Raw genomic sequence first — 144,179 nt, 5'->3', positions numbered from 1 at the left:
TTTTCTGCTCTTTTACCTTCTGGGAGGAAACAAAGTCAATCAGGTTCTGCTCATTTTATGGCTGAGCAAAACAGTCTTGGCAGCATGTGTTCTACGTTTCTATTAATACAGTACAGGCGAGTCCTGGCATTGATTAAAGATCTGCTTTCCAGACACCTCTGTGCACAGTGATTCTATGCGGTTATTTTTGTATGAAGTTAGGAAACAGTCACATATTCCTTACACCTTACAAAGATGGACCTAAGTCCTTTCATGCGGTGATGGGGGTGGAGGTGGAGAGCTCCGTTCTTTAAATGTTGTGGTTTTAATTAGTAATGGTAAGTGAAGAATAGAGATGTCTGTTTTCCTGGCAAAAGCTTCTAACATCTTCTGAGGATCTTGCTTTGAGGGGATAGTTCACACATCAGGTTTTGATTTCCCATGCAGTTATTTTCCGTTTTGAGACAAGCCAACTATTATCCTTTAAGGTCAGTATTTGGTTTCCATGCTTAATTGGACAATTGAGCTCCATGGCTATTTATCTATTAACTACAAAGTTGTCTGTTAAATGCAGATGTCTTTGCTGCAGTTGGAGGTACATGCCTCCAAGTGTCTGAAGCCTAAACTCTGGAAGTTAGCCTTTTCTTCGTATTCTAGGAAGTCCTGCAGCGACTCCAGCCAAGGCTCACCTTAGCATATCTGTGAAAGAAAATAATATGTGAATCTTGTGTATAGAAAGAAATTCAGAACACATTGTTAAGCACTGACATAGAGCTGTAAAAAGGAAAGGTCTCACTGTGTGTGTGTGTGTGTGTGTGTGTGTGTGTGTGTGTGTGTGTGTGTGTGTGTGTGTGTGTGTGTGTGTGTGTGTGTGTGTGTGTGTGTGTGTGTGTGTGTGTGTGTGTGTGTACGTGTTTATATGGCTTGAACTCAGAGCCTGGCACTATCCCTTAGCTTTCTCTGGTTAAGGCTGTAGCTCTACCACTTGAGCCACAGCTCCACTCTCAGCTTTTTGCTTCTTGATTGAGGATAGGAGTCTTACAGACTTTTCTGTCTGGACTGACTTCAAGCCTGAAGCCTCAGATCTCAGCCTTCAGTGTAGCTAGGATTACAAGCCTGAACCATCAGTGTCTAACTATTGTTATTTAAAGAAATGTGTCCCACGTTCTGAGACTGAATCCAGATTCAGCAATGGAGACCTTACCTAAATGTCCTAATATCTCTCATAACTCTCTGCTTTTCACTTCTCTTTTCATATCTGAATCTAAATTTGAGAGGAGTCGATTCAACTTGCTCAGGAAACAAACTCCCTTTTGCTCACTATCAATTATTATAATTTAAAAAATGTGTTGGAGGGGCTGAGAATGTGGTTTAGTGGTAGAGTGCTTGCCTTGTATGCATAAAGCTCTGGGTTCAATTCTTCAGTACCACATAAACAGAAAAAGGCCAAAGTAGTGTTGTGTCCTTGAGCAAAAGCAGCTCAGGAACAGTGCCCAGGGCCTGACTTCAAGCCCCAGGACGGGGGGGGGGGGGGGGGGGGGGGGGGGGGCAGGGGGAGTTAGAAATGATAACAAAACCGAACAATGATAGTGTTTACTCTGGAATTTAGATGTGAAGAAAGGAATAAGACCTCTACAGAGGTGTGAAGAGATCTTCAGACTCATTCTCCAATGAAACAACCATAATCACTAAAAGTGGTAAAAAACAAACAAAACGAAATCAAATTCCTGCTACTTCAGTTCTTCAGAAGGTCTTTCAGAGCATACAGAAAATGGAGAGGTATTATTCAACAAGAGCCGACTATGCCAGATCAGCAAAAGTCTGTGGCACCCAAATTATGAACTTGCTGGAAGCTGATGTGTACAGAAGACGATGTCTGATCCCCTAGCCTCAGTCACAGGACACGGCAAGAAGCCAGGTAAGCAGCACCCTAATCCTTACCAGCTTCCAAGCATGGTGCTCACTGTTTCCTTGGTGAGGACAGACCCCTCCCTGCACCCAGCCGCTAATCATGGGCCAGACCTTTCCTTCCACCAGCTTTGTACCCATAAAACAGATGAGTTACTGCAAGAGAGGCAGGACACTGCACTCATCCAGCACCCCCAGTGTGCCAAAAATTTTGCCCCAGGGAGGGAATGTAGCCAATAAGAACAGAGAGTCCTGTTCTTCTCCCCTGAAGAAACAGTGAAGGTGAAGTTCAAACCCAACTATTCTCAATGAAGCAATGAGATTGAGTAGTAAGACATGAAGGGAGCGCTGGCAGTGAGACTTGAGTTTTAGACCTCAGGCTCGAATGTCTGGCGTTCCACATGCCAGTTCGAGAGACAGAGAAAGGAGGTGAAGGACGGAGAAAAGATGTTTACGACATGGCAGCACTTCTCTTCATCTTCAGACATGCGCTATAGGTTTCAATAGACAAAGAACCTAGGGGCAAGGGTGGAAAGGCATGCATCATTACTAAATAGGTATGCCATAGTGGTCACAGTGGGTGGTCTGATAGTCCAATGGCGCAGTTTAGTCAGATGGGGTCTAGTTCATTTAGAGGGAGCAATTTTTGGAGTTTTTTCCCCCCAGGAGATGATTACTCCTTTAGGTACATCCCCATCATTATGCACAATTTGCAGTCCCATTTGGGGGACATGGAGGTGCCCAAGGTGTTCTGCTCTTCCTTAGGGGTAGCTGTTGTTCCTTGTCATAAAAATGTAATCAAATAGTCCTGTCTTTTCTGAGACCCACAGTGGTTGCAAAGTGACTACAGAACGAATGGCTTAGAGAAAAGACAAATACAAAATGGACGCCATGATGCCAAGCTTTTTCTCCTGTTTTCAGTTAATTCAGTGACCCAAATAAAGAGCCATGGCTTTCCAGGAAAATTAGTATGTAAGCACACATTAAAGTAGCCCTATATGGGCAGTAAATTTAACTACACAACTTACTTACTAGATGGAATCACCATAAAGATAGAATGCTTGCCTAGCAAATGTAAGACCTGGAGTTCAAACCAAACATACCTTGCTTGAATTTAATTACATGGAATTGTGGAGCAATTTATGTCCTAGAGAATTGTTGAAAAGACAGACAGGGACAGTCAGACAATCAGTGATGCCTAGCAGCTAGTTGTGATGTAAGGGATATGACAACTAAAACTGATCAAGGAGAGATACAAGGAGGCTTGTAAAACCACCAGCACCACCCCCACAAGACTGTGCAGACGCCAAAGGCTTCACACTTTGGGAGTGAGTAATAGGAAAAATTAGATTTCATTAAAATAGTGCAGCCACATCAGTAAACAAGTAAACAACAGAAACAAAAAGCCTCAGAAAGGGGGACAGAAATTAGTATCCAGAGTTACTCTTATGTATGACTTCAAATGTCTTATGTAAAAAAATCAAAGCAAGACAAAACAGAAACAAGGCATGTAGTCAACAAAAAAGTGTGACTCAAATCTAGGAAATAAAGCAAAAACTGCCTGTGAGAGAGTCTAGATGTCAAAATTTATCAGACTGCAAAGTGCCCGTTATAAGTATGTGTAAAAAATTAATTAAGGAAGGAAAGAAAGCTATTATAACAATGCCTTAGGAGAGAATATAAAGAAAGTGATAAAATTATTCAAAAAAATAAGCAAATGGAAATTCTGTAGTTGGAAAGTATAGCAAATGAAAATTCACTGGAGGGGACAAATAGTAGATTTGAAAAAAGTCAGCAGATTGTTAGTTAGTTTTGCCATATGAAGAACGGAAAGACATTATGGATATAAAGAAAACCTTAGCCAAATGTGGAACGCTGTCACGCATGCCCACCTATGCATAATGGGAGTGCCCAAAGAGAATGGAGCAGGAAAAATGTGCCAGAACTAATTAGTTGGAAGTATCCTGAAGTTAATGCAATTAACCTACACATCCTAGAAGTTCGGTGAATTGTTAAGCAGAATATATACAAACAGATGCACATCATATTAAAAATGTTGAACTAAGCCAGGAACCAGTGGCTCACACCTGTAATTCTTAGCTACTCAGGAGGCTGAGATCTGAGAATCGTGGTTCAAAGCCAGCCTGGGCAGGAAAGTCTATGAGAATGTTATCTCCAATAAATTACCAAAACAAGCAAGAAATGGAATTGTGGCTCAAGTACTAAAACACTAATTTTGAGAGAGAGAGAAAGGAAAAAAAAAAGCCCAGGAACAGCACCCAGGCCCTGAGTTCAAGCCTAGCACCAAAAAAAAAAAGATTGAAAAAAGTAACAAATTACAATAGTTCTTCTTTGTCCTTTTTTTTGATCAGGGTTTGAACTCCCTTGGCTTGCTAGTTCATCGGGCTCTATCACAGGAGCCACACCTCTGGCCCAGCTATTTGCTTTAGTTTGGTGATGGAGTCTTTTTTAAAATTTTTTTTAAATTTTTATTGTGAACATACTGTACAGAGGGGTTACAATTACATGGGCAAGATAATGAGTACATTTCTTATCAAGCATTGCAGCCTCCTCCTTTGTTTACCCTTCACATCCCTTCCCAGCCTCCCCCCCCCCCCCCGCCTCCCCACTGGTGATGGAGTCTTATGGACTATGGACTTTTCTGCCTGTTCTGACTTGAAACTAAAATTCTTCAAATTTTGCCTTCTGATTACCTAGAATTATAGGTGTAAGTACCTAGCTTCTCAGCTTCTTTAATACAATTAAATATGTGGTAATTATAGCAGTTTTGAGTCTATAATATAAGGAGATGCAATGTGTATAATAATAGCATGGAAAAACAGTAAAGGAAAAAACATATACAAAAATAATATTTTAGCTATCAGTGAAATTTAGTGTAAATCTAACCTGTATTTTTGGCAAGTTAAAAGTTAGGTGAATAAACCCTAAAGCTATTCCTAAGAAAATAACTCATAAAAATATAGTGAAATTATTCAAGGAAATACAATATTTATGCCAGAAAATACATACTTTGTATAAAAGAAAAAAGTAAAGAATAAACAAAAAGTGAGAAATGTAGAAACTACAAAGTGAAATGGGAGGTATGTATTCAATTAAACTAATAAGAAATTAAATGTAAATAGATTAAACAGTCCAATCCAAAGTCAGACTAGATATGAAAAGTGAGATTTAGTTGTATATAGGAGATACACTTTAGGGCTAAAGATACAAATAAATTGAGCGTTGGATGATGAAAATAGGTAATGACGAAAATGAAGGTTAAAACTCCAGTTTCTCTTGGCTTGTTTATTTGTTTGTTTTGTGTCCTGAGTCTTGAACTCAAGACCTGAGTGCTGCCTCTGATCTTTTCTTGCTCAAAGTTTGAGCCATAGCTCCACTTCCAAATTTTTTTTTTTTGATAGTTAATTGGAGATAAGTATTTCATGGACTCTTCTGCCTCTTCAAACCAGGATCCTCAGATCTCAGCCTCCTGAGTAGCTAGGATTACAGACATGAGCCACTGGTGCCCAGCAACACTCATGATTTTTAAAATTACTAACCTGTCAATATTAGACAAAAGGGACGTTAAAGCATAGCAAATACTACAGACAAAGAAGGATTGTTTAAATGACAAAAATGACCTTTTACTCTCTAGCAAGAACTGTCAATAGAAAACAAAGGTGAAATATTTATAAACATATGAACACCTAACCAAAGCTGAAAATCATGAAGAAGGAATTGAAGGCAGGGCTGGGGGTGTGGTTTAATGGCAGATTGCTTGCTAGCATTCATCAATTCTATTACTGCAAAAGAAAAACAACTTGGGGGGACAATTCAACAGTAAAATAGTTGAAGACATAAATATCTCACTTTTGACAATATATAGATCCTGTACACAATATCAGTAAGTAAGCAGGTGTGAGGGGGAGGAACTTGAGCAGCACTATAAACCATCTAGAGTTAGCAGACATCTTTAGGCCATCCTACCTGACAAAAGTAGAATACATACGCTTTTCAAGTCACAAGGAATAGTTGGCAGGAGAGACTATGTGTTAGACATAAGATAGCCTCAGTAGTTAATAAAGATTAAAATAATACAACATATATCCTCTGAATATAGCAGACTGAAATTGGAATTCAATAACCATAAATCTGTAAAATTCACATATAGACAGTAATTTAATAACACACACCTAACCAATAAGCCAATGACAAAAACACAAGGGAAACTGGCAGTATCATGAAATAAATAAAACCAAGAGCCTGCACATACTAAAACTACATACCAAAGCTGAGAAACAACTGAATACTATGGAAAAGAAATTTCACATCTGTAAACAACTACATAAAAGAATGATCAAAAATCACTAACCTTACCTTCCAGCTCAAAATACTAGAGAAAGAAAAACAAACTGAATCCAAATAAAACTTGAACAAGGAAATAAATATCAGAGCAGAAATTAATGAAATGAAAAATCAACAAAATCCAAAGTTGGTTCTTCAAGAAACTCAACAAAATTCTCAGCCTTTTGCTATGTTGACCAAGAAAAATAAAAGCAGAAATAAATCAGTAAGATCAGAAATGAAAAAAAAAAAAGAGCCATTACTACCAACAGAAATAAAAGAACTGGGATGCTATGAACTACTCTGAACAACAAATTAAATAGACTAGAAAAAATAGACAAACTCCTAGAAGGACTTGGACTACCAAATGGACCAAAAAGAAACAGAAATTTGAATAGACTATAATAAAAGATTGAGCTAGCAATAAAAATGAGACACATAAACACACAACCACACACCTCGTACCACACAAAATACCAGATGACTTCACAGGTAAAATCTAGCAAACATTTAAAGAGGAATTAATACCGTTATTTAAAAATTCTTCTCAAAAATAGAAGAGGAGTCTGGGCACTGATGGCTCACACCTGTAATCCTAGCTTCTCAGGAGGCTGAGCTCTGAGGATCATAGTTCAAAACCAGCCTGGGCAGGAAGGTCCATGAGACTCTTATCTCCAATTAATCACCAGAAAGCAAGAAGTGGAGCTGTGGCTCAAAGTGGTAGAGTGATAGCCTTGAGCAAAAAGAGCTCAGGGACAACACCTAGGTCATGAGTTCAAGACCAGAACAGACACAAAAATGAATGAATAAGTAATACTCAATAAATCAAGGATAACAGTCCAGAAATAAGTGCTTATACCTACAGCCAACTGATTCTCAACAAAGGTGGCAAGACAATTCAATGGGAAATGAAGAGTTTTATGAGCAAATGATGGGGAAACCATTGACTAATGACATACAAGTAAAGAACTGGATCTCTACCTCCACCCACATATAAAAAGTTGGATCAAAACTTAATGTAAGAGCTACAACTATAAAACCCCTAAAAGGAAACAGAATTTTAAATATCTATGACTTTGATTTGGCAATTATAAGAAAAGGAGAGAAAAAATGCACAAATTGGATATGATGAAAATTTAAAATTTACTTCCAAGGACACCAAAAAGAAAATGCCCATAAAAAAGGATTGTATCTGGAATATATATATTAAAAACTCCTAGAACACCATAGTAATATATATATATACATAGATAGATATTCCCAATTGTAAAAGTATCTAAATAGATATTTTCCCAAAAATGTCATGAATGGCCAATAATTATGTGCAAAGATGCTCAATATCAATAACTTTTAGGAGATACAAATCAAAACTGTAGAAAGATCACAGCACTTCACATTAACTGGGATGGCTAAAACAAAAATAACAAGTATGGACAAAGATACAGAAATATTGGAGCCCTCCCACACTGTAGAAATGTAAAAATGGTGCAGCTTTTTTTGGACAGTAGTTTTTCCATTCATCAAAATATTGAACACCTCCTTCCCTCCCCCTTCCTACTTAACTCCAACCCTGCCAGGGGTCAGCCCTTTTCTGTGGACCTTCCATGGCAGTGGGCCAGCAGTTGCTCTCTTCCTAATAAACTCTTTTCTGCCTGAGGAAAAGAAAAGGTTGAACATAGGGTTATCATATGACCCAACAATAATAATCCTAGGTATTATATAGAAGAGAAATGAAAAATCTCTACAGTCAAACACAGTATTTGGTTTTAATCATATACATATATTCAGCTATATATGAATATCCATATATACCCTACAGTATTGAGCTTATTCTTTTTATTTTTTAATTTTTAATTTTTAAATATTTTTTGTCGATCACGGGGCTTGAACTCTGGGCCTGGGTGCTGTCCCTGAGCTCTTCAGCTCAAGGCTAGCATGCTACCACTTAAACCCAGTGCCACTTCCAGTTTTCTGGTGGTTAATTAGAGATAAGAGTCTCACGGCCCCTCCTGCCTGGGCTGGCTTTGAACTGTGATCCTCAGATCTCAGCCTCCTGAGTAGCTAGGATTACAGGTGCGAGCTACTGCTGCCTGGCTTGAAGATTATTCTTTAATATGTGTAGTGTGTGTTACTAAGCAGTGTGTACTAAGCAGGAGTACTGACACATGCCTGTCAGCTGGCAGAGCCAATCTTGAGAAACTTGAGAAGGCTTTATGCATCACGAACTAGGGAAAGAAGCTTAGCTACATGGAGTGTGAGACAGTTTTAGTGGAGAAGCAGTAAGATTGGGACTTGCACACATTTTCAGAGAACGTTGAGTGATTGCCTGAGGACCATGGAAGTCAAGCATTTGATGAGGCAATGGACAATACAGCACTGGCAAATGTTCACCTACTTTCCAATGATTTTAATTGTATCTTTTCCTCTTGCTAAGTGGAAAATTTCGTAGTTGATGTATTGTCTGCTCCCGTCCCAGAAGACAAACTTATTTTTTGACCCTGAAATGCAGCCAGTTGGAATCGTCAGCTCGTTGCTCAGGCTCTGGGGTTGCACCAGAACTTGCTTTTTACCTCAAGGAGAGACACTACTGGAAATTTACTGGTCTCGGACCATTGTTATGCAAATTGGATCTGATTTTTTGAATTGTTTTCCAATGCAAGATGATGAAATTTCCTTACTATAAATTAAGTTTCATCTGCCAAACATATCCTTATGATTTGATCTTTCTTGAGATTTGTTTAAAATTAATAGCATTAGTCTGCTATTTTAGACAATTCTCTTTCTCCTTCCTTTCTTCCTTTCTTCCTTTCTTCCTTTCTTCCTTCCTTCCTTCCTTCCTTCCTTCCTTTCTTCCTTCCTTTCTTCCTTCCTTCCTTCCTTTCTTCCTTCCTTCCTTCCTTCCTTCCTTCCTTCCTTCCTTCCTTTCTTTCTTTCTTTCTTTCTTTCTTTCTTTCTTTCTTTCTTTCTTTCTTTCTTTCTTTCTTTCTTTCTTTCTTTCTTTCTTTCTTGTGCATATGTGTGTAGTACTGGGGTTTGAACATAGGGTTTGAACTCACTTGTTAGGCTGGCAGTTAAGCACTTGAGCCATCCTTGCAGTCCTGCTTTTTGTTGGAGATGGAGTCCAGTAAACTTTTCCACCTATGCTTGCCCCACACTGCAATCCTCCAAATTGCAGCCTCCTGAGTTGCCAGGGTTATTGGTGTGAGACTGAGTGCCTAGACACAATCCTGTTTCTCACAATTTCATTCTAAATCAGCTGAACAGTGGCAATGCTACAATTTGTTGCTTTGGTTTTGTAGTTTCTGCTACCAAGGGAGATTTGATGGATAGTTTTGAAAGCAAGTGGAACAGTTTTTTAGTCAAGGTGGTAAGAAAAAAGTTATGTGTATATATTTACAGTACTAGTTTAAATGTCATCTTTTTACACTAAGCAGTGAGGATAATATTAGAGGTATGAAGTTAACTTGGACAATTTTGGTTTTCATCAAAGGGGACAGGCAACTCTAGAATCTGAATGGTGTTACATTAGAAGAATGCCCTTTGCTTGGTGACAGGAGAATAAGTGAAGGTAGGCAAGAAGAAAGCTTTGTAAGTGAAGGCATTTCTTTTCTTTTCTGCATGTGCGTGCGTGTGTGCGTGTGTGTGTGTGTGTGTGTGTGTGTGTGTGTGTGTGTGTGTGTGTGTGTGTGTGATTGGAAATAAGAGTCTCATGGTCTTTCCTTCCTGGGCAGGCTTTGAACCATGATCCTCAGATTTCAACTTCCTAAGTAGCTAGGATGACAGATGTGAGCCACTGGTGCCCTGGTCACACAGTGAGGGCTTTTCCAAGGAGGTAGCCTAGATATCAGAGATGCATGAGTAATGCAGAAACACACACACTCTCTCCTTTTCATGTCAGAAATGTATCTTTAATAGCAAATCTATGAAACTGTGTGTTAAAGCCAGTACATCAGTGATATGCATTTTGATTAGGAATTTCAAATACAAGAGACAGATGTTCAAACCCAAGGAAACTGACTAGATTTCAGAAGGGAGATGCCAGTCTTCAATCCCAGTTTAAGCAAAGGACTCAAAAGATGCCATTTCTCCACACTGTCAGTCTGCTTGTCTTTGTGCTAACCTTGTTCCTTCTTGATGCAGACAGAACTTATTTACTGTAGTTGAGATGAAATGGATGTTAGTAGTCCTACATACAACTAATTCCCAGAGTAACATCCCCAGGCCAAAAAAAAAGGTCTTTTCTTGCATTTTTTTAATGTAAAAACCTCAGAGGAACACCGGGGAAATGACAACAATGGAAACCTGATTTAGTCTGGAGTGGTCTCATCCTATTTTAAGGGTGATTCAATGTATTGAAATTAGAGCCATTTTACAGATGAGCCTCCTAGAGATGCTGTGACTATGGCTGGTTTATCACCTTCGACCACCATTGACTAGATGCCTGATCTTGGAAACAGTGGCTTCTGTGCTCTTCCATTTCCTCTTCTGCCCATCCAGGGAACACTTGGACCTGGGGCCTGGTATGTTAGGTCCTCTATAAATACTAAGTGTTTGCACTGCTATTGGTTAGAGCCATGCATTCTCAGTTCACTACAAAGCTGGAAGATACCCCACCATCCTGACATTTTACATTAAGGAAATGGACCATGGGCCTTCGGGACACTGCATACATGCAAGATGATTAGAAAAAGAGGAGCCATGATCAAGGGCTGATTTGAATTTGGGGGTGGTTTGTGGCAGGGCATTGGGCCTCCCTTCAGCCTGATGTTGTTTCTCAGGAGCATCTGTTTTGCCTTAAGCACAAGGTCCCCTTAGGGAATGTTTTGAAGGGGAGCTGATCTTTTTCTCAGGTTTCCTCTAACTTGGCAGTGTAGTTCCACAGAAGCCAATGGCATTCAGAGTTCTGCACAGGCAGATTTTTCCTCCTGGGAGCATCAATTTAGTGAGAATGAGCATGGACTGCCGAATGTCTGTCAGAAGGGAACAATTTTCCATCAGTTCAAGTCCAGAACAGATTTGAACTAATGCCCTGGAATTAAAAAATCCATCCTGTCTTGTCTTGGAATAAAGGATGCAGTTTACAAACTTGGTGTTAAGCATGTTTTCTGGGTATGTTTTATGTTGTAGCATATCATTCTCTAGAGTGTTAACTACTTTATAAGTCTATGTTGGCTGCTTTGATCCAATATGGTTTTGATTGAATTAGATTCACAATTTGGGGAAAATGTTTGCCCTGACAAAATCCCTTTAGTGTAGACTTTTGTAGTGCTTTTATAGGGAGCTCTCTCCACCAATTCAGAGCTTACAATCAACCACGCATAATGAATTTGTCATGTACCTAATGGAGGGAGGCAGTGTGGCATAATGAGAAAATATGGGCAGTGAAGAGCAGATTCCAACTCTATTTTCCAGGTGTGTGACTTCAACAGTCATTTTAGTCTCTCTTAATCTTCAGAGAGTCATGATCTCAATCTCCTAGGGCAAGTCTATGATGAGACTTACACTTCCTCATGGGTGCTGAGGAGTTAGATTTTTAGTGTCTGAGATATAGCAGGTGTTCTGAACACCATCTCGCCATTCCCTGCTCCCTAATGCCTGTTGAACGAAAATAATGAGTCGCATGTGTACAGGCCAAATCAGCAATGCATGTATTAGACATCTCCAGTTCAGAAGGAGCAAGCTTCCTTTATTTTCCTATAACATTGCAAGTGCTGGGAGGCAAATCCAGTAGAGAACTGAGTACATCAACTCTTTAGTGTCCCAGGACTTTGCAGCAACTGAGATTCTATATTGAAAGACAGCAACAGCAACAAAAACAACAAAAACAAAAATAATCCTACAAAGAATTAATTGGATAGATTTTAAAAAGCGTTAGTGTGAATAGCTGCATGAAAATTGTTCAACGTCACTTGCCATAAAGGAAATGCAAATAAAAACTCCACGACAACCAGGAATATGGGAACATTCAGAATGCTGAGGCAGGACAGGACTACACAGTGAGATGCTATCTCAAAAAAACAAAACTAGGGCTGGGAAGTTGGCTCAGTGGTAGAGCGCTTGCTTTGCATGCCTGAGGCCCTGGGTTCGATTCCTCAGTACCACATAAGAAAAAAGCCGGAAGTGGCGCTGTGGCTCAAGTGGTAGAGCGCTAGCCTTGAGCTGAAGAGCTGAGGGACAGCGCCCAGGCCCAGAGTTCAGGCCCTACAACCGGACCCAAAAAAAAAAAAAAAAACCAAAACTAGCCTGGCACTGGTAGCTCATGTCCGTAATCCTAGCTGCTCAGGAGACTGAGATCTGAGGATCACGGTTTAGTGAGATTCTTATCCCCAATTAACCATCAAAAGGCCGGAAGTGGAGCTGTGACTGAAGTGATAGAGTACAAGTAAAAAGAGCTCAGGGACAGTGCCCAGTCCCTTAGTTCAAGCCCAGGACTGGCAAAGAAGCAGCAAACCAACCAAAAACTACCTTGAGATTTCATCTTATTTCAATCAGAATGGCAATTATCAAGAACAAAAAAAAAGTGCTGGTGAGAATTTAGACTTGTAGTGGGAATACAAATTTGTTCATGCACTATGGAAATCAGTATGGAGACTCCTCAACAAAACTAAAAATGGATGGTCTAGCTCTACCATTCCTGGGGGTATACGCAAAGGAAAGCAAATAATAAGACATCTGCATCTGTATGTTATTCAAGCACTATTCACAATGGCTAAGGCATGAAACCACCCTAACGGTCCCTTAATGGATGAAAGGATAAAGAAAATGCAGCATGAATACACAATGGCATATTACTCAGCCACTAAGGAGAAGGAAATTGAGTGATTTTTCAGAATAAAGGGTGGAACTGGAGATTGTAAGGTCCGCTCCTGGATGGTGAGCAGACTCCACCCTCCTCGCAGCCAAGTCTCCACCCAGTACCTGCATTACCTAGGCAACTGGCACACCTGGAAGGGGTTACATCTACATCCACTGAGGTGACATCTAGATTAGATGTGGCCACACCTTTCCCTGCCCCTACCCTAGAAAAGGCCTAGCCCAAGGCCAGATAGCTCTCTTTCCCAGGCACATGGACTGCCAACATGGCCTGGTGCCAGCCGGAATGATGAATAAACCTTACCTGAATAGCACATGCGTGGTGCTGTTCTTATTCAGCAACCTCTTTAAAAACCTAACCGAGATTATGTTAAATAAACCCAACTCAGAAAGACAATATATATGTTTTTCCTTATATACAGAACTTAGACTTTTTCTTTAAAAAAAAGACATTAAAGCAAAAGGAGACTGTTTAAGGAGAGAGGGAACCTCCCCCCCCCAAAAAAAAAAAGAGTGAAGGGAGAAGAGAAGGAGATGCAGGAGTGAATATGAGTGAAGTATATAGCTTGTAAGTCTGAAAATGTCATAATGAAGTCTATTATTTTCTCCAATTCACACACAGAAAAGAAAAAATGCTGTGAAGGAAATAAAAAGTAATGATGCCAAACTAATGAGGCTCAATTCTCAACTGTAGTGGGAGTCAGATGCAGAACGATGTTGGAGTGAGCTGAAGTCTCAAGAACTGGAGTCTGAGTCAGGAAGATAATGAGCTCCAGGCTGGACTGGGCGACATAGTGAGGCTCTGTTTTAAAAACAAAACCAAACCAAGATTCTGGACAGACAGGCACAAATGCCGTAGCGCCAGGTTCCTGGGCCTCTGGTTCTCTGCTAACTACTGAGCTGCCCCAAGTGTCTTCCTTTCTCATCTGCTGAAATTCTCATTATTAGTGTCCATCTTTCCTTCATGTAAAGATTTTGGTTTTGGTAAAAAAAAAAATCCCTTTTTTTCTCCTTCATTAGAATAAAGAGATGTTTCTGAGAGCATAGCTCTACATTTATTCCTACCTTCACTATGTCAGTTTTCACTTCCTAGTTGAGGCTAAGGACCAAGACAGGACTAACAAGCTCTGAGAGACGAGGTACGGTTAGCTTGACACATTCTTCTGGGAAGTCTGTCCAGTGCTCTTGCCTGGGCTGGAGACAGTAGCTTAGTGATACAATCCCGGCCCCACAAAATACAAAAACAACCATGGTTTGAATGCCTCTGTCACAACTCTCTCTGGTTACTCTTAGGAAACTCAAGTTTCTACGTGTCATCCTAGCTCTACCTAACTAGTCTTTTAGCAGTATGAGATCTGGGAAATTGCGTGTTTAAAAGTTCTTCTGGTGATTGGATCGCAGTAATTTTGGGAGTTCCTGGTAGAAGAACCCTGGGCATGAACTGTATGCAGTTGCAAGAAGCTAGACATCTATTTGCTTACATGCTTGCCACTGCAGACAAAAACCATTGATGATTCTTTACCGTTTTGGTAGGGACCTCCTGGCCCTGCTTGTCTTCACTAAGTAATGAGGATCTGCACCCGCTGATGGAGAGGGAGAGGCAGGAGCAAAGAGAGATAGCTTTCCTGTTTTCTCCACACCCTCCCTTTAGTCTACCCTCACAAAAGCATGTGTTACTCCCTGATAGAACCACACATATCCAGCTGCCCATGTGAAGGCATCTTCCTTTGTTTTTCTGGTGATCTGAAGAAGAGGAAAAGGAATTTTACAAGCTCTACAAGGTCATTGGTAGAGGACAAAATGACGAGAGCATTAATGTAGTCCACTAGAACTCAGAAGCTCTGCTAACCCCCTTTCCAACTTTGTAGACCTGGCTTACCTATTCTGTGAGTTCTGTGACAACCTATTTTGTTTTGCTTTGGCAGAGCAGAAGGAAAATACAGTGGGGGTAATTTTCCATCTTCTCAACCATAAATTTTAAATTATTCACTAGGACAGAAACAGAGCAGTAAGTTGAATGTTCTCTTATGAGAGACACATGCAGAGGAAGGAAATTCTCAAGGCTCTGATGACATCACTGACAGAAGTCTCTAGAAACAGTCTGCAGTGCTGATCCAACTTCACGGAGTAGGCATGTGAAGGAAATTAATTGATTCCTGGTTTTGTTTGAGACTGGAAAAGGGATTAGAATACTGAATAGCCACCTTCATCTTGATACTTACCCTAAATGGAAGTAAATGCTTGAAGCATTTTTGAGATATGTAATTTAACTAAATGTGGAGGCATTATATTTCATGTTACCACATTTTAGATACATGAATATATGTGTTTATACATTTATATATATGAAATGTAGTATATATGAAATGAGGTGTGCACAAATGTAGTTTTATAAAAATACAAGGTTGCTTGTATTTTTTACCTCTACTTTACATGTTAGCCAAATCAAGATCATATTAAAAGATATACGTTTAATTTCATAATTAGCCATAAATGTATTGACTTTTAACTTTGTATCAAGTATTATACAAATACTATGTAAGTCTAATCTTGAAAGTGATCAAAGGGAGTAGGTATTTAAATTTCTGTTTCAATTAAATATTCTCAAGTTACCTGAGAGGCTGAGATTGGGAGGATCGAGGTCCTAGGCTAGCCTGGGGGGGTGGGCTAAAGGTCCAGAAGACATTTTCTCTATTGAATAAAGCTAGACACTGTGGTGTATGACTATAATCCCAGTGCTGCTGGGATGTCTAACATAGGTGAACTGGAGGCTCAAGTGTGTACTAAGGTGAGAAGTGAGAACCTATTGAAAAATAATCAGTGAAAAAATAAAGCTGGAAACATAGCTCAGTAGTACCACACTACCCTAGCAAGCTTGAGGTCTGAAGTGCAAAACTCCAGTAACACAAAAAAGGAAAAAAGGAACTATACGGAAAGATTGTAAAGGCAAGAGAAAGATTCTAGTTAGTCTGCCCTCATTATTGCTTTACAGTCCCATTTGTAAATCTCTGAAATGCAAAGAAAGGAATAATGCCTCAAGGGAAATTGTGTAATTGAGACTGTGCTAAATTGGAAGGAGCAGACGAAACAGTTCAAGTAACTTTTCCATAAACCTTAAAGACAGAACAGACAAGTATAGCCCCAAAGGTGATTTTCCCTCATGATGTGTTTCTAAATTCTAAGGTTTCCTTAAGCCTTAGATGTGGTCTCTTCAATTTCTTCCATGTACAGCAACTTAAAAGGCTGTACTTGAGACCATCACTCCCTGACTCATGGATAGAAGTGTATCTCATTCTGTAATATTGGAAAGCGTTGATTCCATCATGAGCCCAAGAACTATTATGGAAATGCCTTCCTGAGCTTGAAGCAAAAGGAAAGATGACATTTCTTTTTTGACAAACTGTCTATACTACAAAATGAAGAAAAGTAATGGAAAAGGTGAGTCTGGATGGGTGGGTGAGAATATTGAAAGAAAGGGGTGACAATGAACAAGACACACTGTATTCATAAACTGCTTCGTTGAATGTCAACTCCTTTGTACAAACACCTAAAGATAATAGAAAACAAAAATAAAAACCACCAAAGGATGCTCACAACATCCAGAGTGTTAGCACTCTGAGACCTAGAGACTGATTGTGTAAATTGAGAAGAGGATATGTAAGGTCTATAAGTTTGCTAGAGCTTTCAAGCAAAGTATCATAGATTAGGTTCTTAAACCTCAGAAATTTATTTTCACTGTGTTGTCTGAGGTCAAGATATCATCAGAGTTAGTTTCTTTTCTTTTTAGGTCCCAGACCAGGACTTGAACTCAGAATCTGATGCTTCTTTCACTCATTGGCTGGAGCTCTATCAGCTTTTTCTTTGGCTTCTTGATGGCTGTCTTCTCCTTCAGTCTTCATATGCAATTTCTCTGTGTGTTTTTGGTGTCCTAATCTCTGTTTCTTATGAGGACCTAGTCATCTTATATTAGGGCTTACCCATGTGATTTTATTGTACCTCACTTACTTCCTTAAAAAGCCCCAAATCCCAGTGTAGTCATATGAGGTACAGGGGTTGGAAACTCTGTATATAACTTAAGGGGAAACAAATTCACCCTATCATACAGAGTTCAAACATCTGTAATCAGAGAGGTTCAGAAGTATTAAGTTTATTTAAGTTTTTTCTTCTATTTTTAACAGGTAAATAAATTGACATTCTTCTAACAAATTGAAGAATCAACCAAACAGAAGAACTGAAGTGTTCAGTTTTCCATTCACTCTGGATTCTGTTGATAAAGATGGTGATTTTTTTTCCATTTTTTTGGCATTGAATTATGTGACCCGAGCCTGTTTTGTTTATGAAATCCATAGTTACAGCCTAGAGTTGACGTAGAATGTCTTGCTCAGAAAATATGTACACATTGTACAAGTTCTAAAAGAGGAAAAAAATACCTAGAATACTCTGCTGGCCTTAGGCTGAGAGATTTATTATAAGGGAGGATTACAAAAATATTTTTCTTAAAAAGGGGAGGGAGAATGTTGAGCAAATTTCTTGTAATGGATATAGATGAATAGTTTGGATATGAATAAAAGGAGACATTGCCATTTGGGATCAAGGGGACAGACAGCACATGAAGGGTGTTGGTTATTTTTGTTGTTATATGGGAGTTTGATCATAAGAAGCTACATTCTGCGAGGTTGCATCAGGAGTCTATTAGAGGTGACTCATGTCCCCCCAAAACTTGTAGCCTGGAATGCACTGAATACTGTTAGGAAACTGGGCCATGAGGGTGGCAGAGTAAAGAGAGAGCCGAAAACAATCTCAGCAAACCAGATCGACTCTAATGGAGAGCTGAAGAGGAATGCCGTGGTGACTGAGTAGAGTCTGGAGACACGAGGCATGGCACCAAACAGTGGCTGAGCTCTTCAGGGCCTAAATAGGGTCATGGTCAGGGGCTGGGTCTCAGGGAGCTCAAGAGTTCAAAGAGTCTCTTGAGTTCAGTACATGTCTGGCAGGCCCAGTAACCTATTGCCCAAGTCCCCACTTCTGCCTCTAGGAATTCAGGCACACCCATCACGTACATCCACCAAGAAGTCAAGATGGCGCCCAACAGAACCCAGTGTGCTTACATCGGAAAAAAGAGCAGAGAGGAAGCCCTTGAGCCCTTTCCCGTCTTTTCCATGAGGGCACTCAAGAGGCTTCCAACGACCTCCCCTCCAAATCCCATCTTATTGGCTTTCAACATGTCATTATTGAGGACCTCACTTTCAACCCACAGCAGAACCCCAAGGTTGGGGATCTGTTTCAGCAATAGATTCACAGAGCATTTGCTGTCTGTAAGACCTTGATCCCATGGAGTCCAAGCCTCTTGTTATAACTAATTGAATCTTTAATGGGACCTCAAGGTCCAATTGACTCTTCCTGGACTTCAAGGTCCAGGAAGTGAGACTATACACTTGGTGAGCTAAAGGCAGAGCCAGAAACTTACTTCCCAGATACTGGACACCTCCCCTAGGGTTTCCCGCAGTATGTCCTGATTTGAGACTGAGCCTAGGACTAGAGGAAGAACCCCTGGCTCTTGTGGGTTTTTTTTTTGTTTTGTTCTCTTTTTCTTTGTTGTTAGTCATGAGGCTTGAACTCAGGGCCTGGGCGCTGTCCCTGAACTTTACCACTCAAGGCTAGTGCTCTACCACTTTGAGCTATAGCCCTACTTCTGGTTTTAGTTTATTTAGTTTAGTTTATTTGAAATAAGAGTGCCCTGGTTGGCTTCAAACCAGATCTCAGATTCTCTCGATTCTCAGATTTCAGCCTCCTGAGTAGCTAGGCATGAGCCACCAATGCCCCACTTCTTGTGTTGTCTGAACCAGAAGAGAATGGAATTTGGGGCTTCCTTTGAATAATTGCCTTCTATTCACACAAAGGAAGGGAGATGGGAAAGGTTTAGAAATTCCACCAAGAAATTAGTCACATGCAATGGGTGAATTAAACATAGTATTGGTCAACAATGAATACTTTGCTGGTAAGCAAACATACAGAACCTCCCCCTTGTCCATGTCAGAAGACCAGATAAAATCTAAAGCATACTTAAATAAACTATGCACAGAAACTTTTCACTTGCACACCAGTTGTCTATATCCCTTTAGGATGTTTCCTCTCTCCTAGTCAGAACCTCCTTGAATGTAGGCTACATCTGAGTCATTTTTATCATTAGTTCTTGGCACTTTTAATGCCAATCTTGGAACTTAGTAAAAACCTCATTCAACACCAATACAATGCAATACATAAGCTATGTAAGACTCCTGTATTGCTCAGACTTAGTTCCAACCAGGGGAATGAAAAAATAAACACAATAGCTTAATAGGTAGAAATAATGTCTCTCCCATTGATGTCTATAGGTGACAGACAGTGCTTTTAGGACTGCCAAATATGGCTTCTGCCATGATTATGATTTAGCTATCAGATGCTAAGATCAGCTTCACCACTAGAAAACCATGCCTCCTGAATATTTTTTTTTAATTTATTGTAAATGTGTACAGAGGAGTTATAGATACATATGTCAGGTACTGAGTACATTTCTTTTTGAACAGTGTCACATCTTCCCTCATTTTCTCCCAGTTTTATCCCTCCGACCTCCTCCGCCACAAATGGTTTAGTTCATTTTCAGCGTAGTATCTACTGAGAATCCCTGTTGAATTAGTTCACCCTTTGTCCCACTGTTTCTGTCCACCATTTCTATGTTTTTCCTTACCCTCCCTCATACAAGACATACAAGACAAAAGATACAGAAATAAGGAACAGTGACAAATGGGAGGAAACAAAAACAAACAACAAAACAGAAAAGGTAAGATTAAAAAACCCTCTTGTTTCCATTTCTTCAAGTTCATTTCTATAAACATCATTTTATATGATCATATGCACATAGCTATTAAGCCATTGTGATCCTCTCCTAAGAATATCTTTCTTTGGTCTCATTGTGTGAATATTTAGAGTCTTGTTTAATTTATCATGTCATGTCCTAGTGTAATTTCTTGACTTTTACCATCCATTGTGGGGTGGGGGTGGGGGATGGGAGTGGAACGGTCCACTGTGGGGCCTGAACTCTGGGCTTGGGCACTGTCCTTCAGCTCTTCAGTTCAAGGCTAGTGCTCTACCACTTGAATCACAGTGCCACTTCTGGCTTTTTCTGCTTATGTGGTGCTGAGGAATTGAACCCAGTGCCTCGTGCATGCAAGGCAAGCACTCCACTATTGTGTTTACTTGTAGATTTATAGGCACAATCTAATTACTGCAAGTAAGGGAAGTCATGCAACCTATGTTTCTTTGGGTCTGGCTTACTTAATATAATTTTTTCCAAGTCTTTCCATTTTTATTTTGTTTTTTACAAATGGGGCATTATCTCCTGAGTATTCTTAGAGGAATCCTGTCAAGAAATTGAGATTTGGGTGCTGAACTGAAGCTTCATCTAAACAGAATGAACTGCATTTAACTTTGATTTCATCTAAATTTTGCTAAGGTATTTTCCTTTGTCTTGTATGTCGACATTCATTTTTTTTTTTTTTGCTAGTTTCCACTATTCCTACCAAAGAATTATAGTAGATGTCAACCACATATTCTATCACCAGTGTTCCTGGCCCACTCAGTGAGAGAGTCATTCTCAATAGAATTACTATTGTGAGTACATTTCACTCATCTACAATATTCAGAAAAGAACGTGCATTTTACCTGAAAAAATCTGTTATTTTTTTCATTTTATGCAGAAGCATTTGCTGTTTTGAGAGTGTGATACATGGAGTTTTCTAGAAATGTTTATCGCTATAGCATGATCTTTGCTGATGGCTGGTAGATCTTTATTTACTTGATTCCCCACTTGATAACATTAGTGACTCTGATTTCAGTGTTTGTTTGTTTTACTAGTCTTTTCCTCATGTAACAATGGGTGAAGAGTCTAGGAATCTGACACAAAAGTGGAATAAACACTAATTTTGTGCATTCTTAAGTAAGTTTGTTTTTCAAAACTTTGCTACAAATTTATTTTTTCTAATTTTTTTAAAAAAATATTTCTTTCATTCAAATCACTGCTCTATGTTTGGTGATTCCTTGGACAAAATTGTGGCTCATAAGAAATATTACATCATAACATTCCTAGCTAGAATTAGTATGTCTTTTTTTGTGTCTTTGGGCTATATTTTAACACTTGGTATTAGTTAAGTTATTCTGCTTTAGTTAAAAATGTGGCTCAGGTAGACCTATTTATATTAAGAAATTATACAAAACTGTAAAAACAATATGTTTGTTAAATTGTCCTTTAAAAAGAATGCACAAGAAAATCATAAAGAGCTTTACATAATTTTCCTTCTTTTACCATGAATTTTGTGACCTCTATTAATGTAATTGCCATTTATCATTGCCAAGAATGAAGCCAAGGAGACTGGCTGTGTGTAGATGGAAAGCTGATAAATTGACATGGCAACATTGTCCTAGGTGTGATGATATTTTTTTGGGGGGGGGTCCGGTCGTGGGGCCTGAACTCTGGGCCTGGGCGCTGTCCCTCAGCTCTTCAGCTCAAGGCTAGCGCTCTACCACTTGAGCCACAGCGCCACTTCTGGGTTTTTTTCTTTTTGCTTATGTGGTGCTGAGGAATCGAACCCAGGGCCTCGAGCATGCAAGGCAAGCGCTCTACTACTGAGCCACCTTCCCAGCCCCGTAGGTGTGATGTATGACAGTGTTTATTATATGAATCTGGCAGGAAGTTTCTAATAGAATAACTTAGGAAAATAGGATCTGAAGACATTTGAAGGCAACGTCATTTGTTAATTTAATATCGTCTTGTATATGATATCCTAGTAGAAATAAGAAAATACTTTGAAACCAGACTTGTGTTTAAAACCAGTTGCTCTCCTTAGCGTCTACCTGACCATACAAGGGATGGCTAACATGTATTGGCTTCTTTTTCCTCTTCCAGGGGATTTTGGGCATTGTAGATAAATGACACACTAGACACTTGTGCATTTCTGTGCTATGTACATATTTTTATTAGGTTATTACTTAAAGTTAGTTATCTTCCCTTCCATTCACATTTTCCCCCAATAGTTCACATCAATTGCCAAATTCAGTGACCAACTTCCAGTGCTTATTTTGTAACTCTTTGTGTCACTGAGCCCTGGTAATTATAAATCCTTTCCTGGTTTGGGTCTTAGTCTTGGTTTCTCCCCCTCCCTCCCTCCTCCCCACTCTCTCTTTCTTCTCTGCCTCAATATTTTACACCATGTCATAGTCTTCCTTTAGGTTTCTAATTTGGTGGATCAGTTTTCCCAACAGTCTCTTACAGACACTGGTGTTCTCCAGATGCTGTCATCACCCTGCTTTTACTCTATAGTCTTTCTTGGCAAATCAAATTGTGCCATTTTTTTTATCATCTAATTGTGATGTTTTTATTTCTTGTCTCAGTTAGTACACACCCATCTATCAAATAAGCTCTTTATGCCATTTAGCATAATCTTTTTCAATCATTTACAAAGTCCTGTCAATCTGTCTGTAGACTTTTCCTCCCTCCCATTGTTTCCACTAGTTTAATTCACCTCTGACCTAGTTAGATGGTCACGTCTCCTTATTGATTTCCCTGCCTCCTTTCATTTCCTTCTCCAGTCCCATCAAAATCATAATTAATACTTTGTTTTCTACTCAACTATCTTAGAGGGAGGAAATTCTGGTAGGAAGCAAGAAAGGAAAGCCGTTTCTATTTCAACTCTTATCTTCCAAAATCAAGTGAACAAAGGAAATTTTATTTTTGAAGCATTTAGAAAACACCAAGCATACCCACCTTCTGAGAATATTTGTGAAGCACAAGAAAATTTGGATCTAATTGAGTGAAGACACTCAATTAGTAACTCAGTAAATCCACATTTTCACAGAGATCTCCAAAAAGGCAGAGCATCAAGGAGTCAGTTTTGCCCAACAGAGATGGACAGAGGATTACACATATCCTTGTTCTGCACCATGGAGCATCATGGGAGTGGAAACAAAACAGAATCTATAAATGTGTCCTCTTCACAGGAACTCTCTGGGTGATCACATATCCTCTAGGAGGGTCAAGGGCAGGCAGAATCATATCAGAGTCCACTGGTTAACACAGCAGGTGTGTACACAAAGCAGTTGTGACTTAGGAGACTTTACTGTGTCCTAGGTAGATCTCTTCACTCGCATCACAGTTTTCTGTACGAAGAAAAAAGACATGCGTGGAGCAGGTATGCACATTCATATGTTATGTATAAGAAAGACATACAGATAGTCAGATAGGCCATGTATTGAAAATAAGAAAACACAAGAAATATTTTTTTTGGGGGGGGTCGGTTGTGGGGCTTGAACTTTGGGCCTGGGTGCTGTCCTTGAGCCCTTAGCTCAAGGCAAGCTCTCTACCACTTGAGCCACAGCGCCACTTCTGGTTTTCTGGTGGTTAATTGGAGATTAAGAGTCTCAAGGACTTTCCTGCATGGGCTGGCTTTGAATTGAGATCCTCAGATCTCAGCCTCCTGAGTAGCTAGGATTATAGGCATGAGCCACCAGCACCTGGCTCAGAAGAGATATTAAACAAAAGAAAATGTGACAATTAAAATGAAGCCTCATATATAAAAATAGAGAAAGACCATGAATTAAAAATGAGAAAACAGAAGAAAGAGGAAATATAAGAGAATTAAAACCAAACCTATCTATCATGTCAGTAAATTTAAAGGGGAATAAAATCTTTTAAAAAAGCATAATGAATCATAAAATAAAACATGTATTAGCTATTGCATATCCTAAGGCAAAATAAATTCTTGGTGTGTTAAAAACATAAACAGAAAATAGTTGATGTCATAAAATTGCGAAAGAAAACTGGATTGGATCTTAAAATGATACTGGATTGGAACTTTCCTAAGCACTGGATAGAACCCATAATCTCTAAACACAATTTTCCCATTTTCTTAATATATAAAGACCTCTTATAAATCAGTGAGGGACAGGATACAGATTAATAGAAAAGTTGGCAAGGAAAATAAAGCTTTCTCAGAGAAAGAATTATAACTGGTTGGTAAACATCTGAGCATTTGTTCATCTTCACTCAGTTAAAGAAGTGCTTAAGTCAAAGAGGAAATAAATAATGATCACTTATCAGATTGGCTAAGATTTAAAATCTTGATAAACAAATGATATAAAGAGTTGGAGTAAAAATAGGAACTTGCTTTAATAGGCTAGTTGCAAAAACCTCTCAGATTTAAAAAGCAAATACCCTTTGATCTAATAATTTTATGTTTAGTGTTTTTCTACAGTTATATCAGATACCTTCAAAGCCACAATAATAAATAATACTGGGCACTCTAAAAACCTACAAACTGGTGGGACTAGCTAAATACAAAGTGGTACAACAACCTAGTGTATGAAATGCCATTTAAAATAATGAGGTAAACATATGGTATATATAGGCACAGATCTGAGGGAAGCTAGGAGGAGGGCACAGAATCAGAGGGAAACACGGGAAAATATACAACAAAAGGGCCCATCAGCTGCACTGGACATTGATGAAAACGAACTAAGCAACTCAAGGGCAGCAACGGGAGGGAGGGAATGAGAGGGAAAGAGGGAACAGCTGATACTAAGCAAAAGGAAAGAAATGTACATACCACCTGATATGGAAGAAATAGTTGTCAAAGCTCATAGAATTCACAAACTTTATAGACCATGATAATGACAATTCGCCTCATGAAGGTTAGAATGTGTTTGTGACTTAGACTAAGTATCACTATCTCACAATACTGCAAAATTTGTGAAATTTATGTAATTCACAATAAAAAATATTAAAAAATAAAATAGTGAGGTAAAATGATTTGTACAGAAAAGGAAAGATTTAATTATACACAGTAAAATAAGAAAGAAGTGCAGTGATGGCAATAAATCTTTGTTAACAGAAAGACAATAAATATATTTATGCGTATAAAAGTTATAGAAGTAGAGAGAATAAACATTTGTTAGTTCTGAGTAATAGATATACAGTCTGGGATAAAGAGATGGATTGGATTTTTTTTTTGTTCTACCCTTTTTATGGATCAAGTATTTTTTCCTTATGTGTATGAATTTCACATGGAGATAGAAAATACTAAAAAATAAGTAAAATACAAAATAGAAAATTTCTAATCTCTTTAATGCGTCTTCATTATCAAGAGCACTAAGTAGAAAATCTCTAGACAGACTAGACTAAACTTTCCCATCCCACTTCCTAATGTGTCATTTTGAGTCTTCTTGGGTATATCATGGCCTGGTGTCTTTATTCATCTTCTTCTTAAATATGAAATGTCTTCTGCTCTCTCCCAGAAAACGTTAACGACTATTCCATCCTCCATTTTCATTGTGCTTTAGCTCAGAGTTGCCGTTTTTTCACTCATTCTCAATCCAACAAAGTCTACCCCCAGAACGTCTCCAGGTGCTGTGTACTTTGAGCTTCTTCCACTGGGATTCCCATAGGATGTCCTGTTTGGGCTCCACCCAGAAGGTCAGCAATCAGAAAGAAGGAGGTGAGGAAGGTCTTTTGTTGACATCATAGAAATGAATGCAATCCACAGAGATGATTTCATGTATAACAGCCCTTAGAAGTAGTCCTTACCATCCTTGTTTTGTAAATGAAGAAGCTAGAGGTGCCAAGGAGTTAAGTGTATTCCTCAACGCCAGTGCTGGGGTTTGGTTTCAAATTTACATCTTGGTGACTCCAAAGTTGGCGCCTATTGCATAGTGGAATTTGTGTTCTGGAGAGGAAGGGTCAGAACGAAGCAACAGTACTCTTCTATGAGAGGCTATACCCCCGAACTCCCTCTTGTCTTCTGATTAAAGGTGGATATGGATTGGGCTAAGGGTGGGCCACAGAAGACATCAAGCATGAGGAAAGAGGGATGAAGGAGGGAGTTAGTGTACACCTCTATTTCTTAATTCTCTATGTCTGTCCTGGCTTTGTTGGGTGCTTTTCTGACCTAAGCCCTGTCCTTCCAAGGGCCAGCTGGGGTGATTCTGTTTTCTGGAATATCACAGGCCAGATGATGATTAATACTTGGCAAGTGTGGAAGTAGGAAATGCGAAACACGTGCCGGTTTGGGGTTCGTTCACATGTTTCTAATCAACCAACCAGATTTCACTTGAATCTTTTATGGCTTCTCTGAAATTTGTAGTGAAATTGGAAGCCAAATGTAGCCCTGGACCAATTTGTGGTTGCTGTAATAACAATTCTGTTTCTTGATTCCTTCAACCACTTGGTGAAAATTATTATTGCAGTAAAATTTCTTAGTCATACTTTCCAGGGAGTTGAAATTTCTTACTTTGACCTATGGGTAAATATTATATTTTGTTGTATTAGAGCAGTATGGTTGGGTCTTTTCATGGGATTGCAGAAAAGACATACCACTAATGGTGGAAATAAGAGATATTGAAAATTCAGTGCATCACTAGGATGCACTGTACCTTTAATTGTGTTTAGGAAACATTTTGAATAGCTAGTACATTCAAAGCATGCTGGAGTTGAGTGTACAGATATGCTTACCACTTATATTTCTAAATGCATCTAAAAAAAACCCCTCATTTCTCTGCAATCCTGAGCTCAGATACTAGACAGCAACATGAGAGTCTAGCTGCTGAAGCGCTGAGATAATCCCCAGTTCTCCCTCCAGCAACCTCTGTCCATACTTAATCAAGTCTATTTACTTTTTTACCTCTCAAATGTTTCTTGATTCTGCTATTTTCACCACTATAGTTCCAAGCCTTCAGAATGTCTTGCTTGGATCATTCCAGTGGCCTTACCCTACCAGAGAGATTCTTTGAAATGCAACTGATTACCTACAGTACAAAGATCCAACATATCAGTAAGATGCTCAAGGCCTTCTACTGTGTGGCCTTGGGTGCCATTTTGGCTGAGGATATGCATATGTATGCATGAAGGCACCTCAGACAAATCCAGCTTCCTTTCATTTGCAGACATCAAAACTAAGGGGAACAAAAGTTTGCCATACTTAGTATACAGTATACTGAATCTGAAAGCTGTGCTTTTGGATGAACTACAATTAACTACCGATTCCTAGAATGCTGCCTCTTTAAATACATTCTGTGAAGACAAATAGAAACCCACTTAAGACAAACACAGGGCAGCAGGTAATAAGAACCATGAGTTCAATTTTATACAACATATTCATTTTTTTAACTGTATTTTTTTGTCTTTTCTCTTTTGGTACTGGGCATTGAATCCAGGGCGCTAGTTGTACTTTCTAGGCAAGTACTTTGCTACTGCGCTACATCCCAGCCTTGTACAACATATTTATCTGCTCATCAATCTATTCATTTGCTTCTTTGATCAACATGTATCTATTGAATATCTAGATAGAGAGTTCACAAAACTACAATACAATCCTATTCTCAAGAGGAGACAGATCATATGCAATTATAAGATTCTAAGCTAGTCAGATGCTGGTGGCTCACACTTGTAATCCTAGCAACTCAGGAGGTTGACATCTGAAGATCATGGTTTGAAGGCCAGCCCAGGCAGGAAAGTGCTAGTGAGACATTATCTCCAATTAACAACTCAAAAACTGGAAATGGAGCTGTGGCTCAAAGTGGTAGCGTGCAAAAGAGCTCAGGGATAGTGCCCAGGCCTGAGTGTTCAAGCCTCATAAATACAAAAAAAAAAAAAAGTGCTCTAAGATAAAAACTATGCTATGCATATATCTAACTGGAGTTTAATGCTCCCATGTGTGTTTATGTATTGTTATCATTAGGGAGTTTTACAAAGGAGTTACAATTCTATAAGTCAGGTGGTGATTATGATTACAATGCTTCTTGGACAATGTCACTCCTTCCTTTGCTTTTCCCCATTATTTCAATCCTGTCCCTGCCTGTAAATTGCAGTTTATTTTTTGTTGGTGGTGGTGGTGGTCGTGGGGCTTGAACTCTGGGCCTGTGTGCTATATCCCTAAGCTCTTCAGCTCAAGACTAGTACTCTACCACTTAAGCCACAGTGCCACTTCCTCATTTTTTGAAGTAGTATATATTGAATACCATGACTGCATTTGTTCATCCTTCCTTCCTCCATTCTTGAGCCTCCTTTTGCCCCCTTAAAAAAAATGACAACAGCAACATCACCACCATCACCACTACCAACAACAAAAAGTTTCCATTTTCTGAAATTTGTTTTGATAAATAGTACTTTAGATGGTTAAGGGAGTGACACCCTTAGGTTCCTCTCCTAAGTGTATCGGAGAGAAGGAGATTTTTAAGTGGAAGCAGAAATAACAATGTGATGTAGTCAGGTAAGTAGAGGACAGAAAAGAAGTTTAAGCAGAGAACATGAAAAGACAGACAGCTGGAAGACAGTAATGCTAGTATGGTGGGATTGTAGTGCTACAAGATAGCCAGAAATAGGGGTAGAACAATTTAAATGAAACGTTTGCAGGAGGTGACAGGGCACCTGTAGCCCTAATTAAGTCTGAGGCAAAAGCAGACTATTGGCTGGCTTTTGGCTTGGCAGGGAGCCTTCCCTTATGTATGCACCTGGACAGGTGCAGCCACAATGAGCAGGTTACTGGCAGCTATGGTGAGGAGTTGACGCCTAATCTTCAAGAGAATGGGAAACACTACAGGGCACCAAGGGAAAGAATGAGGTTGGTTAGATTGGAATTTTAAGAGGCATCTCTATGACCTTGAAGACTTCACATTGGAGTTAAGGACCACAGTTAGGACACCAACTCAGTGGTCCAGATGATGGTGGCCTAACTTTACTGAAATGAGTGTCATTAGGAATGATTAAGGGAGACAGCAGCAGCCTTTAAGGAGCAAGACAAAAAGTACAGTTGCAGGCCTTCTCACAAAAAGCCTGCTTTTGCTGACAGACATTCACAGTGCTTTTGATCGACCATAATTTTGACTCAGTGAGGAAATAGGTTCTCTATTTTTCACAAAAAAATGTATTGAGGTCCATGAAAAAAAAATCAAACATGCAAGGTGCTGGTAGCTCAAGCCTGTAATCCTACTTAGGAGGCTGAGATCTGAGAATCATTGTTCAAAGCCAGCCCAGGGAAGAAAAGTTCATGACACTCTTATTGGAAGTAAACTACTCAGAAAAAGAAGTGGCACATTGGTTCAAGTGGTAGCTCATTAGCCTTGAGCAAAAGAAGTTCAGGAATAGCACCTAGGCCCAGAGTTCAAGCCCCACGACCAAAAAAAAAAAACAAACCCCCCAAAACCCACATTTGATGTGTACAATTTATTGTGTTTGGACAAACATACACACCTGTGATGCCAGCACTGCAATCAAGATAGAGAAGAGCTGGGAGTCGGTGGCTCATGCCTGTAATCCTAGCTATTCAGGAGGCTGAGATCGCGGTTCAAGGCCAGCACAGGCAGGAAAGTCTGTGAGACTCTTATCTCCAATAAACCACCAGAAAATCGGAAGTGGCACTGTGGCTCAAGTGGTAGAGCACTTGCCTTGAACTGAAGAGCTGAGGGACAGCGCCCAGGCCCAGAGTTCAAGCCCCACAACCGACCAAAAAAATTAAAAAAAGGGTACCCTAGCCATCATTTCCAAAAGGGAAACTGACTCTTATCAATAGAAATTCCATAAACGTACAAGATCCAAACCCTGAGCTGGCTTGGCTTTGTATTCTCTGCTTCCTTTCAGTTGTGTAATAACCTTACCTTACCCAAAGAGAACATTTATGTTTGTGATAACTTGTTCCATATTTTTGCCCCCAATGGAAATATTTTCAGGAGGCGATTGAAGAATCTCATTCATCACCTCAGCAATTCACGGTTGTGTAATCCTACTGGGTTAAATTTTTACAGGCCCTTGGTCAGCACCGTGTGGGCGAGACAACGTGAGCCAGCCGCGCTGGGTGCGGGAAGCACAGGGAGAAAGAGCAAGAGTGGAATTAGCCACACGGAATTGGGAAGAGTACATGTGCTGTGAATAGCTCCAGCCACTAACTCAAGGAAGCTTTGAGGGTTGGTCTTTGAACTGGAGAAACCACCAGTGAATAAAATACCCATGCCGATTCTCTCCAGTGTTCTAGCCACATTTACATCAGTCTGTTGTTTTAGCCAAAGGAAAACTCCCTGCCACAAAAGAACAAGATCTGTCCTCAGAATTTTCCCAGCCCAGGTGACTTGATTAGATGCTTTCTTGTGTGGGTCTTGTTTTCTCCTCTCAAAATTCTTTTTTGGGCTAACATTTCATCTTGTGTGAAGTGTTTGTATTTTAAAATGTCAGCACAGACTAGGCTCTCAAGAAATATCTATCACAGAGAAGAATGAGCCAGTTAGTCCTAGATGTTGGGCCGGGATAGGAGATGCAGAGATAAATGGAAAAGTAGTCATTTATTTTATGGTTGTTCACAGCGCAGTAGTAGAGATGGTTGTATATTTGATCCAGGTGGTAGCTTGCTTCCATACTTAATACCACCAGCTGGGGAATCACAGAGGAGGGGAGGTAACAGAGACCATGGAGCTGAATCTGACCAGAGGTTTGCCAGAGGTGGAGGAAAGATCACTCAAAGGAAGGCGAAGGCAGCCAGAAGAGGGTCCCTAACTCCAAACAGACACCTACTGTTCAGATGTAAGAATCGCTCCTCAAGAGCTGATAGGATAACTGACTAAATACTGGCAGTCAGTAGATCCTCAGCCACTTGGCACTGTGTCAGATGTAGACAGATGTTGGTATGCAAACACTAGATTGCTTACTGAGGGTTAGCCACCCAAGTGCTGATTTCAGATGAATTAACAGGCACCCCAAGGGGGCTTAGCTGAGGATAACATTCAAGTTGGCCAATTAGAATAGCAGCAGCGTGTAAGTAAGGAAACAGTGGGAGAGAACAGACAAGAACTAAGGTTCACGAGGTAAGCATCGTCTGCCTGCTGATGAGATTGGTAAACATTTTCTGGAAGGAAGCAGGCTTTTTCTGTCCACTTTGCCTGTTAGCAGTGGAGCTAAACCACTTTCCCCTCACGTCCTATTCACAGTTTTGCTTTTGCTTCAACTAAATCGGCTGAAGATTTATGAAAAGATTGAGAAGCAACTGAAGCGCAGTGAATAAAAAGTGAGAGTGTTCTCGGTGGCTGGCAGTGAAGTTTTCCTAAAGTAATGGTTGGAATTATTTTTTTAAGCACTGGAACCCTGTTTGATATTACATTTTACTTGGATTCACACTATATAAAAAAGCTGTGGGCAAATGGCAAGAAACAAATATGTCTCAAGCATTTCCGGTGTCTGAGGTGTTGTGCATGCACGTGCGTGCATCTCTCTTCACCTTATCTTCACACATTTTCACAAGATGGCGTCTATAAGGTAGGGATTATATTTATCTCCTTCTTGGAACTGAGGAAGTGAGACCTGAAGATTACAGGTGAAAAGTGGAAATTTGTCCTTACTTAGGGTGGAGTCTGATAGCACAGGAGGCTCTGCCCAAATGGTCTAGCTTGGGACAGGTCTGGTGAGGCAGAGCTATGAAAAGAGTCCATGTTCTTTTTCCTGTTCTTCTGTGGACACTGGTGGTGCTCTGCTCCTCTCTCTTCCCTCTTCCTTATTCTTTCTCACACCTTGGAGTTCAGGAGCGTGTACCATTTACCAGGCCATTGGGTAAAATGCCTACGAAATACTGCATTTGTCCTCCAAGCTCTCTAACCAGGGTCCACATCCTGTCACATGTACTTCATAAGAAACGATGCTGATGAGTTGTCACAAGTGACAGTAGATACCCATCATTAAAGACCAGGTATACAGAGTAAGAACATCTGTAGTGACACAATTCTCTGTTAGTCATTACCTAGGACTGAGAGGCTGGTGGGGACACAGAGATGGTGTTAATGGGTATAGAGTCTCTTTGAGTAATGAAATGTCCTATAGTTGATTGTGGTGGTGGCTACATATTTCTTCAGATATTCTAAAAATCATTGAGTTGAACAAATTTAAATGAATAAACTAGGTTTTATGTGACTACCTTCATGAAGGTATTAATGTAAACAAAAAACCCTCAAAAGTGAAAGTGGAGCATTCCTTTAAACATTCAATTTATTGTTCCATTCATTTATTAATCAACTCCACAAAGACTGGTGAACCATTTCTAGGCAATCTACTATGCATGGATGTGGTGGGAAGATTTTTAAGACAAGAACAATGAACATGAAATGGTAGTTAAGACAACCCAGAGCCCTTCTCAAAATGTGTGGTATGAATAAAGAGAAAGTGTCTGAGTCTGGCACAGAAGGTTGCATTGAGCACAAGCTCAGATTTTACCAGGAAGTCCAACAGGAAAGCTTCTTGAGGAGCCAAACTGGGTATGGATGCTTTTTGGTGGAGACAGGAGCAAGTACAAAGCTGGAGACATTAGAAGACAGGGCTTATCCAGGGTTTTGTGTACCTGGATAATGCATTATGCGTAAGGAACAAGGAAAAGAAAGTTGAAAGATAAACGGGGGCAAGTGAATGATTCGTTTATTCCCCCTTCATTCCTGCATTGTCAGGACATCATCACTGGGTCAGGTAGGAGGTTATCTCCTTCATTCTCTCACTTGAATCTTACCCCAGGAATAACTATTCTCAAGACTCTTTGAGCATGAGGAATTTGGCAGTGAACAATCCACAAAGGATACCCCTGGGCTGGAGATGTCATAGTGAAGAAGAGGCAAACTCAGGCAACTTAGCTCTCAGGAAACTTTAGATGACTGGAAACAACAGAAAATAATCAGAAAGCAGACCATGAGCCTCTCCTTACAGTAGAGGATAAAATGTTATGAGGGAAACAGTGAAAGTTAACAGCCAATCATGAAGCTCCTCATATTAACTTTTTCAGATACCTCTTGAAGAAGATGACCATAAGACATGACCTAAAGTTTGAGTAAGAACTGGCTTTGGATTACAACAATTACCAAAAGTAAACATAGAAAACTGGCCTTGGGAGATCCATGGGAAGAATGTTTCTGCAAGTGTGTGTGTGTGTGTGTGTGTGTGTGTGTGTGTGTGTGTATGTGTGTATGGAAAGCTGGGTGCTGGTGGCTCATGCCTGTAATCCTAGCTACTCAGGAGGCTGAGATCTAAGGATCACACTTCAAAGCCAGGCCTGGCTGAAAAGTCCTGGTGAGACTCTTGTCCCCAATTAACCCAGAAAACTGGAAGTGGCACTGTGGCTTAAAGTGGTAGTACACTAGCCTTGAGCAAGAGAATTCAAGGACTGCACCTAGGTCCTGAGTTCAAGCCCCATGCCCGACCCTTCCACCCCCCAAAAAAGTCTATGGAATAGATGAACTTATACATAGAGAGAAAAAAATGGAAAGGAAAGGAAGCAGGTCGTGAATGTTCCAGAGAACTCTGGGAAGAGAGGGAATCCATGGCCCACAGGAAAGGCACCTTTGAGGTTGGAGGGGAGGAGACGGCACTGATCACTGTTCTTTCTTGGGCTATTTGCTGAAAAGAAGCCGGGTGGGACTTGCAAGGAGAATAGTGGTGTTACACCCAGCCAAGGCCACAGACCACACCACTGTGGTGGAGTCACTAGACATGGCTGTGGAATGGTGTCAGGTGGGCTTTTGCACATAGATATGCTGAGATGGGGCAAGGGAATGAACACACTGAGCTGGAAAGGGGAGAAAGATGGAAATTCGTGTTAAAGTCAAGACTGGTGAAAGTAAAGTCTAGAAGGAGCTCAAAAGTATGAAGAGGAAGGGACAAAGGTCAACCCTCCAGAGAATTCAAAGCCTGAGGCATGATGGGAAGAGCAGCAGAAAAGGGAGTTCCTCCTTACTCCATAGTAGGTAGGCATTGTACACATCACAGTGCTTTAAAATAGTAGTCACCTCTTTGTTATGATTCCATCCTTGAGGAAAGGCTAATCTTATTGAATGCTCATAGCTTATGCCACAACTCTCATTTTGCTGATATAAATAGGCTTATCAAGATTAAATATGTTTGGGTTTGTTGTCTTTGTTTTGGTACTGTTACCGAGGCTTGAACTCAGGACCTCACACTCTTGCTTTGCTTTTTTGCTCAAGCATGGCACCCTGCCACTTGAGCCACACCTCCAGTTATACATGTTTGCTAGTTAATTGGACATAAGAGACTCATGGACTTTTTCTACTGGGCTGGCTTTGAACTTCTATCTTCAGATCTCAGCTTCCTTAATACCCGGCATGAGTCATTGATGTCCAATTTTTGCTTGTATTTTTGCAGATTAAAAGGAGCCAGAGTTCATTTTCTGGTTGGATGACTGGAAAAAGATGTTATTTCATTTCATTTTATTTTAGTGCCAGTAATGGAGCTTGAACTCAGGGCCTCACATGATATTTTTCAGTTCAAGGCTGGCAAGCTACCAGTAGAGTCACAGCTCCCCATCTGGTTTTTAGCTGCTTAATTGGAGATCAGAGTCTCCACACTTTTCTGCCCTGGCTGACTTTGAACAAAGATCCAAAGCCCTCAGCCTCCTGAGTAGCTAGGATTAGAGGTGTGAGTCTCTAGTACCAGGTCAACTTCCACTTCTTTCTGTGTTTAAAAAAAAAAAAAAGAAGAAGAAGCAGTACTAGAAAAGTTCCCCAGGATTATTTGCACAGCATGACTGTGAAAAGCCTTTCTGCAAACTGTAGCATGTTCTAGATTTGTGTGTGTGTGTGTGTGTGTGTGTGTGTGTGTGTGTGTGCGCGCGCGCGCGCGCACTCTGTCCCAATCTAACCTGGAAATGCTGCTGCAGGAACGGCACTGGCAACACGACAGGAAACGTGTGTGCCTCAAAATCCTTTCAGGGAAACATGGGTTCCGTCTCCCACAGAACGAAGGGGAAATGGCAAACCAACCCTCACACAGCCTCTCCTTGAAAGATGAAAAATTAACCAGGCGCTGTTGGGGGGGTGGGGGTGGAGAGTGGATCTGTGCTCGGCTGTGCCGCGGGTTCTGTCTTCAGACTTAGGACACTTTTCCTTCCCCAGGGCCATTTTAGCCAAAGGTCATGTGTGTGTCTTGTCAAAGGCCAGCTTCCAATGGAATCACTGTCCCCTGGGCTAGCGGCCCCCTGACTACATCTGCATTGGAGAAATCCCAAAAGCAAACTGCCCAGCGCAAACAAGAGCAGTCGGGAGCCGCCGTCCGCGGGCACAGCTCCCAGGTCCCCGCCGGCCCGCAGCCGAGGCCCCGTCGCAGCAGGCACCCAGGAGCCCCACACCATGACCCGGCCCGCCGCCGCCGCTCGGGTACGGTAGGCGCCCGTCTCTGTCTATCCTCCATGCTCCGGCTCCGGGTCCATGCTGCTGGGGTTTTTTTTTTTGGGGGGGGGAGCAAGGAAATTTCTGCCAAAGGAGGGGGTCGTGGGGGGGTGTTGCCTCCAGATTTGTTGGAGAGAAAACGGTCCCACTTGGACCGGCCGTTCGGGTGCAGTCAGCTGGAGCGATTTCCAGGCGCGCAAACGTGGAGCTGAACCAAGGTCGACTTGGGCTTTGCCGGAGAATGTTTTGGGTTTGCAAATAAGTATCTCGTTTCTAGAAGAGGGAGTGGGGGGGGGGCAGAGAGGGAGGGGTGGGGTGGGGTGGGGGTTGTGCCAGGTCTTGGCTGGCCACCGATCCCCGGCGGTGACAAGTGGGCCGTCCCTCCCCGCGCCCTCGGCCCCCGGGGACGGTGAGCTCTGCCCTCTGGGGGGAGAGAGCGAGGCTCCTTGTTTATGGCCGCACGGAGAAGTCCGAAGCCATCGGTTTCTGTCCTGTTCTCTGGGCTCCTCTATTTGTCCCAAGGAAATTCAAAGCTCTTTCTCCGCCAGGGCGCCCCTCTCTCGACGGCCCACCGGGTCTGCCAAGAGTCTGGAGCAGCCCGACTCCCCAGCTTTTCGATGGGAGGAAGCCTTTCCAATGGATCTGGTTAATTTGGTGTGCTGTTGGGGGTGGGAGGGAGGCCCGAGACCCGAACAGGGCGAGCCTGGCTTCCCAGTTGCTTATGGATGCATTTTCTTTGGGCTTGGAAGTCTCCAACGGCGACCGAGCAGGTGTGGGGGGGAAGGTATCGGTGGGGACTGCTTCCCGTGGGTCAAAGCGTTTCGGGGGGACTGCGGCCCACTCGTTTCATTTTAACAGGTTAAACACAGAGCCATTTCTCACTGATAAAGTCAATGAAAACAAAACACAGAGCCATTTCTCACTGATAAAGTCTATGAAAACAAAAACCTTTTCCAATGCCTAGTAGGACCTGGTAGGGAAGGCTTTCTGATACTCGTTTATGTAGCTCCGGAAGTTTACTACACTTTTTTCACTAGGTATTTATTCAACTTCTATTTTTCCCCCCTGCCTCTCCCTATAATGACCACCTGGATTTTCCCTTCTCTTTCCCCTCAGCCTTCTTAGAAGAGTGAGTGACATCTCCTGTGGGACCACCTACTAAAACCACACAGAACAGGTGGTAGTCTCCTGGGTATTTTTGGACTCCATTTTTAAATTCTGTGATACCGCACCTCCCCGCTTCTCTGCTTACTGCCCCCAAGACAGGAATTCATTTCATACACCTTAATGCGCCCTGGTGCTATCTCCTCGACTCTCTTCCCTGGTCACCTTGAAGTCTCCCCAGATAATCTCTTCCACTCCCATGGCTTTGACCACTAAATATGTATGAGATGATGTCTCCTAATTCTATGCCTTGGGCTGATCTGCATCCCCAAACAACAGCCTTTTATATAGAACATCTTCATTTGCATGTGCCATACAGCACCCTCTGACCCCCTACATGACTTCTTGACTTTCACTCACTGCGGAGTGAGTCACCCAGCCCTGTCTATATTACCTGGAGTGTGTGTGTGTGTGTGCGCACACACACACACACACACACACACGCATGCATGTATACCCATGTGTCTGGATCTCTGGATCTTTGCTGCCATTGTTTTAGTGGAGGCTGTTCTGGTCATAACTTCCACTCCGTCTCATCTGGGGCCAGTCCTGCCCAGCCTTTGTCTCCAGATTGTTCTATTAATCTTTCTAACTTGCAGTGTGATCATGCAGATTCTTTTGGAGATGTCTTCAGATCTCTTTCTCTCTTTCTCTCTGTCTGTCTCTCACTTTTTGGTGTTTAATTGGAGATAAGCATCTCAAGGGACTTTCCTGTCTGGGCTAGCTTCAAACCATTATTTTCAGATCTCAGCCTCCTGAGTAGCTAGGATTACAGGAGTGAGCCATTAGCATGTGGCCTTCTATGTTAGTGTAAGTGATGGTATGACTTAAGTAATAGAATAGCATCTCTGAGCAAAAAAGCTGAGCAGGAGCATAAGGCCCTGAGTTCAAGCGCTAGTACTAGTGCACACAGACACACAGACACAGACACAGACACAGACACAGTGTGTGTGATGGTGACGCATATAGATTTTCCACAGCTTGCTTTTCACCTTGCTCTTCAGTCTTATATCTTACAATCACACCCTGTGCACATTTTATGCACTACTTTTTGCACATTTTCTGCAGTGTATACAAATTGAGGCATATTGAACTATTTACTAAGTATGGTTTGCTCCTAGTATTTTTCCTAGGTCAGGGTATAATTTCTGTTTTTTCTTTTCAAAGACTCAGCTGAAAGCCACTTTCTCTTGGAAAGTGTCCGACCATCTGCTCCCCATCCTCCAGAATGGGCTAAGCAGCCCACTCTCCTGGAACTTTCTTTACTCCTACTGTCTAGGTACTTACAATTTTTCATGGCAACTGTCTGTTGATCTGGACTGTAGACTCCTTCAGAGCAAGATCAACACTTTTTATCTTAGAATCTTTTATATTAATATTAATATTACATAGAATGTAGAATATAATCCATATAGAGAATGTTATTAGAGTCTATAACAATGGGATGTTTTGTGAATTCTTGTGAATTTTAGGCAGTTTTAATGAATGACTCTTATGTTCTGGTATAGAATCAAATGCTAGAGGTACAACAGCATATGTAGAATTTTTTTTTCTTGCCAGTCCTGGGGCTTGAACTTAGGACCTGGCCATTGTCCCTGAGGTTCTTTTGCTCAAGGCTAGCACTCTACTACTTGAGCCACAGCACCACTTCTCGCTTTTTCCATTTATGTGGTACTGAGGAATGAACCCAGGGCTTCGTGCATGCTAGGCAAGCACTCGGTCCACTGAGCCACCTTCCAGCCCTAGAATTTCTGAGACACAATATGATAAAGAATAAATATCAGGGTTGGGAAGATGGCTTAGTGGTCGAGTGCTTGCCTTGCATGCATGAGGCCCTGGGTTTGATTCCTTAGCACCACACAAGCAGAAAAAGCTGGAAGTGATGCTGTGGCTCAAGTGGTAGAGTGCTAGCCTTGAGCTGAAGAGCTGAGGGACAGTGCCCAGGCCCAGAGTTCAGGCCCTACGACCAACAAAAATAAATAAATAAATATCATGATGATCAGGAAAAGGCACAATCTTCTCCTTATTTAAAAGAGGAAACCCTTAGACTCTGAGTATTTTACTCTGAGTATTTAAAATAATGTTTTTAATCTCTGATTCTGTTAGTTTCTCCTCCGATCCAACTCTCAATGCCCAGTGGGGGGTTGGGGCTTGTCTCTTATTGCTCCAGCATCTGCCCTAACCTTGCCCTATACCAACACGAGCTTTATGAAAGGATTTTTTTTCTTTTCAATTTTGCTTCTGCTGACCTTGCAGAGGCAAAGGAATCCTCTGCAGGCTGAAGGGTGGGTGAGATGCAGGCAACGACAGCCGGAGAGGTAGCTTCCAATAGTCTTTGCTTAACATGACCCCAAACAGACCAGTGACAGAACTCTCTAAGGGCTTCTCAGAGAGGCTTGAAATGAGGAAATATGGTTCTGATTGCTGGACGGGAATGATGCATGTTCCGAAATGGGCTGATGATTACATTCTCCAGGGAATGATTTAAACCTCAAGTCGTTCTTAAACTGTTTGAGACCATAGTCTTCTTGAATACAGACTCTTCTCAGGGAAGAAGATTGCAATCCGTAACACGTAGCACATAATATAAACTTTTAAAGGAGTGCTTATCCAAGTCTACCCTTTATCCTCTTGAGTTATTAATAAACCATTTAAAAATCCCCAATCACATGGCTAATTATTCCAATAGATATTAGGAAGAAGGGAAGAAAGGGTGAGTAAGAGAATATACCTTTTCTGTCTTGAGAGGATCCCAGTGTAATGTATGTTAATGATCATGAACTTGAAATCCCAGAGCTTGGGTTCATGTTTCTACTCCAGCAATTACTACTTGTATGGCTTTCTCTAGGAGTGATTATTTTCTATAAAAAATTAGAGTGGATGTTGGAAGTTTAACATAAGGTTTTGGGAGGCACTTGGAACATGGTTATGCTTACTGAACATGAATTCAAAACCTTGATTTTAGGAGGGACCCAAACTCTTGGCATCCTTTTGGACCAGGAGGTATATACATAGCTTGGACTAAAGACAGACTGTATTTACCACTACTTTGCCAGGCAGAGTAGCTCACCAGACTCCATCTCAACAGAAAAAGCTACGTGTGATGGTGTGCACTTGTTATCCCAGTTAAGGTGGGAGGCATGAATAGGAGAATGGTGGTCCAGAATGGCCTGAGCAGAACACAAGACAGTCTGTCTTAACAGTAACCAAAGCAAAGGTGGCTAGAGGCTTGGGTCAAATCGTAGAGTGACTGCATGAAGCATGAAATTCAAACCCAGTACAAAAAGAAAAAGAAATCCAGAGTATAGCATGTAGCAGGTAAGAGTCATTTTATCCTGTATTGTCCAGACCATCTTCAAAATAATTGTATTTAGGTCTGAGTATTACACATTTGCTTAACTATTATGGTTTTGAGTATCTGCCATGTGTCCACCACTTTCTAGCTGTTCATGACAATAGTACTGAAAAAGGTAGATCTGAGCTCATGGAGTTTTTAATGCAAAGAGGTGCCAGGTGAAAAACCAGGTGACTTAATTCAACATTGTACTTGCTTTGATATGGAAAGCTTAGGTTGCTGCAGAACTACATTAATCCAGACTCTAAGGGAGCAGGATCAACTTCCTATAGGAAAGTGTTGAGATGTGAAGTAGGGATGAGCAAGAGGATGGTGGTGGATGGAAGAGGGTTTTCAAATGGAGGTGACAGTGCCTTCAACCTGAAGGGCTGAACAAGAAACTTAAAGAAGGGATTTAGGGGGCAGGGCATGAGAGAGAGAAGACTGGAGTGGTAGCAGGGGCTACCACAGGGTGCTGTGGTGCTATAATCATTCTCTAGGAGAATGAGGAACCAATGAGGGTTATAAGCAGGGCATTGTAATTGCTTCTATGCTTTGGAAAGATTGTTGGGCTACCCGTATGGACAATGGTTGGAAGGGTGGTTGATGTGGAAGAAGAGAAAGAGAATGTACTTAGGCAGTGGGAGGTGAGTAGGAAGGAGGAAAGAATGGATCAATTCAAAAGCTGTTGTGAGATTCAAAATGCATAGTGATAAGCTTCAGGAAGGATGGATGCAGGACTTGAAGCTAGAGAAGAGAATATGTAGGTTATGCTATCCATCTTGCTATCTGTCCATCTTTTGTTCTAATACAGAAGGGAAATTATCATGGTGCTTGTTTAGAGAGAGCAGAGACTTGGCCAAATGGGTAGAAGATATAGGAAGATTAATTATACCTCAACATGATGCAATATTTTCTCATTTCTTTTTTTTGGGGGGGGTCCGGTCGTGGGCCTGAACTCTGGGCCTGGGCACTGTCCCTCAGCTCTTCAGCTCAAGGCTAGCACTCTACCACTTGAGCCACAGCACCACTTCCGGCTTTTTTCTTATGTGGTGCTGAGGAATCGAACCCAGGCCTCATGCATGCAAGGCAAGCGCTCTACCACTGAGCCACCTTTCCAGCCCAATGATGCAATATTTTCTAACAGCTATTCTAAGGTGATGAGTTCTTTGTCCTTGAGAGATTTAAACACTAACTCTGTAGCTATCTGTGGAAAAGATGCAAAGGGTAAGAGCAGAGCTTTGACATGTGCTAGGGCATTGTAATTTCTGTTCAGTCCCACAATTCCCAGATTCTGTGTATCAAGTTCAAATACCTGAGCTTGACACTCAAAGGCCACGATGATCCAGCTTCCATTGGGTGCCTGTGTGTAATAGTTTACCAGGGCAGTCGTATGCCATGACTGCTGTCTCCTAGTAGCGATGAAGAGCATCCTCTTTCATATTCAAAACGGTCTTAGTGTAAACATGAAGTTTAATGATCATTCATCTCCTTAGTTTAATTTTCCTGCCTGATCTGCTGCTAGCTTTTTAGAACCTCCATGCATTTCCCCTATTCAGCCATTACTCTCAGAGCAGACCCAGCATTTCACTTCAAGTTTGCTTACAACCCCATTCCTTACATCAAGAATAGTCTCCCTCTGCATATCCTATGTACCTCATTGAAAATACTCAATTTCAGAAAGCTCTAACTTGAACACTGCTTCCTTCATCAACTCTGGGGTATGAACTCAGGGCTTATTGATTGCTGGACAGGTACTCTACTACTGAGTCTTTTTGCACTGGTTAATTTTTTTTGAGATAGAGTCTCAACCTCCAGTCCTGGTGTATGCCTGGATCAGGACTGTGATCCCCTTATTTTAGGTTTTCCATCGCAATGGGCACATGAGAGGCACATACCAATTTTCTCCCATAGAGTGCCACAGACTTTTCTGCCTGTTCTGGCATAGAACCATGATCCACCCAATCTCAAGCTCCCACATAGTTTATGATGAGAGGTATATACTATCACACCAGTTATAGGCTTAGAAAGGATTTCATAATTTTTTTTCCCTCAGACTGGCATTGAACCATGATTTTCATGTTTTTAGTCTCCCGAGTTACTAGGATTACAAGTGTAACTTTTCTTGTTCTTAAATCTTATGTGTGGTTTTTTAAAAAAAGAATTAAGTGTTTAGTTTTACAATATGATGGAATTCAGAATCCACAATTATTTCCATACTTATTTGAGCTCCTTTCTTAAGTTATCATTGCCTAAGTCCAGTACTGAGAACAGTGGAAAATGTTATAGTAACCCAGTGGAATGAATGGTGAGTTGTCTAAGGCAACAACTTTCTAGAGGAAAAAAATGTATTTGCTTAAAATAATCCTCATTTTATCACACAAGTGATAATGCATTTTATAGGAAAGATTGTATAAAGGAGAAGAAGCAAAAATTGCCTGCAATCTCACTACCTAGAGACAAGCACATTAATGCACGAGTGACTATCTCTTCTATACTCTTTTGTGCGCAGTCGCTTTTAAAACTAGAATCATACCTGTTTTCCTGTCACCTTGCTTTCACTTAGTAACATGCAAAGAGTATCACTTTTCACAAACATGATCTTTAATGTGTGTGATCTTATCTTATTCTATAGCTGATTTCTTTGGCAGATTCCTGTTGCTGGACACGTGCCGATTTCTTCTTATCTGACATTACAAAAGATAAACAGCCTTCTGAGAGGAACGTGCATGCATGCCATTCTAAAATGGCAAGATAGTTAATGACTAAAGAAAGGACTTTGTGTGGCTAAGAGAGCATAATTTTTTTTAAGTCTAATTTTCCTTAAGATTTTTCATTTTGTACTCCAAAAATTATTATCTTATTTATTTTATTATGTATTCTTTGATACAAAATTTTGTGTACAGACATTTATTATTATTTCATTGGTCCTTGGGCTTAATTAAACTCACGGCCTGGGTGCTGTCCCTGAGTTTTTGTGCCCAAAGCTAGCACTCTCTACTTGAGCCACAGCTACTTCTGGCTTTTTGGTAGTTAATTAGAGAGAAGAGTCTCACGGATTTTTTTCTACCTGAGTTAGCTTCAAACAGCGATCTTCAGCTCTTCTCCAGAGTAGCTATGGTTACAGACATAAGCCACTGGCACTCGGTCATTTTTATTATTATTTTGAGGTAGTTGTACGAAGACGTCTCAATTCAGCATGTCAGTTTATGAGTCTAATGCATTCGACCAGGGTCTTCTTCCACCATTCTCTTTCACCCCCATTGACCTCAACCTTACCCACCTCCTCGGGTTAACGGTACCATTTCATATATGGGCATTCAATATGATGCCTACAATTTCTCTATATATTTATTCCTAAATTAAATGAAGGTATCGGACTCGAAATATATGAGAAAAGTTTGGAAAGAAAATGATTAATAAAAACAAACTTTAATTTAGGTAGGGGTGGGGGGTGGAGGTGGGGGTATAGTTGAGGAGGTGGAAGGGAAGGGATGGTAGGGGGAAAACAAAGGAGGAGGCCACAATGCTGGATAAGAAATGTACTCATTACCTTGCTCATGTAACTGTAACCCCTTGTATAGTATAGTATTTTCACAATAAAAACCTTATTAAAAAAAAAAGAAAATAATTAGGAGCTGGCAAATACTCTATTGAACATCCAGAATTGAGTTTGAACTCTAAAATTGGTGTGTCTGTATAGATATGAGTCAAATTATTGTTCATAAATTGAAATGAAGTGTGGTAACACACTTGTTACAAAACAAAGATAATTCTCTCCAAAAAGGGACACTGTTTGTAGAAAGTTCGAAGGCACTGATTAATTCTCAGTCTGCAGTAAATGACTGGTGTCCATTACAAATAGGTGTCCATTACAGAATGTAATGTTTTCAGCAGGCCTATTCAATGGGAAACCTTATGAATCTGTTAGGTCACTTTTTTAAAAAAAAAATCTGTTGTGAGGCTTGAATTCAGGGCCTGGACACTATCCAAGAACTCTTTTGCTCAACATTAGTGTTCTGCTACTTTGAACCATAGAGTCACTTCTGGTTTTCAGATGGTTAATTGGAGGCCTGCCCAGGCTGGCTTTGAACTATGATCCTCAGATCTCAGCCTCCTGAGTAGCTAGGATTATGGATGTGAGCCACTGGCTCCCAGTTTCGTTAGGTCACTTTTTAATGCAATGAATGAACACATAATAAATGAAAGATGTTATTATGAGTTCAGTTGAACGCACCTCCTCCAAATTCATATGTTGAAGTAATAACTTCTGAGATCTCATATGACCAAATTTGGAGATCTGATCTTCACAGAGGTAATCAAATTAAAGAGGCCACTAAGATGGATCCTAGCCCAATATGACTGGTATCCTTATAAAAAGAGGAAGTTTGATAGCTCAAGCCTATAATCCTAGCTACTCAGGAGGTTGAGATCTGAGGGTCAGGGGTTGAAGCCAGCCACACACACACACACACACACACACACACACACACACACACACACACACACACACACACACACACACACACACACACACACACACACACACACACACACACACACACACACACACACACACACACACACACACACACACACAGCTGGAAGTGGAGCAGTGACTCAAGTGGTAGAGTGCTAGCTTTGAGCACAAAAGCTCAGGGACAGCGCCCAGGTCCAGAATTCAAATCCCAGGATCCTTCTCTTCCTCCCCAACACACAAGAGGAAATTTGGACACTGAGACATAATGGAGGCAAGATGATGTGAAAGACACAGGGAAAAGATGGCTCTCTACAAATCGTGGACTTCTGAGGCCTTAGAAGACACTAATCTCACTCACTGACACCCTGACCTTGGACTTCTAGCCTTTAGAATGGGAGCCAAAAAATTGTTGCTAAAGTACGGTCTATGGTCCTTTGTTATGACAGCCGGAGATGACTAATGCACATTTCTTAAGACCGTGGTGCCTCGAGCATGTTTTCATCTGGTCACACTCAACACAACATTGTTTTGTTCTCCACCCAATACAGCTTCTGCAATTGCACACAGTGCTGTGTGGGCTACAAGTTACAAAGCTTCTTCCTATCCAGGACCTCTTTTAACCTCAACCAAAGTTGAGGTGGGAATTATTAACATCTCTGCTTCACAGATAGGAAATGGTGGTTTTAAAGAGATCAGTTGAAGATGCATTACATTTGTAAGCTGACATGTGGAATTGAAATCCCTTTGTCCAACTGCTTAAAGATAATTAAAAAACAAACAAATAAAACCAAAGAGTAACAGAGTTGTTCAAATGTGCAGAGTTTAGAAGTAAACATTGAATTCCAATGTGCGTAGAGTTGAAATTCAGATATGGATCTTCTGACACTAAATATTATGGTATTAAAAAAAAAGGAGGACGGTCACTGGAGAGAGGAAAGGGACTAAGGAGGCGTTCATAATAAAAAAGAAATCCTTGGCTCAGCTTATTAATGTTCATGCTAATCACATGAACTCAAATTCCCCTACAAAATACATTTCGAAGAATTTTACAGAAAACAAAGTGGAGGGGGGGCAGGAAGTGGAAGTGGAAGTTTAGCAAAAGTTTATGTAGCAAAGCAAGGAGAAGAGGGAAGAAAGGAGAACCCCTGGCATGCAGGAGGTAGGAACAAGGCTCAAAAGCTTGTCACAGTTGTATTTGTACCTTTCGGGTTGGGGAGAGGCAGATTCCTGCTAGAACCCTTATCTAGATGGCACATTGTTTAGCAGATGTAAATCATTTTGTTTTGTTCACTAGCATAGAGTATAGGGTGAGTCTTATTATTACTCAAAACATGGAGACAATGGCAACATTTCTTCACTCATTCAAGGAGATTATAATTTACTTAGCATCTAATGGAAAGGTGATAAGAAGAATTTCTTTTTCTTGCTGTTCTTGGTGGTTTTGAACCTTACTTCCTGGCTCTATCTATCTATCTATCTATCTATCTATCTATCTATCTATCATCTATCCATCTCTCTATTACATTTTATTTTCTCAGTTATCTTATCTACCATCCTGCCTCCAAAGAATATGTCAATACAATCTTTCTTCTTGAAAATTTGAAAGGACAGGGATTATGACAGGTTGAGCCTAATTTTCTTTTCTTTTTTTTTTCTTTTTTTTTTTTTAAATAACTTCCCTGAGCATGGTTTTATTAGCTTTACCATTAGGTTTGTATTAGTTGGACTATACCTGAAGCCTGATGGGCCCTCATTTCGTCACCCACATTTCGATTATCCACTATTTACTAAGATCTAGGCCTCTCTGTTTATGTGCACAGAATCTTCTTCTCTGCTCAGAAGCTTTGCTGACTGACCTTCTCAGAACCAATTTTGATTGCTGAGAAATGCAATTGAAAAACTTTGGACATGTGGAAAATAACTGAGTTTTTTTCCCCCATCATTAATGCTGTTCAGATATTAGTTCAGCACAGTAAGATGAGGGGTGGCTAACATTTTCCTGGACGCTGCTTGAGTTTAATGAACAGAAGCAAATGCAAGATTATTGCGCTTTTTCCTCGGGTGACCTAAGCTTGTTCTTGGCACCCATGAGTGCAGAATGCTTGGTTGATCGGAGTGTTTCTGTGGCTTCTACCCAGGGGAGTTATTAGTTTTGAACCTTGGGGATAATTCCATAAGAATGTAATTCTTTTCTTGCAAAAAGAACAAAATGTGGCTTGTGTTGGGTGAAGCTAGTTATTGAACCTTTGGTTCCCAAATTGTAGAGCCATAGTAAGCAATAGATAACGTTATCAGATTTAGCCAAAGTAAGCAAAACAACAATAAAACCCCTGTGCTTCAATGAAATCTTAATTCAAACAATGAATACTATTATATCATAAATACTTTCTTAGTATTAAAAAAATACTAAAAAAAAAAAAAAAGCTGGGCACTGGTGGCTCATGTCTGTAATCCTAGCTACTCTGAGTATTGTGATTAGAAGCCACACTAGGCAAGAAAGGCCATGAGACTCTTATCTCTAATTAACCACCAGAAAACCAGAAGTGGCATTGTGGCTCAAAGTGGTAGAGCTCTATCCTTGAGTAAAAAGGCCTAGGACAGCATCTAGCCCCTGAATTCAAGCCCCAGGACTGGAAAGAGAGAGCGAGACAGAGAGAGAGAGAGAGAGAGAGAGAGAGAGAGAGAGAGAGAGAGAGAGAGAGAGAGAGAGAGAGAAAGAGAGAGAGAGAGATCTAGCAATCATATAATATAAAGTAATATTGGGAATGCAGTATTGATACTTTTTGATATGTCATTACTTTAGTCTTTGAATATTATGCGCTTACCCAATTATTTTTAAAGTTATCTTTAAGTAGTTGTACAAAGGAGGTGCCACGTAACGAAGCAGTTTATGGCTATAGTACATCCTCTTCCTTTTCACTCTGCCTTTGACTCATCCCTTCTCTTATTTTTTTTCTGAATTTTGTGATATATACATAAAATTCTTGACTGCATTCTCCCCCTCCTTCCTTTATTGTGTACCCCTCTCCTTTGGACCCCCTCCCCTTCTTGGGTATGCCTGTTTCCTGATGCTGATTTTGTTGGGCTTTGGCCTAGTATTGGTCATCTCATGCTAGAACCAGACTTTTACTGGTTTTGCTGATTTCCAGGGGTCGTGCTTAGCACTTACATTAATTAGTTCATGGAATCTTGTATGCTGAGTCTAGGTCAGCCTGTTGTTTTTGTTTAGGATTTTAACTATTTTATACCCGAAGGTTAAAAGAAAGGAAAAAAGCTTGTTCATAACACATTCTTTTTTTCTTTTTTTTTATTCGTTGTACAGAGGGGCTACTTACATGAGTGAGGCAATGAGTATATTACGTGTGGAGCATTGTTACCTCTTCCTTCCTTGTTGTTGTCCCACTATCCCTTCCCTCCCCCACCTCCCACTCTTCTCCCCACCCCATCATAACACATTCTTAGCAAAGAGCTCTTTTATGAATAGGAAGAAATGTTAGGCTGGGTAGATTGCACACTTTAACTGTACCTCAATGACCTGGAAGTTTTGTTTCAGTACCCCATGTGAGACCCTAGACCATTACTTCCTGATTTAGTAGTTATACTATGGACCTAAGAGCTGACATTTCTCACTATTCCTAGGGGATGCTAATGCTGTTAGTGTGGGGTTTGTGCTTCCATTTTGTTTGTTTTTTGTTTTGGGGACAGTTTCACTAGGTAGTCCAGGCTGGTCTTAAACACACAATCTTAAGTCCTGAAATTATAACACCATATCCAGCTCAGGGAATCACAGTTTGAGAACCACAGGTCTAGACGCAAGATAAAGTTGTCTGTCTGGGCTGGGAAGGTGGCTCAGTGGTAGAGCGCTCGACTTGCATGCTCAAAGCCCTGGGTTCGATTCCTCGGCACCACATAAGCAAAAAGAAAAAAGCGGGAAGTGGCGCTGTGGCTCAAGTGGTAGAGCGCTAGCCTTGAGCTGAAGAGCTCAGGGACAGCGCCCAGGCCTTGAGTTCAGGCCCCATGACCGGACCCCCCCCCAAAAAAAAAAAGAATTGTGAATGTGAACACTTAGTCTATAATAAATTCTTAAAAAAAAAAAAAAGATAAAGTTGTCTGTCCATCTGTCTATCTACATACCTATCTACTCATTTATGTAATTTAGCTTGTTGCTTTTTTCAGTGATAAACTAAGAAATTATATATTATTTATGTTGTATGAATTAATAATGGCACATATCATCATGAGGAAGGCAAACTATTCACATCAATATCCCCTCATATCTTTACCATTTGTGATGGGAACATTTAAAATCTAGCATTTCAGTCATTTTTGAGTGTACAAGCACATTATTTTTAGAATTATTATTAAGTAGTTGTACAAAGGGCTTACAATTCCCCAAGTCAGGTGTTGAGTAAAATACATTATGGTCAATGTCACTCCTTTTTGTGTTTTCCATTAATATTAACTAGTCATTGTCCTGTACCACAGACTACCAGCACTTCTCCTGTCTAATTGAGACTTGGTCCTTTTTGACTAATATATGCCCATTGTCTCCCACCTTAGCCCCTAGTCAGCACTGTTCTACTCTCTTCTAGAAGTTCATTTTCTTTATGTTCTACATGTACATGAGATCATGTAGTAATTGACTTTCTGTATTTGTTGAATTAACATATTATATATAACATTATATTAGCATATAATATATATTATATTACTTTATTATATTTGACAGCATAATAATAGTCTCCACATTTACAGTTTCCAAACTCAGGCAGCTAGTAAGTGACAACATAAATTTAAACCTAGATTTGTCAGACTTTGAAGAACTGTGTCTATTTTATTAAATCTTAAAAAATTATACTTGCTCTCAAATATTTGTATTTAGCTGTTGACAACTTGAAAAAGAAGTAGAAAGGAAAAGACATTCCTTCATTTGAACCATCTGATCATTTACTGTGAGTTAGCCATGCTGTGCATATAAATGCAAAATGCAAAGTTCCTTTGTGCAGCTGTGAGCACCAGTGCTGAGCAATGTTGAGGAAAGCCTTGTTAGACTAGGGATGGGGCAAGGCCAGAGTCCTGATGCTCTTCAGCTTCACCACAATGCTCCATTCACTCCACAGGATCTCACTCGTCATTACAATGCAGAGCATGCACCTACTACTTGTCGATTTCTTTTATTCCTAGACAAACACAAACCTAGTAAAGCCCAGGGTGCAAATTTGATTGGGAATGTGGGTATTTCAGGATGATGCTAGCAGGTTGCTCTTACAGTCTGAGCTTCTTCAATCATCTGGCCCTCTGCTACTCAAGAGTAGTATTGCCTGGGGTGCTAATAACACTCTTCAAGCCACTGAGGGGAAGAAGAAAAGAGCCAGATATCAGAATTAGAATCTATTTTTTTTTGTCTACTTAAATTTCTGGTGGTCTGTGGACTGAGACTGCTCCACGCATACGCCCTATACCTGATACTGCAGGACATCTGGGAGAAGATGGAGATGCATTTGCTATCCTTGAAGAACTTTCTATTGAGTGAGATTTTCCAGTAGAGCTCAGGATGAGTTAGAAAGACCATGGGCTCTGAAGCAATCAGGCTGCTTTTAACTCTCTATTCTATCACTAACAATGTGGCCTTGGTCAAATGAGATCATCATTCAGAGCCTTCCTTTCTTCCCTTGTACAATGAAGTCATCCAAGTATGTCATGAAAACAATCAATTTACTACGTACATGGTAACTAGTATAAGCATTGTTATTGTCAGAATACTGCAGATTCTTGTTTTATCACTACTTGAGTGGCCTTGGGAAAATTACTCAAACTGTTTATTTGTAAAATGTGATCACTCTTATAGTATTATTGGTGAAATTCTTGTCCCTCTTAGCATCTTATTTGATTCTTTATTTGTAGGTCTTGTTACAAATGGATATATTTAATGCCTTTTCTCATCCATTAAAAAAATGTACATTTCATGGGTGAGTATTTGGGTTCTTTGTGAGTTGCTGGTGTCTTTTGAACCTAGAGAAAAAAAGCACCCAGAACACAGTAAATTCTCAATAGAATTCTTTTTACATAAGTGGATGAATGAGGAAATGAATGAGTCAATAAATGAAGAGTCCCCCATTAGCCAATGAGCAATAGTGGACTTGGCACTGTTGGTTGATACTGTGCATGGCGTCATAATCATGGTCAGATGTGTTGGGTACCATGAGAACAACTGACATGGGGAGATGACTCCCAGCTTCAACAGAGGAGATCCTGGTTCTTAGCATCCTTGTTCTAATTGACTGTATTGTTCAGGGAAATAACTGGATCATTGTTAATAGTAAGGTCACATGGGATTAACTGTAAAAATAAGGACATGGGCATTAAAAAAAAATCAGTTCTCAAGAAGAAAGGGAAACAGCTGCAGCAAGGAAGGAAAAACTGGGAAAAGGAGAGAAATGGCATCTTTTGCAAAATATCCTGTCACACGAGGCCACATAGGCTGGAAGTGTGTGACTAAGACTTACTCAGCCTCAGATGTAGGAGGCAGCAAAAAGTAGCTTCATCAGTCAGATGACACAAAGAAAGGGTCCTGTCACAGTGGTTCCGGCTTGCTAGGGTAGCAAAGGAGGAACTGTCTTATAGAATCCATTCTGATTCTCAATTCTCAGAAGCTGCAGAGAAAAAAATCCTTGCCATCTGCCTACCTAATAAAGACACAGGAGATTCCTCCCTCCCTCCCCCCTCCCTCCCCCCTCCCTCCCTCCCCCTCCCTCCTTCCCTCTCTCCCTCCCTCTCTTCCTTCCTTCCTTCCTTCCTTCCTTCCTTCCTTCCTTCCTTCCTATTTTTCCTTTGTTCTTTCCTTTTTTTTTTCTTGGTGTTGGGGTTTAAAGTCAAAGCCTCACATTTGCTAAGCAAACATTAACCCACTTGAGAGCCAAACCATCACCATATCCTCAGCCAGGATCTCATGCTTTTTGCCACTCTGCTATGGACCACAATTCTCCTACCTGTGTTTCCTTTGTACTGGGATTACAGGTGTAAAACATGCCTAACTTGTTGAGATGAGGATTTCACTGCCTTTTTACCTGGGTTTGCCTCAAACCTCAATCCTCCTAGTCTCGATCTCCAATTTAGTTGGGTTTATAGGTGTGAGCCTCTGTATCCAGAAAGGAAGAATTTCTCTTAATGGTAATAAAACTACCATATCATGGTGTACTCTAATTAGAAATAATTAGAAGGTAGACTATGGTTTGGTAGATTTGACTTTGAATGGCAGATCTGTCTCTGCTGGATTTGTAAACTTGGGCTATTACTCAAATCTTCATGAACCTCTAAAAAAAGGATGAACCAATATGTCCTTTGCAAGATCATTGAGATGATTCAGTGAGACCAGGTCTGTTAGGTGCTCAGTGGATGTAGTCATTGCTATTAACAATGAATACCACATAATTATTTTATTTAATCTCTATAACAAGTCTATAAAGAAGGGGTAGGATTGTTCCCCCAGCCTTTTTTTTTCCTATGAGGGAATTGGAAGTCTAGAGAGATTTCCTAATTCACGCAAGGCCACATGACTGGCAAACATCCAGGTCATGATTCTGATCAAGTCTGACAGTTCAGGATTTCAGTAATGAACAAGTTGTATAACATCTCTCACAAGAGCAGCAGATGCGCAGCAGAACAAACCAAGGCCTGGGACTTCTGCATTCTCTTGCATAACACACTGTTGGCCATTTGAGGTTACTGATTCCCAAGATGCAGGGCTCTGTGGTGCAAGGGAGAATGAGCGAGCTGGGAGGGTAGGAGAGGCAGGGTATGGTCTGCTCATCAGATGCCTGTAAGGCAAATCAATCCAGAAGAATATTGCTTCACCTCTTGCCTACAATTGTAAGCAAGATATTATCTATTGAATACCTGTCTATCCTCTATCTAGATATATTTCCAGGAATTGAGGGACTAAGAGAAAAGTATGCACAGTAAGGGATTTTTAATTATCCTTTCATTTATCTAGACAAAAGTAAACCTAAACTCTGGTTATAGGATTTGACTGGAATAGCTCTTTGCTGGTTATTACAGAGACAGGTCAGCTTCCTAAGGGAAGAGAGTAAAATTGTAGTTACCTAGACTGTGAAAGGATTTTAGATGTAGTAAAGCCAATCTTTCTCTGATTTGGGACTGGACAAGAATTTTGGACTGATATTACCTAGGCCCCACTTCAGTGTTGACTGTGAAGTTGTTTTTTGTTTTTTGTTTTTGTTTTTGTTTTTTTGGTAAGGGAATTTATTCCAGGGTCTATCACCATGGATGGAGGAAAAATCTCTAACAAATGTAACATGATGATTTCTAGTTTCACCTATTTTCCTGAAAATGGCATATTTCTTTATGCCTGAGTAATATTCTGTGGCGCACACACACACACACATACACACACACACACACACACACACACACACACACACACACACACACACACACACACACACACCATATTTTCTTTATCCAGTTGTGAGTTTCTGGGTACCTCAGCTGATTCCATAGTTCATCGCATTTTGGGTAAAGATGCAATAAATACAGGTATGCAGGTATAGCTGATATAGTATATTGATTTAGACTCCTTTGATATATGCCCAAGAGTGGTATGATGGGGTCATAGGGTAGAGTGTATGATGGGGTCATAGGGCAAGTCTACTTTTAGTTGTGTGTGTGTGTGTGTGTGTGTGTGTGTGTGTATGTGTGTGTGTACGTGCTGGTATCAGGGCTTAACCTTGGGGTCTGGTGCTCTCTCTGGCTTTCCTGCTCACAGTTGGCATTCTACCACTTGAGCCATGCCTCCAGTCTGGATTTTTGCTAATTATTCTGGAGGTGGACTCTCACACCATTTTTTGCCTGGGTTGGCTTTGAACCACAGTCTTCCAGGTCTTGCTTCCTGTGTAGCCAGGATTATTGAGATGAGTCACAGTGCCTGTCTCTACTTTTACTTTTTAAAGGAATCTCTATATTGATTTCATAGTGGTTGTATTAGTTTACATTTCTACCCATGGTATGTGAGAGTTCCTTTTCCCCCACCTTGACTTTTGGCAGTTTTTGTTTTTGTTTTTGTTTTTGTTTTGTTATTTTTTGGACAGTCATGGGGCCTGAACTCTGGGCCTGGGCGCTGTCCCTCAGCTCTTCAGCTCAAGGCTAGCACTCTACCACTTGAGCCACAGCACCACTTCCAGCCTTTTCTGCTTATGTGGTGCTGAGGAATCGAACCCAGGGCCTCATGCATGCAAGGCAAGCGCTCTACCAGTGAGCCACCTTCCCAGCTCCCCCCCCCCCGACCTTGACATTTGAGTTACATTTCTTCTCCCACTAAAATGTGGGATCCACAGGACACAAGCCTCAAACATAACAGGTGCTCCATACAGGTTTGTTAAATGAATCCGTGGATTCATGCATTGGGGGAGGAAAAACTCCTCATACTTCCAGTCATTTCTCTCAAGCCTTCTGGTTTTTAGTGACCTCCTAAACTGAGCTCCCCAGTGGTGAACATAGTCCAAGTGGTCTGGGCAGTGCCAGGCCCAGTGCAAACTTCTTTCCTGCAGTAAGACAGAAATCATTAACTAAAGGACAAAATGAAGACATTTAGACCTATGGCCAGACATGGGCTCTGACGGAGCCTGCCTATAACAAAGCCTCCCAGGTTTCTTTTACAAGATGTGATAGAGACTGGTGATGTTTCTTAGTGGAGGGACACTGGTCTAGTAAGTATGGATCCCTGGGTTCAAACCCTCTAACTGCCAAACGGAAGTCTTAAGGTTGATTTCTCTGAGTGTGAATGTGTACTTGGACTTTGCATTCAATTTCAAGAACATTATTCTACATGGATTGAACTCCCTCTATAGAGTTTCTATAAACTCTTACTTTCATGCTGTTAAGATATAGGTGAATTTTAATTCAGTCTATGGAACATAGTAAGTAGCAGCTCCCTGTGACTAGAAAATGGATTTCAAGACATGCTGTAAGTTGAGCATGGTGATACACACAACTAATCTCAGGAGAAGGGGGTAGGAAGGTTTTATCTGGAGACCAGCCCAGGAGGCAAAGTTAGTACAAGACCATATGTGGCAAAAGAACTTAGGAATGGGGTACAAAAATGCTTATACCAAAGCATGAACCCTGGAATTCAATTCCCAGTATTAAAAAAAAGGAAAGAAAGAAAGAAAAGAGCATACTTGAATTTGTGATTCAGGAAATCAGCCACCATCTCTTCCCTTAGCTTCTGTAATGTGAGGGTATAGTGAGAAGACAGATTTCTATGGGCAGTGGGGCATGCCCATCATTCTCTCCTTTTTTAAATTAACCAGTATATCAAATGCCTACGGGCTACATGAGCAGGTCTGGTCTCCAGTCAGAGGCATGCTAGCTTTGGGACAGTTTATGCCCAGTCTTTCAGCTTTATTGATTATAAAGTGGCGATGTGAAATGTGTCTTGATTTCTGTCTCATAGGCATGGCCTTTGTTGTTGCTTGTCTTTAAAGAAGTTTTGTCCAAATTCAATTGTTCTGATTGCTCTTCAATTTGCACACCAATTCTCCTCACTGTATAGTTCATTGCCATTAAGATCCAAGATTGTAGGAGAACATTGGCTTCTCTTCTAAGCTGTGGTATTTGAAAGTGAAATGACACATAAGCCCTGATGGATGTTGTTAGCCCAATGAGCTCCCTTCCCATAGCTTAGCATGCTCCTTCCCCTTCCCATAGCTTAGCATGCTCCTTTCCCTTCCCATAGCTTGGCATGCTCCCTTCCTAGGCAACACTAGGCCCATTTAGTAAAGACAGTAAATAATCAGCCTCCAACCCCCTCTTTGTCTTGAGATGGCACTCCTCTGGGGCAGCTACTACCATAGCAAGCAAGATCCCCTTAGAGTGACCTTCAGGTCTAGATCTGCAGGGCCCATTATCTACTACTTGGGCAGCAGCCATAAATCCTAATCCACCATGATGAAGCCCCTTGTCCACACATCCACACCAGAGTTTCCACTTCCTAGCCCCTTCAAGTCCCTGCCTAATCTCCTAGGTTATATAGGTCACCCCAGACAATAGCCAGCAGGCACTTCATCTCACTCCTCTCTCATGAGAAGGGGTCTTGCTGGTCCCTTTGCTGGCAATAAGCCTTTTCTTTGTTCTTTGTGCCTGGATGTCTGTGTGGTTTTCTGGCAAAGTCTAATATACTCTAACAGCTGTGGTGTGGTAGAGAGCCTGAACGGCTCTGATGGAGTCCCAAGGAATCACCTTATTCTAAGGATAGAGTTCAGTTGTTCACAGGGCATAGTTGTAAGAGGTGACTTTAGGACTGAAAATACTCCAATCCCCCTTGGTGTTGTCAGGTTCAAAGAATAACTGATGATTTTGAAAGGCACAGACCTGAGGTCTCAGGTTCACTTCGACCCTCCCTCCTCTCTTTCTCTTCCTTCTCCTTTTTCCCCTCCCTCCTTTGCTGCTGGGGATTGAATCAAAGGCGTCAGGTGTGCTAGGCAAGGGCTCTCCAGCTGGAGCTATAGCCCGGCCCTTTTGTTTATGAAGCTGAGTCTTTCTACCTTTTTGCAGGATCTGGCCTTGAACTTCTGATCCTCTTGCCGCTGCCTCCCCAGTAGCCAGGATTGCAGATGTGTATCACCATTCCCAGCTTAATGTTTTCTTTCCTGTGGCTCAATCCTGTAATTCAGCTACTTGGGCGATAGAGATGAAAGGATCAAAGATCGAGGCCAGACCAGACATAAAAATTTGAGAGACCCCATCTCAGTGGCTGGGTATGGTAACAGTATTACCCCAGCTACAGAGAAAGACAATTGACAGGACACAGTGTCAAATTCCTGTCACCCCCAGTGACACAAGGAAATCACAAATAGTTGGAGATCACAGCCCAGGCCAGTCTAGGCACGAAGCAAGATTCTATCTAGAAAATAACCCAGGCAGAAAGGGGATGGTGATGTGGTACAGTTGCCTGCCTAGATTGGTCGTGGGACCAATCTCCAGTTAACAAATGTGCTCCCCGTCTTAGGGAAAAGCATTCATTCATTCACCATTGCTGCAGGATTTATTTATTTAGTTAGTTTGGTAGAAGCTTTTGATCAGGAAACTCCCCGCTACAACAATCTGCTGACCACAGCCGGCCTGCTTCTCCAGGAACCCCAGGCCGCAGTTTTGCTTCCTCCCTGAGAGAATCCTGCTGTGCTGGGTGGTGAGCGAGCTCCTGTGCCTGCTGACACCATTCAGTTAGCCGGCATCAGCTGCCGGGTGGATCTGCGTTCAAACACGTTCCTTGAGTTGAAGCTCAACTTCTCAGGGCTTTCCAGTCCAAATATTTACTATGGTTGAATCCTCTTCAAAGCTGTCTCTAGACTCACCCCACCTTTGCCAAATAAGGGGCTGATTGTTTTCTTTTGAGATTAGAGAGTGGGAAAAAGGTTATTGTGTAACATTGTAAGTATAGTACAATACAGTACAGTATAGTATAGCATGTTACCTTAGTATAATCTCTTAGCATAATTCTAGGAAAGGAAATTTCCTAGAAGGTACATTCTAAAAAAAGCACTTAGCTGGGCACTGGTGGCTCATGCCTGTAATGCTAGCTACTCAGGAGGCTGAGATCTGAGGATCGTGGTTCAAAGCCAGCTGGGAAGGAAAGTCTTTGAGACTCTTATCTACAATTAACCACCATAAAACTGGAAGTTGTGCTGTGGCTCAAGTGCTAGCCTTGAGCTGAAGAGCTCAGGGACAGAGTCCAGGCCCAGAGTTCAAGCCCCACAACTGACCAATAATTTTTTTTTTAAAGCACTTATTTATGGGAGGACAGCTTGCAAGGTGCTGAGTGTATATCTTACTGTCCTATACCTGACCATGGCTAACACTGGTGTATGTTGTAAGCACTTGGCTACTTACTTAGCATATGTTATATAATTAGGTCTTTATATTAATCCTATGTAGTAAGAACTACTCTTCTTTTTAAAGAAATTCATGTCTCAGGGAAATAAAGTCTCATGGCCCAAAGCAGCAGGTACAAGTCTGTTATACTCCTGAACCCAAACTCTTAGTGGTTTATTTCCCCCACTGTCTGAGAATTTATACTTTTATTGCCAAGGCAATAAAATAATAGACAAAAATACAAGGATGGATACCTGTATTTGTAGAATCACAAGGCACATATGCGAATGGCTACTATTTATTCTTTGTTTCAAGAATTCCACTATACTACTTACTCTTCACATTCACCCTGTGTGTTAAAAACTTTCCTTTTTTTTTTTTTTAGTTTTTTTTTTTTTTTTCGGGTCCGGTTGGTGAGGCCTGAACTCTGGGCCTGGGCGCTGTCCCTCAGCTCTTCAGCTCAAGGCGAGCGCTCTACCACTTGAGCTACAGCGCCACTTCCGGCTTTTTTCTTATGTGGTGTTGAGGAATCGAACCCAGGGCCTCGAGCATGCAAGGCAAGCATTCTACCACTGAGCCACCTTCCCAGCCCCCCTTTTTTTTTTTTTTTTTAAAGAGCGACATCATTGAGGGAAGGAAAGTCTCATGCTCAAAAGTAGTAGGTGCGTCTCTGTCAGATACAGAATTCAAACTCTTAGCCTGTATCATGTTTATTTATTTGTTCTACTCTCTGGGAATTTATGCTTTTATTGATAAGGCAAGAAATACTCAAAACAAAAGCAAATAGGAAACTCTAGAGGGATCAGAGGTAAATATCTTGGGTAGAATCTCTTGACTCAGGAAATGAAGATGCTACAGAGAAGTGTCCTAGAAAAGGTGACAAAGAACTTGAGAATGGAGTGAGAATGAGAGCCGGGTGAGGGTAGGTCAGTTTGGCCCTGCGGCCTGCTGACACGTGACTTGAATCTTCACAAATACATTGGAATTTGCCAGGGAGAGTAAATGAAGGGAGCATTTGAGGCCAAAGCAATGATATATATTAAGGAATAGAGGTGTGAAAGAATACAACTTAATCAAGAAATGGCAAATCTTTCTGTAATTAAGGAAACAGCTATTTATTAAGCATTATTCTGTGATTAGTGGTGATTAACATGGATTAGTTTGTGTAATACTCTCAAGAATCCTGAGATGCATAAGACAAGAAAATGGAGTCTTAGAATAGGGAATAATAGGGAATTTGCTCAGGCTGGGGTCATGTAAGGTCTCATAGTTAAGCAGTGGGGGTGTTTAGGATTTGAGTCCTAAGTGCTTAGTTTTAGATATAGGATCCTAGATGCCTTGCTAAGGACTTGGGATTTTTTTTTTATCCTCCAGGTTAGTGGTTCTCAAGTCTGTACCAGAATGATGGTCTTGCTATAACTGGAATTGTGGACTCCACTCCTAGGCTTTCTCATTTGGTTAGTTTTAGGAAAGCTCTAGAAGATTCAGGGTGATTCTGTCTGTGCTGGTCCAGCGACTGTACCTTGACAGTTGTATGAGAGGAACCACTGAAAGATTTTAAGTTTCAGAGGAAAATCATCAGTTTAGCATTTTATTTAGGCCTCCCTGCGTAGTTAGTGGGAATGAGCTACAGGATATATAAACGAGGAATCAAAGAAATGGTGTGAGTTTGGGGTAGGGTAGGGTGCACACAGGAAAAAGAGTTGTGAGAGGACCTTCTAAAGATAAGATGGGAAATGTTAAAAATCATCACAAAGGATGCTAATATAGGTTCTGAGAGTACTCAGCAAGTTCGGATAAATGATGGAAATAATTGTATTGAATAACTGAGCTAGTTAGACATAGTATCTGATGAGAAATAAGAAGTTAAGGTATTGTAATAGAAAAAAATTATGAAAACTGCCATCAAGAGGCTGGCAAAAAATGATCAAGAATCCATCTCAAGGTACAAGCTAGATATGATGAACATGCCTGTCATCCCAGCTACATGAGTGGTATAGGGAGGAGGATCCTGTTCTGAAGCCACTCTGAAACCCTATCTGAAAAATAACCTAAGTCACAAAGGATTGTTGGGGGAGCATGGCTCAGGTGATTGAGTGCCTACCTAACAAGCACTAGGTTCTGAGTTCAAATGCCAGTACTGCCAAAACAAAAAAGTCACTCAACTGGTTTTTGAGGTAGCTGTGTTTGGGATGTGCTGAGTTTAGGCTCTGCAGTGGTACAGAGCGCTACATTCTGATGAATGTAGACCAGGCTGGTTTAGATCTCTTGGCTCAATCACTTGGTCACCATTTAAGAGAAGTCACAATGAAGGGGAGAGGGTAAGAGTCTTTAGCTCTGTGGCTGAAGTTTTGTAAAACAATTTTACCTTTAGTTATCTCTCTACCCATTGGTGCTTGTCTATAGCATAATTCCATTACAAAGTAGATGCAAACATGGATGTCTTTAGGAAGTTTGCACTCTTGATGCATTGGCTCTTCCCACCTGCTAGGATAGCGCCAAGATCCCTCTCCCCAGATGTTAGGGCCTTTCTCCACTTGCTTGGCTATTTAATATGTATGTTTCAGAGTAGCTGAAGTAACATTGTTAAATTGAGTTTTGAGTCTTAACATAGCTCATTATAAGGTCGACTTAGGGACAAAACGGAGTTATTTCCTGGGGACAGTCCTTTTAGCACTACAGTTATGAGTAACTAAATATATTATTCCTGGTCAAGACCTATTGTAGTATTACTCTTCATTAAGATCGATTTCCTTACACAAATGTTTAAAACTAGTAGCCATATCCTTTAACTATTCAAAATTAAACATTAGCAAATACATACATTTAATCAGAAGAAATAATTTTACTGAGTGTATTTGACCATTGTAATGCTCTGTTGTTATTGTTAGATTATCTCAGTTGAATTATTTTTGCCGTGTGGGATTTTGAACTCAGTCTTATGCTTATTGGTCAGATGCTCTACCACTTGAATCACATCTCCAGTGTTAAGTGTTGGTTAACCCCAGAGTCACACTTACCATCCACCTACCCCTCAACTCCTATTCTCAGTTCATTTACAAGCCTTTTCCCGACACTTGTACTTTTTCTTCCTTTCTACCACCACCAGAGCCGCACTGGTGCAAGCAGCCCTTATTTGTATTATTGTCATGGTTTCCAAATTGATCTACTATATCCATTCTTGATTTCTTCCCAATTCGTATCCACAATATAATGAGATTAGCGCTTCAAAATCTGATTTAATTTCCACTTTCTTAAGCTTTCTAAGGAATGTCCATTGGGTTGAGGATAAAGACAATACTACTAAGGTAACTCATGGAAAACCACATGAGTAATTTCTCCTAACCTTTCCAGTTCTATTTCATGATCTGTTGGGCCTACACAAAAACTTTTGCACATTCTGTCTCTTCTATCCTGAATTCTTTTCTTTTCTCTGAATCTAGATGTTCCCACCCACTCCTCAAATTACAGTGCAATTGACAGACATGAAGTGACTTTCCTTATTAGGTCAGTCCTGAGATCCACCTTCTCATAGCAACATATTCCTCTCCATGTCTGCATTGCTTACAGTTGCAGCTTTACATTTATTTGTGTGTCTGTTTGATTAATGTGGAGGACAGAGATGCTGTCTGGCTCACTTCCCTATGGAAATCTACTGACAATACTGGCACTTGATGTACAACAAATAGATATTTAGAGAGGGCAAAAATGGTTCCACAGTGGGATTCATTACTTTGATTTGTTAGGGAGTAAATATGATGTACAGACATTTATAATACAGGTTAAAGTCACCAAAAGATATGACTGTTGGTTTCAGCTTCTGGTTATATAATAAGTAATAGAACAAGTCCTTTTTTGCATGGAACAGACACTTGCTAATTCTCTACTACAGATAATCCCTAGGACCATGTATTACCCATAAAACCTTGCTTGCCTGGTTTACACTCTTAAGTGCTATCTACTTTTTATGAAACAGCATTCTGCATTGAGGGAGTGATTGAGTCTGCTTCTTGCCAAAGTTGTTTGCTCACTTTAGATTGGCCAATCCCTTTTGCTGACTGTTGTCCACTTTTAAAAACTCTGAATGTTCTCATTTTCCTCAACCACAGCAGAATTTAAAAAACAGGACTTAAATAGTTAAAAAATAGAATAGGAAGACCACTGCTCATTGATAATTCTGAAAATCATGTGTTGAGTAATGATCTGACATCATACAGCATCTTAGAATTTTTCTTGAAGTCATGTTAAGCTGAGTTATGCCAATTCTGCAGAGTGGGAAACTAGATGTCGATGAAGTTTTAGTCAGTTTATGACAATGTAAAAATTACTGCAGGGAGCAAGAATGACAACCATCAATCACCTATCTTTCAGATCTCACTGCAAGCTTTAAGCCCTCTTATCTCAATCAGGACTTGAGAACAAGGATTCATAGAGTGATTTCATGAAAAGATAGACTGTACATTTGTATAAATGCAACTACTGTATTGCAATTAAGCAATATGCACACTGCTGCTTTGTAGCACCAGGAAAGCAAATAAATTTCTGTTCTGCTTCTTAGGATAGAGATGAGTCAAGCAGCTCTAGTTTGCCATGAGGAATTCTAAACTAAAATCCAATTAACAGGGACTGCCATTAAATAATATATTAATGTTGCAGTAGTAATTAGGTCAAGCAAATCCAACACATAGTAATTCATTCTAATGTTCTGTTTCTTTAAATGTGGTTCTTATATGACTTATATCAGGATAACGTATTGTTTTATTCTCTTCCCCCTGTTTCTTTTCAATCTCTCCACACTTGAGACCTGATGGATCAGAATCTTGGGGAGTAGGGCATAAACATCAGCATTTCAATTCTCCACACCCTTAGTTCTTATGCTTGATAAAGTTGGAGAAACAGATTCTAGGGACTGAGACAGTTGAAAGATTTTTGCCTCTAGTTCTAGATTTTCTTCTGCCAGGGGGCAGTGTTCTCTGAAATATAGCCGGGTTAATAACCAGGCTGGATGGTAATTTTTTAGGTTTCCTCATACCCTTTCTTGTTCACTGAGCCTGCCATGTGTGATCTGCCATAATCTTAAAGACCATAGCAGATGGACTTCCTTAATTTGGGCTTCCCAGAAAAGATTTTGACTCTGTTCTAGTCATTTTAGTTGAATTTCTCAATGTCTTTTATGTGTTACTATGCTTTGGGGTATTCTTGGCTTGAATTAATAAGGGCTAATCATATATTGCAGTTGATTCGATGCCTGAAGTAGGGACTTTGGCTGTGAATGAATTTATGAGGATGATCTTGTAGTAAAATTCAATGTAACTATGGCTAGAATATGATGATAGTGATGAAGCAAAAGATGATGATGATGAGTATAGCGATAAATTCCTGTTATCTACAATACCTGGTGGAAAATGAAGATCTCTGGTAGTGGTGTTAACAGAAAGTGACGGATGCGGATCTTTTTGCATCATAGATAACAAATATGGACCCAATAAATCCCCATCTCTGGGCTACTACACATAAAAGAGCCTTTTACTTCTACATAGCTAAAACAAAAAAAGTGAAATAAGGTAAAGGGTAATGTTCAACTCCTGAGGTCTGTTTTTCATTGTCTTCAAGCTGGGTTTTAGCCATCAAATATCAGACAAAATGTAAAGTTGTTGAATTTGTCTGGAAACCAGTAAAAGGTCACAAGAAGAGCTGTGGCTTAAGTAGAGTGTTAGCCTTGAGCCAAAAAGCTAAGGGATAGAAGCTAGCCCAGGCCCTGAGTTCAAGCCTCAGTACTTGCACAGAATAAACAATAACAGAAAAACCAAAAACAAATAAACAAAAAAAATCCCAGGATGGCCTTGATATTTTCTTTTGGGGGTTTATCATTCTCCCCCTAAAATAGCAGGCTTGCGTCTTAAAATTTTAACAGAAATAATTGAAAAGTCGGACTAAAGTACGACTTGCATAAACTGACAAGGAAGCCTGTCCATGCTTTCAAGAGTTCAAAGCTAAAAGGATTGGAGAAGGACTACTTAAAATCTGGCAGTATATTTTTCTTCTTTTCAATTAGTGTTACTAAATTCTAAAATTTGTTAATGAAACCCAGGCCTCCTATGCAATGAGTGCCCCGTAAACAAGATCTTGCTTTTGTGCTATCTTGTTTTATAAGAGCTGAGCCTCAGCAAATAGCTGCTGGAGAAATTTGTTTATGTATGCACATATGCACTCTGCTGGAAAGATAGTCACCCGGGCCTCAGCGTGTAGGGCAAAGCCTCAAACAAACTGTCCCTCATTTGAATCCTAAAGGGACACACTATTTAAACAACTTTCCGATTTGCAGCCCTAGATTTTTCCCCCTCCCCTCTAAAAGTGGCGGGTTTTGCTGCCAAATTGCTTAATGAAAGAACTTTTAACTTTCACAATAGTTTTAAAGGACACAGAAGTTAGGGAGCTAGAAGATCATTTCCCTGGAAAACAGCTAGGGAAATCATTGTTTAATTCTAAACTTTGGCTGCTGCCATTGAGATTTGCATCTGGAACTCAAAAGCTAATCGGTTTTCCCTTAAGATTTCTTGATTCCTTATTCCCAGTCCTTTACTCCTTCCTCTAACCCCCAACAAGCTGAGGTTTTGTTTTGTTTTCTTCAGGAACTGGTAGAGACTAGTTATTTTGTCTTTCTTCACAGGGTGAGGATTGATGCTGCTTTGCTGGCTTTTTTTTTTTTTTTTCTTTTTGATAAAAGTTACTTCTCTGAAATTTAACAGCAATCCGAGGGGGAAAATAATACTATCTCTTGTGTGAGTTGCAATTTGGGCAGATTTCATCGTGAGAAACTGTATCTGAGAATGTGGTCATAGAACAGGACCGTTCAAACTGCCAGAAAAATAAACAAATGGGAAAGACAGGGAGAGTTATTAGGGTTATGTACATCATAAAACTTTCCTTGTTTTTTTTTTAAATGAAGTAGTTGTGAGGTTGACGATATTGAATAATCAGTGAAAAAGCTGAAAAATTGGTAGAAAGCCTTAGTTCAGCTCTGTCCCCCTCCTTTTATCAGAAAAAATACATTTGGTTTCTTTCTCTTTTTTTCCTTCTTCTTTCTTTCTTTTTCCTTTTCTTTTTTCTTTTTTTTTTTTTTTTTTTGACAAACCATGCTTTTCGTGAGGGAAGTTTTGATCACGCCTTCCTATTGGCTAGGGCAACACGAGCTCTGCTCATGTTGCTAGAGGCTACCACATGAAAGTATCTGTGTTAGGGAGGGCTGACAGGGGGTGGGGACAGAGAAGACGATGCCTTAAGCCTCTTAGGCTCCGAGTTGTAATTTGTGAACCAACTGTGATGAAATCGAGCTGTGGACAAATCAGACGAGGCTGTCAACTTCCCAGGTGGGATTGCCTGGAGTTAATAGACAGCGCTCTGAGCCCCCAAAGCAGAAGAGCCCTCTGTGAAGGCAGAGAGCTCTCTGCTGAAGGCTTTCCAAGAATTCTCGGACATGGCAAGAAGCAGCTCAGAACCATCCTACCAGGTAGGAGACGCATGGCAGGGCAGGCAAAATGCTCCCCCTTCACAATCTGTTTCCTGTGAATTTGAAGTGTTTGTTTCTCAGCCGAAGGCAGCACCTTTAAGATGCATTTTGCAAGCTTGCAGGCTTGGGGATGTGGAAATCATTTGCATTGCCTGCCTGAAATGTGAGGCGAGCCTGCCTAGCTCTGTTTGACAGTTCAATCTCTTTATTCCCACAGGTAATATCCCTGTTCACTTTTGCTATTGGGATCAACATCTGCCTGGGATTCACAGCAAGTCGAATTAAGAGAGCGGAAACATGGGACGAAGGCCCTCCTACAGGTAAGTGTAGTAATGATTTGAGTTTCAATCCACTTGTTAGATTGAAAACATTATACACAGGGTAACCAGAAAGCTCCTTAGGTGACTCATCTTTAAGATGATTTTGCAGGATCACTTTAGTTCTAGATTTCTCTGGGATGACACAAACTCTGTCTGTAATTCAGTTGAAAAAAGTGGTTTTAGGTGGAGAACCTTTATTAATTGATCCACAATAACTAAGCCTTAACATCATTGTATTGTGAAATGTATAACAACTGAGATACAATTCTTCTGAATGATAGGAGGGGTGGCATCAATCAAGATACCACTGTACTCATAAATTAGCCTGTTGAATTGAACCCATTTTGTACAACTGCTTAAAGATAATCATAATCAGTAATAACAATAACTTCTGTTCATAGACAAAGCTAAGGCAGATGTGGTGAGAACAGGTGTTGGCTCACTGTTTTGGAGATAATTGAATCTGATTTGTTGTTATGTAATATAGAATATAGTATCTGCTTCCAGAAACTTCTTCCCTAAGAAAAAGAATGGGAACAACAAAAAAAAGGTGCAGTAAACTCTTTTTAAAGCTTCAGAAATTTAGAACTTTGAGATTTATCTAACATAGGAAGGCCTGAAAAAGCTTGATTCATTTGCAAGCCATCAAGGATTGATTCATACTTGGGTTTTCTTCTAGCAAAGGGGAAGGTAAGTTTTAATAGCCTTCTCTGACTTAGCTAACATAACCAAAGTGAAAACGTTTCCTTTTACAATGTGCTACGCCATGAGCAGAGTGGGAATTCTTATAAAGGAGCTCCTTGTATACAGTGAGGGGGCTTGCATGACCAGGTCTTAAGCAATGAGTTGGTTAATTTCCTGGAAATTGGAGCCACCGATGGTTTGAGAATTAAAAAAAAAAATACAGTTGAGGGTACTCTAGGGGGCAATATTTTCTTGATTTTTCCTGACATCTTAGCATGTTTGTCTGTCTTCCTGTGAATTTTGTATATCTATATTTTTTCATTGGACAACTATATGAAATTACCACCTGTCCTTGTCCAGCCAACATGGATTTTTATTATTAGACGAGTTAGGACACAAGCACTGATAGAATATTAATCTTCTTTACATCACATGAGCTATTTGACTCATGCCAGAGATGGAGACACTAATACTTAGAAGTGGGTGAGAGAGTTGGAGGGAGGGTGGTGAGATTTGGGTGAGAAGTGAAGAAATAGTTCTTAAAAATTGCAACCCTGTACAGCTGCAAATGTGGTAGAGTGTTTGCCTAGTATGCATGAGGTCCTGGGTTCAATTCCTCTGCACCATATAAACAACAACAAAAAAGTCATTACAAAAATTGGAGCCCTAAGGATTCAAATGCACAAAATGAGTTGTGTTCTGTGGTGGTTAATCACTGGGCTAAAAAAGAATGCTGTTTTATTGATAGCAAGAGCCTCCTGTTAAATAACTCTTGTTAATGCTGATTTTGGCTAATGAGATGGAGCTGGCTCAAGGGACAGGTCCTTGGGCATGTGGGCCAGCTCGGGACTTGATGGCCAACTGCTGGATTTTTCCAGTGCATCTAGGGGGAGCTTTTTTTTTTTTTCTTCCAATTTTAAAATGTTACTTTGGTTAACATTGATATCAAAGAAATTAAATAATACTTTTTTGTATTGGGACTTGAACTCAGGGCCTTAGTACTTGCTAGGCAGGTGCTTTACCTCTTGAGCCACTTCACCAGCATTGAGGTTTTTTTGAAAGATAAAGTCTTACTTTTTCCCTCCACCAGCCTGGCCTGAGATAATCCCTAATTGTGCTTCACAAGTCACTGGGATGACAGGCTGTGTCACTGTGCTCAAGCCATTGGTGGAGATGGAGATTCTCAAACTATCTTGTTTTTCTTCTTTCCCTCTGGCTGGCTTTGACCAGGATCCTCTGATCACTGCTTTTCAAGTGAACCACTGCTGAAATGTTGTTTTCTTAATGAAGGCATAAAATCAAGCATCCATCTCCCCCATAGTTTGTGCTTTTGTGTTGTTTCTGTGTGTGTGTGTGTGTGTGTGTGTGTGTGTGTGTGTGTGTGTGTGTGTGTGTGTGTGTGTGTGTGTGTGTGTGTGTGTGTGTGTGTGTGTGTGTGTGTGTGTGTGTGTGTAGCCTGGCATTCTGGATCCTTGTAGCCTGTGGTATGATTTTGTGCAAGTCACTTGTCTTCTTGTCTTCCTCTTAACTGACAATAAGGAACAGCCTAGTTTCTAGTTTCCCTTCTGGAATTTAAAAAAAAAAAAGTTTCTTTTTAATTCTGTCCATTTTGTTTCATTGTGTGTTCTCTATGAACAAACTTGGAAAGTATATATTAGGTTTATTTCTCCTTTAAAACATTTTGTATATGATACATAATTTCCAGTGATAAGAAATATTAAGAACATTGTCAGTGTTACTCTGGAAAGGTAATACATTCTGCATTCAAATCTGTAAATTAAATAGACAAATACATTACAAAACATTTGCTACTGCAATTGTTTAATAAAATCATTGATTATCTTTGTTCTTTATAATAGTGATAGACTTTCTTAGTTAAATTTCTACCTGTAGCAAGCTTAGTCTCAAGATGCAATTGAAATCTGAGTTTTAGGGTTTCGTATGGCTGCATATTTTATTTATTTATTTATTTGCTTTATGTAGCTCAACTGCTCTTTTGACACTATGATTAATTTCTCCAGAAGGAAAAAAAAAGACCAAAGATATTCTTTGGAAACTGGATGAAAGCATAGGGCAGAGAGTTTTTTAAATATATTTAAAAATGCTATATATACTTCGAAAGAATGTTTCCTGTGTAATACATGTAATTGATCATTCTAAATGTGAGCAAAGCTTTCATGCATGTATGAGAATAAGACCCTAGGAGGGAAAATACTCATTCCTATTTTCCACAATATCTTTAGGCTCCAAAGCCCAGAGAGGTCACATTCATATATGGGCAGCTGCAGCCTGGTCAGAACATAGAACTTCTTGTTTGGTGACTGGAGCTCCTTGGAGCTCCTCCACAAGAGCAGAGGATGATCTGCATGCATGTGTACCCTCCCTGCTGTACTATGGACTGAGGTGTTCGTTTCAAGGCTGTGACATTGCAAGCAATCTCATGATTAATTAACTAGCTTGGTAGCTGGATTGATTGTCAGAATGGAATAGGCCTTCTACTTTTGCAGCATAGGCTTGTAAAAGATCTATAGATTTATTAGGAGGTATGAAATGAACAGAGTAAATTATAATCTTTTTGGGACTTACATAAGGGACAGTAGGACAAATGAGGCCACAGAAATTAATTTCCTGTTCTTTTTCTTGTTGTTGTTGATAGTGGTTGAACTGAGAGCCTCACACTTGTCAGACAGACATTCTACTATGTGAGGTACTCCATTAGTCCTGTAAGTGTTAATTAGTTTTGAGACAGTGCCTTGATTTCTGACTGGGCCAGCCAGGACTATGATCCTCCTATTAGTTTTGCTGCATTTCTGGGGTTACAGGCGAAATTGGCTGCACTTAGCTATGGAGTCTTAAGAGATTTTTGTTGTTGTTGTTGTTACTCCTCAGAATAGTCTTGAACTGCAAAGCAGTTCCTACATAACTAGGATTACAGAAGTTAACTTTCAAGGAAAGTTGACAGCTTTGTTCTGAGTGTCTGATGTGTTGCTTGTTTCACCTGAAATAATGTAGGTGCACACAGGTGTTGGACAGTCACACACATTTGTGTGTACACTTTTGCAGCATCACTGGGGACTCTACTTTATACAAGCTTTTGACTTGCAAATTCTTCCAGCCTACAAGTATAAATGGAATAGCTTCTCTGAGATATACACTACTTAATACTTGAATGACAAAGGGAAATTTGTGAGCTTGTGATTCCCTGGTTATTAGATACTTGATTGCCCAATCCAATTTACCACTATTTTTAGTGGCTTCACAAGACAGTTTGGAAATACACTTGTAGGTAAATGTGACATAAAGTGTGCTGCTAACAATTTTATGAGAAAATAGAAAATGGTATGAGGAGTTGGTAGGCTCACGTTCATTTGATAATTGTAAGAATCTCACTTTAGCTTTGAAAGCAGAATAGAAGAAACTCTCAAGCTGATAGATAGAGCCATTATGTTTTCAGGAAAATGATCTTAGGAGCCATATTGTAGTATGCGATATTTTAGTGTTAAATCTAATTTAAGAGTTTGAGGAATTTAAGTCCATCTGATGTAGAGACTCAGGAAGGCATAGGTGTGTGTATGTGTGTGTGTGTGTGTGTGTGTGTGTGTGTGTGTGTGTGTGTGTGTGTGTGTGTGTGTGTGTCGCTGGTGGGGTTTGAACTCAGGGTCTGGGTGCTGTCCCTGAGCTTTTTCACTCCAGGCAAGCGCTTTCCCATTTTGAGCCACAATGCCACTTCTGGTTTTCTGATGGTTAATTGGAGATAAGCATCTCATGAGCTTTCCTGTCCAGGCTGGCTTTGAACTACAACCACAGATCTTAGCCTACTGAGTAGCTAGGATTTTAGGCGTGAGCCACTGGTACCTAGCTTAGAAGCATACATATATATATATATATATATATATATATATATATATTTTTTTTTTTTTTTTTTTTTTTTTTTTTTTTGCCAGTCCTGGGGTTTGAACTCAGGGCCTGGGCACTGTCCCTGAGCTGCTTTTGCTTAAGGCGAGCACTCTACCACTTGAGCCACAGTGCCACTTCCAGCTTTTTCTATTTATGTGGTGCTGAGGAATCGAGCCCAGGACCTCATGCATGCAAGGCAAGCGCTCTACCACTGAGCCACCTTCCTAGCCTAGAAAAATAAAATTGTAAAACCACTTGGAAGGCCATCTTTGGGAATGGATTTTCTCCTGACAGAAACTGACCCCAACTCCATCTTCACTGGCAGAGCTCATCATTCACTCAAGTGTATCCTGAAGTTCACAAGGAGGAGAAGGAACCTTGGCATAATTGCTCTTAATAAAGGATCCGAAACTCAATTAGGAGATGATCTACAATACAATGATATGCAACACCTACTAGTTTAGTCTGTTACATGATACTGGTGTGAATTCCTTGTTATTTCATTCTAAAGCATTTGTAAATAAATGCCCCAGATAGTGTTTGCATTATCAGCTAGAAGGTTAATCAGCATGTTGTAAAATGAGGACATAATGCAGTATATGATTACCCCGAGTGGTTTACTTATATGGGAACAAATGAAGTGTAGTTAGGAGAAAACCAGTGGGACTCTCACTTAAAAAGACTTGTAGACGTAAAACATTTAATTAAGAAATATTGACACTGCAATTTACATCATAGGTAATGTACACAATACATTGTATAACTGCCAGGTTTACTTATTATTTTTTAAAGGGAAGTGTAAGTTACACTGTGGTTGAGACTTGAAGAGCCCACATTCTATCACAGTGATGTGTGGTTAGCCCCAATTGCTAAATACTTGGATCGAGTCATAGCCAGTTTTATTGCAAAAAGACCCTGCACACATTTATTTACCAATAATAGTACTTAATAGCTACCCAACAAATCATAAAGTAAAAAAAAAAACCAAGTGCCATGAGAAGAAAGAAATGTCACTCAACCTTCTGCCTGTTAGTAACCTGTCACTCAAAACCAGAGGTTCCCTCACTGAGGCCTGTGAACAGCCCCACTTCCCCACTCATCCTGAGTGGGAGGTACAATGTCTTAAGTATGAATGCAGCGTGCTATAAACAATGGTGCACCAACAAAATAGTCACAAATTAAGCCAAAGTATTTACAGATTTTTACTACAAAATGCCATAAAAAGCTGCTCTATTTAAGCTTTCTCACCCTGTAATCCGGAGAGACAGCTGGATGTCTGTGGATGACTCCTTTGGTATGGATGATCAGTGTTTCTCCCCCGTCCCATCCCCCACCCCCATGCACTCCAGTGGTCTCCTAATGAGCACCAAGGACTCTGAAACCTCAGGTTGCTGCTGAGATCCTAGATGATCTCTTTCACTAACTTCTGAAAGGCAGATTCGAGATAAGATGGTCCTTCCATTCCTGTTAATAACCAATCTCTTGAAAGTATCTAGAGTCCTGGGGCCTGTAGCTTCCCTATGGAATGAGTGCTTTTCCTGGCCTTTCCCACAGGGTTGGGTTGGGTCTTTCTCATCAGTGAAAGTAGGAGCAGTTGACTTGGTTGAGGCCTAAATGTTTTCAATTTTGAATACTGTCTCTCTTATTGATCATCATGCTAATTTGAAATTTTCCTTTGTATGTGTGTGTGTGTGTGTGTGTGTGTGTGTGTGTGTGTGTGTGTGTGTGTGTGTGTGTGTGTGTGTGTGTGTGTGTGTGTGTTGGCCCTGGGGCTTGAAGTCAGGGCCTTGCACTCTCCTTTGAGGGTTTTTTTGTTTGTTTGTTTATGGGACTTGAACTGAGGACCTAGGCACTGTCTCTGACACTTTTTGCTCTTCCACTTTGAGCCACTTCCAGTTTTCAGGTGGTTAATTGAAGATAAGAGTCTCACAGTCTTTCCTGCTTGGACTGACTTCAAACCATAATCTTCAGATCTCAGCCTGCTGAGTAGCTAGGATTAGAGTTATGAGCCACCAGTGTTCCCCTTTCCTTTGGCTTTTTTTGCTCAAGGCTGGCACTCTACTATTTGATCCACAGCTCCACTTCCAGCTTTTTGCTGATTAATTGGAGATAAGAGTCTTATGGTACTCTCTGACTGGGCTGGCTTTGAACCTCAATCCACAGGTCTCTGCCTCCTGAGAAGCTAGGATTCCAGGCATGAGTCCCTAGAACTTAGCTGAAAACTTCTATATTGCAGGGAAAACTGATCAAAAGCCTTGGATGCAGTTCAGTTTGGCCACAACTCTTGTCACCCATAGGGGGCAGGTGATAGAGTCAGGTTTCTCAGGCAGTCTCCTGGGAGCACCCTGTGAGTGGTTTCTTGGCGTCACCATTTGACCCACACTTCAAGTTGTTGCCTTTCATCCCTAGCAGTATTATCGGACTCCCCCTGGACCAACACTTCCGGATCGTGCAAGGGTAGATGCTTTGAACTTCAGGAAGTTGGTCCTCCTGAATGTCGGTGTGACAACCTGTGTAAGAGCTACAGTAGTTGCTGCCATGACTTCGACGAGCTGTGTTTGAAGACAGGTAAGTCCCTCTCCATTCCTGGCTCCCTACCGTGGTGCATGCCGGAGCCTCCCTCTGCTTTGGTCTATCGAAAGTGTGGATTTTCTTGTTTGTTTCTTGAATGGCCGTAGATTGTATGATGAACACAGTCTGTGAGAGTGACTTACAGTCTACTGTTGGCCCAGCCATAGAGAGCTCTTTCCAGCTGCAGGCATTAGATGCTGATTTTGGAGGCATTTGTGGCCACGCTGTGGTTTACCTTCATTAGTTCCATCTCTTCCTGAAATTTCCACATTCGCTGCTTGGTCACATGACTGTACTCATAGTGTTGGGTTAAAAAAAAAAAAAACCAAACACCAATCCTTGTGTTCTATGCAAATGGAGCATTTTTATGAAGTTCTGTTTGGCATCCTAGTAGCTCCAAAATCTTCTTCTAAACTTCTCTTGGTTTGCTTTGCATTTTTTCTATACTGAAATAGTCCTTAGAGCATATGAACTATTGAACAAATGCCCGAGTCATGGGGTGGGGGACTTTTGCCATCTCTTCACCCCCATTTTGAAAGTCAAACATTTTGGATGTGTGGGCCAGCTTGCAACCGAACCACCACACCCCTGGGTGAACCATCCAGAGGGACGGGCGCCAACCCATTCTCAGCACCACTAGAAACAGATGTCATGGCTTCCTTGAGAATTCATTGCTTATTTGTTTATTTTTTCACTTTTGTGCATGGATGATTTCTTCAAAAGCCTGACTTGTATTGTTGTTGGTATTTGTTTGATGCTTTCTAAGAAAATGATATCATTAGAAATGGAAGTATGATTTTCTTTAAGCCCCAGAACTTCATTTATATAAAATTAACTTCAACCCATTACTAATTCTGATTTGCTCTCCTACCTCCTGAAAAATAAAAAAAAGCTGCATTAGGGGATATCTATTTGTCTGTCTATCTATTTATACTAATATATATATCCATTCTAATATATATCCTTATATACATGTGTATAATTTAATAAATGTATATGTATATATACATATGTATATCCTAATAAGCCTATACATAATGCATTTTCCAGACATTTCATCACTTTTTTGGGGGGGGTTGTTTTCTTCTTCCAGGTTCTTAGCTGTGAATCTGCAAACTTATGTACTGAGACCCTTGTAAAATTAAGTATATGGACACAACAGATGTTCCAGCAAAGTTCTTGTGGCTCTGAAACATTATTTCCAAATACCAGTCTGTGTTTGCATAGCACAGTGGATTTTACTAACATCTTACATCTTGTCCATACTTGAGTATCTTGCCCCTGACAAGTTATGTCAGCCTTCCAAGTCCTGCAAAGATTAGTGCATCATGGGACTCTGGCTAAGCTTTCTCCCCGAAAGAAGCTCGAGCCTTTCTTCTTAGGTTAAGTAGACTGCAATAACATTTTATAAAGTAACCCTGTGTACAAAGCAGTGGAAGAATGAGATATCAAATAACAAAAAATGGAAGGAGGAAAGAAAATCTCAGGGACTCTGCTATGCCGACACAAGCACTCTAGAAACAAAGTTTCAATATAAATTCTTCCTGCTGTGTGTGTGTGTATGTGTTGTGTGTTGTGTATGTATGTAGATTTAGTATACTATGAATGTATGCACTGTGTATGTGTTTGTGTGTAGCAATATTTTTATCTATAAACTTTGATATGTATATCTTCCTTTTAAATGGCTATATTAGTATTTCCTTGAACAGTTGAAACCTAATTCATTGAGTAATTCATCAATATTTATGTTATCTCCAATTTTGTTACTATGATGAATGCATTATAGTTTGTTGGGTTCCTTGCATGTGGTAATATTTCCCAGTTGGAATGGAAGCCCTATGAATATAGGGGTCATGTCTCTTCTTGGTCAATATATCTTGAGCATAGACATAGACATAGAACATAGACATCATGGGATAAAGATCGTTGAATTTGTGACTTAACCATGGACATTTTCAATGTTTTGGATTTCAAGAGTTAGTTTGTTTTTCATGCCTATTTCCAATGAGAGTTAATAAATATCAATGAATGCCTGCCATGTGTCGGCCACAGTGTTACAGTCTTAGAGTCTACGACTGGAATTACAGTGGTGAAAAGAGCTTTGTAGTCTATGGGAGGAAAGTCAAACAAGCAGACAAATAAAAAATATAACACAGTGATGAACATGAAAAGGTTACTTTTCATCTCTCAGAGGAATTGAACTATGAGCTATCAGTTATGGGTGCTCAGACAGGGATTTCTCTATTCCCCATCTACTGACATCTGTGCCAGTAGAGACTTCTATTGGAGAGACAGCCACGTTAGGGTCATAAGTGAGAACTGTGAGTGTTTTAATGCTCCTTTATTTTCCTCCCTCCCTCTTTCCCTCCTTCCTTTTCTTCCTTTCCTTCCTTCCTTCCTTCCTTCCTTCCTTCCTTCCTTTCTTCCTTTTTTCCTTCCTTCCTTCCTTCCTTCCTTCCTTTCTTTCTTTCTTTCTTTCTTTCTTTCTTTCTTTCTTTCTTTCTTTCTTTCTTTCTTTCTTTCTTTCTTTCTCTCTTTCTTTCTTTCTCTCTTTCTCTCTTTCTTTCCCTCATTCTCTCTTCCTTTCCAACCCTTCCTTCTTTATTCCATGCTTCCTTTTTTCTTTTTCTGTCTGTCTGCCTGGCTGTCTTTCCCTCTCTCTCTCTCTCTTTCAAACCTGGGGGCTCCTACATGCTAGGCAAGTGTTGGACACTTAGCCACAGCCCCCCTTGCCCTTTATATTGCTTTATATTTTTTTAGGACTTTAACCTCAGGGTCTATCTCTGGCCATTAGAGACAATTTAGTCATGTGTTTAACTCAAGCTGATCTAAGTTTGTAAAGATCCTTCTAAAAATATAAAAAGCAGAAAGTGGAGAAGATTCTCGCAATGGTAGATGTGCCCATCACAAAATTCTGATACCCTATGTTTTAATGGATCCTTTAGGATAATTCAGGAATGATAGGCATACTTTGATGGCTTTTCTGGGTTCTCTTTTCCCCCAAAGAGGTCAATTGTACTTTGACTGTGCCCTCTGATTTGAAAAATTAGAAATTCAACTTATCTGTAAGTGCTCCAAACATCTTCTCGGCCTCTGGCTGACTGAAATTGCACAAGCTGAGTCAGTGGTGTGGTGTTGGAGCCTTTTCGTTGGAAGCTCTTGGAAGCAATCGTGGTCTCTTTCGTTCGGTTTGTGCACATCAGCAAAAGTGTTTTATTGTGATGATTTCAGCTCGTGGCTGGGAATGTACTAAGGACAGATGTGGAGAAGTACGAAACGAGGAAAACGCTTGTCACTGCTCTGAGGACTGCTTGGCCCGGGGAGACTGCTGCACCAATTACCAAGTGGTTTGCAAAGGTACAAGACTTGGATTGGCTTCAGATTTGACTTTTTTAATTGGGGTTAACCTTAAAGGGTTTCAACTCAACATGTCAGTTTCTAAGTGCAGCACATCTTGATCTCTGTCACCTTTCATCATTCTTCTCTATCTCTCCCAACCCCACCCAGCCCTTCGAGTTAAGCTGGTTCCATTTTCACATATGTGCACTGGATATTACGACTCCATTTGCCTACCCTTTCCCTCTCTATTTGTCTGACCTCTTCCCTTTGACACCCCCTCTCCTCCACTCCTGACCACACATGTTTCAGCTTCCTGGTATTCATGTTGAGAAATGGTAAGGTAGTTGTTGAAAGGAGTTCCACTGGAATCCTCCCCTGTGTATACCATACATTAGCCAGTTGGTGTATGTGTACATATATGCATGTTGGCTTCAGATCTTAAAGAATAAAAACACTTGACAAGCTCCCAGAGATCCTGGGTACCACGGATGCCATGTCTAGGATGGAGATTTGGGAGGAGGGAAGGAGTTGCACTGATTCTCTTGTGCTTCTTTCTTACCTTTGCTTACTTCACATTTCAGTGCCCTGAACTGATAAGAAGATAAACCGCCTTCCTCAAGTAGATTAACCCATAATCATTAAAAGATTGCTTAAATTTTTGGTCTTGGATTTAGATCAGGTTTACTAGGAGCAGAGCCCAAGAGAGGAAGTTGATTCGTGGAGGTTATTGAAGGACTGTGGGAAGCAGGATGGGAGAGCAGGGATGGGGATGAGAGCAAGGACGTGGTCCCAGGTTAAAGACTTACCTTGGACCTGATGGCTTTGGAAAGTGAATCCCAGGGTTGCTCAGGACATGCCATTTTTGTTTGTCTTAGAGCCACCTAAAGTAAATTCTTTTTGATCATATTCATTTTCTGCAGAGAAACTGTCTTCTAGTCTGTTCTATGAGGCTATAGCAAAATACTTGAAGCTGGGAGCTTTACAGAGAAAAGATGCTTATTTAGTTCGCAGTTTAGGAGGCTGAACAGGCAAGCCCAGGCAGCCCATGTGTTGGTCTTTAGTGCTGTCTTTCTAGCTTCCTCCCAACAAGCAGGCTGTGCCACAATGATGGGTTAGAAGGGAGCTGTGGGGTCCCTTAGAATAACCATTCATGTGGAAATTAATCTGACCCAAGGAAACCACGTTTCTAGCACATGACCTTTGGGGAAGCATACCATAGCAGAAATCTATTTTTTAAAAATCAGAGCACTTTCCTATTGTGTGTGTGTGTGTGTGTGTGTGTGTGTGTGTGTGTGTGTGTGTGTGTGTGTGTGTGTGTGTGTGTGTGTGTACTAGAACTTGAACTCAGTGCCTACACTCTTGCTTAGCTTTTTTGCTCAAAGTTAGTGTTCTACCACTTGAGCCATGCCTCTACTTCTTTTTTTGCTGGTCAATATGTAGATAAGAGTCAGATTTATCTGCTTGCACTGACTTTGAACTAGAATCCTCAAGTCTGAGCCTCCTGAGTAGGTAGGATTATAGGCCTGAGCCATCAGCACCTGGATTCTGTTCTCTGTTCTTGCCTTCAGACTCAGAACAGAGGTGAGCAACTGCTCTGCTCTCAGATGTGAGTGTAAGGTAAGAGTGGAAGGTAGCCTTGGTTTTCACTTATAAATTCAACCACACCCATTGGCAAATAACCTCCGTGTTGCCTTTTCTCCTGGTCAACTCTGCATATCGTAAGCCTTTCTCCTTTTCTGAAGGGAAGTTGTGTCATGCTTTCTATGGCTTTGAGATCTTCAGTGGCAGGGAAAAGAATGTTCCAACTAATGGCCAAACAGTTTATTTCTGGAGGGATACAAACATGAAATTTTGTTCACTGACGCCACTGGGTTTTTTTTTTTTAATCTACAAACCATTTAGACTCCGAAGGCTTGAATAAACATCACTTGAGGTTATTAAATCTTAGCTTTCCCACCATGTATGGGTGTATTTTCAAAGCCAAACTAGACACTGGACTTTATTTCAGAATGTCTTTTTAGCCAATGTCTCATAAACAAGTATCAAACGGCACAGATCCTGTGCTTGTGTTTCAGCCCTTGGGTGACATCCCTGATCAGACTTCACAACTGGTGTTTTCACTCTTTTCCTCGCAGGAGAGTCTCATTGGGTAGATGATGATTGTGAAGAAATAAAAGCCCCTGAGTGCCCAGCTGGGTAAGTGGTTTCCAGGAGTACTATGAAGTCTTCCATATTTCTTGTTAAAATATTGCAGAGAACGGATGCGTACATTGGTTCTAAACAATGTCAACTGGAAATTCACTTTTGTTGGCAAAAACTATCCTTAAGCTGTGACTGGAGAGAGAGCTTCCTCTATCCCCACCATACATATTTGGGTTTAAGTAGCTCCCAGGTTCCATCCTAGATGAACATTCTAGAACATGCATCTGATAGAAATATTTCTGCTGGTAATTTTTTTCTCCAGTATTTCTACCTAGAGTTCTATTTTTTGATCTTTATAGGCAGGATAGGAGAGAGGGGACAAAAAAGCAGTATATAGAAATTCTAGAAGTGGTCATCCAAGAAGGTAAGGCTACCAGATGCTATAGGAACTTGATTCTCTTGAGGCCTTGCCTTATGAGGGGACAGCAAACTGAGTGACACCCTTTAGGTCAAATGTGACCAATACCAGGCCTTCTAGGAAGCCTCACAAACCTTTAAAATGCTTGGCAGCACATCTATTTCCATAACATAGTTGGTCTTTCAAAAGGCTTTGTACCAGGCAGCACATCTTGGAACATACATGCAAGTATTTAGTTGTCTTTATTTTCTCTCTCTTTTTACCTTATGAGCCATTTGAACTTCTCTAGGTTTGAGGAGTGGATGGCAGCAGTTTCTGACTTTTTTGAAATGAGCTCACGTTAGCCAGGTACTCGTGATCCAGGACTGTAATCCTAGCTACCCAGAGGCCGAGATCTGAGGATTGAGCTTTGAAGTGACCAGTATAGAGAAAGTCCATAAGCCTCTTCTCTTCAGTTAACCAGCAAAAAATTAGGAGTGGAGGTGTGGCTCAAGTGGAATTGTACCAGCCTTGTTGGAAAAAGCCAAGTAAGACCCTGGGATCTAGGCTTAGTAATAGCTCACAAAACAGTGCTCAGTTCTTTCTTTCTTTCTTTCCTTCTTTCTTTCTTTTCTTCCTTCCCTCCCTCCCTCCCTTCTTTCTTTCTTTCTTTCTTTCTTTCTTTCTTTCTTTCTTTCTTTCTTTCTTTCTTTCTTTCTTTCTTTCTTTCTTTCTTTCTCTTTCTCTTTCTTTCTTTCTCTCTCTCTTTCTCTCTCTCTTTCTCTCTCTTTCTCTTTCTCTCTCTCTTTCTCTCTCTCTTTCTCTCTTTCTTTCTCTCTTTCTTTCTTTCTTTCTTTCTGTTGTGGGGCCTGAACTCTAGGCCTCGGCGCTATCACGGAGCTCTTCAGCTCAAGGCTAGTGCTCTAGCACTTGAGCCACAGCCCCACTTCCAGCTTTTTTCTGCTTATGTGGTGCTGAGGAATTGAACTCAGGGCCTCATGCATGCAAGGGCAAGCACTCTACCACTCAGCCATCTTCCCAGTCCGTGCTCAGTTATTTCTAAATGAAAAAAGGTCCGTGGAGAAGAAGCTTGGTCAGTGACGAGTCATGACTATAGTCAACCCTTCTGTAGCATGGTCCTAAATGCTTTTATGCAGCTCATTTGAAATATGCTTCATTTCTCATGGGCTTCAAATAAACTGAAACATGCTTAATAGGACTCAGACTATTAGAAAAATAATCTGAACCATGTGTTAATGTTCTCAAGTCTGATTGGTCCATGCATCTTTAGACAATCACAAAGGATCATTTAATCAGATCCTGGCCTGGGTAGATAAAGAATTTTATCCTTTGTTGATGTATTATTATTATTATTATCATCACTATTATTATTATTATTTAGAGATCTTCAAAAAGTGTTATTTTTGAAATTATTTTATTAAGCTCAAAAGAATGTGTTTATAAGTGTTTTGATTTAGTGGTAGACATGTTAGCAATTGCCTGCTCATTAATTAATATTTTCTTTTATTTTTTTTGTCAGTTGTGGGGTTTGAACTCGGGGCCTGGGCACTGTCCCTGAGCTCTTTTGTTGAAGGTTAGAACTCTTCCACTTTGAGCCACAGTACCACTTCTGGTTTTCTGGTGGTTTATTGGAGATAAGAGTCTTGTGACCTTTCCTTCCTGGGCTGTCTTTGATCCATGATCTCAGATCTCAGCCTCCTGAGTAGCTAGGATTACAGGCATGAGCCACTAACACCTTGCTATATATTCATATTTTCAATGAATATTTATTAAAATCCTACTATGGGTCCACAATATAGAGAAACAGGTGGCACACAGGCTTTTTTTGAAATTTGTGAGGAAGAGAAACATTATTACAATAAAATGTACAATGATGTAATTATGAGTGATAGAAGAAGTAGAAATTAATATTTAAAGGAACTCAGAAGCATGAGCAACTAAACACTATGGAAAAGGAAATTTTAAGCTGGGTTTTAAAGAATGCATAGGTGTTTTCTATGGCAAATGAGAGACTACATATTTTATGCAGACACGACTAGATTTTTAACAATATTATATTGTAGCCTTATGTGTAAGGCAACAGGTCACATCAGAGAGATAGCAAAGGCCCCACATCCTTTCTTGTAGCCACCTGTGACTTCCATCATTTCCCTCTGGATTTCAGTTGCCTCAAAGGTTGTGTGTCTGGAAGTCCAGGCTTGACCTGCCACCATCCTCTCTTAAAGATTCATCTTAGAAGTTATGGGTCCCAATTATTGAGAGGGATGGCAATGAAAACTGTGCCAAGACTTGTTCTGAGGCTTAACCCATTGCTGTTGAAGGTTTGCTCGTCCTCCATTGATCATCTTCTCTGTGGATGGCTTCCGAGCGTCGTACATGAAGAAAGGCAGCAAGGTCATGCCTAACATCGAGAAGCTTCGTAAGTGTGACCGTCCATACCAGTTAGGTCTTGGCAGTGGACTTGGAGATCAGGATCTGCTGTTCCCATTGTCTTTGATGATTGGGAACACAACAATGGAATGATGATGTCTACCTTGGGTTTTATATGTTAACTGATTCCTGTTGATTCTCTGGCCCTAATGTCTGACATGCTTGTTCCAGGGTCCTGTGGCACACATTCTCCTTACATGAGGCCCGTGTACCCTACAAAAACCTTCCCTAACTTGTACACTTTGGCCACAGTAAGTATTTATCTTAAATGATGTATGTTCAAAGAAATCTTTCTTCTTCCTTTCTTACCTGTGTCAACTGTTCACAGCAAATGCCTTTTGCAACTTGATGAGTGACTAAACTTAATTGCTCCCTTAGAACTGAAGCCTTTATGAGATGTAACTCTGCCTGGACACACACACACACACACACACACACACACACACACACACACACACACACACACACACACACACACACACACACACACACACACACACACACACACACACACACACACACACACACACACACACACACACACAACCTCTCAAACTCCAGAGGGCCTGCTATTCCTCTCTGAACTTCAGGACTATTGTGTGTGTGTCTATGTGTGTATGTTTTGTTTGCATTGCATTTACAAATACACATATGTTTATACACACTGACTCTTTTTTTGGGGGGGGGGTCCGGTTGTGGGGCGTGAACTCGGCCTGGGCACTGTCCCTCAGCTCTTCAGCTCAAGGCTAGCGCTCTACCACTTGAGCCACAGTGCCACTTCCGGCTTTTTTTCTTTTTGCTTATGTGGTGCTGGGGAATCGAACCCAGGGCCTCAGGCATGCAAGGCAAGTGCTCTACCACTGAGCCACCTTCTCAGCTCCCACACTGACTCTTTAACATTATATATAATACATTTTATGTTGTCAACCTAAAAAATTAGCTGTTAATACATTGCTCAATTAGGTGTTAATTCATTGCTCATTTTGTAACCTGCTGAAGTAAACTCCATGGAAGTATTTTTGGGTTTATATCTTGTTTATATCTTGATGTTTTTAAGAGAAATTAACCTTGATTGCAATCCAGATTTGAGCAAGAAGAAACAACAATGTTAAGGTTCCTTATCTGTGTCACTTCTTCCTGTGCAATAGTTCTTGCTATGTAATGACAGACATATACTGCCAGAGAACACTAACCAAAATTTCCCATCACCGTGGCAGTGCCAATGCTAATATTTGCGTTCTCTGTGTTTTCATTAATTTTTTGGGTGCCATAAATTTTACTTTACCTTCTTCTTTCAAACACAGTCTCCTTGTTGTTCCTTCTCCTCCTCCTCCTCTCCTCTTCCTCCTCCTCTTCTTTTTCTTCCTCCTCCTCCTCCTTTTCCTCTTCCTCCTTCTCTTCCTCCTTTTCTTCCTCCTCCTTCTCCTCCTTTTCCTCCTCCTCTTCTTCTTCCTCCTTCCCTTCCTCTTCTTCCTCTCCTTTCCTTCCTTCTTCCCTCCTCTCTTTCCTTCATGCCTTCTTCCCCCCTCCTTTTTTCCCCTTATTGTGGTTTGAAGGAAGAAATAGAATTTAACTTTAAAAAGGCAAAGTAATATTTGGAATTGAAGAATCTTTGGAGATGCACACATAAATGTCAAACTAATGAAAAGTTGTTATTTTATTAAGTTACAACAGTTAAAAAACAATTATTTACTTTATTAGAGTTATGTCGTTTCTCCAGTGACATAAATAAGTAGCTGATATTTATATTTGCTTAGGACTGAGGTATGGTAACACACTATATGTATCTTAACTGCTTTTGGAAATTATTATAAAACCTGTGATAGGAAGGTTTGTAACAGAACAGATACATGCAAGTTATGGTATTGTGGTTTTAACAAGAAATTTGCTTTATCTCAAGGGTTTGTACCCAGAATCCCACGGGATTGTTGGCAACTCCATGTATGACCCTGTGTTTGATGCCACCTTCCATCTCCGAGGACGGGAGAAATTTAATCACAGGTGGTGGGGGGGTCAGCCGGTAAGTTTTGCATTTTGTGTGTGCATGTGCTGTGAAATATATCATCTCTGAATTTGCTACCTGAGAAAAATATGTAATGAACTCATACTTGGAAATATTTGTCTTTTGATGTTGTATATACATGTACATATGGGTAATATGCATAGGTAAGGTAATGCATTTAGATTGTGTTTTGTATGCATATACTTGTGTGGACATACAGTTCACATGCTGACACACAAATTTGTCCCCATGTACATATGTAAGAGTGGGAGATGATAACTGTCTTTCCCCAGGATGTTACTGGTAGAAATTTTGAAGGATTATATAGTCAGATATGATTAATTGATCAGATTTGGGGATACAGAGAAAAAACAAAATGAATGATTATATCTCTCCTGATATTTTGGATCGTAATAAGTAGAAATGGTGACATTTGCTGGAAAAGAAGGACTCACTGCAACCCATGGTAACTCCATGACTTCTTTTAATTAATCTCATTGTGAAAATTATGCAAGTTAACTCTAACAAGTAGATGTCTATTGATTAACACTCTCTGATCAAATGGCTGGGAAAAGCACCAAAAGGTGCTTTCCTGGGAGGGTGAAAGATTAGGCAACTTTGATCAGCCTTGAGCAATGGAGTGACATAAGAGCTGAGGTAACTGAAGGTGTAGCACTGGGCTTGAGAACTCGAGTTCAGAATCACCAAAGGCGCTCTCCCCGCAGACACAGCCACCCAGAGACGTGTAGAGAGGATGAGGATTGACTCTATGCCATGCAAATAAACACATAAACACTGAAAGACCTAGAAAACTCTCTTTACAATAGATATTCTGATTTTGTTGTCTTTATTCCGGCTGGACTTCCAGAAGTATATGACAACCTAGGCTGCTGGTCATACTGAAATTTATCAACAGGGTGCATTTTTTTAAACCAAGTTTACTGTAAAAGATAATCAATGGGTAACAAAATGATGGGTATTCGAACTCAAACAGGCAGTTGTGAGTTGGTCTTTTGTAATAATTTTAGCATGGAAGTCACCTTGCCCTATGAAGCACAGAGATCATAGGGGTGAATAGTAATTCTATCTAATTGGATCACCTTTTGCTTGGTGTTGACATAAGGTTTCCTCTGGGTTAGCATGAGTCATAGCAGAAGAGTCCACAGATTTATGAACTTGTGAAGACCAGAGCTGAGGGGAATGTTAACTTACCCATGAAGCAAAGCTTATTTCGGCTCTGATGCCTCATTCCTCACCGACGCTCCAAAGTTGACACATTTGACCAGTCTTCTAATGCTGACCAAGACTGTGGGGGAAAGGGATTTGTATTTATGTTCACCATCTTTATCAGGATGGGCATGGTTAAAATTCTAAAGCCCATTGCAACTATAACTTTAAAAATCCATTTTATTGACATTTATTGACCTATTGAGCAAATATATAGGCATAAACTGAGAAATATGATAAAACACAATTAATAAAACTTGCTCAGGCATGTATACAAACCACTGAGTCTTGTACAATTCACAAAGTCGCTAGTGAGAAAATAATTGGAGTAAAGAAAATATTTATAAAAATCTTAGACTGGTAATTAAATTTATTTTTACTGAATGACTAAATGTAATACATTTGGCCAAATATCATGAGGCACCAGATTAAATGGTGAATAAGCTACTTCTTATCCTTGTTTAAAACCTACACGGGAGTGAGACAGTTTACTGTGTTCATCTGAGATTTTAATGCACTGTTTTTGTTGTTTTTTTAAAGCAAGGTTTGGCTATGTAGCCCAGGCTGACCTTGAGTTTGTGCTCCTCCTGCTTTGTCTTCCAAGTGCTAGGATTACAGGAATGAGCCACCATGCCTAACTTCACCTGCATATTTGAATCTCACTATTAGCCTTCCAAAGATAATTTCCCTACTTTAATTTCGTCTTTTTAAAATGCAGATACAGGTATTTTAGCAAACTCTTAATCTGCTTTGAATTTGCTCACCTTCAGGATGCACTATTAGAGATCATCATTCACTCTTCACTGGCCGACCCTGCAGATCCCATGTGTATTTTAAAGGAGTTCCTTCTATGCGTTCCTTTGAAAATTCCCTTAGCTATAATTCTGCAATTTTGGATAGAAAACTCAGTGAAGTGGTTTAATGATGTCGGATCTTAAGGCCTAATCCAAAGCCTGGCGCAGTTAGGTGTGCCCGGGCTCTGCTGCACTTTCTTCTCAGGTGGACTTTACCTGTGCAGCCTCTAGGGTAGGCCATCCTTGGGAACAGCATTTCTCCCCCTCCCCTACCCCTTCTCTTCTTCCTTCTCCTTTTTGCCACACAAAAACTCTACCCCAGTCTTGTGTGTGCGTGTGTGTATGTATGTGCACGTGCATGCATGTGTGCAAGTGTGTGTATTTTCCAGATAGAATCTCATGCTTTTGTCCTGATGACCTAAAACCACCTCTCCAGTAGCTCAGATTACAGATGTGAAACATCACCCCTAGCCCAGGAGTCCATCTCCTGAGTCTTGGCAGTTCGATGGCCATCTTTCAGCAGCTTTGTTGTCACCTGCTCCTTACCATAACCACCTCCGTGATGTGTGTGCTGCACCCCTGCCTGGCCCTCACATCCGCAGCGTCTCCTGATTCTCAGGGACGACTTACTTCTTCTGCACATGCTCAGCTGCCACCAGCCTCTCTGGATTCTAGTTACCCTTGCTCTGTGATTTTGAAAGCAAAAGAAAAAAAATGGAAAAGAACTGCTAAGAGAGACTACAATCATATTTCTATTTAAAAAGTATGGTTTGCTTGTTCTTTTTCAAAGCTTCTTTTCTTGTCGTACAGTGGATTCCAATGAAGAAGTTTAATTTATTCCTGAAATCATAGCAAGAGGACACAATGTTATTCCCCTTTGTTCTGTTTTGAAATGTAATATTTAGGGCATCCGTGTTGAGAGTTGGGTCCCCAGATACAACAGAGCAATGACTGAATTTTGGGGATTAAAGGTGAAAAGCCTAACTCTGTTTTCTTAGATCCTTTGCTTTGCTTGGCTTTTTAAATAACCTGTGAGGAAATTTATCTTTGCATTCAAAAATCAGAGAGGCTAGAACTCTGATTTCTTTGAATGAAGAAGGAAACAGCAAGTCCTGCCTCTCTTCTCTGTCTTTTGTACAGTCCTAGAAAGCTGTTTTTACTTTCTTTCTTTCTTTTTTTTTTTTTTTTTGAGTAATGTTTTAGTGATTCCTTTTCTCTCTTCGGAATTATTATACACACGTACATATTCCTTTGCAGAATAAATACATATATATTGCAGAATATATACCACAAAAATATATACTTCAGAATATACATATACACACATATATAGGTATATATTATGCATATATTCTGCAAAGGATTCCTAAAGCAATGATAGAACTTAAGAACTTCAGTGTAAATCTTGAAGCATCTGTTAAACCTTGCTAGCTTCTTTTAACATTTTTAATGTTTTTGTTGGTGTTCATTTCAAGTGTTCTTGGTTATTTGTTTGTATTTTGTTCTTCTGACCATGCTTCTCGATCTTTTAGAATATAAGATCAGAATATGTCTCTACCAAGAAGTAAGGAGAATTTTCTTGCTCTTTTTCCCCCAATAAAGATACACAGACCTCCATCCCCTTCCACCCCTATCCCCTATCTTTTTTTTTTGTCAGTTGTGGGCTTGAACTTGGGGCTTGGCTGCTGTTCCTGAGCTCTTTTGCTCAAGACTAACGCTCTACCACTTTGAGCCACAGTGCTACTTCCAGTTTCCCATGAGACTTTCCTGCCCAGGCTGGCTTTGAACTGTGATCCTCAGATCTCAGCCTCCCGAATGCTAGGGTTACAGTGCCTGGCTTTCTTCCAACCTTTTTGAGATAGGGTCTTTCTAGTTATACCAGCATGGCCAGAACATATACTGTATGTAGCCCAGAATTGTCTTGAGCTCTTAATCCTCCCGCTTCTAAGTACTGAGACAGCAGTCATGTAATTCCAGTCCTCATTAGAAAGACACTTCTTGATCTTTACATTTTCTTTATCATTTACATTTTAGTTCTTATTTTCTGATGTTAATTCCCCAATGCATTTTTAGAAAGTACAGAAAGGTATAAAGAAGAAATTAGTTTTCTATCCGAATAAATGATTCATGCTGATAAAAATTGCAAGCTCTTTCCTATCACACAGTAGCGTATTGGATTGTTTAGTCAGGAGTATTCTTGGTTGGGAGGCCTGGGAGAGAAGGCGTACCATGAAAGTACAGAGGATAAACATGGGCTGCGGAGGGGCAGGCTTCAGGCCACAGCCAGCTGGTGACCAGTCTTGGTCATTAGCTTACCTTGGGCAGAAAGGGATAGGATTTAACCTTGCAGCTTTGGCCTGTTCCTCTCCTTCCCCCAGGATTCCAGTCCTTCTTGTATTTCCTTCATGATTCTGGGTGAGGTTCTATCAGAATCACTCTAGCACTCACTTTGCCACATTCTCTCTGAGTGTGCATCTGTTGAAACACTGCAGAGACCTCTTCTGGTCTTTATGTCCTGAGGGTACCTGAATTCAAAGCGGTTCCCGGGGATTCCTATTGTCCAGATGTTAACTTCAGCATGCATTTTGTAATACAGTTTTGGGAAATGTAGCATCATGAATTGATACATTTGTACTTTTTTTCATTTACAAAACCCCAGCTTATTCTCTTGTATGTGTGAATTATTACTTGATATAGTTTCCCTGGAAATAGCAAGGCATTAGCTTTTCTAAGAAGTTGTTTGGATATGAATATACTAAGCTGAGTTGGTGAAATTAAAGTAAGTATAAAAATAGATCCTGTATTACAAGAAAGTGTCTTCTATGGGAACTGTCTCTTTCCTTCCTTTCTTCGTTTCTTTCTTTCTTTCTTTCTTTCGTTTCCTCCCTCACTTCCTCCATTCCTCCCTTTCTTCATTCTTTCATTCATTCCTCCCTCCCTCCCCCCTCTCTCTGTCTTTCTTTCTTTCTTTTTTGGTTTTTTTTTTTTTTTTTTTTTGGATCCGGTTGTGGGGCCTGAACTCTGGGTCTGGGCACTGTCCCTCAGCTCTTCAGCTTAAGGCTAGCACTCTACCACTTGAGCCACAGCGCCACTTCCGGCTTTTTTTTTTCCTGCTTATGTGGTGCTGAGGAATCGAACCCAGGGCCTCAAGCATGCAAGGCAAGTGCTCTACCACTGAGCCACCTTCCCAGCCCTTTCTTTCTTCCTTCCTTCCTTCCTTCCTTCCTTCCTTTCTTTCTTTCTTTCTTTCTTTCTTTCTTTCTTTCTTTCTTTCTTTCTTTCTTTCTTTCTCTCTTTCTTTCTTTCTTTCTTTCTTTCTTTCTTTCTTTCTTTCTTTCTTTCTTTCTTTCTTTCTTTCCCTCCCTCCCTTCCTCTCTCCCTTCCTTCCTTCCTCTCTCCCTCCCTCCCTCCCTCCCTTCCTTCCTCTTTCTTTCTCATTCTCTCTATTCCTTTCTCATTCTCTCTCCCTCCCTTCCTTCCTTCCTCCCTCCCTTCCTTCCTTCCTCCCTCCCTTCCTTCCTCTCTCCCTCCCTCCCTCCTTCCCTCCCTTCCTTCCTTCCTTCCTTCCTTCCTTCCTTCCTTCCTTCCTTTCTTTCTTTCTTTCTTTCTTTCTTTCTTTCTTTCTTTCTTTCTTTCTTTCTTTCTTTCTTTCTTTCTTTCTTTCTTTCTTTCTTCTGAGACAGCTGTAGGATGATCAGCACATAATTTCAGCTCATCTCCCTGGGTATGCAAGAATAAACACTGGTTAGGGCATGTCAGACTTTGTTCATAAAGTAGAAGGATGATCTGGATTGAACCAGTGAGAGGCACTTGGAGCAGTCTAAGGTCCTTGTCTCTATGTCTAAGTCCCAGAGAACTACAGGTCTGGATCCAACCGTAGCCATGAATGTGAGGTGAAGGTGTCACCACTCTTTGGTTCATGAAATCCACCAGTGCTCAGAGCCCCACGATCTGAGAGGTGATATGTGTTAACTCCACCCCTGTCTCATCTGCCAACTGCAGAAGCTGTGGTATATTTAGGGGAGGGGATTTCTAGGTGTCCTAAGGGGGTCAGGAATCTTTTTAGAGATTTGCAACCCAGGCATACATCTTTGAAATCATGGCTAGGCTCCCAAGATCCTGGATTCCCCACTTCTCCAAATTATGTATTTCCACCAAAAAGAAAAATTTTCACCGGAGTTATAAAATATTCCTGAAGACTGGATGCCATGAAACCAGAAACAAACAGGCGACAATTCCCATATTATTTTGCTTTGGTGTGGTAGCAAACAACAGTTCTCTCTCATTTGCATTTACAGTATTTCCTTCCTTTAAGTGAAAGAGAATTCTTATAGGCTTCTATTCAGTGTGACAATTGTTACTCTAAGCTTTGTGTGTGTGTGTGCACACGCGTGCACACATGCAAGTGCACATTCTCATGTGCAGATACTGGGGTTTGAACTCAGGGCCTGGGTGCTGAGCTTTTTTGTGTGTGTTAAATGTTAACTTAAAAAATTGTTATTTAAGGTGATGTACAGAGGGGCTACATAAGTCAGTTAAAGAGTTCATTTCTTTTTGAACAATGTCACTCCTTCCCTTGTTCTCTCTCATTTTTTTCCATTCCCACCCTACCCACAAGTTCTATAGTTCATTTTCAACACAGTGTCTAGTGAGTACCATGGCTGCATTAGTTCACCCTTTGTCCCACCATTTCTGTGCCCCTCCTTACCTTCTCAAAAACAGCAACAAAGAAAATAAAAAAGCCCTCTTGTTTCCATTTCCTGGAGTTCATTTTGATAAATATTATTTTATATGATCAGATCCAAATAGCTATTGCACCTTTGTGATCCTCTTCTAAGACTATCTTCCCTTGGTCTTACTCTGTGTGAATGCCTGACATGTTTTGCTACTTGAGCTACTCAGGCTTTTTTTTTTTGGTGGTTAATTGGAGCTAAGAGTTTCATGGACTTTCCTACCCAGGCTGGCTTCAAACCTCCATCCTCAGAACTCAGCCTCCTGAGTAGTTAAGATTATAGGCATGAGCCACTAATGCCCAACCTCGTAGGTTGTTCCCAGGATAACTAGATTCCACTTATTTCCATTGTTGTTTAACAATAAAGACTGAAATTGACTGAAATTTATATTTACCAAATGCCACAACACTTTAAAGTTTTTACACTCTAAACAGTCATTCATTAATCTGTAGATGAATCTTATGGATTAGAACATATTTATTCATATTTTAAAGGAAATTGAACCCCAGAGAGTTAAGCATAAAGATTTGTTTAAAAAAGTAGGGGGAGGTTGGAGGAGGGATTAGGAAAGATTACAGAGGGGGTGAATTTGATCAAAGTACATTACATGCATGTGGAAACACTACAATGAAGAGCCTTTGTATAGTTAATTATGCTAATTAGGAAAAGAAACTTGATAGAACCCCTTTTGGTTGTGACAGAAGCCAGGTTTAAATCCAGCCTGACTGGTAGCAGAGGCTGGATTCTGAACTCCTACATCTTTTGTCTCTCATTGATGCAGAAACTATAAATAATATTTTAAAAAGCCCTCATGAAAAGTGAGTTCACCTAACTTCCCCTAGAAACTTTCCCCTAAAATCTTGTTTACAAAAAAAAAAAAGAAAAAAAGCTACCTAAAAGATCCAGATTAAAAATTTGCCTTTTCTTCTCTTCTTCCTATACATCTAGTTTTAGGCAAACAAGAAAAGCTAGGTCCTAAGATTCTGACATCTGGGTGCAAATTGGGTCTCTCCTCTGTGAGCCTTTAGCAAGAGAGGAAACATATGGTCTCTTTCTGAATCCTTTGATGAGCAAAACCCTGCCACATGAGTGAAATGTTCAAAGCAGTTATCAGAAAATTCAGGTACAGAAGAGACTTAGAGATGAAATATAAGTTTTAAAACAAAATGTCACTAGAACCATAGCAGAGATTTTGAGAGCTTTAACAGAGAATGTATTGAATAACATTCATGGAAATAGTGATTCTGACTTCCAGATGTGAGAAAAAAAATGGTTGCAAATAATGTGAAATTTATGGTGCGGTGTGAGTAGAGTATAAAATATCAGATCTAATATAGTTTAAAACCTCCCCCCTTCTTTAACCAAAACTCAGAACACATTATAAGCTTCTTATATTTTCCTTATTAGCTATGGATTACAGCCACCAAGCAAGGGGTGAGAGCTGGAACATTCTTTTGGTCTGTGTAAGTCATTTTTGTTTTGTCAATGTTTATAAAATTACAGTTTTGATTCAATGTATGAAACATCACTTCAGTATGTAAAAATATCAAACTTTAGAGTGTTTGCTGATTCTTAATAACTTTCTGGGTATTTTTCTGAGGCCATTTCTCTGTCCATCCTCTCATTTCTCTCTGTCTCTCTTTGTCTTTTCTCTGTCTCTCTCTCTCTCCTTTTTATTTTACTTGTTAAATGAAGGTTTTCTTTTCTTCTATCACCCTTTACTCTCACCCTTCCTCTTTATGGGATTTTTGTTAACTTGCTATCTTGGGAATGTATATTTCTTTAAGATATTTTAATGTTGTAGCTTGGATGATCATTTTCTATCAACACATTACAACATGCCATCTTTATTTTGGTTCACAGATTTAAAAATCAAGTGTGGTTTCAGGTATCTGGGGAGCAGATGGAGTGGTCTAGAGGTTGGAAGTTCCAGACAGGAGATCTGGGTGGGGAAGCTTCTGTTTGTCCCCCCCGCCCCATGTTCCCACCAAACAACCACGACTTCCATAATAGCAAGGGACCATTTCTTACTTCTATAGGAGTGATAGGGGATTAGTAGTCACAATTTGAATTTTTACCTTTGTAGAAGTGATAGGAGCTTTGTAGTCAAAGTTTATAAGGCTTAATAAAATTGTTAATATAATTGTCAATAAAATGGTTAACACAATGATTCTTTTTAAGGCTCCTTAGTAAAGAAAGGAATATGTTTTACCTTTCATGGAGATATTTATTCCCACCAAGATGTTCTTTCCATCCTTTTCTTTTTTAACTACCTAAAGCTGTTTCCCTGTTCACCTTTTATACTTTAACAAACATCTGACTATTCTCTAATGGCAGTGTGCTTAGAGCAATCACAGGTTCAGATTAATCCAGAATGGAACCATCTATATTCTCCAAATTTAGAAACAAAGGTAGCTTTTTTCAGATTTGAAGGGCTAAATTGAAATTGGTTGGATGATTTGAAGCTAAGACAGAGTATGCCTTTAACAGTATTTTTTTAAAAAGAGGTTTCTGAGTTGAGAAATAAGCAAGGATATGTTAGAAATGACACTGCTTAATGTAGGCAGTGTGCTGATTTACTAATTTAATCTTACACATTGCCTTTTAACCCTTGAGGGTCACCAATGCTTATATAGAAGGGATTTTTTTTTTGGCCCTCACAACTCATTTTTTTTTTCTGGCAGAATGGAGAGGAGCCAACAGCATAATTAATACTTAGTCCTCACCCTACCCCCTGAAACTGCTGCAAGGCTTCCTTGAAAAGGCCCTAGTGTTCTGGTTTCAAATGACAATTTTCTCCACCCATTTGAATCCCCTTATAAGAAGCTGGCTTTGTGTGCTCCAAAGATGTCAGGAGTTTTGCTTTGCTTCTCAGACTATTATCTCTATATTCTGGAAGTGACTTGTATTCATTTAATTTCTTTCCTCTGTCCCCTCTTGGAACTTTTTATAACTTAAAAAAATGTGTAATCATACTTCCAGTTGGCTAAGAACATCCATGCCTAGGAAATCTACAGAGTAAATTCTAGAAAAAAATTGAAATTTAAAACTAGATCCAAACTCTAGTCTTATATTTTGCAGACCACCATTTTTAGTGTGGTTTTAGATGGCAAGCAAGAATTATATTCTTGTTTTTAAATGACAGTACTTTATTCCAGTCATTTTTAGTGGATGCTCTATAACTTTCTTTACCTGAATTACCCTCAGTTCATATTCAAAGGCTGTGATGCTCAGCTATGAGTGTTTAGATTCAATCTAGTCTGGGTCTGCTGCTCATGAGAGTACTGACCTTGGAAAAGTGATTTAATAACTCGACAAACCAATGACCTCATTGCAGTACCTTCATCAAAGAGTATTGTAAAACAGAGTAAGTTATTATTTGTTTATTATGGGTATTGATTTTTAAATTATTTATAATTTATTATTTAATATGCTCATTAGGGCACTTGGTACACAGAGAACAGCCAAATCATGGTATTTTTTAAAATTTACATTTCTTTCAACATTGACTAAAGAATGTCTATATATCCTAAGGAAATTTGTTCCCTGTTGTTACTAAATACTTTACCTAGTTCTTCTTTTCCCCCTTTTTCTGAGGACATCTTGATAAGTTTCACATCAGTCAGGTGGTAGACATAGTGATGTGCACTGATTTTTTTATTTTTTATTTTTTAGCCTGCACCCTGCCTTCCTTGGGTCAAATTTATTTGTGTTGTCTCTAAATAGTATCCGAAGCATTTATGTCTAATGTGCATGTCATTTTAATCTGTGAGATTACTTCATGAAGGTACTTAGGATTCCTAGGAATCTTATTGACTACCTTTTCCAACTCCTCATTTCAAAGATTAGAAAACTAAGACCCTGAGTAGTTTAAAAGTGTTTAAGGGTTCATAGCTAGGGGGACACTCAGACCTCCTCTGCATCTTATTACAAACTACACACACACACACACACACACACACACACACACACACACACACACACACTCCACCTCTGCCCACCACCTGCTTATTGTCCACAAGAAGAGGAGAGATATTTCCACATCAGAGTCCTTTTGGTGAAAGTATCTCAAATCTTGTATTTGTGTTTACAAACATACTTGGAATGCAAACACCTACATAAATGGATCATCTTTGTCGGTCTATAAATCTTGCACATGATGGTAAAAGCGAACATTTTTCTAAACTCCTTCTATGTACAAGGTACCATAGTAAGCACTTTACATGTACAATCTCTCTTTAATTTTTGCAACAGTCTTATGAGTAGGTGCCATTATTATCATTTTGCAGAGGCACAAAATGGGAGACTTGTCAAAGTCTCACTATCAACACCATCTTCAGGACCCAGAATTGATACCCAAGCATCTTGCCTCTGAGCTGGTGTCTTTAATTCTCTATTAAGTATTCTGTTCATCAAGGGTGTTAAAGGAAGGGCATTTTGACCTAGAGACAAATTTTGTTAGTTTGTATTTTTCCATTAGCATTAGGAGTGGGTTCATCAGAGTCCATACTTGAGGCTTAACAAAACCTATCAGCAGCTTTCAAGTAGATAGAGATATAAGGTTAAAATGAAAAGGCTACAGCATTGTTGGGTTTTTATAAGTTAGGAAAGAATTCAAGATATGCAATTCTAATTATTGTATTCAGATAGAAAGGAATTTCTAAGGCTGGAGAATTAAATTCCAGAAGCAATTAATCTGGCTTTGGTAGGCCTATTCCTAATTCAATAATAGGATATAATAAACAGAGTCATGTTTATTCAGTAACAGTGGAATAAGTCTTCATCAGTACTCACTTCATGGTGAACATGACGCTGTGGTCTTATATTACAGCTCTAGGTGGGAAGGATGCAATGAGAAATCTGCAAGGAGAAAGAGATGGAGCTGGCGTGAGGAGTGGGGTGGAGACGGAGCTTCTGCCAGCTCTAGCTGTATACCACAGCTCCGAGGACTTAGCGGTCTTCTAGCTCTCTTATGTCTAGCAAGAGTAAAGCTATAAAGAGCTCACCCAGTGTCCCACAACGATCCTTCTTTACCATCATCAAGCTTGTGTTTGAATTCATTCTAAACTTGTCTGTAATGTCTGATCTTGTGTGGGAGAGCAGAAAAGCATCTTGTGGTTTGTTTTTTTTTAAAGAAAGAGTGAACAAAATAGCATAATGAAACCCACCAAAAACTTTTTTTAAAAAAGAGGAAGGAAGGAAGTGGCGCTGTAGCTCAAGTGGTAGAGAGCTCGCCTTGAGCTGAAGAGCTGAGGGACAGCGCCCAGGCCCAGAGTTCAAGCCCCATGACCGACAAAAAAAATAATAATAATAAAAAAAAGAGGAAGGAAGAGTAAGAAACGTTAAGAAGATTATACTGTTTGGAGAGGCTATATTAGTTAAGCAATATTCACCAGTTTGGTTTAGTATAGAATAGTTCAGTCCTGGGAAGATTTTTCTTTTTTTTAATCAGTCGTGGGGCTTGAACTCTGGGCCTGGGCGCTACCCCTCAGCTCTTCAGCTCAAGGCAAGCGCTCTACTACTTGAGCCACATCGCCACTTTCAGTTTTCTAGTGGTTTATTGGAGATATTAGGGAGTTTCCTGCCCAGGCTGGCTTTGAACTGAGATCCTCAGATCTCAGCCTCCTGAGTAGCTAGGATTACAGGCGTGAGCCACCGGTGCCTGACCAAGATTTTTTTTAATTTTAATTTTTTGCCAGTCCTGTGGCTTGAACTCAGGGTCTGGGCACTATCCCTCGGCTTCTTTTGCTGAAGGCTTACTTTCTACCCCTTGAGCCACAATGCCTCTTCTGGCTTTTTCTGCTTCTGGGGAACTGAGGAATCGAACCCAGGGCTTCATGCCTGCTAGGCAAGCACTTGACCACTAAGCCACATTCCCAGCCCTGGAAAGTTTTTTTATTAGATAAATTTTGACTTAGTCATTTGTGCTGTGAAAGCATCATCACATTCAAGAGGACAAACCTATCCATCGCATTTATTCATTCATTCATTTTTCTGGAATACATTTAATCCACGTACAAGATATACATGTTTTAAATATTGTCATGAAGCCCCTATGTACAATTAATGTATGCTAATAGAAAACAAAAAACATAAAATTTCCCACCAGTATAATATTGCTTGCCCTGGAGTATCCTAATGTCAATCAACCCAGGATGCAGTACTGTTATGGTAGTGCCCGTGCCAGGCTTAGGGTAATTATATTCCAACTGAGGAATGAGAATTGAACACAAAAGTCATTGTAGAGGAAGATTATACCCTTTTTTTCAGTCTCATAATTACACGTGCCCATTCTTGATAGATTTTTATAGAGCTAGAAGAGAATTTCAAGAATACCTTCTTAAACTCATTATTTTATAGAGGAGGAACTTAAAGATTAAGGTTAGATAATTTTTTTTTAAAGTCATGGGTATTTGGAGGTAGAATAATATGATCTTTATGGCTTTTAATAAAATGAGGTATTTTTTTAAGTACTAGTCAGTGTACACGCCCCTTATTTGACTAATTTTATTTTGTCTTTGCCACCGAGCCAGGTGGTGTACTTTTACTGTTCTCTTTATTATACTGATAAGGGAACTGAAGGAGGTCAAGGTTTAGAGGTTAACAGACATGACACTGCCAACAAGAGGTAGATTGAAGATGGATGTTCTGTTGTGTCTTCTACACAGCCATTGGCAGACCCACAAAACCACAGCCATTCTGAAGTCAGGATCCCTTCTGCTTATAGTGGCGTCTCTGATCAACAAGCACCGGTTCCTTATTTTGACCATGAATCAGAATTTCCAGTCTAGTTTTCTCTGGAAGGAGTTGAGCAATCTCCTATATTGCAAATGCAAATAGAAGAATTCCAAAGGAGGTTTTTTACTACAATGAAATGAAAACAGATGGTGGTAAATAAAGAGCATTTGGCCAGGGAGCAAAAAGCAAAACTCGTCAAGCCTGAGTTTGTGGAAATGCAACCTAATAACATGCTTTGCTTGTTGTGACCCTACAGTTCCATCCCTCACGAGCGGAGAATATTAACCATCCTGCAGTGGCTGACGCTGCCAGACAATGAGAGGTATTTGTTCTCTCTTCTTTCTTCAGTATATTTCCACCATAGGTTAGAGTTGGGTGAAAAGTTAAATGGACTGTAAAATAGAAGCACAGCCAAGGTTTGGTGTTATGAAAAGTTTTGTGGTTATTAGTCTTAAGCATTGTTTCCCTAAGAAGGCTTTGGTTATTGTGAACCATTTAATTGCATGGATTACTACAACTGGTAATCCTGGCCACTGCAGAAGAGCTGAAGAGACTTTCTGGCTTTAATAAATGAACGATCAGCATTTCAAGGATTGGAGAGCATTACAACTCACTTTTCACCTGAATAAAGATAGTTCTTTCAGGCTGCAGATTTTATGGCCCAGACAAACTATCCCTAGGCTCTGTTGCCTTGAAAAATCAAAAGTCTGAATACATTTTTAAATTTCCTTTTGTGACTTTTGATTCCAGGAAGGGGTACAGGAAGAGTAGAGGTAGTAGACAGAAGGAATGGGCATGGAAAAAGAGAAACTTTCCATGGTAATACCAACAGATGGGAGATTAACTAAACTTGAGGGATTCTTTTTAATGTGTAGGGATATTTGATATTTTTTTGTTACATGTGGTCTGGTGAGATTCTGAACCTGCCAATTTCTCCATAGGCCTTCAGTCTATGCTTTCTATTCTGAGCAACCGGATTTCTCTGGACACAAATATGGTCCCTTTGGCCCTGAGGTTAGTGATTTATCATCTGTCTGAGGAGAACCTGTGTACCGGGGGACTAACTGATCTGATCTTATTTCAGGATCTGTACGAAGTCTTTGAGAATGTTTGTATCTACGAGGTTTACACACAGTCTAATAATTATAAAACTAAAAATATATGTAAAAATGGTAAAGGTACTTGTTTCTCTTACAGGAACTCCATCTCAGTTTGCTTTGATAAGCAAAACATAGCCTAAATTTGGGATCAATTCAGGGGAGAAAGGGGAGCATGGCAGCCTTGCCGCCATCTGTCCTGAGGTGAAGGATTCAGAGAGGGTGGCTTTGGCCATCAGCTAAAAGCAATCTCCAGATGAAACCTTCAGTACCAGAGTATAAACTCAGCATCAGCCCCCTTAAAAGGATGATGCAGTTTGGAGAGATAGATTAGTTAAGCAGTAGTCGTCTCTTTGGTTTGGTAAATTTTGATTTAGTCACTTAGCCTCTGAAAGCATTATCACATTCAAGAGCATGAGTCTATCTATCACATACATTCATTCATTTTCTGTGCAGTGCTGGGGCCTGAACTTAGGGCCTTGTACTCTTACTTGGCATTTTGGTGCTCTACTACTAGAACCACATCTCTGCTTCCCCTTGATGCTTATTAATTGGAGATAAAAATCTCACTGACTTTCCTTCCCAGACTGACTTCTAATCTCAATCCTCAGATCTCAGTCTCCTGAGTAGCTAGGATTACAGGCTTGAGCCACCAGCACTTGCCTTATCTGTCACTTCTAAAAGTAAAAATAAATCTGTGATTGAGAGAAACATATACTTGGATGAATCCTCTTTGCAGGGCTGTATGACATATTTCTTTTTATTATATGCTCAGCATCATAGTAGAAGACAATCTGTTCGTAAGGTAGGAGCGAGTATAACTTCATACTCAGAAGATGGGGAAGTAATGGCTGTATTTCATTATGTTTGTCTTTCATCTTGGATGGAAATCTTCCCAGCATTTCAACATAGATCCTTTTAAAATATGATGAAGCCTACCAGTCTTAACTTCTAATTTTAAAAAGTTTTTTCACTTTTCTTCCATGACAGGGATAGTGGGGTCTATATTAATAAAATAAGATCTTGATTTCAGCTGAGAAATTATTTTAAAAAAATCTCTTTCCTGATGGATGCTGTCTCTAATTCTCCAATAACCTATGCTAACAATGTTGCCTGAACTCTCCTTTAGCAGAAGGATGAGTTACACACGTTGATAAACGTATCTAGGTATAACTATTTTTGGCTAAATTTTAGCATGTCTAAACAAAGACAATAGATGGGATGGATTCATAAGGATTTCTGAATGCTTTAACATTTAATTCGGTGGTTGGTGATTTTTTTAAGTACCCCAAACCAATAGATATGTGAAACCATTCTTAGTTTGTCTTAAATCACTGAGGTCCTATAAATCCAAGGCTCTTTTCCTCTCCCTTTGATGTTTAACCAGGGTTGCATGATTATGAAACACCAATGATAAAACAAGATAAACATCTGCACACAAGAAACACAAATCTTATTTTGCCAGGAAGAAAACCAAAGCAAGAATGGCTGTTTTATCTTTAGGATGACTTTCTTTGAGATTAATCTTTTAAAGTGAACAAAAGGAACCACATTTTATTAAAATGTAAAAAAAAAAAAAAGATCCCCACAGAACACCTAAAGCAGTTCCATGTGCTCTTTGTAAAAGCTCAACTTTGCTAGAATAATAGCTCTTAAGAGATCCTGAGGGGAGACAGAAAAGAAATTGGTATTGGCTTTAGCTATTTTTTTTTAAACTAAAGGCTGGGTGCTGTTTCAGATGCATTGTACGCATAAACTGACACGTTGACTTGAAACCCCTTAGCACAACTACATAAAGATAATGATAACAAAACAATAACAAAACTAAAGACTGACACTTGAAAAACTGTGGGGCTGCGCTAGCTGCTCAGAACTTCTGATCCCCAGATGACAGTCCTTCCAATAAAAACATTTAACCCTCCTTCAGCCCAGAGAATAAGCGAAGTGGTCCATGAAGAACTATGCTCAAATCACATACAGCATTTTGTTTTCTTTCTGACCAAAGTTGGCTTTTAACAACACAGATGAGGTATAATTTGCCTTATACCTTAAGTTATAGGGCTTCATAATAACCGTTTTTTTTAAATCAAGAGCATTTCTAGATTAGCTATTGAAAGTCTATGTATATGTTATAATTAAGAAACCATGTTTTAAATAAATACTATACAATGAATAAATGAAGTACAATACAGAGTGCTTTAATGAGTTGTTATACCAGTTTCTATGTTCTGGGATGCTCACTTACTAAAAGTACTTTTGAATTAAAGGTTGAAATTTCTAGGTTTTATGTTATGTTCTTTTTTGTTGCTGTTGTTGGCTGTTGGGCTTGAACTCAGGGCTTAGAGACTGTCTCTGAGCCTCTTTGTGCTCAAGGCTAGCACTCTGCTACTTGAGCCACAATGCCACTTCTGGTTTTTGAGATAATTGGAGAAAAGAGTCTCCCAGAGACTCGTTGCCTGGGCTGGCTTCAAACTGGGAGCCTCAGATCTCAGTCTCCTGAGTAGCTAGGATTACAGGCGTGAGCCACCAGCACCCGGTCTTTTATGTTCTTTTTAGTACTAATACTTCTTGCAACAGGAATTTTGTCATATAACTAGCATGTAAATACTCTGAATTCATTTTCTTCTTGTAAAGGAAGGGATAGCTTCAGATTTCAACTAGTTCTCATCCTGATCTAGAGAACTTTTTTTACCCTAAAATCAAACCAAATGAAATAGTTTACTTTTTCTTTTTAAAATATAGGTGTGTGGCCATCCTGGGGCCTGGGCACTGTTACTGAGCTTCTTTTGCTCAAAGCTAGCACTCTACCACTTGATCCAAAGCTCCACTTCCAACATTTTTGATAGTTAATTGGAGATAAGCATTTCATGGACTTTCCTGCCTGGACTGGCTTTGAACCATGATCCTCAGATCTCAGCCTCCTGAGTAACTAGGATTACAAGTTGAGCCGCCAGTGCCCAGCTAAAATAATTTATACTTTTATACTACAAAACTAAAGCAAACCAGCAAAACCTGTCTTCTATCACAGACTAAGTGACTTACATACATAGATAGCCTACATCATCATGTACTTTCTCTTTATTAACTAAATTAAATTGTTGTGTTACTAATTTAAAATATTCACTCATTTTCATGAAATGGCCAGAAGAGGATGGAAATTGAAGAAAAAATGATGAAGAATCTCCATGATCCTTAACTCTGTACATTTTATTGTGCATAAAGATTATACATACGAGGTCAAGGATAAGTCTAAAAACTAGCAACATGTTGTCTTTGACATGTCATGAAAGATAACATATCTAAAATTCCACTGAAATGTGTCTAGCATGTTATAGTAAGATGAATTCATTTGAAGTTTATGCTTGATTTGCTTAATCTTTTAGTACTTTCTTTTCAGGATGAGTCTCAAAAGTTTTTAAGTGAGATGACCAAATATGGGGCTTCAAGAACTGGTATATAGCTCCTGGTTTCATAGTGTAATGGTGAATGTTCAAAAATATGCTTGCTTTTTATCATTGGCACAATCTTCTCTTTGACCTTCTATGCTTTCTCTGTGACCTCTTGTTCGGCTGTTCTTCTGGGTCCAGAGGCAGAGCTTTGGCTGGCTAGCCCCTATCTTTAGATGGCAAAGAACCCTTCTGAAAAGCAGGGAAATTTCGCCACTTGGTCTCCCATCCTCTTAATAACCTCAGGCTTAAACCTCTAAAATCAGGCTACAGTATGGCTTGTCAGTGAAAATACATGCATTTATAAGCTACTGGATGAAAACTCAGTTTGCCTAAACCCTGTTACTTCTGTGCCTCTAACCTGCTGTAATCCGAAAGGCTCGCCCAGGGAGCATTTGGAATGTTGAAGTTTCTTGCAAGTGGCCTAGCGTTTGATGGGCAGATCTGAGCACTAGCAGAATGTACTTGGTGACCATGAAATGGGAAAATTCCTCTTTTTTTTTTTTTTTTTTGCTTTTCTTGCTCATGAAGTTTTGCCTAAAACTAGAAGCATTCAAACCAAACCAAAACAAAGTCTATGGGGCTGGGTCTTCTGATGGCTTGGCCGGAGAAAGAGGTTGAGACAGAAACAGAGCAGTCCTTGGCAGTTGCTTGCCCTGGAAACAGTGCAACCGCATGGCAGAAATTCCGCATGGCATCCATCGTGGATGCACTAACATGGTTCCCCTCCTGCCCCTGCCTGCATCCCAATGGCTCTTGGAACAGCCCTACCAAGAGAGGCAGCAGCTAGACAGACAGCAAGGCTTGCTGCTTGAATTCACCTTTGCACCATCAACAAATCAGGGGAGGTGTTATTTATTTATTCATTTTTGTCCCCAGCATTTGGAGTTCTCCAACTCAGTTTTTACATCAGATTTTACCCTCTGGATTTTTCAAACAAAACTTACGGCGCCCTCATTCTACCAAATAGAAGGGTGTCAGATAGCAAGGGGACACGTAGGGCCTTTGGTGATTTATGTACCATGACGAAGAGATCCTGATAACTTTCCACAATATACATTAGAGTTCCTCTCTACTGGAAGGTTCTCTTGTCAGCAAGAAGAGCAGTCTCCTGCTGAAAGACCTAATTTGTGCACGGACCAAGGAGGGATGCATATTATTTATTTTATTCCATCCTTGGTTTTACGTCCTCTCCCCCACTATAATCCTTGTCCACAAAGGTGACAGTGCTCTGATATATTTGATAATGTGAACAAAGAGCTCTCCTTCAGTTTCTGCAGTAGAACCACCCATACATACAACTGCATTCTCATCTGCTGATGATCAAGAGTCTAGTATTCAGTTTAGTTGTCAGCTGGTAGTCAATACATGGAGTGCTTTTCATAACCTAGGACTAGCCAGAAAAGCAGGAATTACAGAATACAGAACTTCTGTAATGTCACCTCAGTGTAACCACAGTGGGTTTCTTAGCTGCAAGAAGCTCACAGGACAGGACTCACTTAGAAGGTTTCTCGCTACAGAGATCCTTGAGTATCCTCTCATTCTTGCTGAAAGAACCTTAGCTTTTCAAAGGCTCTGCTGACCCTAGATGGGAAAGTATGAGCTTTATCACATGACCTAGAGGGACAGACGACTTCTGAGTCCAGACATCTCTATCCGCCAGTACAGGAGAGTAGTTATGGTTCACCTCTTACTCCGGCTAAGAGACCTAAGAGGAAAGTTGCCCCTAAGAGGAGACAGGAAAGACCAGTTGCTCCTCCAAAGAAAAGAAGAAGAAAATTACATAGGATGGATCATTATACAGCGGAAACTCGTCAGGACAAAGTAAGTTTTATCTATTGTTCCAAAGCTTTACGGTGGGCAGGTTGGAGTTGAAGATTTCCTTTCCGTACTTTGGTCTGATAAGTACTTTTGGCTAGATAAGTGGTAGAAAAAAACTCGTGTGCCTTGTCCTTGGCCTGGACTCCAGGAACATCTGGTACTAAAGAGGTTTTATATGATGTGCAAAAATCCTGAACTTCTGGCACAATAGAAAGAAGGAGGTGTTTAATTTCTTTAGGGTTTGTTGACCCACACTAGTATTGACATTTAGGTTGGAGTGACTCTTAAAAGGCCTACTGGTTTTACTTATAATTTCACACAGAATCAGTCATGATGGTTTTATTGGTGTTGGTTTTGAGAATAACCCACAGGTAGTGTGGCCACCCTTAAAGCAATGTAGATTAGAACTCAATACAAAGTTGACTTAGGCTAGAGGTCTATACTTTCACGGATTAGAATGGGTCTTGGAGTATGACAAGAGAATAAATAGATAAGAAAAGAATTAGCAGATAGAGTGGTATATGTTTTCTTCTAGTGGCACGGGTCATGTTTACTCTTTCTAGTACTTTCCAAGGCGCCTTTGGTTGTTACTCTTCTTGAGACCTTCAAATGCTTGTGAGGTGGTGCCTTATGAATGTCTGAACTCATCCCTGGGGAGCAGGTTCTCAGTTTTACCTGGTTGTCTTGCTGAGTAAAGGAAAAGTCAGTACCAAGAGTTGACATGTGTTATTCATTTTGACTTCTTTGTCTAGACCAGGATATTGTAGGAGAGCATGGTCTTCTTCGAAAATAAATACAACTTAGTTCCACATCTGTTACTTCCTTCTAATGACACTGTCTCATTCTGACGGTTTTTAAGTTGTGACTTGCTCCTTGGGATAGAATTTAAAATCTATCTAAAGGAAAAAGAAGTTGCCACCTGATTTCTCTGATGGAATGAATAATCTGAGGTGATGTTAATGGCAGCTAATAGTATACATCTGAGTAAAAATGATATTCATATCTCTTCTGGTATTAGCTATGTTGGAGGGATTTCTGGGGTTGTTAGCACAGCTGTAGAACTCATTTCAAGTGCTATCAAGTGTTTGTTCCATTATGAGGTTTGTTCAAATCTTTCCCCTGCACAGTTAGAGAGGAGGTTGAGAAGGGGGTGTGTATATGGGATACTTGTGTTAGAGGCTTCTATTTGAAGAAAGATGAGAGCTGGGTTTTTATTTCTTAAGCTTTGAAAGTTGTTTTTCAGAAAAGTCAGTTTTTGTATTTCATTAGACTTAAATAAGAAGCCTTCTAGAACAAACCCAGTAGTTAATTTTTTAAAGATTCTTATCTCACTCAAAATCAGATGGAAAGATAATCTGAGGACTAGTAGCTGGTTCCTTCCATTCATAAGCTATTGCCCTTAGAAGTTGACAGGTTAAGTTCTTCGGAGTATGGAATGAATCCTGGGCCATCTACGATGTTGTGATTTATGACCCAGTGCAAGGTCACATGATTTGACCCTTGGAACTGCCTTTGATTCACAGAGCACATCCTCTTACCGTAATCCACAGTCTGATGTGATTTTTCCATTGGGAGAAGGCCCTGAAATTCTCTGGTTGACTTCCTGTTTATCCTCACGACTCTTGCTTTTAGAGCATGGTGTTACTTTGAGAAAAATAATTTAATCTCCAAAACGGAATTTTTCTTAGTAATACTTGTGATCTTTTTATATCAAAAAATCTTGAAAGGGATTGGATGAGAGATGTTAATGCTTTTGAAAGAATAAAGTACTTACATCTGATTTCCACATATACACAAACTAATGAAGACAGAATAATCATCCCTAGACAAAGCTCTGCCTCTGGGCCTAAAGTTTTCTTTCCAGAATGCTCTGAGGGTAGAAGATCTGTGGAAATGGAAAGGTAAAAATAAATAAACAAGTAAGTAAAAATGGAAAACAACAACAAAAAACACCTGAGAGGACAAAGTTGTTCTCTCTTCCAGATGACAAATCCTCTGAGGGAAATTGACAAAACCATGGGCCAATTAATGGATGGGCTGAAACAACTCAAGCTGCATCGGTGTGTAAACGTCATCTTTGTTGGAGATCACGGTAAAGCTGTATTTCTTTCTTTGCTAATAAGATAAATAGATATTTCTGAAAGTATTGAGGAGAGGAACCTTTTCCTTCCGAATTCAAGGTTCTGTTCTTTGGTTGTCGTGTGTGTGTGTATGTGTGTGTGTGTGTGTGTGTGTGTGTGTGTGTGTGTGCGTGTGTGTGTGTGTGTGTGTGTGTGTGTGTGTGTGTCCCCATTCACGCATGTGTGTGTGGCTTGGCTGGCATTCTATCACTTGAGCCATATCTCCAGCCCATCTTTTGGCTGGTTATTTTGGAGATGGAATCTCTTAGACTTTCCATCCAAGCTGGGTTTGAATTTTGATTCTCTGGATCTCAGCCTCCTAGGTAGGTAGGATTATAGGTGTTAGACACTGACATCTGGATCAAGGTTCTATTCTTTACTTCCTCTTCCCCATCTTCAGGATAAGGAAAAAAATAGGTCATTATTCAAAAGTATGAGAGAACTCAAGCTGGAGGCATGGATAGAGTGAAAGTGATAAAGTGAATGTGTAACTCGTGCCGACAAAAAAAAAAAAAACAAAAAACAAAAACGAGACCAAACAACAACAAAAAAACCTAAAACCCCAAACCAAACAAATGAAAAAAAAGTCCTACCAAGACAAATAAAAACCATTAAGCAAAAAAGCTAACAAATATATGAGAGAACCTGCAATGACCTGCTGTCTTTGAATTGAAAATAGGGATGTCTATATGACCGCATTCTTTTCAGGAAAGTCCTTTTTAAAGGAAAAAAATATGTTCCTTATGTGATGCAGACTATTCCTTTTGGATTAATGACTTCCTCTGTGAATCTAACACATCAGATGATAATCATCCATTCCTGGGAACCATACCCCAAAAGTCCACAGAGTTTGTGTGGTTGAAAAATAAATTTAAATATGATAAGGTGATGGAAACATAGAGTTCTTATCAAACATATGATGTGTAAGTCAAATGCTTTCTCATAATTTACTGAAGGAATTCAGGGCAAAACCAGAGGGTCTGCTGCACGGCAGAAGACTGAGAATGAGGAAGGAGCAGTACAGCAAGTGGCTTTTATTAAAAATAAATGTTTGCGTGTGGTTTAGGCCAACCTAGAACTCTAGAACTTTATTTATTTATTTATTTTGTCGGTCGTGGGTCTTGAACTCTGGGCCTGGGCGCTGTCCCTCAGCTCTTCAGCTCAAGGCGAGCGCTCTACCACTTGAGCTACAGTGCCACTTCCGGTTTTCTGGTGATTTATTGGAGCTAGGAGTCTCACGGTCTCTCCTGCCCGGGGTGGCTTTGAACCGTGATCCTCAGATCTCAGCCTCCTGAGTAGCTAGGATTACAGGCGTGAGCCACCAGCGCCCGGCTGAACTCTAGAACTTTAATGCCCAGCCTGGCATTAAACTCACAGTCCTGTTGCCTCTTCATACCTCCCTCCCTCCCTCCTTCCCACTCTCCCTCCCTCTCTTCTTTCTTTTCCTTTCTTTCTTTTTCTTTTTTCCTTTCTTTCCTTTTCTTTTTTCCTTTCTTTCCTTTTCTTTTTTCCTTTCTTTTTTCCTTTCTTTCTTTCTTTCTTTCTTTCTTTCTTTCTTTCTTTCTTTCTTTCTTTCTTTCTTTCTTTCTTTCTTTCTTTCTTCCTTCCTTCCTTCCTTCCCTTCCTTCCTTCCTTCCTTCCTCCTTCCTTCTTCCTTCCTTCCTTCCTTCCTTCCTTCCTTCCTTCCTTCCTTCCTTCCTTCCTTCCTCCTTCCTTCCTTCCTTCCTCCCTCTCTCCCTACATCTCTTCTTCTTCTTCTCCCCCCCTCTTTCTTTCTTCTTTCTTTTTTGAGAGGCAGGATTTCTTCACATAAATCAGACTCATTTTGAATTTACATCTTTCTGCATCTGACTTCTGTGTTTGGGGATGATACTGTACACTACCATAGTTGGCTATAAAATGTATTTTCTAAATCACTTAATAAAGTAGAGGAAACTCATAAGTACTTCTTTTTGAGGTGATGAAGAACATCATGAACATTTTGTGATCATAGAGCTGATATGGCCTCTTAGAGCATTCTTATTTCACAGACATGTTGACTGATTTTAGTAAGTGCCTGCTGTATTCTGGAACTATACAATTAAAATAATGATCTTAGAATTTAGGTGGGCTCCGTTCAAGTGCAGTTTGAACGATGCAAAGAATTGATTTTTTGGTAGTTTTGCTCTGCATAACTGGTGAGTCTCCCTAGTCATACCTCCACATCTGGAGTTTTCTGTCCGGAATGTTCCAGAAGATCTAGGAGAAACTAAAAGAAAAAGAAAAACAAAGTTACCCCTGGCAACCAACTTGCTCCTCAGAGGGGACTTTATATTACCGTCTGTAAAATCCAGCTCCATGAGTTTGGTTCAGTGGAGAGCTGTAGAGAGGGTGGAGAATGTGGAGGATAAGACACGGCTGATTCAATTTAAGTTGCCCAGAAGTGTGGACAGCATTTGCTTATATGGGAGACAGACATCTAAGAAATTGATCGTGCCAGTGAGTCGCATGCTGAAGCACTAAAGGTCATGAACAGATTAAAACACTTGCTCAGTGTGCAGGCGTCTAGGGCCATTGGGTTCCCGCAAGGGACCACATCCCTTTCTTAAAAACTGCCATGGCCTTTTCAGAGCTGAGACTTTAAGGTCAATAGGCATTTCAATGGAGCTCTTAAATTATATGATACTTCAGAGCCCTGTATATGTTATGTAGCCTGAGTATGAACTCACTCATCTGTACTACAAGAAGCTATTTCCACCCAGTCAAAGTTGTTGTGGCAGAGAAGTGGGTAGTGATACTGGAGAAGCCATCATCAAACTTCTTTGATGGTGTCTAAAAGTAAAGGAGATTGTTCACCATTGGAGTAGCAGAAGTGCCTGTCTTAGGAATGTAACAAATGGGAGACCTTTCTAGTCTTCCATTCCTAATTATTTGAAGACATTCCTTTCCTGTGATATCATTGTGCTAGAACACAGTAGCTGTTGATTATTTTAATTTTTCTTCCTGAGAGCTTCCATGTTAAAAGATAAGACCTATATATCCTTTGTCCTGTGTTAGAATATGTTTTTCTTGCTCTTCATGCCAAATTATATTTTATAAAAAGTGTAGGGGATATGGATCTAGAATCCTAAGGAATGATAATTCATATTTTACCAGATCTGGGTTACTCTGGATTATAGATGGGTTTTTTGTTTTGTTTGTGCTGGTCTTAGGACTTGAAGTCAGGGCCTGAGTGCTGTCCTTGAGCTCAAGGATAGTGCTCTATCTCTTGAGCCACAGCTCTATCTGGATTTTTTGGGTAGTTTATTGGAGATAAGTCTTACAGACTTTCCTGTCCCAGTCTGGCTTTGAACCAAGATCCTCATCTCTCACCTCCTGAATATCTAGGATTACAGGCATGAACTACTGGTGCTTCTTCAGTATAAAACCTTAGGCATTCTTGTCTTCTCTCTTAGAGAATATGCTTATGTCAGATTGTGCTGAATGAACCAGTAGCCAAAGGTGATATTTCTAAGACCCAAAGTGGATGCTTGAGACTGAGGACAGAATGGAACCTTATATACCAGGCATACCCCAATGCATACATAATTATAATAAAGTCCATTTCTTACCTTTTCTAACTTATCTAATTTATAAATGAGCAACAACAAATAGTAAAAAAATCAAACAGTGGTAAGAATATACTATAATAAAAGTTACATGAATGTGGCTGGGTTTCTTTCTTTCTTTCAACTGCCAGGAAGTTGGTAGCAAAGCGATACACTAGATATTCTGGGTAGGGTGAAGCAGGAGAGCATGCAATTTCATCACACTATTCAGGATGGCAATTTAAAACTTATCAATTGTTTATTTATAGAATTTCCCATTAGTATTTTTGAACCATTATTGAGCATGGATAACCAAAACGATAGAGAGATTTGGGGTTGAGAGAGGGTGGCTACTGTGTATTAAAATATTAAATCTTCATAGTTCCATGCCATTTTATAAATCCCCAAATGACAATAAAAGCTTCAACTAGCTGCTGTAATCTGTGTTTCTAAGACGAGATTGTTTTGATTTTGATTAGTTTTCACAATAATGATTAAGACATTTTCCTTAATGGAGGGCAGAAAGCAAATTTTGGGGTGGGAGAGGAACATTGGTTGGTTGAAAGAAAAAATCCCTATCTAGACTCTTTCTATGTGCTAGTTGCTAGCTTTCAGTTCTGACTAAATCCATTGTTTATAGTGTGTTTGGAGCATTATTTTGTTATTTCAGTTTGGGTGGTCACTGGAACTGACATTTTTCTTTCTCATTATTTGCTGCCAGTATTGTTTTTTCAATAACATCCAAGACCACCATCAGAGACAGAGTAAGAACTGGTGATTATATACTCAAGAAAGGAACTATATGAGAGGGGAAGGGGGAACAGAGAGAGAGGGGGGGGAAGAGGGAGAGAGGGAGAGAGAGAGCATGCTGAATATGACATTTCGTAAAAGAGATGAAGAGAAGGACGAATTGCATGTTCTAGTTATTTATACCACCTCCAGCTGGGAAGCAATCTGAACAATTTTTGAACAAGTGATCGTTTTCATAACAACTATAAATATTTTCTTCCTTTGTCATGCTGTTCTTGCTCATTAATTTAAAATGATCATTGACATGATACATTTTTCATCCTCCTAGTGCTTATAAGATGATATGGCGGGGCTGGGAAGATGGCTCAGTGGTAAAATGCTTGCCTTGCATGCCTGAGGCCGTGGGTTCGGTTCCTCAGCACCACATAAGCAAAAAGAAAAAAAACTGGAAGTGGCGCTGTGGCTCAAGTGGTAGAGCACTAGCCTTGAGCTGAAGAGCTGAGGGACAGTGCCCAGGCCCAGAGTTCAGGCCCCACGACCGGATCCCCCCCCCCAAAAAAAAAGTTGATATGGCTAAGTCAAAGTCTGGTGAAAGTTATATAAAGAATTATTCAAAAACTTAAAAGTTGGGCTGGGATGTAGCTCAGTGGCAAAGCGCTTGCCTAGCAAGTGCAACATCCTGGGTTCGATCCCCAGTACCAAAAAAGAAAAGACAAAAAAAAAAATACAGTTTAAAAAAAAACTTAAAAGTCAAGAAATTAAGTAATATCAAATGTGAAGCTTCCTTCCATGAAGTTGTTAAAAATCAATTAGAGTGATGTGCTGATGTCTTATTCAAAGTCTATGCAAAGGTTTTATGATTTTAATTTTAATATTGCCTAAAAATACTTATTTTTCCTTCTCTCCATAGGTATGGAAGATGTCACATGTGATCGAACTGAATTCTTGAGCAATTATCTGACTAATGTGGATGATATTACTTTAGTGCCTGGAACTCTGGGAAGAATTCGACCCAAATTTAGCAATAACGCTAAATGTAAGTTATTGCTTCTTAAAATATTAAGTGGTTAGAGTGATAATTACAATGGGAGATGTACAGGCCTGTTCTCTGAAGCTAAAATACTTGGGTTATAAATCCTAATTGTCCTAATTGCTTAGCCAACTAATCCTGAATAAGTCACTTCAACTCTCAAGTGATCATTTCTTCCCCTGAAAAAAGCAGACCTGATAAAAGACAGTAGCTACCTCAGAGGATTGTACTGGAAATTTATGCATATTGTTTAGAGTGGTTGCTGGCAGCGGATAGTATTTATAAACATTTGCTCTTGTTTTTACTGTGTGGAAATTGCACTTAATTCGGGACATGTTTATAACTATAAACTTCTGTTTACAAGAGGAGAATTTTTCACCATCATGTTCAGGCTAGCCCCTTAGTTGAAACTAGAGAGCCTCAAGTAGGGTAGGCTAAACTACTTTGGTACCCTGAAAGTTCGCTGGAACTTAGGGAAAGAGGGCTTTTCCCTTTTATTCAAGTAATTTGAAACACCCTGGAGGGAAAAATATCAAACCCGTAGGGATTGGCAACTCTTCCAAAAGATGAGAAACAAACCGAACAGGAATAATCTTGTCACTTAGGTTTTACATGTTCATGTTATGCTATGCTACTTTTTCATTTCATATACTAAGATTTTTAAGTGCTGCTCACCTTGGTTTGGGGAAGTGCACAGTTTTGAAATATGCTGTATTTCAGAAAAAAACTTCTTCAGTGGTTTTTAGCCTTGGGAATAAGAAACCATTGACACCAAGCTCAAAGCTTTGGAAAATTAAAGTGTCCCCCCCCCACCTCAAATGATGTTCTTGTGTGAACACAAATGGGAAATATTCCAAGGTCTGCTCCAGGCAACATTGTGAAATAAACAAAATGTTAGCGTTGCTTTCTTCTTCTTCTTTTTTATTCATGCCCTTTCCTGACCTCTGTGGCGGCTCATCTTTGATCCTCTAGACAGATAGAGGAGACACCATCATTGGCTGTATTCAAATCCTTTGGGTACCACTTGAATTTAGTGTTCACATTTCAGAGCACTCCAAGGAAGACTTTATTTCAAAAGGGATTTTTCTCATCAGTAAATGCAACATACTAAGGGTCGGACAAGCTTTGCTGGGGATCAGTGACCTTGTTACTACTAGTAATGAAATTCTTTGTACTCTATCAAACACCAGGCATATATGATTTCATTTTGAAAAAGACAGTGGAGTGGGGTGGTGAAGAGCTCAAATAGAAGCTGCATGTGAGAGTTCAAATCCCAGCTCTTGCGGGTAATCACTGGGTAAACATTCTATGCCTCATCAGGAAAATAGGCTGGTGGGGAAGAGAGATGATGGGTTCCTGAATTACATTAGTGTTTAGCATGTAATTGAAGTTACATAACTGTTACTATGGAGATGATGCCTTGGTTCCATCTTTTTTTGTTTTTGTTTTTTTTTTGTCGGTTGTGGGGTTTGAACTCTGGGCCTGGGTGCTGTCCCTGAGCTCTTCAGCTTAAGACTAGCACTCTACCATTTGAGCCACAGCACCACTTCCAGTTTTCTGTTGATTTATTGGAGATTAGAGTCTCAAGAACTTTCCTGCTCAGGCTAGCTTTGAACCACAATCCTCAGATCTCAGCCTCTTGAGTAGCTAGGATTATAGGCGTGAGCCACTGGCACCCAGCTTCCATCATTATTTAGTTGAAGAGAGAGAGACAGAGAGAGAGAGAGAGAGAGAAAGAGAGAGAGAGAGAGAGAGAGAGAGAGAGAGAGAGAGAGAGAGAGAGAGAGAGAGAGAGAGAGAGAGAGAGAGTTGGTATTAGGGTTTGAACTCAAGGCCTTGTGCTCTCTGTTAGCATTTTTTGCTCCAGGTTAGTGCTCTGTCACTTGAGTCATACCTTTAGCTCTGGTGTTTTACTGGTTAGAGATGAGGGTCTCATAGACTTTTCTGACTGAGCTGGCTTTGAACCAACCACGATCCTCAGATCTCAGCCTCCTGAATAGCTAATACTACAGACATGAGTCACTAGTACCTAGCTTATATATGGTCTTATTTTTAACCTTTCAATAGTCCTATGCGACATGTACTAATGTCCTCTTTATAGACAACAATTAATAAGTGATTGAGATGAGAGATCTGAACCCAGGCTTGCTGATTTAAAATCACCACCTTTTCTTCACACAAAATATAAAAAGATGAGGACTCTCTCTCTCTCTCTCTCTCTCTCTCTCTCTCTCTCTCTCTCTCTCTCTCTCTCTCTCTCTCTTTCTCTCTCTCTCTTTCACACACACACACACAGACACACACACACAGACACACACACAGACACACACACACACACACACACACACACACACACACACACACGAGAGTATGAGGTTGCCCAAGGATACTCATTTCTCTTCACTATCAAAGAACACAAACTATTCAGTCTGGTCTTTTGGAGGACGGTACCTTTATGAAGGGAAGAGTGTAGTGGTCCATAGCATGACTTGTTCAGCCAGGTGACGTGGATAGCCCCATGTGAAATGCCCTCACCCCTACCCTCCCCCTGTTTCTAAAGCTGATTGGCTTTGTGAAAACTCTAATAGCACGTACTACTCACAGTTGATTTGAATGACCAGAAAGAAATGCCGCCAGGGAATGGAATCTATCCAGGTTAGCCATTACCATTGTCATCATCCCTTACTTTCCATCAAAAGTTGCAACCATAATTTAGCCTCCATTGCAGTAGAATGGAATTTATATCTCAGCTTTGGAGCTCATAGAACCAAGACTGTGAAGCTAGTGTTTGGAGCATGTAGACTCATATTCCAAGGCAACATGCATTTTCAAATACAGTGAACAAATATTTATTAATATTTTTCAACAGATGATAAATTGAGTGCCTACTATGTACCAGGCCATGGGGGAGTCTAGCAGGAAACATATAGACAAGGCCTGCATCCCAGATGCTTGTGTTCCAGGGCAGGCTGTGCTGATGGAAAGCTGCTTTCCTTTTCTGCTGACTCTGTAATGACAGAGTGAAGCAAATTTTTCAAAAACAAAATCCTAACAACCTACAATCTCCTCTTTTCCCCACAATCTCCCCCAACAGAGGACTTGGAGACCATGTAATCCTGTTTATACACAGCCATCATTTACAGAGCTGTGCTTTAAGGGAATTCAGAGTATTAAATTAGCCTTTGTGTTCTGTAGTGAAAAGGGAAGAACTGTATTCATTTGCACAGGTAATTACACCTAAGATATCACCATGGTTCCCAATCAAAAGCTAACTCAATGGCTTAGGAGATTTCATCTTAAACTGGATGATGACTTGTTTCAGACATGTACAGATAAACAGGATGTTATTGTAAAAAAAAAAAAAAGTCCCCAAACAACCAGTTTAGCTCCTGCCATCAAACTGCAGATACAACACTAAATTTGTGCTCCCGAGCACTCATTGCTGAAACATGAAATGAGTTCCCTTAGCATGTTCCTGGTGCTATAGGAAGCAGCATTCCCTTCCAAAAAGAAGACCTGGATTTGGCCAGCAAGTTTGCTATCGGATTTCATTATACTTGCTGCATTGCATCTCACTTACTGCAATGTCAATTGAGGTGTTTAAAAGCAAACGTGAAAGCGATAGTCTTTCAGGGAGAGTGGGCAGGAAGCATTGAGTTTTCTGCTACAAAAATGACTTTCCACAGTGATTATGGTCATGTGTTTTGAAATCTTTCCTCTCTTTCATTCTCTCTTTGCACAGATGACCCCAAAGCCATCATTGCTAATCTTACGGTAAGTGTTGCAAGCTACCAGCCCTCTGCCCCGAGGGCAGCATCCACATGCTCGCCTCCTGTTTGCCTTCTCTGTGGACCCAGTGGAACATTTCTCTCCCGGCCCTGCTGCCCCTTATATTTGGTCAGCTGCAGACTCCCTAAGGGTCTTGGCAATGAGACAAACTAAGATTATATCATCCTTCCATCAGAACTGGGACATAGTTATTCATGATTAATCAAATCTTTACTTTCTCTGGAATAGATCTGCCCCCATCCCATTGCTCCTCCATCCAAGGTAGAAACTTCAAAGGCCTTGAGCACATCACCGGATAAGCCTGCACATGTGTTCTTCTCCCTTCCCGCCCCATCCCTCAGTCCTTAACTTGGAGCACTTGGGAAGGTCTTCGGGTTTGATCACCCTCAGTTATGGATTTATAACTCAGAAATGGATCTTAAAATTTCCTTGTTTTCCCTTGATAGACTGGAGATAGATTCCTCTCTGAAGTTAGCTAACTCAGTGAGAACCTATTTTCTCTCAGCTAATAGAGAGGATGGGGGCTAATAAATTCCAATTATTTGCTAACTGCCTTTCTGTTTGGCTTAACACTGCCCTCAGCTTTCAAGGGAGAGACTATATGGCTCTCTCTGTTTTATATATATTTGTGTATTAACTATACAAAAGGTGTTTTATTATATTTCCATGCATACATATGGAATATAATACCCATATTCTGTAATTTTTTGTACCAGTATTGGAGATTGAACTCAGGGTTTGAGCACTACTATCGCTGAGCTTTTGCTGCTGGAGGCATTTGCTCTACCACTTGAGCCACAGCTCCACTTTCAGCTTTTTGATAGTTAATTAGGGATAAGAGTCTCACAGACTTTCCTGCTCTAGCTGGCTTTGAACTACGATCCTCAGATCTCAGCCGCATGAGTAGCCAGGAATACAGGCATGAACCACTGGTGCCTGGCTATATAATGTATTTTTTATTTTTGGTTGGTCATGGGGCTTGAACTCTGGGCCTGGGCACTGTCCCTTAGTTCTTCAGCTCAAGGTAAGAGCTTTAGCACTTGAACCACAACACCACTTCCCATTTTCTGATGGTTAATTGGAGATAAGAGACTCATAGATTTTCCTCCCCTAGGCTGGCTTTGAATTGCAATCCTCAGATCTCAGCCTCCTGAGTAGCTAGGATTATAGGCGTGAGCCACCTGCGCCCAGCTATATCATGTACTTTTGATCAAATCCACTCTGTTACTCTTTCTTATCCTCCTCCCCCTAACTTTTTAAAACAAATTTTAATGTTCTAGGGCTTTCTCTAATAGACTTTCCATGAAAATACCAATTCTCATTTATATTTTAGTGTAAAAGACCAGACCAGCACTTTAAGCCTTACATGAAACAGCACCTGCCCAAACGTTTGCACTATGCGAATAACCGAAGAATTGAGGATATCCATTTGCTGGTGGAACGCAGGTGGCACGTTGCAAGGTAGCGAGGGGATGGGCTCTCCCTGTTTCTCGTCCCAACCAATTCGTTGGCATCTAGAAACACTTTCAGGTTCTTGATCACCATTAAGAGTAGTATCAGTTGGAAATTTACTGTTTCATTAAAAAATCTTGTGTCTTTGACAATTAATGCTGAGACAATGCATCTCTAAATTCTGAGGTCAACATCTTGTATCTCTCTAGTCTTTCAGTGAATTTGTATGTCTATATTTAATGTTTGAATGGACATTCTATCATCTATTTTTATTACTCGAAGTATAACTGAGATCTTTCTGAATATTCTGTGCTTGTTTGGTTGTTGACACACCTTTGCCTGTGGCAGTGTGTATAGAGAGCTAGAGGAAATGTTAATCTTATAACCTCTGTTGTTGGAGACATTTCTGATGATTGCCTTCTTTTGAACTACAGTTCTTGCTTTGGAATCTGATATAGGATATGTTTGGGGGATGATGCTGTAGACACTTTCCAAGAATCAATCATCAAAGATTTATTCATTTTCATGCCTTGGAAGCAGATTTTATCCACTTACTTTAACATTCTCCTAGCAAAAATGTTGTGAATCTGTTTGGAGCAATAATTGGGCAACGATGTCATGCCCTCTAGCTAGGTACTGAGAGTTTACAAAGGAAGATAATGAAAAGAGATGGTGCTCTAGGAACTTGTACCAACAGGGAGCACTTAGAAAGACAGCAGGGACCCACAGCATAAATATCCTTCTGTCCTTTTGTAAGAGAAGATAGAGTTAAACACAGGATTATGAAGACAGACACATGAAGACTGGAAATGATTAGAATCATGGAGAGCAGGCATGAGGAATTCTCATAGACATATTGCAGAGAGGTGACAGACAGAGTCCTCTGTGAGACCGTTAATGTATGGGGCAACTTAAGAAAGAGGAAATTTGATTCCATTGGCAGGTATATATACAGGTGTATATATATGTATGTATGTGTATATTATACACGTATACACATACACACACAAAATGAGAATTGAGTAAAAACTAAGTGAAAGATGGTAAATGAACAAATTGGTGTACATCAAATCCAGGCATTTAAATGAGCAGTATTGCTTTTATATTTAACTCCTACATTGTCGAGGTAGTATGTGCTCATCCATCATTATTTCCAGTTCAAGGTACTTTTTGTAAGGGTTGAAACCATTTATTTATATTTCTTGGTTTTCCCCACTCATTGCACATCACTCCTAAATACTCTGCAGGTACTTAGAGTATATTTGTGCTGATCAACACGAACTTTGTTCTGGAAAAGGGCCATAGAACACATATGTAAGAGGTGCCTTCCTTTCAGGAAAGGTATGATCAAGAAATGATCTTGATGTATTAAAGGGATGTTTTCCTTTTCTGTTTCTAAGTAAAGATAATGTGTAGGTGAAGCCAGGTTTCTTTTTAGTTTTATCCTTTTAAAGATAAGTCACCTTAGGCTAAATGATTCATCCAATTCTATTCTAGTTGTGTTGTACCGACAGTCAATTTGTATGTAAACGTTCTTATAGAATACAGATCTCCAGGCACTGGTTAAATGTCACACATTTAAGAAGTGCCTACTAGTCTTGGCACTGAGCCTAGTATGGGGTATATGGATGTGAAACAAACACAGCCTTGTACTTGAGAGTCTTACACTCTTGCAGCTAGTGAAGCACACATGCAGGCAGAGCATGACCTGTGTGACTTGGCTTTCTACTTAGTGTAGGGCCCATGACCTCTGCTCAAAGGTCCCCTCTTATTCTGGGGTGATTGTCAAAGTGAACATACTTGGAGGCATGATAAGAAGTATCTTGTCATTACCATGGAAATGATGCAATGAAAATGGAGGAAAAATTGGTATCAAAAGCCCCTGGTCTTCATACATCTGTCTCCTTAGCGAATCCTCTGTGTCCTGAAATTGGGTTTTCATTACAATAATCTTAGGAGAAATCTTGATTGATCATAAAATTCTTTTAATGCAGGAAACCTTTGGATGTTTATAAGAAACCATCAGGAAAATGTTTTTTCCAGGGGGACCATGGATTTGACAATAAGGTGAACAGCATGCAGGTAGGAACTACGATGTGGAATTGTGTGGTAGCGGCACTTCCGATAGGATGGCAGGCTATGTGAATTCGCATGGTCTTCGTTTATAGAGGAAGACTTGCTGCTGGGTATCGGGAATGATTAACTCTTTTTGTTCTTTCTTTTTGGAAGACTGTGTTCGTAGGTTATGGCCCAACATTTAAGTACAAGACTAAAGTGCCTCCATTTGAAAACATCGAACTTTACAATGTTATGTGTGGTAAGTGACTTATTGAATCAAAACCAGTGCAACAGTCTTCAGTGAATATAAGAACTTCCTCTACGTCAGAGAAAGCAATGAGGTGTCTATTTTCTGAGACCTTCTCCTCTCCCTGTGGAAACGTATTCTAACTTGCCTATTGGTGCGAAGGACAGAATACCATCCCCATCTAAGGCTCCTTTGTCTCCCTTCAACAGTTGACTAATGGGGAGTTTTCATAGAGTGGCTCTTGGCAGCCTGTGGCTGAACCAACATAGCATTACAGTTTGACACCACTGGTCAGAGACCTGATGAAGCAAGAGCTCCTCATGGCGTTTTCTCCAACCTCCCTGTCTCACCTTGCAGCCCAGTTAAACCTTTGCCAGCTAGCATCCTGGCCAGCTATTTATGTGCTCCTAATTATTTTTCTTCCTTGAGCTTCTAGTTGCTGAATGAGGACAGCTTTTCCTATTTAGTAAGGGAGTGCCAGGCTGGTGGTTAGAGGAGGAGTCTGTAAGTCGGGTCTCCTGGGTTCTTTTCCCTTCTTGGCTGCTAATTCTTCCCCTGTCCTGCCTCTCTGTTTAGGCAAGTCACTGTGTGCCCACTTGGCAACCATTCATGTGCTCTGAAATCAGCCTGCTCGTCCGTCCCCCGTGGCACTTTAAGGAACAGAGCCCAAACCTCCTCTTGTCCTCACACCTCTTTGGGGTGCATTAGAGGGCAGGCTGTGGTTACTTATTGATTATGAGTCTCAGTGCAGGATTTGTGATTAAAAAGTCCCACAGAAGTACAGGAAAGCTTTGATAGTGGCACCCCTAGTCCCTGAATCGTGACTGTCAAACATAGAGGCAGTCGCTAAGTAACAGACACATAGGCAATAGCTAAGTAACAAATACATAGTCAATAGCCAAGTAACAAATACAGAGGCAATGGCTAAGTAACAAATACAGAGGCAATAGCTAAGTAACAAATACAGAGGCAATAGCTAAGTAAGCTCTGTTTTGGAGAATGCTTCTCTGTGTTCAGGGTCCAGCAATGCATATGGTTATTTTAGGAAGCTGTGAGAAGACATTGTGAGGTGAGACTGGGTTAGGAAGGGTGAAGGGAGTTTTACCCTCCTAAATGTGGTTTTATCCAATTGTCATTTGTGTTCAGAGTTCACAAATTTTTATGAGGTGTCATATGTCATTTAAAAAAAAGTATTTGAGAAGTACCTAGATCCTTTTGTTTCTTTTTTTTTTTTCTATTTTTTTTTCTAAAATCAGATCTCCTGGGATTGAAGCCAGCTCCTAACAATGGAACCCATGGAAGTTTGAATCACCTATTACGTACTAATACCTTCAGGCCGATCATGCCAGAGGAAGTTACCAGACCGAACTACCCAGGGATCATGTACCTTCAATCTGACTTTGACCTGGGCTGTGCCTGTGATGATAAGGTAGAGCCAAAGGTAGAAATCATATTTATGTTTCTCATGGAGGAGCTGCTTGGGTGCACAACAGCATTGTCCAATAGAACTTTCTGTGATGATAGAAATGATTTCTACCTCTGCTGTCCAGCCTGGAGCCACTGGGTGATATGACTGAAGGTTTAAAACTTCCTTGTCATTATTTGGAATTTAAACGTAATTCACCATCTGCAGCTCAGGGCTACCAAACTGGAGAGCACCAGTATAGTACATGAAGAGCAAATTGCTCTTCTGTGAGGTTGCAGCTCCAAGCCAGAGTTCTTTCTTTTGTTCAGTCATGGATCACATGTCTATTAGTGATAGTCCTGACAGGAATCAGGTGGCCATATCAAAGAGGTTTTGAAAGACACATCTTGGGGATTATTTTAATCATGTTTAATGAGAAAATTATTTACAAAGACTAGGCAGGCTGGATGGAAAGTAACCAGTATGGATGGATGGTAAAGTGTGAGGGATTAGCAGGGTACCTCCAAAACATGAAAGAGGAATAATAGGAAAAAGTTAGTAGAATGGCAAAGAGACAAATAGGAAAAAAACACTTACGATGTTTGGTTGATGAGAGCAGCCAATACACTACAACTTGAGAGAGAGAAGGGGAATATGACCCTTCCCCCCCTCTTCTAGTGATTAATAGGAAGGCACAGGGAAGGTTTGCTCTCTGATGTAGTTTCTTGAGGTCAGCTTCCCAGGATATAGAACAGGGTAGGCCTAAGTGTCACATGGATGGAGTGGTGTTCTTGCAAACACAGGCTCTTCATTGCACCATGTTTGGATAGTGTCGAATCCTAAACAAATGAAAAATATTAAGCAATAATTTACTGGTGGAATTTTCTATTGATTAGAGACGAATAGGCTGCCAATCAGTTTCAATAAGCAAGACTTCTACACTAAGTTGGCACAAAGCCAGCTCAAAGCAAGAAAATCTGATGTTGGTTTGTATTGTTTTGTTATACACATTATACACATTGGCCTCAGCAAAATGGAACATAAATATCCCCCTACTCAATCTCCTTCCTCCACCAGTTGCTTCCCTCCTAGGATTCCTAGGGGCCTAGACGTCACAGTGTGGCAGGATTCCCACTGGAGGAATATAGTTTATTTCTTTTCTTCATCCTCCCATTTCATTTTTATCTCCTTCTTCTGCCTTCTTTTCACAAGAACCAAGAAGGCAGGCTATGCTCAGACCTCAGCTGGAGGCTGAAACCTTGAATTGCCAAGGTCAATATGAAGGTCACCTTGTGAAGAGAATCCTAAATACAGTGAATCTTATTATTTGTATCTTGTTCTCTGATTTAGTCTTTATCTAGAGAAGAAGCAGTCTTTGGGATATCTTCTCTTAAACTAGTTTAGAGAAATTCTGGATTGTTTTTATTTGTGGATGTCTTTAAAAAAACTTTCCATTAAAAATAAAAACAAACCTAAACATATAGAAAGGCTATTGAGGTTAGTTCAAGCTCAGTGTACCAAGACAGAAAAAAGAAATCATAACAGATTAAGTAGATACTCTTGTGTTCTCTTCCCCATCCTTCCTTCATATCCAGTTAACTGAGGGTAAGTCTCATGCATGTCTGTGTATTTTTATTCTCTCTCTATATACCTCTTAAATAATGTATGAAGTAATCATGGTATGTCTCCTAAAATAACTTGTGCTATAATTTTTCATGTTACAATTGTTCTATGTATGCTATGATAGTACCCAAATCTTGCAGTTACTTGAGATAGACTTCTGTGTATTAATACATCAAATTACCACTCATTTTTGTTTGTGAATAATTTAATTATATAAATACAGCTTACTGACCTTCATTTTTCCTACTTAAGAACATTTGGTAATTTCCAAACATCTCTTAAAAACAATGCTGAGACGTTATTATGTGTAAATGGGTTTTTGTCCACAAATACTAGACTTCCCTCAGGGGCTATTGGGATGCAAATGTTGCTGAATGATTTCTGTTCTGTTTTACTGATTTGCTTTTTAGATTTGGAAAAAGTAATGTCATAGTTTAGTTTTGGAAGTCATTTTAGTATACCTAGGGATTTAAAGAAACACAGAAACAGTATTATAATATTGTAATTAATTTGTGTGCATGTGCCTAACGTAGCCATCAGGGTACAAGAAAGATAATATATTTCTTTTTTTAATATACATTTTTAAGAAAGAATATTTCTGATTTGCTTTCTTCTTTTCTTTCCTGGTTTTCACACATCAAGAACAAGTTGGATGAGCTCAACAAGCGCCTTCATACCAAAGGGTCTACAGAAGGTAAGAGACTGTTTTCAAAAACACAATGAGATAATGTTGGCTTTTCGTTTATAGAAGACTTTCTATGTATTCCATACAGTAAGCACAAAATTTCTAATTGTACTTGCAATTGTTATTTGTCTTGAAAGTGATTTTTGTATGCATCTAGCGAAGGGTTGTTCTATGTACAAAAGGTGCCACAGTGTCATCGAAAATTCTACTGGTATTTGTATTGTCCTTAGACAATCCATTGGGGATCTAGTGTGTCGTAGTAGCGAAGGTTGCTAATGAGAACTCCTGTAAAGAAAATGGTTGTCATGATTCTAAGTGCTTGTGGCTGTTCCGCTACTGAATCTCACCCACTTTAGGAGTCCATGTATATTGCCTTAGAGAAACCAAACCAGAACTCTGTCTTCATGTAGAGGATCATCTTGAGCTCTGATTCATTCTTCTCTTATTTTACATATAATGTTAACAAGCATGTATTGGGAAATGCTTATACAGTTAGCATATGACAGAAACAAAGAGGATCTTAGTGATTTGTAATAAGAAAGATACATATATTGCTCCCATTTTAGTTCACTGACTGTAGCTTAGTGTGGCTTTGCTCCATGCAGGCTCTATTCTAGAATCCTGGCTGACAGAGTATGTTGGGATGATGGCAGCACACGGAGCTGTGCACTGGGACTTGGTACTTCTGTTGTATGAGGCAGGTCACTAAGCAAAGACAAGCACCCAGTACAAACTATATAGGGAAGGATATTATGTCCATGGAAACTCTGTGAGTGTCCACAAAGAGTTGAGTCTGCTAGTGACATAGCAATGAGCAGGAACAGTAAATCATTAGGAACATGAATACAGTCTACCATGAAAATTCTTCTTTCTGATTATGAAATTCCAGAAAAGTAGAAGAAGAAGAAAAAAGACAAAGCCAAGCAAAATGGAGACGACAGGTTGCTATTTACAATAGGCAACTTGGTGAAGCTTCAAGGGAAAGAATGTATTAAAGAAACACACGGAACCCATGCCGTAGCCCAAGTCATGCTGTACAGATGCATGCACTCCAATGCTCTGGGGACCGCCACTTGAATTATTACCTTCCTTGCCATTCTGTTTATCATATGTGTGCTTTCCAATCTGATTAAGCAGAGGTTGGGCAAACGAGCAGAAGATTTTATTTACTTGTTTTTTTTTTCTCTTTATAAAGATCGTCATCTGTCCCCCATCTCCCTTTCCTCCCTCACCACCCTCCTCCTTCTTTGTTTGATCTCAGAGCACAGAGACCTTTTGTCAAATCTTTGGATGAACCCAGTTTTCTAGATAAGTCTTAGTTGGTAAAAGCTGTCTTGTACAAACTCTACATGTGATACACAATCTCTGGCACTTAACCACCAGTGGACTGGAGTGATATTGTAATTAGAAAAATTGAGGTCTTGCCAGGATCCAAGGCTAGGGAGTCTATGATTTGAGTTTTTCAAATATTTAGTCACTACTGCAAATAAATAGCATGGAGATGATTTTCTCCTGAAAGGGCACATTGATGCATTGTTAATTATGACAGTTTTTTTTTAACAGACTCATATGGTTTTGCTGATTCAAACTCTGGTTGCTTGTAGTGATAAAACATTCTTATCTGTGAAAAAAATTCTTCATTTAGTTTGTTGGGGAGTGTTTTTATGTGAAAAAAATAAGAGCCCTACAACTCAGTACAAACAGCAGCCTCAACCTCCACATATGAAAGCAAGAGGCATCTTCTTAGTGTATTTATGGCTGTCAGGGGTAGCAGGAGCTGTAGTTAGTGATGTCCCTTGTACGTTGCTTAACTCTTATGTGTCTGGTGATTATCATTGAAGGGTCTTGTGTGTGTGCATGCATGTGTTTGCATGTGTGTGGGCGTGCATGTGTGTGTGTGTGTGTGTGTGTGTGTGTGTGTGTGTGTGTGTGTGTGTGTGTGTGTGTGTGCACTGATTCTAGGGCTTGAATTCAGAGTCTATGTACTGTCCCTGAGCTTTTTTTGTTCAAGGCTAGAGCTCTACCACTTGAGCTGCAGCTCTACTTCTGGCTTTTCTGGTGCTTAATTAGAGAGAGGAGTCTCATGGACTTTCCTGCTTGTTTGACTTTGAACCGCATTCCTCATATCTCTACCCCCACTGAGTAGCTAAGATTATAGGTGTGAGCCACTAGCACCTAGCTCACTGAAGAATATTTTTATGTGACTAAACTATAAAGTTTGTGTGTTTTCATGGAAATAAATCTGTGGATACATTCAGCATTTGTTAAGCCAACCCTGAGCCAATGTTGTATTGGCTCTGGTTTTTCTGTGACATCTGCACAAGTGTTAGTTTCTAATCCATGGCTTCAAAATGATATAAAATATTAGGTGAGAAGTATAGTAGAAAAAGGCCTTGGTCTGCTGATAACCTGGTGGGACTGGACCTTAAGGATACAGCAGAAACCTTAAAAATATTACATGAAATAAAGTAATGATATCATTATTGTGTTATATGTAAAGCCTTTCTGTGTTTAGATTCTAGAATATGTGCAAACTTCAGAACCTTCCCATTTTTCTTGGTCTTTGTCTCTGTTTTTTTTTTTTTATTGGTTGTATCTCACTTGTTTCTTGAGCAGCAAAGCCATATTTTCTGGGTCTGAGTGCTCTCAAGTCTTTATGATGTTTTTTCGTGTTATAAAGTCCTGTCTTCCATTTAAAATATTCATTGTCTGCTGTGAATGTGAATCATTGTGGGTGAGTACCCGAGTGCCTAGTGTTGTTCAGAGCCATCACTTCACCTTTCTATATCCTTTCGGTCTGTATTTAGTCTCACAAAACATTTTCTACACCTAAAGTGCTACACAGATGTGAAGCAGGGCTGTTGGTGCAATTAGTTGTTGAAAACACAGATGGTGGTTGGTAGTTTTTCAGAGGGACACATTTGTGGATGTTTTAATGACATAGGCTATAAATCACCCAGAAATCTTTGCAAAGCACATGTGTGAAAGTTGAACATTCCGATAGTGAAACAACCTAGGGATATTTGAAGCTAAGATAGAGGTATAGTAAACTCATCCTAGGCAATATTTTGTTACAAATATTTTAAGCTGTTACAGAATCAAGCCCTATGCTAGAATGCAGAGGAATGAAAATGTAGTTTCCTAAAATGATGACTGTTTGCTAAAGGATTTCTAAATAGATGGGAACTTCCTCATTGTTAGTGTTTGTAGGTCACATGTTAACACTTACTGTGCCATGAAAACTCATTTTCTTGGAACACTGAATGAATGGGTAAATGAATGAATGAAATGGAAAAATGTTTATCTCCTATAATGGGCAACTCAGGCTCTATAGCCAGGTATGCATTTCATTGTGAGAATAATTGAACTATTTATTTTCACCTTAGTCTTTTCTGCATTTCCCTTCCTGAAAAATGTTTTCTATTTCCTTGAGTTTGCACTCCTCTTTATGTGAAAAGAAAAGTCATTTTAACACCTATGTAGATTGAATCTTATATATAGTGAGCAGTTAGTTTGGATAGAAAAATGACTTAAACACTCTTAATTCCTACTACTTTAAACCAGAATGCTGAATATGATTGGCTGTTTTCAATTATACTCCTTCTTTTTTTTTAATTGGTGATGTTAGCTGTACCATAGAAGGAAGGCGATGTATTTGTGTTTTTCTATATAGCTGTGTTGGTGTGTGTGATTTCGGGGAGACTTAGAAAGTATCAATATATAATTTGTGATTGATAGTGAGACGCAAGATGAATTTGCAACAGATACTGGATTTTAATTCTCTTTACCTAACAATATTCTTTGCTGATGTTGAAGTAGAGCAAAGTCCCTTTATAAACCACTACAATTACTAGCATGAGCAATTTGGGTGGAGATTGAATTTGTTTCTTTATCTACTTTGCTTCCTAACAATGCAAAGACACTGGGCTTGTTAGTTCATATCTGTAATCCCAGCACCCAGAAGGAGGAGTGTGAGTTTGAGAACAATCTGGGTGGTACAATGAGTCCAGGCCACATTATGCTACATGGAGAGATCTTGTGTCAACAGACCCTCTCCCCATCACATACACACCACGCAGTAGTGTTCCTGGGATAGAGAAGGTTTGGAGAGGCTAACATAATTACAAAGCAATAAAGAGCTCAGTTGAGATCTAACTAGTTCTATATGACATAAAAGCCTATATGAGTTCCTCTGAAATTATTTCTTGTTCTAAGTGTTGAAGAACATGTCAGGTGAAAATTTTAGTGCATCTCAGGGTTTGGAAGTTGATTTTTTTTCTATGATGGAGCTTGAAGTCAGGGCCTGGGTGCTGTCCTTGGACTTTTTCGCTCATTCTACCACATTGAGCCTCAGTTCCACTTCCAGTTTTCCGGTGGTTAATTGGAGATAAGCATCTCATGGACTTTCCTGTCTGGGCTGGCTTTGAACTGCAATCTCAGCCTCCTGAGTAACTAGGATTACAGGCATGAGCCACCAGCACCAGGCTACCAGATGCTTTGATACAAGTATTGTCCCTCATTAAGGATTACTAATGTAGTTGCATTCTATAGGCAGAGTTCACACCCAAAAGAGTTTGTCTTTCATCCTCATAGGTCCTGCTCTAGACTAGCCCAACAGACAGAATCAACCTAGATTCTTCCCAAAAGGCTAAGGAGAGGAAAAAGGAGCCAAAACATGAGACCTAGAGACCAAGTTCTGTTAGACAGCAATGGAAGTAGCACTGATACATCCATTCTATCTTGCAGAACTATGGAAACTTGGTATTTAAAAAAATGGCTTATCAACATATATTGACCATGATATTATGTGTTGGCATTGTTGGAGATAGAAGGCTAAGGTAGTGAGTACCTCAAAGTTTCTGTCACCATTATAAAGTTGTTGTTCTTGTGAAAGATTTAGCAGATGAATGCAGCATGGTGTTTTAAGGGTTGGAGTTTGAAAGAGCAGGGCACTAATAGAGGCAGTGACTGTACTCCCACAGGAGCAATTGAAATGGCAATGTATGATAATCAGCACTTGGAAGGCAAATATGAAGAAAGGATACAGGGCAAGGAGGAACCTAGTGTGGAGATCTTGTGGTAAAATGTAAGAGCATGTTACTGTGGGAGTGAATGTTTCAGAAAATAAAAGCAGAGAAAGGATTTCATGTGGCTCCCAGGCAGCTAGCCAGTGGGTGGTAATTATGAATCAGGAAGCTGAGAAGGGAAAAGAAACACAAACTCAAGTCTGCATGACCCAACTTTGGAAGACAAAAAAAGCGTACATTCTGGGGAAGTCCACACCACTTAAAAAGATTTATCTGGCCATATTTTGCCAGATGTGGCTATCTGGAGGGGAACCTTGGCACGAAACCGTATGCCAGAGACAGCGTTGTAAACAGGAATGTGGGGCAGGGAGGGAAGGCTGGGCTTGGCATTCTCCAGAATAGGAACAATGCCTGAGAGCTATGGATGAAGCTAGATCCACATCAAGATATCAGAGAGAAGAGATGAACGATGGGTAGATGGGTCCAATTGGACAGGAGACATAGATTCTAATGTTCTATTGTACCTCAAGACTACTTATGCCAATAAAGTCATTCAAAATGTTTTGAAAAGTAAATATCAAAAAGTGAGGGAATGAGAAGAGATCAGAAGAATGTAATTCAGAGGCAGAGTCTTGTGGTCTATCTAGTCTTGAGGTGAATATTTCAAAGTGTGTAAGGTCTGAGACCCATAGACATTTTTTTTTGGTCTGACTTAATGCCATGTGTGGTGCACCTACCATTTATAAATATGAGTGGAGTCAGTCTGTGACTGAAAACCTGTAATTCTGTCATACTCTGATGAAAAGATGAAGCCCAATGGTATCTTCACATTTCTGGTTCTTAACTGCAAAGCTTCTTTCTTTGGTGGAACTGGATACAACAATTTGATCGCAAGACAGAGAAGTCACATTTTGAGAGGTTGAATTGGGAGTCTTCATTACAAAGCTGGTGACAGTGAGCAGATACATTTCCCCTAAACTTGCAGCCTTGAATACTTAATAATGTTAGGAAACTGAGCCACAAGAGTAGTAGAGTTTAAAAAAAAAAAAGAGAAAAGAGCAGAAAAACAATTTAAACAAACCAGATCAACTAATGGAGAGTCGAGGAAGGATGCCACGGTGACCTTAGGAGAGTCGGGAGACATGAGGCATGGAGCAAAATGGCGGCTGAAATGGTCAAAGGGCCCAAATAGGGTCACAGGAAGCTTGAAATAGTTCAAAGTGTCTTGAGAGTTCATGATGCAGGTCTGGCAGATCCAGTGGTCTATTGTCCAAGTCCTCTCCCCTGCCTCTGGAATTCAGCCACACCTATCACCTGGGGCAGAGATGGGGTTTTACCTCTAAGAGTTTTCAGGACATCCTCATCATCCACCAAGATGCCAAGATGGTGCCAGTTAGACCCAGTATCCATATTTCAAAATTACTAAGCTTTAGGAAGATCTGGGTATTTTTTTAGGGGGGAGGGTGGATGGTGGAGGCAGGTGGGGGGTGGTGGGGGAGCAGGTTGAGAGTTGAATTGTCTGCTGGAGACTGTAGTTGGAATTTTAGGAGATTGTCAAAGCCATTGTGTTTTTTCTTATGCTGAGTAACAATGGAGAAAATACAAATCAGAAAATGATATATGTGTACTCCAGCTGTATTCCAAAAACTACAGTTGTGTCAAAAAGCTTGGAAATCACAAAACCCAAAGTTTTGAAACAAGATGAATTTATATTTGCAGAGCTAAAGAGCAAACAGAGATGAAGAAACTACACTGAGGAAAACTTTCCTGATGTCCTGCCAGTCCTTGTGCTCCTCTTTTCTTTATGTTTCTCTCTCTTATCTCTTCTATCATCAACTCTGTGATCATATTACTTGTTTAGCACTTTGAGTGTAACTGAGGTACTATTAACAATTATGCTACGGCAACAGACATAAATTGGGATGTAGGACACACTGGCTTAACTTTGTATGCTCTTTACGGTAGTGGTTATGATTCTTGAACAGATCCTCCACATCCATCCCAGGGGACCATGCAGAGGCAGGCAGGCACAGGAGAAAGATGATTATAACATTTATTAGAGGAGCCATATTTCTCCAGGAGAGGGAGTGCATGGCGACCTCCACTATCTAAGTAGCAGCAGGGTCTGGGGGTAGGAAGTGAGGTAGATGGGAGCTCAGGTGGGTCTCAGTGGAGAGAGGGAGGGGCCAGCTGTATGGTGGGAACTCCAGGGCTGGGGGTTGCTCAGGGCTGGGTGGAGCTGAGGACCAAAGGTTGGCATAATACTAACAGTTCCCTGAGATTTGTCACACACTGTAAGATACCTCTGATATGGTGCAGACCATTTTGCATGTCTGTCATGTCTGCCACATTTGTCTTTCCCATTGAACTGTGAGCTCTTGGAGGGTAAGTGTTCTATCTTAACTATCTTTGCACAGTATCTCCATTCTACATCCCAAGGTTTGACATAAAAAAAAATGGTTTAATCATGTGCAAGTGGCTCAGGCCTATAATCCTTAGGTACTCTGGAGGCTGAGATCACACAGTTTGAAGCCAGCCCAGGCAGGAAAGTGTGTCGTTTATCTTCAGTAGCCACCAAAAACCCAGAAGTGAAGCTGCAGCTCAAGTGGTAGAGTGCTATCCTTGAGTACAAGGACCATGCCAAGGCCTAAAGCCCCAGGACCAACACACACACACACACACACACACACACACACACACACACACACACACACACACACACACACACACACACACACACACACAAATAAAAATTACAAAAGGAAAAAGAAGGATTTTTCTCTCCCACCCCATGTTTCATGGGGGGAATACATCAATGGTTATATTAGGAAGAAGAGAAATGACAGGATTGATGAAGAAGACTGGAGAATTTATTTCTTTTTCTTTTGGGGTGGAGTATTGTAAACTTTTATTTAAATGATCACATACAAGTTATAAAACACACTTGGAAAGATGGTGCTTCTTTAACTGCTTTTCTTCTTTCTACCTAACATTTCAAGATTATTTCATACTTTCCTTCCCATTTATTTATTTATTTTATTCTGTACAGAATATTTTGGACAGTGATAAATAAATCATATTATAAATTATAGAGTTTCTCATGATGATAAGAAGCAAGGCATTGCAAATAAATCAGCCGTGGAGGAGGCCTGGAGGAAGGAAGAGTTGGTGGAGACTTTCAGTTGTCCAAACTGTTGCTTTTAGTTGCTGTGCGGAAGGGTGGTGCATGGAGAAACATGGCTGCTATTTTGGTGTCCTCTTAATGGAATAGAGGAGAGGTTAGGCTTGAATCTGAGTTTGGAGGAACATGCTTGGTAAGCATTAAAACTTGAATGATAAGAAACAGAATAGCTTCTCAAGGAATTCTGATACTTTTGCTTCCAGCTGAAACCAGGAAATTCAGAGGCAGCAAAAATGAAAACAAGGAAAACCTTAATGGAAATTTTGAACCTAGAAAAGGTTTGGTTTGAGTTTTGAAGGAAAGTCTGGGTCTGTTTACTGCCCCCAAGTACTACTGTGAACGATTTGCTGGCTTTTAATTTGTTTGTTATATTTCACTTATTTAATATTGTCATGTTATGTTTAATTCTTTGGGGTGGGCCTCCAAATTTGGCAGCCCCAGCAGGGCTTTTCCATTTACTGCAATGCTTAGAACAGGCTTGTGTTGCAATCGTGTGTACCATTCTGCCTCAAATCAGCAGTTCTACTTGGGAGGGGTTCGCAAAATATTCTGTGAAGGGCTTGCTCTATTCTACCCAGAATGGCAACCCTTTAATTAAAGCAACATGTATACATAATTTAATAAGTGATTGCCACAACTGATTTTTTCCCTATAGAGCAGTAGTTAAAACAGATTTTTTAAAACCACTAATACTTAGGGGACTATGAATTGCCTAAGTCTCAATCTCTGATGTTTGGGACTACCAAGACCCCCATTTCTAAGAGTTGATGGAAGGTTTAGCCTATCCAAAGTCAAGCTTCAGGCCTGTGAGTGGAGAATGAAGCATTTTAAACTCCAGTTTCTTTCCTTAAAGAGTAAGTTTTCAGACCTTTATTTTGTTTCCTAAGAGGAGAGCTTTCCCTTGGGGAATCTGACAGACAGCATTTGGGTATTTTAAGTGAGAACTTCTCTCTTCTGTATTTAAATGACTCTCATAAATGCCCACTTATTTTATCTATACATGTTCCTTTAAGTTCCTACCTAAAGAGTTTATCCCCCTTTTGACAAAGCTGCTTACTTTAAATGCTTCTTACCACTCACTTTTGATGCTAAAATAATGCATATTTTAGGTGCAATTTGCAAATAGTGACAAGAGTGCCTTCTTCTTAATTAAATCATTGTTTAATCTGGTCATCCCTTTCAGAGGTCAGGTTATTTAATTCTACAAAAAAAAATCCCATCCTATTGGCTGAATCATTTTCAAGATTTACTTCTCAGTTTCTCTGTCATACATTAAAAATTTTTAGAACTAAAAACTGCATTGACACAATATGACATTTACCTGATAGTTTTCTTAACTGTGAAACTTGACCCATGCTGAGGACATCAGATAAATCATTATAGTGTCAGGAAAAGTAATTTGATTAAATTAAGGAGAAGGTGTTACATTATTAATAAGTAAGCTAGCAAATTTTAGAACACTTGTCTCACTCCTAATATTTCTTTAACATTTGATTTAAGTTTTAATATACATTTAATGTAGTTTATTTTATTTTCTTTCCTAGAAAGACATCTCCTCTATGGAAGACCTGCAGTGCTTTATCGGACTCGATATGATATCTTGTATCACACTGACTTTGAAAGTGGTTATAGTGAAGTTTTCTTAATGCCACTTTGGACATCATATACTGTTTCTAAACAGGTCATTGAGAATATTGGAATTTATATTCTTCATTTATCACATTCCTCACATTAATACTGTGATTATTGCTTGCTTAAAAGAGTTTTCTCGTAGACTTCATCCCCTTTTCTTCTTGATAAAAGAAATCCTATTTCATTTCATCCAGGATATTTTGAACTAGTCTTTAGTTTGATGTTCTAATAGTTCCATGGCAATGTGTGAAATGATCATAGGGAGCATGCTAATTCTTCTCGTTTTGTATTTAACACTAGTTAACTTTTGCCCAGTGGTTAAAGAAGCCATAACATGGGTTGCTTTATTTGTTTGCTTTAGTAAATGTTGATTTTTTTTTGGAGCAGTTTTCAGTAGCACCAAGATTTAGTGGAAAATAGAACCCTCATATTCCTCCTGTCTATACATAGCCCTGTCCTGGCCAGCATCCTGTTTTATTAAAGTACACTCAGCATCTTGATTGCATATGCTGGAATTTGATGAAGATGAGATATGTAGATAAATATCATAATTAGAAAAAGTAACTTGACAGTTGAAACCCATTCCTTAGTTTCTTTATATAAATAAAGAAAATATTTCTATTGCCCCCTTCTAGCTCCTTGTTGATTTGTACTTTGGACACACATGTGTATACTCTTATGCATTCTGTATATGTTTTCTGTGCATATAGATGTACCTTTTATATGTATATATCCTCTCCTCTCTAAGAGTATTAGATTATTATTATTATTTCTAAGAGTTAGTTTTGTGGAATCCTCTTCATTATTTCAATGGCATGGTCATTATGCATTATTTTATAAAGACTTTGATAAAGTATTTCTGTAGAAAAGACAAGTTTTAAAATTGGCTTACTGTATTTAACCATAGGACCATTTTAAAGGACACAGTATCAGAATATTAACTGTGTCAAGACAGCAGGGTTTGGGCTAGGATAGTTTTCAAGACAGCAATCTGGTGTGAGCATGTCCTCTGGAATCGGTTGTCTCTGTGGTAGAATTACTGACTGTCTCTGGCTTTTTAGGCAGAGGTCTCTGGCATTCCTGAGCATCTGACCAATTGTGTCCGTCCTGATGTCCGTGTGTCTCCTGGTTTCAGTCAGAACTGTTTGGCCTACAAAAATGATAAACAGATGTCCTATGGATTCCTCTTTCCTCCTTGTAAGTTACAGAGCATTAGGCTGTGGTTACGTTCTAGAGGGTGACACATGCTGGTTAGGGTTTTAGTGGCTCTGGTTTTCTTCAAGAGAGGCCATGTGAGAGAATTGTCTCCCCATTCCCATTACCCCACAAGTGACCAGAAATCTAGTTTTCCAGGATAATTCTAAAGTGTAAGGGAAATTTAGTTTTCCTCCCCACAAATGAGAAGCTGAGAGTGAAATAGTAAATCATGGAATAGTAAATCCTTTAAGTAATACTATAATGGTGGTGATCTCTTAAAGATATGTGGGACCTTTAGTTATCTCTCACGATCTAATGAAAATTTAAAAATTATAGTGATTTTTTTCCATTTTTAAAATTAGCATCAATTAGTCATTTTGATATGTCCATATATGTATAGAATGCACATTGATCAGACTTACTCCCTCTGTTAAAGTTTTTTAAAAATGTAAATTGCACTAATGAAATCAAGTTCCTAAATAAAATATTTAGTAGTCTCAATAACCAAGAGGGAAGGAATTTTTTGAGAGAGAGCTATTAAGTGGGGGAAAAAGAGGTTGAATGGGAGGAAGGTAGAAAATATTGTCTAAAGGAGGTAATGAGTAAGAATAAAAAGTAGATTCATTCCCTCCTGCTGTTTGGACCAGTTTAGAAGACTGTTTCTGCTGATGTAGATTTTGGTAAGAAACATACACTATTTGCTTTCTTAATGTTTAGATCTGAGCTCTTCACCAGAGGCTAAATATGATGCATTCCTTGTAACCAATATGGTTCCAATGTATCCTGCTTTCAAACGTAAGTCCAATGTTTGCCTAATAAACTGTTACTTATGAAAATAAATATTTCTAAATTTACCACTTACCTTTTCTACCTCTACATTAATTTTAATATTAGTAATACCTTTCGTGTGTTTAACCTTTATAATTTTTGAAGACCTTTCATGTAAATGCTCTCCTGTTGACCTGAAATCTGAAGCTGATGACACAGAAAGTGACCCAAGTCGTTAAGTGGTGGGAGCTAAGTTAAAGTGTGTATTTTTCTTTTTACCTGCAGTTCTTTCTATTTTAATGCTTATATTTTTCAGGGTTAAAAAGGGTCTTCGCTGAATTTTGGCAGTCACTTGGTATTTATTTACTGAGCAGTACAGTAAAAGGTTCTCGCAGGGCTGTCCTTTAGCTCCTGTATTCTGAACATTGATTCTGAATGTTGACCCCCAGCAAGAGCTTAAGGTCTCTTCAGATTCTACAGAGCTATGCAAATCGTTTTAGGGTTTTTGTTTTTTGTTTATTTTTTTTTTTAAATTTGGTGCTCGTCCTGGGGCTTGAACTCAGAGCCTGAGCACTGATAGAGCTCAAGGTTAGAGCTCTACTATGTGAGCCACAGCTCCACTTTCTGACTTTCTGCTTCTCATAATAAATAATCTGTCCATTTGTCTATCCATCTATCCATCCATCCAAAGATAGAGAAAGCATTATGAAATGATATCTATGGTCTTTTACTCTATTTGCAGTGAGTGACCTATGAGGTTATGGGACAGGTGGAAAGAGGCAGTTATTTCCTATCTGGCCTTGGTTTAGGAGGATTGGGTTATGTGACAGAACCTTAGATAATAGGAACAAGTGACAGCGGCAGACCACACGATACTACTGAAATGGCTTCCATGAGTAGAGGAAAAAAATGTTTATTTGATGTCCTTTTTAGTGAATGAAGTCAAAGGTAGAATCTATTACCTATGAGTAAAAAGTAAAAATTTGTTGTTGTTTTTAAAGGTTTCCTAGTTTGTTCTGAGCCTTACATGAGAAATGTCTCAGAAAGTCAGATATGTGTATTTCTTTCAATGATATTTGGAAGACAGCTTCAGTTAATTGCTACAAATCAGGATTTCCTGGATTCCTTTATTTCTTATGGATGCACTCTTTTTTTGACCAGCCAGTAATAAAAGAAACACCACACAGCCTGAAGCTGGTGTGGAAAATTTGCTGTTCTCTTCTTTCCTGGGGGAATGCTTTCTTCAAATGCCAAATTTCTGCAAATTTGGCCTTTTGCCTGGTCTTATTGTTGTTGCTCTCCCTTTCCCCCACTCTATTTCTCCCTCTCTCCCTCCCCCCTTTTCGCTTTCTCTCTGTGTGTCTCTGTCTCTTTGTCTCTGTCTCTGTCTCTCTCCTCAAGTTGACACTTGGTCTTTTTCTAGCTGTCCTTCTTCAAATATTGAACCCGAAGGAGCTCTGAAATCCCCGGAAGGAGTGACATTAGAGGGGAGAAATGGATTGTATGGAGAAACCAGACATACAGGGCAGGGAATGAATTTGGGCAGAAGGAAGAGCAAATCTAAAATCTTAGGTTGGAACAGGTTTGGCAAAATTGGAGGAAGAAAACCTTATACATGAGAGAGAAAAAGAAGGAAGTAAAATCAGAGACAGGCAGGGCTCATGTATGGGAGTGAGGTTTTTATTTTAATTATAATGAAAAATTATATGAAGTATTAGAAATGGGTAGTATGATGTAAATGTGTGAGAGAGAGACATAGGGAAAAAGAGAAGAAAGAAGAAGAGGAAGAGGAGGAAGAACAGGAGGAGAGGAATGAGGAAAAGAAGAAAAGGAGGAAGAGGAGAGGAAGAAAGAAAAGAAGAGGAAAGGAGAGGAGAAAGAGACGGATTAGATTTATAGTAAAAAAGGAGCTAGTCTTTTGTGGTAGTTCATTTCAGAGAGGATGGTAATGGGGCAGGATAGAAAAAGCATTAAAAATGATGTCACCTGGCCAAGTTTTGGATGCATGGATTGTATCTTGGAGACTCACTTGGGACTAAGCATATGGATGAGATCATAAAGGAAGCAAAGAAAACGGAAGGCCTTATTTCCATTGGCACAGAAGCTCCATACTTCTACATATCCAGTTCACTTGTTGGCATGTTCTGCATATTCTTCTTCACCTAGGAAACGCCTGCCCATCCATCCTTCAGATTCCAGCTCCATAATTTCATCTAGGCACTTCTGATAAGTTACAGTAACTCTATTTGCTCTTGGCTCATAGGATACATTCTAGAGGGAATTTTACCAAAGCAAGGGGTCTGGTTCAGGAAAACTGTTATTTGTCTTTGCACAGGGGTGTGGCATTACTTCCAAAGGGTATTGGTGAAGAAATATGCTTCAGAGAGAAATGGAGTTAATGTGATAAGTGGACCCATTTTTGACTATGACTACAATGGCTTACGTGACACAGAGGATGAAATCAAACAGTGAGTTTTTCATTTTCATCCAGGGTGTGATATTTATAATCCAAGACATCACTCAAGGCTGCTTTGTAAATATTCATATGTTAGAAAAGAGTTGGTACTCCTTAATTTTTTCTTTGAATCATTTTCTTCAGTTTTTAAACATTTGATTAAATGTAGTTAGCACAGGATTTTGTGGTAAATAAAATTTCTACTGCATGAAAGAAAATATATGAAAATAGTTAACAATGAAAATTTATTCTTCAACCACTCTTCAGTAAAAAGATGGTAATTTCCATTTCCATTGTTGAGGAGAAGTGGGGAATTGTTTATATTTCTCATCCAATTTATCTCATTAGGAAATTGCATATAGATTTTAGATGAATCTATTTGACTCTATCTCTGACCTCAGTGTTCTTAGAGGTATACAAAGATAAATTGTGAGCTCACAAGGAACTCACAGTCCATGTGAAAAATACAACAGGAGTCACACCACAAATTGAGAATAAGTTATCATTTGATATTACATATGCACGAGTTAATCAGCAGCTCAAAATGTAAGAGAGGGTCTAGTTATGATTTAAAAATACTTAGAAAATAGTTATTTAAAAATACGATAGCATAAAATATATTTGATTCACTCATAAGAGAAACTTCATCTTACGTATACATTTATTTTATTGCAGAGCATTATGAGAATTTTTAGCCAAAATTAAGTTATTAGCTCAATCATGATTTCAATATTTGCAAGATGTTTAAAATTAAGATCATGGAAAGCCAGATGAGAAATTAGGGATGTCTCACCTTTTCTTTGGTGGAGTAGACTTTTGTACTGTCAGGCTCATTGTTTGTACTCTGTCCCCAGTGCTTCAACAACTGGCAAATGAGTTCTTCCTACCAAGTTTAGGATCTCATGGTAGATTGGAAGGGATATTATTGCCTTCAGTTCAGTGTCTCATCACTCTGGTTCATTTTCTACAATTCTACTCTTTATCTTCCTGAACTACAGCTGCAATAGTGACATTCTTTGTCACAAAAGCCTTCATTAGAGCATTATTGCCCAAATAGCAGGCCTGATGTACTTACTCCTCATCCTGGCACTTAGAACCTACCAAACCTACCAGAGTTTTCTTTGACTCTTCCGGCTTTTTTTTTTTTTTTGGTTGTGGGGCTTGAACTCTGGGCCCGGGCACTGTCCCTGAGCTCTTCAGCTCAAGGCCAGTGCTCTACCACTCTGAGTTACAGTGCTACTTCCCATTTTCTGGTGGTTAATTAGAGATAAGAGTCTCAAGGACTTTTTTTCTGCCTAGGCTGGCTTTGAACCACGATCCTCAGATCTCAGCCTCCCGAGTAGCTGGAATTGCAGGCTGAGACACCAGTGCCCGGCGTCTTCTCACTGTTTTTGTTCTAACAACATTGATCTTTCTGCCATTTCCTGATTTCAAGTCTTGGATTGGAAGCCATTTCTTTTTTTCCTGGAATAGCTTTCTCATATATCCAGGTAGAGAGAGAATTCTAGGCAGAAAAAAATTATGCTCAGAGATATAGAGTGAAAGATGACTCAGTTGAGTGGGAATTAATTTGCAGGATGTAGACAGTAATCATTGATTATTTACAAAAGGAAGGTTGTAATTGTGTTTCGCGTTGCTGTTTCAGGTATGTGGAAGGCAGTTCCATTCCTGTTCCAACTCACTACTACAGCATCATCACCAGCTGCCTGGATTTCACTCAGCCTGCTGACAAGTGTGATGGGCCCCTGTCTGTGTCCTCCTTCATCCTTCCCCATCGTCCTGAGAACGACGAGAGCTGCAATGTGAGTTCAAGGACACACATCCTTAGAATGCACTTTTGTACTTAGTATTTGCTTTTGAAAGTACATTCCCGGCATGGAACTAGAAACTTACCTATAAAGTGTGTGGATTATCCACCAAAGAGGACAGAAGAAAGGGCCCACGTAGCAGTCTGTTTAACACACCACATGAGTATCTTGTCTGTTAATAGATTATAGAGTTTTATTTTTCATAGTGCATATATATGTGTATGTACATTTAGTATCAGCTCTATTGATGTGCTCAACTTTGACAAATGATGAAGAAGTCCAGATAGCTTCACAAAAGGGATCCATTTGCTTACTTATTTGTTTGTTTGTTTATTTATTTATTTTCTTAATTATTGACTTACTTGTACTAGTACTGGGGATTGAACTCAGAACCTGGGCACTGTCCCTGAGTTTCTTTGTCTCAAGGCTAATGCTCTGCCACTGGAACCCCAGAACTCTACTTCTGGCTTTTTTTTTTTTTGGAAGGGAACATAAGAATCTCATAGACTTTCCTGTCAGGTCTGGCTTCAAATTGCAGTCCTCCGATCTCAGCCTCCTGGGCAGCTAGGATTACAGACATGAGCACCTTGCTGTAGCCTATATTTTTAATGCCAATTTGGAAACCAGATTTTAGCATATGAGAGCTTGGCGAGAACACTCTTCCACCAAAATTGGCAAGTTACTTCCTAAGGAAAGAAGTAGCACAACACTGCTTTCGTTCTTTCTTTTTGAGTTTTTATAATCCTACTTTGCTATAATGTAAATTGGGGAAAGCCTTCTTCCCCCATCCACACGTTTAAATGATTGCATTTACAAAGGAAATTTTGGACTCACTGACCATTTAAAAAAAATCAAACAAATGCAATATGAATATTCTCTCAAAAATACAACCTCATGCTTATTCTGCTTACTCGGAGGGGTTCCTGACCCATCTGGAGACCTCCTACTTTGTTAATTATATGGTCACACTGAAGATCGGTCAGTAGCATTGTGGGTAACGTTATATTTAGGTCTTTCCTGTGAATTGCAGAGATCTTGGTTAGTTTGGGTAGAAGGGTGGAGTGTGGAAGGCTAAAGTCCTTACTTCTTCAGCCTGCAAAGCAATTTCTTCCCATTTCTTCATTTCTCCTGAGATGGCCAGGCACTGGCTTTCTGAACCAACACCCTCATGGTACATATTTAGTTAGGCCTGGCACAAGCTGCTGGAGCTCCCTGTCCAGGTCTGTGTGGTTGAAGCTTTCTGAGAAAACCTTTGCAGGTTCTTGGCTTTTGGTCGGTAGCTCACTGAGACCATTAGTGGTCAAGAGTTGGGGAAGGGCATGTCTGAACACTTTTTGCTTTGGGATATGCAGCCACCTTTTGACTTCTAGAAAGACTCTTGGGGGCCATTGTATTCCAGGGGCTTTAAGGAGTAGAATCCTTCATGAAGGCTCTCCTGCTCCTCTTGATAAGGAAGGTAGCTCAGCTCATAACTCATATGTCTCCCTGTTATTATCTTTTACCTTCTTTCCAAATGGAAATCTTTCTGAGACCCAAAGAACTGTTTCCCCTGAATTATCTTTTAGTTTCTTTTTTGGGGGGGGGTTCGGTCGTGGGGCCTGAACTCTGGGCCTGGGCGCTGTCCCTCAGCTCTTCACCTCAAGGCTAGTGCTCTACCACTTGAGTCACAGCGCCACTTCCGGCTTTTTTTTCTTATGTGGTGCTGAGGAATCAAACCCAGGGCCTCGAGCATGCAAGGCAAGTGCCCTACCACTGAGCCACCTTCCCAGCCCTTATCTTTTAGTTTCAAGCTAGACATGAAATGGATTATTCAGTGTAGGACAGCTGAGCCGTCCACCTGGAATTGTGCCATGCAGCCCATTTTATGAAAGACATTGCTTACCTTTCTTCTATGATGTTTCTTTACTGCATTTTCCTTTATTTCTTCCTCTCTCTCTTTTTTTCTCCCTCTAACTCCTTCTGGAGTTAGCCTTATTGACTGGTCTTAGGAGGAAATGAGATCTTGTGAGAAGAAATGACTTAACCAAGTTCTCATAGCAAAGAGTCACATTTCTAAGACTTCAGTCCCAAAGCACCAACTGTAGCACCAGTGTTGTATAAAGTCAAATTCATTGAACTAGGAATTCATTGCTTACAATAGAGGATGTAGATGATATAGTGGGGTCTTTTGGACACTCTTAGAATGCACATACATCAGTGTGCATTAGGTACCAGCTCTTCACTTTCCTTGGGAAGCAAAAGACAGTGCAAGTTACTTGTACTCTGTGTTCACTCTTGCATTTGACAGCCAACAAAGGAAACAAATTATTGAATTCTCAAGGTCTATGGTTTTCCTAATTTTGATTTATATTCTCGGAACCTACTGAGAATAGTGCCTTCTCAGACCACATCTCATTTATTTGGAACAGCTAATTGCTGTTGAAAATGTTTGCAGCCAAGGGCAGGTACTTGTGGTATATTACCAATGGGAATGCAGTAGAGTGATGGGAAGGTCAGGGAGGAAGGAACAACATGCACTGGGTCTGTGTAGCAATGTGTAACAGGTCATTTGTGGACAGGAAGCAAAGTGACCATTTAGAAAAGCTGCTTGGAAGATCCTGACTCTTGTTGCTCTATTTCTTTTTCTTTTTCTTTGAAGAATTATCTTTAAGTAGTTATACAAAGGAGTTGTTATTTTAACAAAGCAGTTTATGAATACATTGTGTCTTGCTCAATGTCAACATTTCAACATTTCAACACCCATTCCTCTCTTACCCACCCTTCTCTCAATCTTCTTAAATTTGTAGGATATTCATTGAACTTTTGACTGCATTTTCCCCTTCTTTTCTTCATTCATCTACTCCTTTCCCCTTGACTCCACACCTCACCCCTCAGAAGTAGCCACTTCCTGGTGTTTCTTTTGTTGAACTTTGATTTTCCTTTCAAAGAAACAACACAATTTGAGTTTTCCCTTTAATCAATTAATTCCTTTGTAGACACTTGTGTACCATACTTATAGGTTTATAAACTAAATCTAGCTTATACATATAAAGGAAAACATACATCTTTTGTCTCTTTGGGCCTGACTTATTTCCCTTAATATAATTGTTTCCAGGTTTTTCCATTTCTTTACAAATGATACAATATCAGTTTTTCTAATAGATGAGTAAAATTTGATTGTGTATATATGCCTCATTTGCTTGATCCATTTGTCCATTGAGGGGCATATGAGCTAGTTCCATACCTCACCTATGGTGAATAGTGCTGCATTGAATGAACATGGTTGTGCTGGTGGCTTTACTGTGTCCTGGTTTGTAATCTCTATTTCTATTGCAGAGCTCAGAGGATGAGTCAAAATGGGTAGAAGAACTTATAAAGATGCACACAGCTCGAGTGAGGGATATTGAACATCTCACCAGTCTGGATTTCTTCCGAAAGACGAGCCGTAGCTATTCAGAAATTCTGACTCTCAAGACATACCTGCATACCTATGAGAGTGAGATTTAATTTTCTGATCAGTGCAGTGCAGTCTTATCAACTGGTGTATATTTTTATATTATGTTTGTATTTATTAATTTGAAACCAGGACATTAAAAAAAACACTTAGTATTTTAATCCTGTACCAAATCTGACAATATTAAGCTTGAATGACTCCACTGTTTCTTATCTATTGCTTGATTTAGATAGTCTTGTGTTCCAAGTAGAGCTTGTAATAAATACTGCAGCTTGAGTTTTTAGTAGAAGCTTCTAAATGGTGCTGCAGATTTGATAATTGCATTGAGGAAATATTCATTTTCCAATGCACCATTGCCACATTTAGTCCTGTACTGTATCAAATCTTGATTTTTGTAAAGTTGCATTCATCTGCTATTTACTGTAACAGTCATATTTAAACCTTATAAACCAATCTTAACTATAATAAATCACATATTCAGTTTTCTTCTGGTTTGGTTTGGCCTTTATTTATAAATGAGAGCGTTTGCTTCAGGTGTATGCATCCATGAAAGGAACCCATTTTTTAGTACTCAGTCCTTATCCAGATACTTCCTTGATATTGAATTATAGAGACCTGGATGAGATGGGTTAGCTGTGTGTCTATGAGCCATCAGAAGGGCAGAAGGAAAAGGAATCAGAAAACTCCTGAACATTTTCTCCTAACTCTTTTCTAAAATACTTTGATGTTTCAAGAATATAGTGGGTGCTTTTGGACAGTACTAGAATTCACACAATAATTTCATGCATTAGGCACCAGCTCTTCGCTTTCCTTCCAAAACAGAATATCACAAATTACTTGTGCTCTGAGTTCATTCCTGCATTTGACAGCCAACAAAAGAAGCAAATTATTGAATTCTCCATAGTTAATGGGTTGTCTAATTTTGTCTTCTTTTATTATTTATTTATTTTTGTCAATCCTGGGGCTTGAACTCTGTGCCTGGGAACTGTCCCTGAGCCTCTTTGTGCTCAAAGCTAGCTTTCTACCACTTGAGCCACCGTACCATTTTCAGCTTTTTCTGAGCAGTTCATTGGAGATAAGAGTCTCATGGACTTTTCTGCTCAAGCTAGCTTTGAGCCCCCAGATCTCAGCCTCCTGAGTAGATAGTGTTACAGACATGAGCCACCAGTGCCATTTTGTTTTATATTTTTAATCAAACTGATTCAAGATTCTTAAGTAGTAGACCCAACTTGAAACTTATTAAGTATATATGTTACACAAGGCATCCACCCAAGAACCATGGAGGATATAAAGAGAACTGCTAAGGTGAGCAATGTATAGACGTGCACATGTTATTAAGCAGTTATGGCAGGGAATAATAAATGCCAAGTGACAACTGTTATTCACAATATATGGCAGAGAGTCTGAATGGTATGTAGGGTAATTTCAATAGTATACAGTTATGTCTTTTTTTTTTTTTTTGTCGGTCGTGGGGCTTAAACTCTGGGCCTGGGCGTTGTCCCTTAGCTCTTCAGCTCAAGGCGAGCGCTCTACCACTTGAGCTCCAGTGCCACTTCCGGTTTTCTGGTGGTTTATTGGAGATAGGAGTCTCACGGTCTCTCCTGCCCGGGCTGGCTTTGAACCGCGATCCTCAGATCTCAGCCTCCTGAGTAGCTAGGATTACAGGCGTGAGCCACCAGCGCCCGGCTCACAGTTATGTCTTTAAATAATGATGTGCGGAGGTACAGAGGTAAGTCATTCAAAAACTTTCAGTCTTTCTGACTGTCATGGAGAATGATTGTAGTTGTTACTTTAGTGTTCTTACTAATCTACTAGACTGGTGTTGTCATATTTCTAATAGTTGCTAATATCATAGTAATTTATTTTCATGATGGTAATTATTATAATTAGTCTTGTCTATGGTCAGTGAAATAAATTTTTGTTTCTATAACTTTTCCTTTAAAATACATGAGCTTTAGAAAGAAAATGTGTCATTGCATTGGAAGCAGGAATAGCTGAGCACCTGGAGCTCCTACCTATTATGCTACTCAGGAGCTGAGATCTGAGAAGCTCAGTTCAAAGCCAGCCTAAGCAGGCGAATTGAAGAGATTCTTCTCTCCAATTAACCAGCAAAAAACTGGAAGTGGAGATGTGGCTCAAGTGGTAGAGCGCCAATATGAGCTGAAATAGCCATGTGAAAGCAAGAGGCTCAGAGGTCAAACCCCAAGAAGGGTACGTGCACTTACGTACACACACTCAACACACAGAGGAAAATGTGTGATGTGTAATGCTGAGAATAGGCAAAAAAAAGTCATGGCAGTGGTAAGAGAAAACCTGAAGCTTGAGAAACACAGCTACAGGACAGCCCTGGACGGCGTGACTGTGACGCTGCTGATAGCTGCATCGTGGAACACACACCGTTCTCCAGGTGTGTCTGGCTCTTCATACTCATCGCCTCAACCACTGAAAAATGGGAGCTCAGGAAGACTTGGTTGAAGAATGGGGCCAGGATGGGGAAGGATGCTTGAATTGAGTTTTGGAGTTCAGGGTAGGATGTCGGTAAGGTAGAAATAAATGGATTATGAGCCGGGTGCCGGTGGCTCAGGCCTGTAATCCTAGCTACTCAGGAGGCTGAGATCTAAGGATCGCTGTTCAAAGCCAGCCCGGGCAGGAAAGTCCGTGAAATTCTTATCTCCAATAAATCACTAGAAAACCGGAAGTGTCGCTGTAGCTCAACTGGTAGAGTGCTTGCCTTGAGCTAAAGAGCTGAGGGACAGTGCTCAGGCCCAGAGTTCAAGCCCCATGACCGACAAAATAAAATAAAATAAATAAATAAATGGATTATGGTTTATTATCCACTCAACATTCAACAATAAGTTATTGAAAATCTATTATACTTCAGTACCTTTATTTGCCATTAGAGATTAAAGCAGCGAATAAAATAAACATGGGTTCTGAACTAATAGAACTTACTTTTTATTGAAAGAAGGAGATCCTATTAGAAAGCTCTGAGGTTTTACAGGGTAAGTGCCACGAAAGATTTAATTATGTGGAGTGACAAGGGAGCAAGGAAAGAAACAAGTGTTGTAGATAATATTCTAGCTAAGGCCTTGGGGGAAGAACTAGCCTTGAGAAGAACAGGGATGCGAAAGAAGAGGGACTCAAGAAGGACTGGTACTTTGAAAGGTCAGTGTGAGGATGTTTACTGTGAGTTTGAATGCAATAGCATCAATGTAAGTAGCACCAACTTCAGGTCTCATCGAGGGCTGATTGCCCAGTTAAGGCATTTTTTATTCTATTTAAGGTAAAATGAAGCCTGGTATGATGGAGCACACCTGTAATTACAGCACTGCTGAGAGAAAATGAAAGTTGGAGATCAGTTTAGGCTATGTAACAAGACCCTGTCTCAAAAGAGAACAAAATATAGACCCCTTTCCCCCCAAGAAACTAAAACCATAAATAATAGTCAAAAGTGCAATGGAAACTAATCAAAAAGTCTCAAGCAGAAGTATAGTAGGATATGATTTTCAAATTTCACAACATTGACATGGATATGTAATAATGAAATACTACTTTCTGGATACAAAACAGATATTAAAGAAGGTTTACTGATTAATGGCTATCATTGTTTCTCCTGAGTAGCCTTGTGTGAGATTTTAAAAAGTAGTCGCGAG

At 40.0% G+C, this 144,179-nt stretch overlaps 1 protein-coding gene across 9 annotated transcripts; it reads left to right on the top strand.

The window, feature by feature from the left end:
- Positions 1–34,783: 34,783 nt before the first annotated feature.
- Positions 34,784–141,018, top strand: Enpp2 (ectonucleotide pyrophosphatase/phosphodiesterase 2). 9 transcript variants are annotated; one of them, XM_069991313.1, is made up of 26 exons: positions 34,784–35,253; positions 64,859–64,961; positions 71,952–72,110; positions 75,345–75,470; positions 77,588–77,648; positions 80,334–80,431; positions 80,614–80,693; positions 82,343–82,462; positions 90,606–90,661; positions 96,193–96,258; positions 96,878–96,950; positions 104,284–104,392; positions 109,647–109,772; positions 113,509–113,540; positions 114,889–115,016; positions 117,002–117,089; positions 117,237–117,324; positions 118,569–118,753; positions 120,983–121,034; positions 129,437–129,511; positions 130,778–130,914; positions 131,927–132,062; positions 132,780–132,857; positions 135,166–135,298; positions 136,931–137,087; positions 140,409–141,018. In XM_069991313.1, the coding sequence occupies exons 1-26, from the start codon at positions 35,227–35,229 to the stop codon at positions 140,577–140,579; spliced, it is 2,664 nt and encodes an 887-aa protein (XP_069847414.1). In that variant the 5' UTR covers positions 34,784–35,226; the 3' UTR covers positions 140,580–141,018. The 9 variants fall into 9 exon arrangements, with proteins under 9 accessions (XP_069847414.1, XP_069847416.1, XP_069847413.1 ...); XM_069991315.1 differs by lacking the exon at positions 34,784–35,253 and adding an exon at positions 64,421–64,641 and having other exon boundaries at positions 71,955–72,110; positions 118,569–118,741; XM_069991312.1 differs by lacking the exon at positions 34,784–35,253 and adding an exon at positions 64,421–64,641 and having other exon boundaries at positions 71,955–72,110.
- Positions 141,019–144,179: the final 3,161 nt, after the last annotated feature.

This window comes from Dipodomys merriami, unplaced genomic scaffold (assembly GCF_024711535.1).
Source record: "Dipodomys merriami isolate MVZ:Mamm:240054 unplaced genomic scaffold, mDipMer1.0.p SCAF_4, whole genome shotgun sequence".
NCBI classification, from domain to species: Eukaryota; Metazoa; Chordata; class Mammalia; order Rodentia; family Heteromyidae; genus Dipodomys; species Dipodomys merriami.
Note: the sequence above shows the minus strand (reverse complement) of the source record. Positions and strands in the feature narration are given on the sequence as shown.

What these genes read in the sequence shown, in the direction of transcription:
- Enpp2 (XM_069991311.1), top strand. Translation starts at nt 64,609, where the DNA reads ATGGCAAGAAGCAGCTCAGAACCATCCTACCAG. An exon ending in ATTTAGCAATAACGCTAAAT is followed by an intron (nt 109,773 to 113,508) that starts GTAAGTTATTGC and finishes CTCTTTGCACAG; the next exon opens with ATGACCCCAAAGCCATCATT. An exon ending in ATAAGGTGAACAGCATGCAG is followed by an intron (nt 117,090 to 117,236) that starts GTAGGAACTACG and finishes TCTTTTTGGAAG; the next exon opens with ACTGTGTTCGTAGGTTATGG.